The following is a 144179-nucleotide window of genomic DNA, read 5'->3' as shown; positions in this document are numbered from 1 at the left end:
CCTCTGGTAGTCTGCAGGTCACCCTTGGGCAAAGTGTAGCACCTGTTTAGCCCCACCCCCCACCCACCCCAGGGTCATGTGAAGCCATGGGAGCAGGTGGTGGATGGCCGTACGAGCATATGGTGTGTATCACAAGTTCTGGTTATGCGACCACTGACCCCAGTCAGACAATCTCTGAAGAGTTCTGATAATGGCTGAGGTCACCCGTCTTGTAAAGACACTGCCCAGAAGAGGGCAATGACAAACCCCTTCTGTGGGAAGAATGTGCCTACAACAATCATGGTCATGAAAAGACCATGACTGCCCACATCACATAACAAACGAGTGTTCTTTATCGTTTTGTGTGTTTTTGTGCTGCGTCAGACCCGGAGTAACAGTTGCTTTGTCCTCCTTTACACATGTGTACTGGAAATAGCATTAAACCATCTTTAATTCTGTTTATAACATCACACACCACACACTTGTTCATATCCGGAAACACTGCTGTATTCAGACATCCGAACTATTGTAGCTGAAACACAAGAGATCAGCAGATGCTGGAAATCCAAACTAATGCACACACTCGATGCAGGAGGAACACATTAACTCAGCACCTATTGAGAGGAATAAGTGCAAAGTAAATGTTTATTAAAAAGTATTATACATCTCCATCTACAACCCTGTATGTTGCGAGCATACACAGTAAATACAAGAAACACAATAGATCACACCCAGCAGATCGGACAGACTACCAATGTGCAAAAGGCAACAAACTGTGTAAATAAAGGAAAGAAAGAAACATGAGGAGAAGAGTCCTTGAAAGTAACTCCGTAGGTGGGAACAGTTCAGTGATGGAGTGTGTGAAGTTATTTGGGGGTCAAGACTCTTCATCAATAGTGTGTGTATTTATTGTAGTGAGAACATCTTCTGTTAAATTGGTGTCTCCGTGATGCAGTGGACTCACAGCTCCAGTGATCCAGTTCCCATCCTGACCCCTAGTCTCCTCTGTGTGGACTTTGCATGTTCGTGCTGTGACCGTGGGGTTCTGCAGGGTGCTCTGGTTTCCTCCCACATCCTGGGGGTCGGGAGTGGTTGGTAGGGTAACTAGTAACTGCAAACTGCACCCATTGTGTGGCTGAGGGCTGGGATCTTGGGCAAGTTGATGGGAATGTGGGGAGAATTAAGAAATAGAGGATTAGTGTTAAATGGATTGTGAATAGTTAGCACAGACTCGATGGGTCGAAGGGCCTGTTTCCGTGCTGTATCTCCCTGACAAAACTGATGTTGGCTCTGGATCAAGAACTCTCTCCAACTTACCGTCTCAGTCTTTATCTTGTCGAAGTGTTAGCCACACATTGAAGAGATGGTTGTAGAATATTTACAGGAATAAATGAGAAAAATCATGTAACTAGTACAAAGACTGAACAATATTTTATTTCACTCTATGAAGTAATCAAAGGTTTGGGACTACAGCAAGTAATTAATTTAGCTCAGTGTTGTAGATTGTTTTAACTGCAGACTGAACACTGATTTAATGAGCTCAGAATGTCACTGATGGGCAGAGGAAATCCTGAGCTCTCAGGCCGTGTTAGGAATCTCACGGTCACATCTTTATAACCTGCTACACATGTTATAGTTTGTGTTCATGATTTGCTGTCTGAATCGATACTGTTCCTGTTGGATATCTAGTTACTGTATGTAACAAGTGAAATATATTTCTTTCAGAGAAAGATATTTCTTACCTGTTGAAGCCACTGAGAAGATGGATCACAACTTTCATCTTCAGTCATTGTTACCGACCCGGTGATGAACTTTGCCATCACTCGACTGCAAGTCAGACAGAGTGATGGCAGCTGCACAATACCGGCCCTTCGGCCTACAATGCTGTGCTGAACATGTACGTACTTTAGGTATTACCTAGGGTTACCTATAGCCCTCTGTTTTTCTAAGCTACATGTATCTATCTTTAAAGACCCTACCATATCTGCCTCCACCACTGCCACCGGCTGCCCATTCCACGCACTCAGCACTCTCTGCATAAAAAACGTCCCCCTGACATCTCCTCTATATCTACTTTCAAGCACCTTAAAACTGTGTCTTCTCGTGTTAGCCATTCCAGCCCTGGGAAAAAGCCTCTGACTATCCACACGATCAATGTCTCTCATTGATGATCAATGCTTCAAACATGATCTGACCAATTCCTTATGTAACCCTCGGTTCGACTAGCAGCTTAATCTAGGGGGTGATAGCCCCCAGCCCGACCAAACATAAGATACCTAGTTTGGGTGGATTCAGTACAATTCAGTACAACCAGATAACAAACAGTACACAATATGTGATTAAACAATATAATTCGTAATTTGAACATATGGTTAGTAAAGAAACAAAAAAAGAGAAAAGGGCCCATTCTCATGAAACAGTCTAATGTGCAAATGTTGGAGCTCACGGTTTTGTCCATTTGTTCCCATCGTCCTCCTCCGAGTGTAGCCAACCCTCGGATCCTCGCTCCTCAGTCCACTCCGTCCGGCAGTCTACCAACTCTCTCCACTCGCGTCCTCTCTCTTCATTGCTCCCTGACAAAATCTCTGCTCCCAGATACACAAGAAAGAACAACATCCCGCTTATTGGCTAACATGCCCCGTTATCTCTAGTCATAATCCAAACATTGCTGATTCAGAGAAACCATTACTTTAGCCTTAGCAGTGAAACCTGACAGAGAGGCCGTGACATTAGCAGTGAAACCTGACAGAGAGGCCGTGACATTAGCAGTGAAACATTACAGAGAGGCCGTGACATTAGCAGTGAAACCAGACAGAGAGGCCGTGACATTAGCAGTGAAACATTACAGAGAGGCCGTGACATTAGCAGTGAAACCTGACAGAGAGGCCGTGACATTAGCAGTGAAACATTACAGAGAGGTTGTGACATTAGCAGTGAAACCTGACAGAGAGGCCGTGACATTAGCAGTGAAACCTGACAGAGAGGTCGTGACATTAGCAGTGAAACCTGACAGAGAGGCCGTGACATTAGCAGTGAAACATTACAGAGAGGCCGTGACATTAGCAGTGAAACCTGACAGAGAGGCCGTGACATCAGCAGTGAAACATTACAGAGAGGCCGTGACATTAGCAGTGAAACATTACAGAGAGGCCATGACATTAGCAGTGAAACCTGACAGAGAGGCCGTGACATTAGCAGTGAAACATTACAGAGAGGCCATGACATTAGCAGTGAAACATTACAGAGAGGCCGTGACATTAGCAGTGAAACATTACAGAGAGGCCGTGACATTAGCAGTGAAACCTGACAGAGAGGCCGTGACATTAGCAGTGAAACATTACAGAGAGGCCGTGACATTAGCAGTGAAACCTGACAGAGAGGCCGTGACATTAGCAGTGAAACATTACAGAGAGGCCGTGACATCAGCAGTGAAACCTGACAGAGAGGCCGTGACATCAGCAGTGAAACATTACAGAGAGGCCGTGACATCAGCAGTGAAACATTACAGAGAGGCCATGACATTAGCAGTGAAACCTGACAGAGAGGCCGTGACATCAGCAGTGAAACATTACAGAGAGGCCGTGACATTAGCAGTGAAACCTGACAGAGAGGCCGTGACATTAGCAGTGAAACATTACAGAGAGGCCGTGACATTAGCAGTGAAACCTGACAGAGAGGCCGTGACATTAGCAGTGAAACCCGACAGAGAGGCCGTGACATTAGCAGTGAAACCTGACAGAGAGGCCGTGACATTAGCAGTGAAACATTACAGAGAGGCCGTGACATTAGCAGTGAAACCTGACAGAGAGGCCGTGACATTAGCAGTGAAACATTACAGAGAGGCCGTGACATTAGCAGTGAAACCTGACAGAGAGGCCGTGACATCAGCAGTGAAACCTGACAGAGAGGCCGTGACATTAGCAGTGAAACCTGACAGAGAGGCCATGACATTAGCAGTGAAACATTACAGAGAGGCCGTGACATTAGCAGTGAAACCTGACAGAGAGGCCGTGACATTAGCAGTGAAACATTACAGAGAGGCCGTGACATTAGCAGTGAAACCTGACAGAGAGGCCGTGACATTAGCAGTGAAACATTACAGAGAGGCCGTGACATTAGCAGTGAAACCTGACAGAGAGGCCGTGACATCAGCAGTGAAACATTACAGAGAGGCCGTGACATCAGCAGTGAAACCTGACAGAGAGGCCGTGACATTAGCAGTGAAACATTACAGAGAGGCCGTGACATCAGCAGTGAAACCTGACAGAGAGGCCGTGACATCAGCAGTGAAACATTACAGAGAGGCCGTGACATTAGCAGTGAAACATTACAGAGAGGCCGTGACATTAGCAGTGAAACCTGACAGAGAGGCCGTGACATCAGCAGTGAAACATTACAGAGAGGCCGTGACATCAGCAGTGAAACATTACAGAGAGGCCGTGACATTAGCAGTGAAACCTGACAGAGAGGCCGTGACATCAGCAGTGAAACATTACAGAGAGGCCGTGACATTAGCAGTGAAACCTGACAGAGAGGCCGTGACATTAGCAGTGAAACATTACAGAGAGGCCGTGACATTAGCAGTGAAACCCGACAGAGAGGCCGTGACATTAGCAGTGAAACCCGACAGAGAGGCCGTGACATTTGCAGTGAAACATTACAGAGAGGCCGTGACATTAGCAGTGAAACCTGACAGAGAGGCCGTGACATTAGCAGTGAAACATTACAGAGAGGCCGTGACATTAGCAGTGAAACCTGACAGAGAGGCCGTGACATTAGCAGTGAAACATTACAGAGAGGCCGTGACATTAGCAGTGAAACCTGACAGAGAGGCCGTGACATTAGCAGTGAAACATTACAGAGAGGCCGTGACATTAGCAGTGAAACCTGACAGAGAGGCCGTGACATCAGCAGTGAAACATTACAGAGAGGCCGTGACATTAGCAGTGAAACATTACAGAGAGGCCGTGACATTAGCAGTGAAACCTGACAGAGAGGCCGTGACATTAGCAGTGAAACATTACAGAGAGGCCGTGACATTAGCAGTGAAACCTGACAGAGAGGCCGTGACATTAGCAGTGAAACATTACAGAGAGGCCGTGACATTAGCAGTGAAACCCGACAGAGAGGCCGTGACATTAGCAGTGAAACATTACAGAGAGGCCGTGACATTAGCAGTGAAACATTACAGAGAGGCCGTGACATTAGCAGTGAAACCTGACAGAGAGGCCGTGACATTAGCAGTGAAACATTACAGAGAGGCCGTGACATTAGCAGTGAAACCTGACAGAGAGGCCGTGACATTAGCAGTGAAACATTACAGAGAGGCCGTGACATTAGCAGTGAAACCTGACAGAGAGGCCGTGACATTAGCAGTGAAACATTACAGAGAGGCCGTGACATTAGCAGTGAAACCTGACAGAGAGGCCGTGACATTAGCAGTGAAACATTACAGAGAGGCCGTGACATTAGCAGTGAAACCTGACAGAGAGGCCGTGACATTAGCAGTGAAACATTACAGAGAGGCCGTGACATTAGCAGTGAAACCTGACAGAGAGGCCGTGACATTAGCAGTGAAACATTACAGAGAGGCCGTGACATTAGCAGTGAAACCTGACAGAGAGGCCGTGACATCAGCAGTGAAACATTACAGAGAGGCCGTGACATTAGCAGTGAAACCTGACAGAGAGGCCGTGACATTAGCAGTGAAACATTACAGAGAGGCCGTGACATTAGCAGTGAAACCTGACAGAGAGGCCGTGACATTAGCAGTGAAACATTACAGAGAGGCCGTGACATTAGCAGTGAAACCTGACAGAGAGGCCGTGACATTAGCAGTGAAACCTGACAGAGAGGCCGTGACATCAGCAGTGAAACATTACAGAGAGGCCGTGACATTAGCAGTGAAACCTGACAGAGAGGCCGTGACATTAGCAGTGAAACCTGACAGAGAGGCCGTGACATCAGCAGTGAAACATTACAGAGAGGCCGTGACATTAGCAGTGAAACATTACAGAGAGGCCGTGACATCAGCAGTGAAACCTGACAGAGAGGCCGTGACATCAGCAGTGAAACATTACAGAGAGGCCGTGACATTAGCAGTGAAACATTACAGAGAGGCCGTGACATCAGCAGTGAAACCTGACAGAGAGGCCGTGACATCAGCAGTGAAACATTACAGAGAGGCCGTGACATCAGCAGTGAAACATTACAGAGAGGCCGTGACATTAGCAGTGAAACATTACAGAGAGGCCGTGACATTAGCAGTGAAACCTGACAGAGAGGCCGTGACATCAGCAGTGAAACATTACAGAGAGGCCGTGACATTAGCAGTGAAACCTGACAGAGAGGCCGTGACATTAGCAGTGAAACCTGACAGAGAGGCCGTGACATCAGCAGTGAAACATTACCGAGAGGCCGTGACATTAGCAGTGAAACCTGACAGAGAGGCTGTGACATTAGCAGTGAAACATTACAGAGAGGCCGTGACATTAGCAGTGAAACCTGACAGAGAGGCCGTGACATTAGCAGTGAAACCTGACAGAGAGGCCGTGACATTAGCAGTGAAACATTACAGAGAGGCCGTGACATTAGCAGTGAAACCTGACAGAGAGGCCGTGACATTAGCAGTGAAACCTGACAGAGAGGCCGTGACATCAGCAGTGAAACATTACAGAGAGGCCGTGACATTAGCAGTGAAACCTGACAGAGAGGCCGTGACATCAGCAGTGAAACATTACAGAGAGGCCGTGACATTAGCAGTGAAACATTACAGAGAGGCCATGACATTAGCAGTGAAACCTGACAGAGAGGCCGTGACATTAGCAGTGAAACATTACAGAGAGGCCATGACATTAGCAGTGAAACATTACAGAGAGGCCGTGACATTAGCAGTGAAACATTACAGAGAGGCCGTGACATTAGCAGTGAAACCTGACAGAGAGGCCGTGACATTAGCAGTGAAACATTACAGAGAGGCCGTGACATTAGCAGTGAAACCTGACAGAGAGGCCGTGACATTAGCAGTGAAACATTACAGAGAGGCCGTGACATCAGCAGTGAAACCTGACAGAGAGGCCGTGACATCAGCAGTGAAACATTACAGAGAGGCCGTGACATCAGCAGTGAAACATTACAGAGAGGCCATGACATTAGCAGTGAAACCTGACAGAGAGGCCGTGACATCAGCAGTGAAACATTACAGAGAGGCCGTGACATTAGCAGTGAAACCTGACAGAGAGGCCGTGACATTAGCAGTGAAACATTACAGAGAGGCCGTGACATTAGCAGTGAAACCTGACAGAGAGGCCGTGACATTAGCAGTGAAACCCGACAGAGAGGCCGTGACATTAGCAGTGAAACCTGACAGAGAGGCCGTGACATTAGCAGTGAAACATTACAGAGAGGCCGTGACATTAGCAGTGAAACCTGACAGAGAGGCCGTGACATTAGCAGTGAAACATTACAGAGAGGCCGTGACATTAGCAGTGAAACCTGACAGAGAGGCCGTGACATCAGCAGTGAAACCTGACAGAGAGGCCGTGACATTAGCAGTGAAACCTGACAGAGAGGCCATGACATTAGCAGTGAAACATTACAGAGAGGCCGTGACATTAGCAGTGAAACCTGACAGAGAGGCCGTGACATTAGCAGTGAAACATTACAGAGAGGCCGTGACATTAGCAGTGAAACCTGACAGAGAGGCCGTGACATTAGCAGTGAAACATTACAGAGAGGCCGTGACATTAGCAGTGAAACCTGACAGAGAGGCCGTGACATCAGCAGTGAAACATTACAGAGAGGCCGTGACATCAGCAGTGAAACCTGACAGAGAGGCCGTGACATTAGCAGTGAAACATTACAGAGAGGCCGTGACATCAGCAGTGAAACCTGACAGAGAGGCCGTGACATCAGCAGTGAAACATTACAGAGAGGCCGTGACATTAGCAGTGAAACATTACAGAGAGGCCGTGACATTAGCAGTGAAACCTGACAGAGAGGCCGTGACATCAGCAGTGAAACATTACAGAGAGGCCGTGACATCAGCAGTGAAACATTACAGAGAGGCCGTGACATTAGCAGTGAAACCTGACAGAGAGGCCGTGACATCAGCAGTGAAACATTACAGAGAGGCCGTGACATTAGCAGTGAAACCTGACAGAGAGGCCGTGACATTAGCAGTGAAACATTACAGAGAGGCCGTGACATTAGCAGTGAAACCCGACAGAGAGGCCGTGACATTAGCAGTGAAACCCGACAGAGAGGCCGTGACATTTGCAGTGAAACATTACAGAGAGGCCGTGACATTAGCAGTGAAACCTGACAGAGAGGCCGTGACATTAGCAGTGAAACATTACAGAGAGGCCGTGACATTAGCAGTGAAACCTGACAGAGAGGCCGTGACATTAGCAGTGAAACATTACAGAGAGGCCGTGACATTAGCAGTGAAACCTGACAGAGAGGCCGTGACATTAGCAGTGAAACATTACAGAGAGGCCGTGACATTAGCAGTGAAACCTGACAGAGAGGCCGTGACATCAGCAGTGAAACATTACAGAGAGGCCGTGACATTAGCAGTGAAACATTACAGAGAGGCCGTGACATTAGCAGTGAAACATTACAGAGAGGCCGTGACATTAGCAGTGAAACCTGACAGAGAGGCCGTGACATTAGCAGTGAAACATTACAGAGAGGCCGTGACATTAGCAGTGAAACCTGACAGAGAGGCCGTGACATTAGCAGTGAAACATTACAGAGAGGCCGTGACATTAGCAGTGAAACCCGACAGAGAGGCCGTGACATTAGCAGTGAAACATTACAGAGAGGCCGTGACATTAGCAGTGAAACATTACAGAGAGGCCGTGACATTAGCAGTGAAACCTGACAGAGAGGCCGTGACATTAGCAGTGAAACCTGACAGAGAGGCCGTGACATTAGCAGTGAAACCTGACAGAGAGGCCGTGACATTAGCAGTGAAACATTACAGAGAGGCCGTGACATTAGCAGTGAAACATTACAGAGAGGCCGTGACATTAGCAGTGAAACCTGACAGAGAGGCCGTGACATTAGCAGTGAAACATTACAGAGAGGCCGTGACATTAGCAGTGAAACCTGACAGAGAGGCCGTGACATTAGCAGTGAAACATTACAGAGAGGCCGTGACATTAGCAGTGAAACCTGACAGAGAGGCCGTGACATTAGCAGTGAAACATTACAGAGAGGCCGTGACATTAGCAGTGAAACCTGACAGAGAGGCCGTGACATTAGCAGTGAAACATTACAGAGAGGCCGTGACATTAGCAGTGAAACCTGACAGAGAGGCCGTGACATTAGCAGTGAAACATTACAGAGAGGCCGTGACATTAGCAGTGAAACCTGACAGAGAGGCCGTGACATTAGCAGTGAAACATTACAGAGAGGCCGTGACATTAGCAGTGAAACCTGACAGAGAGGCCGTGACATCAGCAGTGAAACATTACAGAGAGGCCGTGACATTAGCAGTGAAACCTGACAGAGAGGCCGTGACATTAGCAGTGAAACATTACAGAGAGGCCGTGACATTAGCAGTGAAACCTGACAGAGAGGCCGTGACATTAGCAGTGAAACATTACAGAGAGGCCGTGACATTAGCAGTGAAACCTGACAGAGAGGCCGTGACATTAGCAGTGAAACCTGACAGAGAGGCCGTGACATCAGCAGTGAAACATTACAGAGAGGCCGTGACATTAGCAGTGAAACCTGACAGAGAGGCCGTGACATTAGCAGTGAAACCTGACAGAGAGGCCGTGACATCAGCAGTGAAACATTACAGAGAGGCCGTGACATTAGCAGTGAAACATTACAGAGAGGCCGTGACATCAGCAGTGAAACCTGACAGAGAGGCCGTGACATCAGCAGTGAAACATTACAGAGAGGCCGTGACATTAGCAGTGAAACATTACAGAGAGGCCGTGACATCAGCAGTGAAACCTGACAGAGAGGCCGTGACATCAGCAGTGAAACATTACAGAGAGGCCGTGACATCAGCAGTGAAACATTACAGAGAGGCCGTGACATTAGCAGTGAAACATTACAGAGAGGCCGTGACATTAGCAGTGAAACCTGACAGAGAGGCCGTGACATCAGCAGTGAAACATTACAGAGAGGCCGTGACATTAGCAGTGAAACCTGACAGAGAGGCCGTGACATTAGCAGTGAAACCTGACAGAGAGGCCGTGACATCAGCAGTGAAACATTACCGAGAGGCCGTGACATTAGCAGTGAAACCTGACAGAGAGGCTGTGACATTAGCAGTGAAACATTACAGAGAGGCCGTGACATTAGCAGTGAAACCTGACAGAGAGGCCGTGACATTAGCAGTGAAACCTGACAGAGAGGCCGTGACATTAGCAGTGAAACATTACAGAGAGGCCGTGACATTAGCAGTGAAACCTGACAGAGAGGCCGTGACATTAGCAGTGAAACCTGACAGCGTGTTACACTTGTACAGCCTCAGCATCACATCTGTGCTTTTACAGTCTAGTCCTGTTGAAATGAATGCTAACATTGTATTTGCCTTCCTTACTACCAGCTCAACCTGCAAGTTAAACATGAGGGAATTCTGCACTAGGATTCCCCGGGCCCTTTGCCCCTCTGCTTTCTGAGTTTGCTCCCTGTTTACAGCTTTATTCCTTCTACCAAGGTGCATGACCCTACACTTCCCAACAGAGCCCTTCCACCTGTCTTTGTACCATCTGCAAACTTGGCCACAAAGCCAAGAGTTCTGCAATCTGTGTAACGTGTTGGGGATTTAACATCTCAGTGATATTGTAAATATTTTGTTTGATTGGTGAACTTCAGATCTGAAAGTTGATTGCTTTCTTTGATTTTTTGCCTGATTTGCTTTGTTGCTGCTGTAAAAAGATGAATCTCAGGGTTTTATATAGTTCATATATTTTGATAATAAATGCACACTGAACTTCTGACCCTTCAAATAATTCATTACGGGTTATATGTAAAAACAAGTGAAATGCACAATTATTATGCTACCATGTGATATGTGCACGCCACACCTAAGGTAAACACACTTAAAAACTCGCATATCTCAGCTCTCTTCATTTGAATTAGTTTAATATTTTGAAGCTACTGTTACGTACCTGTGACACATGACGGGTTGAAGCTATACTGGACTTGAGGTAATGGTCTTGTGATGGTGGAGTGACGTCATTTTCCCGCCAGTAGAGGTCATGTGACAGGTTTTTTTTACAGGGTTTAAAAGGAGGACCCCTCCCTGTGAGGAGGGGCAGTTCGTGGCTGGATTTGCCATGTTGACTTCATGCCACTGCATGATTTAATGTTATGACACAGTTTAGTTGAAAGATGAAGTTTTATCTAATGCCTAAAGTTTAAAAGGTCATTGCCGGCAGTTTCTTTATAATGCTGCTAGTTGAGAATCAGTGGAGAGTGAAGATTGGAGTTCGGGAGTTAAAGGATCGAGAGTCGATTTCGACGGTGAAACAGGTTCGACCTTGTTTGATCCTCATTCGGAAGGAATTCGTTGACTGTGCCCGTGTTAATCCCTGTGAATAGCAGAAAGGATTGGGAACAGTTTTGTAAAGGAAAGGTCAGTGCCTTTAAGCCATTTCACTTCACCTTCGTAAAATTCTTTGTGGGAAAAGTAGTTTGACTGGGAACTGCAACAACACGACGTGAAAGAGAATTTAAATCGTCTTAAAAAGTCTCTCCATTTAATGGACTGTAAGCATTTTGAACTTTTGCAATACTACTTTGAAGAACTGTTTTTGCAACATCGCTTTAAGAACTGTTTAAGCTTTATCGCTTTAAGAACTGTTTAAGCTGCTGCACAGCAGCTGATTTCCGGTTACGTGAGTGGTTTGTTTACTTTTGGGGGTTTGTTTTTCAGTGTTTAATAAACGTGTTATTTGTTATAAAAACCCCTGCCTCACTCATATATTTATTGTTGCTTGAATCCGTAACACTACAAAACATAAAAATGGTGATAAGGTATTTTTAAAGTGAACCCGATTTGATTACTATCTGTTGAGGTGCAGTGTTCAAAGTTCGAGTTATTTAAAAAAGTGGCATACTCTTTTCCATTTGTTGATGATTGAATTAACTGTACTCCGATGGATATTCAATGACTGTTTTGTGCACATCATGTAGTCTTGCACTGCACTGTTTTGTGCACTTTATGTAGTCCTGTGCAGGTCTGTAGTCTAGTGTAGTTTTGTGTTGCTTCATGTCCTGGAGGAATGTTGTTTTGTTTTTGCTGTGTACTGTACCAGCAGTTCATGGTCAAAATGACAATAAAAAGCAACTTGAACTTGAACTTGGGAAATTCCTTGTATCCATCTCCTGATTTGTATTTTTCATGGAGTTGCTTGGAGTGTTTTTTAGTCTTCATGGTGTAGTTTTTGCCAGAATACTGACTCACCAGCAGTGGGACCTTCCAAATACAGGTGCATTTCTACAACAATCAATTGAAACACCTCGACTACACACGGTGATCTCAATTTAACTAATTATGTGACTTCTAAAACTAATTGGCTGCACCAGTGATGATTTGGTGTGTCATATTATTTTGTGTTTTATATTTTTAGTTAATTTAGATCAGTTTGTAGAGATCTGTTTTCACTTTGACATGAAAGCCTTTTTCTGTTGATCAGTGTCAAAAAGCCAAAATAAATCCACTGTGATTCAATGTTATAGAACAATAAACCATGTAAACTTCCAGCTTTATAGATTTGAATAAACATTCTTCGTTTAAATAATTCATTATGGTTTATTTGCATAAAATACGTGAATTGCATTTCTCCTGACTCCGGCATGTGATATGTGCACACCTCGTCTAAGGTGAAAACGTTCCAAGACTCTCATCTCTCGTGTTTTCTTTTGAATTAGTTTAATGTTTTGAAGTTACAAGACATAACATAGGGTACCCAAAGCTGACCGCTGCAGAACACCACTAGTCACCAGCAGCCAACCAGAAAAGGCTCCCCTTTATTCTTACTTTTTGACTCGTGCCATTCAGCCAATATTCTATCCATACTAGCATCTAATACCACAGGCTCTTATCTTGTTTGGCAGCATCTTGTCAAAGGCCTTCTGAAAATTCAAGGAAACAATATCCACTGACTCCCCTTTATCTTGTCTGTATTTCCTCAAAGATTTCAAAAAGATTTGTTCAGCAAGATTTCCCCTAAGGAAACCATGCTGACTTCCACCTATTTTATCGTGTGCCTCCGAGTACTCTAAAATCTTATCCTTAATAATGGTTTGTAACATCTTACCAACCAATGAAATCAGGCCAACTGACCTATAATTTATTTTCTTTTGCCTCCCCGCCTTCTTACATAGTGGAGTGACATTTGCAATTTTCCAGTCCTCCTGACCCATTCCAGAATCTAGCAGATCTTGAAATATCACTGCTAATGCCCCCACAAACACTGCAGCTACCTCTTTCAGACCCCTGGGGTGCAGTCCATCTGATCCAGATGACTTACCTAAATTAAGAACTTGCAGCATCCCAAGGACCTTGTCTTTAGTCATAGCAACTACACTCACTTCTGCCCACTGACACTCGGATTTCTGGCGTAATGGTGAAGAATGGTGCAAAGTACTTACTCATTTTTATCTGACATTTACTTCTTCGCAATTATTACCTTTCCGGCATCGTTTTCCCCCACGCCGATATCCACTCTCACCTCTCTTTTTCTTTATATACCTGAAAAAAAAGTGGCTAGCTTACCTTCATATTTCACCTCTTTTGTCTTCTATTGGCTGCTTTCCTGAGGCAATGGAGGGGAGGGCTGGTTTTGTGATGGGCAGCGCTGTGTCCACAACTCTCTGAAATCTTTTGCGGATTTTTTCTGGTTTTTGCCCCTTTCCTTTCCAGACCTGATGAAGGGTCTCGGTTCAAAACATCGACTGTTCATTTCCCTCTGTGGATGCTGCCTAACCTGCTGAGTTCTTCCACTGCTTTGTCCATGTTGCCATAACAACTGATGCATCCAGATAAGGCACTTTCTATGGTGGACAGAGTCAGTGGGACCTGCTGAATTTTCTTAGATTTCCAAAGAAGCAGAGATGCTAGTTCACTTTCTAGCCTGAAGGTCAAAGCAGCTGGACCAGGACAAGTTATTGGTGACATTTACACCAGGAACTTGAATCTGCCAACTATCTCCGTATCTGCGCCATTGATATAATTGATATAATGATACTGCTAGGAAATGACTACCGGGAACACTTGGGCAGTGTGGGAGAACAGAGCTGTGCAATCCATGGAGGGATGATCCAGTCTTCCTAAAAATGCTGAAGGAAAAGTCGGGCTCAACCCACCACTTGTTTTTAAAGCTCTTGATGGTCTGTGACTGGAGTACATCACAGAATCATTTTCGGTTTATAATCCTGCTCGAGTTCTCAGGTCTTCTTCTGCCAGTCTCTTAAATTTAAACAATCTGCCTCTGCCTGGCCTGCTGAGTTCCTCCACCATCTTGTATGTGTTGTTTGGAGTTTAATAAAAGGTATTGCAATTTTTTTTCTTTAAACGAGGTGAGGCGTTTTGGGTTTCATTTGTGAAACCTGCAGCATCTATGGAGAGGAATAAAGAGATGTGCACATAATGTTTAAGGAATGTTTACCTGTGCAGTTGCTCATCCCTATCAAAGATTGTTCACATTTTATTTTTACACTTTAAAGGTTCACTTAAAGGTGAGTTGCTTCAGCATTTTGTGTGTCTGATGTCTCCCTTGGCCAGTGCTGCATCATGTGAGCTTTGCTCTGCCTCCAGCCTAGAACACTCAGCAAGTCAGGGACATCTTTCGATGGGACCCAGACCATCCCGTTTGTCTCCCTGACCTCTCAATTACTTTGCTCTGCAATGTGCCTTAAATTTCACTCCATAGATGGTAAAATGCACCCATAGCATTCTTTGTGACCTCGCCTTCCACTCCCCACCATCCCTCAGCCTTTTAATTTGGTGAAAGGTGTCCTTTGGCCTGTCCAAGACTCGGTCTCCCAGCACGGCGAGATGTCCGAAAGGGAACGCTGCGACCGGCGCGTTCAGGCTGCGGAAGGTCGCTCCGGAACTCAGTGCAGCCAATACAAAAGGCAGAGTTTTGAGCGAGGCGAATGAAGGGACTATTTATAGGAAAATCACCTAAATGAGTCGCATGAGAGCCAATGACACAATGTCTGTTTCTTTAGCCTGTCTGAAGTTCACACTATGCAATGTACTGACCACGAACCTAAGTGTTCTTTCTAAACAGTTTCTACCTTTGTATATGAATAGTGAGGTGAAGAAAAGATACATTGACAAACTGATGAAAGGAGACAGCTAATGAGGATTATTAGACTCTCTGTCCTCCCCTCTCTGCAGCTGTGTAGAAGACAAAGTTGAGGCATTTGTAATTGCTTTCAACTCTAGGGGTCAGTTAGATAGTCCATTCTGTCTTCCTCTCGGAAAATATGTCGCTCGGGTGGTAAGTAGTTGGGTTGAGTTGTTTTACGATCTTGGGAATTCAGCTAGAATTAAATTGGGGCAAAATGCTGGAGGAACTCTGCAGGCCAAACAACATCCAAGGAAAAGAATACAGTCGATGTTTCAGGCCGAGACTCTTCATCAGTCCCTTCTCCAGGCTTCTTGGTCTTGAGGTGGCACGTGACACTCGAAACCTCACCAAACTCCCTTGGAGACAACAGAAAGCCAGGTCACTCAATTGGCCCGATAACACAACAGCAAAGTATAGATCACAGGCTCCAACAGTATTAGAACCAAATATGAAAGAGAAAGTTGTGAACCATCTGCAGGATGTCACCATTGGCCGTGTTGTTCGCTGGCACCATCTCCTGACTTACACAAGCACATCATCTGTACAGGGGCATCGGCTGCTGACAGCAGCTCGACAGTCCTCTGTCCTGGGCCACTCTGTCAAGCTGTCCCCAGGTGTAACCTACCTTCTTGGTGTATCCTTCCTCTCCCAGGGATGAGGACTTTGGAGCTCTGTTGGTGTTCTGTAGCAGAGCGTTTTTACAGGATGAAGTTGCTAGCCCCATGCCTAACCCTCCTCCTTTCACTGCCAGGCTTGGGACTGTCCATGATGAAGTTCTGAAGACCCACACCTCACTTTAACAACAGCTCTGCCCCACTTCCCTCAGGATCTTGAACTGAACTGAAAAACCTAACACTACATCAGACAATAATTTTTCTATCTCTCTCTTTTACTCTCACACTAATGTTATTGTTGATTTTTGTAGAAATGTGAGTTACGTATATATTATGTTAACTTATGATCGTAATGTACTGTGCTGCTGTCTCAAGCAGCCAATTTTCATGGCATTTATACCCCAAGTGTGTTCGCATCTGACCATGGTGGGAGATTTTAGTTTCCCAAATATTGATTGGCATCTCCCTAGAGTGAGGGGTTTGGAGGGATGGAGTTTGTTAGGTGTGTTCAGGAAGGTTTCTTGATACAGTATGTAGATAAGCCTACAAGAGGAGAGGCTACACTTGATCTGGTATTGGGAAATGAACCTGGTCAGGTGTCAGGTCTCTCAGTGGGAGAGCATTTTGGAGATAGTGATCATTATTCCATCTTATTTACCATAGCATTGGAGAGGGATATGAATAGACAAGTTAGGAAAGTGCTTAATTGTAATAAGGGGAAATATAAGGCTATCAGGCAGGAACTTGGAAGCAGAAATTGGGAAAAGATTTCTCAGGGAAATGTATGGCACAAACGTGGAAAATGTTCAGGGGATATTTGCATGGAGTTCTGCATAGAGACAGGGAAAGGGTGGGAGGATACAGGAACCCTGGTGTACAAAGGCTGTTGTAAATCTAGTCAAGAAGAAAAGCTTACGAAAGGTTCAAAAAATTAGGTAATGATAGAGATCTAGAAGATTATAAGGCCAGCAGTAAGGAGCTTAAGAATGAAATTAGGAGAGCCAGAATGGGCCATGAGAAGGCCTTGGTGGGCAGGATCAAGGAAAACCTCAAGGCATTTGACAAGTACGTGAAGAGCAAGAGGATAAGACATGAGAGAATAGGGACAATCAAGTGTGTATGGAATCGGAGAAGATAGCAGAGGTAACTTAATAAATACTTTGCTTCAGTATTCACTACGGAAAAGGATCTTGATGATTGTAGGGATGACTTACAGTGGACAAAAAAGCTTGAGCATATTGATATTAAGAAAGAGGATGTGCAGGAGTTTTTGGAAAGCATCAAGTTGGATAAGTCATCGTGACCGGATGAGATGTACCCAGGCTGCTATGGGAGGTGAGGGAGGAGATTGCTGAGCCTCTGGCGATGATCTTTGCATCAGTAATGAGGACGGGAGAGGTTCCGGAGGATTGGAGGGTTGTGGATGTTGTTTCCTTATTCAAGAAAGGGAGTAGAGATAGCCCAGGAAATTATAGACCAGTGTGTCTTACTTCATTGGTTGGTAAGTTGTTAGAAAAGATCCTGAGAGACAGGAATTATGAACATTTGGGGAGGCATAATATGAATAAGAATATTCAGCATGGCTTTGTCAAAGGCATGTTGTGCCTTACAAGCCTGATGGAATTTTTTGAGGATGTGACTAAACACATTGATGAGGGTAGAGCAGTAGATGTCGTGAATATGGATTTCAGCAAGGAATTTGATAAGCTACCCGTGCAAGGCTTGTTCAGAAAGTAAGGAGGCATGGGATCTAAGGGGACATTGCTTTGTGGGTCCAAAACTGACTTGCCCACTGAAGGCAAAGAGTGGTTGTAGACGGGTCATATTCTGCATGGAGGTTGCTGAGCAGTGGTGTGCCTCAGGGATCTGTCTGGGACCGTGATTTTTACTAATGATCTGGATGAGGAAATGGTTTAGTAAATTTGCTGATAACACAAAGTTTGGAGGTGTTGTGGATAGTGTGGAGGGCTGTCAGATGTTACAGCGGGACATTGATAGGATGCAAAACTAGGCTGAGTAGTGGCAGATGGAATTCAACCCAGATAAGTGTGAGGTGGCTCATTTTGGTAGGTCAAATATGATGGCAGAATATAGTATTAATGGTAAGACTCTTGGCAGTGTGAAGGATCAGGGGGATCTTGGGGTCCAAGTCCATAGGACACTCAAAAGTTGACTCTGTGGTTAAGAAGGCATACGGTGCATTGGCCTTCATCAATCGTGGGATTGAGTTTAAGAGCAGAGAGGTAATGTTGCAGCTATATGAGGAGATGCACAGGGATTTAGAGAGAGTGGATTGGGTCAAGTTGTTTTATGGGAAGGATGTAATAGAGAAATGGAGGTCATTTAAGGGTGAAATTATGAGGGTACAGAATCTTTATGTTCCTGTTCGGTTGAAAGGAAAGGTTAAAGGTTTGAAAGTGCCATGGTTTTCAAGGGATATTAGAAACTTGGTTCGAAAAAAGAGGGATGTCTACAATAGATATAGGCAGCATGGAGTAAAGGAATTGCTCGAGGAATATAAAGAATGTAAAAGGAAACTTAAGAAAGAGATTAGAAAAGCTAAAAGAAGTTACGAGTTTGGTTTGGCAAATAAGGTGGAAGTAAATCCGAAAGGCTTCTACAGTTATATTAAAAGCAAGAGGATAGTGAGGGATAAAATTGGTCCCTTAGAGAATCAGGGTGGTCAGCTATGTGTGGAGCCAAGGGAGATGGGAGAGATTTTAAACGATTTCTTCTCTTCGGTATTCACTAAGGAGAAGGATATTGAATGGTGTAAGGTGTGGGAAACAAGTAAGGAAGTTATGGAACCTATGACAATTAAAGAGGTGGAAGTACTGGTGCTTTTAAGAAATTTAAAAGTGGATAAATCTCCGGGTCCTGACCGGATATTCCCCAGGACCTTGAGGGAAGTTTGTGTAGAGATAGCAGGAGCTCTGACGGAAATCTTTCAGATGTAATTAGAAACGGGGATTGTGCCGGAGGATTGGCGTATTGCTCATGTGGTTCCATTGTTTAAAAAGGGTTCTAGAAGTAAGCCTGGCAATTATAGACCTGTCAGTTTGACATCAGTGGTGGGTAAATTAATGGACAGTATTCTTAGAGATAGTATTTATAATTATCTGGATAGACAGGATCTGATTAGGAGTAGCCAGCATGGATTTGTGCGTGGAAGGTCATGTTTGACAAACCTTATTGAATTTTTTGAAGTAGTTACGAGGAATGTTGACGAGGGTAAGGCAGTGTATGTAGTCTATATGGACTTCAGCAAGGCCTTTGACAAAGTTCCACATGGAAGGTTAGTTAAGAAGGTTCAGTCGTTAGGTATTAATGCTGGAGTAATAAAATGGATTCAACAGTGGCTAGATGGGAGATGCCAGAGAGTAGTGGTGGATAATTGTTTATCGGGATGGAGGCCGGTGACTAGCGGGGTGCCTCAGGGATCTGTTTTGGGCCCAATGTTGTTTGTAATATACATAAATGATCTGGATGATGGGGTGGTAAATTGGATTAGTAAATATGCTGATGATACTAAGGTAGGAGGTGTTGTGGATAATGAGGTGGGTTTTCAAAGCTTGCAGGGAGATTTATGCCGGTTAGAAGAATGGGCTGAACGTTGGCAGATGGAGTTTAATGCTGAGAAGTGTGAGGTTTTACATTTTGGCAGGAATAATCCAAATAGAACATACAGGGTAAATGGTAGGGCATTGAGGAATGCAGTGGAACAGAGAGATCTAGGAATAACAGTGCATAGTTCCCTGAAGGTGGAGTCTCATGTAGATAGGGTGGTGAAGAAGGCTTTTGGAACGCTGGCCTTTATAAATCAGAGCATTGAGTACAGAAGTTGGGATGTAATGTTAAAATTGTACAAGGCATTGGTAAGGCCAAATTTGGAATATTGTGTACAGTTCTGGTCACCGAATTATAGGAAAGATATCAATAAATTAGAGAGAGTGCAGAGACGATTTACTAGGATGTTACCTGGGTTTCAGCACTTAAGTTACAGAGAAAGGTTGAACAAGTTAGGTCTCTATTCATTGGAGCGTAGAAGGTTGAGGGGGGATTTGATCGAGGTATTTAAAATGTTGAGAGGGATAGATAGAGTTGACGTGAATAGGCTGTTTCCATTGAGAGTAGGGGAGATTCAAATGAGAGGACATGATTTGAGAGTTAGGGGGCAAAAGTTTAAGGAAAACACGAGGGGGTATTTCTTTACTCAGAGAGTGATAGCTGTGTGGAATGAGCTTCCTGTAGAAGTAGTAGAGGCCAGTTCAGTTGTGTCATTTAAGGTAAAATTGGATAGGTATATGGACAGGAAAGGAGTGGAGGGTTATGGGCTGAGTGCGGGTAGGTGGGACTAGGTGAGATTAAGAGTTCGGCACGGACTAGGAGGGCTGGAATGGCCTGTTTCCGTGCTGTGATTGTTATATGGTTATATGGTTATATCGGACCCTGGTCAGACCCCACTTGGAGTACTGTGCTCAGTTCTGGTTGCCTCACTACAGGAAGGATGTGGAAACCATAGAAAGCGTGTAGAGGAGATTTACCAGGATGTTGCCTGGATTGTGGAGCATGCCTTATGACACTAGGTTGAGCGAATTCGGCCTTTTCTCCTTGGAGCGACAGAGGATGAGAGGTGGCCTGAAAGAGGTGTATAAGATGATGAGAGGCATTGATCGTGTGGATAGTCAGAGGCTTTTTCCCAGTGCTGAAATGGCTAACACAAGAGGACACAGTTTTAAGGTGCTTGGAAGTAGGTACAGAGGAGATGTCAGGGGTAAGTTTCTTTTTGCACATAGAGTGGTGAGTATGTGGAATGGGCTGCCGGCGACAGTAGTGGAGACGGATATGATAGGGTCTTTTAAGAGACTCCTGGATAGATACATGGATCTTAGAAAAATAGAGGGCTATGGGTAACCCTAGGTAATTTCTAAGGGAAGGAAGTGTTCGGCACAGCTTTGTGAAGGGCTTGTATTGTGCTGTAGGTTTTCTATGTTTCTATTAACCTGATCAGCCAATGTTGTGGCAGCAACTCAATGCATAAAAGCATGCAAACATTGTCCAGAGCCGGGCTTCCCAATCTTTTCTTATGTTGTGGACCAGAGCCATTAGGCAAGGAGTCTTTGGACCCTGAGGTACTAGACAGGGTGGCTTGACTCTCTCAGAAACTGCTGAGGATTTGCCTGCACAACAATGTCTGGAGTTTACAGAGAACAGTGTGAAAAACAAAAATAAACACATCCATTGAGCAGCAGTTCTGTGGGCATTAACGCCTAGGTCAGAGGAGAATGGTTCACCCTGACAGTAACTCAAATAACCACACGTTATGCAGTGGTGTGCAGAAGAGCACGTCTGAACGTACAACATGTACGTGAACCATGAAGTGAATGGGCGACAGCAGGGAAAGACCTACCCTGAACCCTGTGCTTAATGAGGTGGCTACTGAGTGTAGGTTTATCCACAAGCAGCTGCTCCCGGTCTACATTTGCTAGATCCCATCATTTCATACTGAAGGGGGCCTTACCCCACATTCTGTCATTTAGGATGGAGAACATGGAACATTATATAGCTGACGATGTTGTGCAGACCCATACAAACCTATTCAATGATCAGTCTGAACCCTCCATCCTACACAGCCAATAACCAACCCCCATCTTTATTTTCCAGGAGCCCATTTCAAGAATCTCTTAATGTCACTAACGTATCAACCACAACCACCATCCCCAGCAGAGCATCCAGACATTTACCATTATTCTCTATAAAAAAAACTAACCCCCATATTTTCCTCCTATCACATTAAAAGTATACCCTCTTGTATTAGTCATTGCCACCTAGAGAAGTTCACTCTATTTATGCCCCTTACTTAGCCTACTGCTGTACTTTCTCTACACCCACGATGTGTGGTGAGCACAGCTCAAACACTGTAAATTTGCTGAGGACTCAACTATTGGGAGAAATTCAGGTGGTGATGGAGAGGCATGCAGGAGCAAGATAAATCAGCTGGTTGAGTGGGTCATAGCAACAACCTTGCACTCAATGTCACTAAGTTCAAGGAACTGACTGTGGACTTCAGGAAGGGGAGGTCAAGGGAACACATACCAGTCCTCAATGAGGGATCAGAAGTGGAAAGAGGGATCAGTTTCAAGTTCCTGGGTTCAAAATCTCTGAGGCATTTTAATGCAGTTACAAACAGGCATGACAGCAGCAATAGTTCATTAGGAGTTCGAGGAGATTTGGTATGCCACCAAAGACAGTCAGAAATTTCTACGTGTCTGTGGTGGCCAGTGCTATCATGTTTGCTGTTGTGTGCTGGGGCAGCAGGCTGAGGGTAGCAGACACCAACAGAATCAACAAACTCATTCGTAAGGCCAGTGATGTTGTGGGGGTGGAACTGGACTCTCTGACGGTGGTGTCTGAAAAGAGGATGCTGTCCAAGTTGCATGCCATCTTGGACAATGACTCCCATCCACTCCATAATGTACTGGTTAGGCATAGGAGTACATTCAGCCAGAGACTCATTCCACCGAGATGTAATACTGAGCGTCATAGGAAGTCATATATGTGGAATGCTCTGCCCCAGAAGGCAGTGGAGGCCAAGTGTCTGGATGCTTTCAAGAGAGAGTTAGATAGAGCTCTTATAGATAGCGGGGTCAAGGGATATGGGGAGAGGGCAGGAACGGGGTACTGATTGTGTATGATCAGCCATGATCACAGTGAATGGCTAGAAGGGCTGAATGGCCTTCTACTGCACCTATTGTCTATTGTCATTCCTACCTGTGGCCATCAAACTTTACAACTCCCCCCTTGGAGTGTCAGACACCCTGAGCAAATAGGCTGGTCCTGGACTTATTTCCACTTGGCATGATTAACTTATTATTATTTAATAATTTAAGGTTTTTATATTGCTATATTTCTTCACTATTCTTCGTGCGGCTTTAACGAAACCCAATTTCCCTCGGGATCAATCAAGTATGTCTGTCTGTACTGTGTAGAGCATTCTAACCTGGTTACAACACTGTCTGGTATGGAGGGGCCACTGCACAGAAAAAGCTGCAGTCAGCTCCACCATGGACACCCGCCTCCCCAGCATGCAGGACACGTTCAAAAGGTGATACCTCAAAAGGCAGCATCCGTCATGACCCAGGGTATGCCCTCTTCTCATTGATAACATAGGGGAGAGGTGTCTGAAGACACACTCAGCAATTCAGGAACTGCTTCTCCCCTGCTATCAGATTTCTGAATGGATGATGAAGCCACAAACCCTGCCTCTTCTGGGATTTTACAGCCCTAAGGTACATAACCGCCACTTTCTGAACTGGAGTGCGGGTCTAAATCCTGCATACATATTAAATTCTATAGAAATGGCTGTATGCTTAAGGAACTGCAATATATATTTAAAGCACCGATTCTGTAATCCTTTTTGCAAAGTATTGTTAATGACAAATGGTATTTTACTCCATAACTTTAAAATCAGCTCTCATCTCTTGAATGGCGGAAAACGCTCTTCTGGTCCTGGGTCACCGTTAGAGCAGGAACTCAGACAGACATACTTTATTGATCCCGAGAGAAATTGGGTTTCGGTACAGCTGCACCAACCAAGAATAGTGAAGAAATATTGCAATATAAAACCACAAATAATTAAATAATAATAAGTTAATTATGCCAAGTGGAAATAAGTCCAGGACCAGTTTATTGGCTCAGGGTGTCTGACACTCCGAGGGAGGAGTTGTAAAGTTTGATGGCCACAGGTAGGAATGACTTCCTATGATGCTCAGTCTTACATCTCGGTGGAATGAGTCTCTGGCTGAATGTACTCCTGTGCCTAACCAGTACATTATGGAGTGGACAGTACAAGATGGCATGCAACTTGGACAGCATCCTCCTTTCAGACACCACCGTCAGAGAGTCCAGTTCCACCCCCACAACATCACTGGCCCTACGAATCAGGTTGTTGATTCTGTTGGTGTCTGCTACCCTCAGCCTGCTGCCCCAGCACACAACAGCAAACATGATAGCATTGGCCACCAGAGACTCGTAGAACAGCCTCAGCATCGTCTGGCAGATGTTAAAGGACCTCAATCTCCTCAGGAAATAGAGACGGCTCTGACCCTTCTTGTAGACAGCCTCAGTGTTCTCTGACCAGTCCAGTTTATTGTCCACTCGTATCCCCAGGTATTTGTAATCCTCCACCATGTCCACACTGACCCCTTGGATGGAAACAGGGGTCACCGGTGCCTTAATCCTCCTCAGGTCCACCACCAGCTCCTTAGTCTTTTTCACATTAAGCTGCAGATTATTCTGCTCACACCATGTGACAAGGTTTCCCACCGTAGCCCTGTACTCAGCCTCATCTCCCTTGCTGATGCATCCAACTATGGCAGAGTCATCAGAAAACTTCTGAAGATGGCAAGACTCTGTGTTGTAGTTGAAGTCTGAGGTGAAGAGAAAGGGAGACAAGACAGTCCCCCGTGGAGCCCCAGTGCTGCTGACCACTCTGTCTGACACACAGTGTTGCAAGCGCACGTACTGTGGTCTGCCAGTCAGGTGATCAATAATCCATGACACCAGGGAAGCATCCACCTGCATCACTGTCAGCTTCTCACCCAGCAGAGCAGGGCGGATGGTGTTGAACGCACTGGAGAAGTCAGAAAACATGACCCTCACAGTGCTCGCCGGCTTGTCCGGGTGGGCGATTTTAGATTTCCAAGTGTGTAAACCTTAATCTTAGGAACAGTCAGGTAGGCAGAAAACAAACTTGACTAGTCATGCATGCATCATCTGAAACACTTGTGTGGTGTTAACAGTTTAAAAAGTCAATCACAGACAAGTCCTCGAAGTTTCTGTTTGCTACAGTGGTTTCATCCTCGACAACCAATAGGAGTTCTCGCAAAAGTGAGAATTAAATTTCATCACTCACGTGGTTGGGTTTGGGTGTTCTTAGGCTGATGCAACTTTTTATTCGTGGTTAGTTTAGTTGTGGTTCATTTGTTAACAAGTTTAATTTGTTAATTTTAAAATGTTCGACTTCTTCACTCTACCGGTGCCCGGGACCGGACGGTTTCAGACTAGATTTCGGTCTCAAATGAACAGCTTGTCCCGCATCTGCAGATTTGCTCGCGTTTGTAAAGCCCCCTCGATGCCGTGGCTCGCTCTTCACCTGTCGCTGTGTGTGTGTGTTGCACTCCCTACTGGAGGTAGGAAAGCAGGAAGGGGGGCGCGGGGTGGTTGCGATGGGGAGCGTTAGGTCGGAGTGGGTGTGGGGTCCCCTGCGACCCACTGCAGCCGGGTGAATCACCTCTTGATCCCGACTCTGAGGCTTGTCGCTGACACCTCAATGGGGTTGATGCTTTATAGTGAAAGATGCAATGTACCCGGTGTCAAAACCGTCCTGCCGAAGAGGTCTCGCCCGCACTCTTTTCATACAAGCTGCCTGGCCTGCTGAGTTCCTCCAGCATTTTGTGTGAATGAACGAGCTTTGGGTGTTATACTAAACTGCTCCCCACAATTAGACCAAGTGCGATTGTGTTGTTTTCCGCCGTGCCCGATGTAAAGAGGCTGTGACTTTATACACTTAAAATCACGGATAAAGGTTGGGTTGACTCGTTCTCCGATCTTGGCAACCCGCTGAATTGAATGAATCGCCAAGATCCGAAAGCAACTCAGCCCACCCGCCTACCGCCCGAGCCACAGGTTTTCCCGGTTATTTCCATATGCGAAGATAGAAACAGTGCAAAGAACGTTTCGGTTCGTGGTCAGTACGTTACATAGTGTGAACATTTAGTGAGGCTAAATAAACGAAACATTGCGTAATTGAATCGCATGGCTAGTTTAGGTGATTTTCCCTTTAAATAGTCCCTTCGTTCGCCTCGCTCAAAACTTCGCCTTTTGTATTGGCTGCACCGAGTTCCGGAGCGACCTTCCCTTTCGGACATCTCGCCGTGCTGGGAGACCGAGTCTAAGGGAAGGCCAAAGGACATCTTTCACCAAATTTTTAAAAAACTGTGGGATGGTGGGGAGCGGAGGCGAGGTTACGGAGAGTACTAAGCTGCAGTTCGCCGGCTACGGGGTGAAATTTCAAGGCGCTTAGCGGAGCGGAGTATCGCATCGCCTGAATTGGTTAATTGAGAAGTCAGGGAGCTAAACGGGATGATCCCGGCCTGAAACGTTGACTGTTTATTCCCGATGCAAAGATGCCCCAGACACGTGGAGTTCTTCCCGTGTTCTAGGCTGGAGGTGGGGCAAAGATCGCGTGATGCCACACTGGCCAATTGAGACATCAGACACTGAAACGCTGGAGGAACTCTCTGAACCAAATTTTAAAGCGTAGAGTCAAACTGTGAACAATCTTTGATCGAGATGAGCAACTGCGGAGGTAAACATGCCTTGATGGGGGTTATGTGCAGTCATCTTTATTCCTTTCCATAGATGCTGCAGGTTTCGCAAATGAAACGAAGTTCAGCGTTTTATGTTTTAAAAAAACGCTATCCCTTTTATTAAACTCCAAAGCGAGCTTTAAAAGCCCTTTACGTAATTACGTCATCGCGTCAGACCGGCCTCAATGTAAAACCTCAACAATGTCGGTGGTTGTGAATTATGTACATTTCCGCTAATTACTTCACCTGTGATGTTGACTGATCTCCCGAGTTCCTCCAGCATTTTGTGTATTCCTAGTAGTCACAATGTAACTTTATTTATCGAGCACTTTTCATACAAATGATGCAGTTTAAAGTGCTTTACAGTGGGATAAAGTACAAATAAGAAAATACAATAAAAAATGAAACCGGAAAATAAAAGACAAAGATATTAGTTATAATGTTAGGTTAAATAAATCAGTTTTGACTTGGTGTTTAAATGTGTCGGCTAAGTCTGCATCCCTTAATTGTTTTAGGTATTGAATTCCACAGTTTAGGAGCTTAGTTCAAAAAAGTTGGCCTGCCTATTATCTTTTGAGGGAGATTATCTAAATTTACGAACATGGAGAGACACTACAACACACAATGACCTTCGAATCTACTTCATGAACAATCTGTCACCCATAACTCAGATAGGCACATGGATGAAAGAAAACTCATCTCTTAAATGTCCCTAGTGTATCAGCCTCTACACCACCCTCAGCGGTGCACTCCAGCAACTTAACACTCTTAATATTACCTCTGACATGTACTAAACTCATAAGAATTTTGTTGACCTCCAGGAGGACCACAATCTTGGATGTGGTTTGGAGGCTTGCGTACCTCAATGACCTGGAGAGCTATGTTGGCTGGAGTCAGGGTCTTGTGCTTTGACTCTTGGTAGGGTCACCAATGCCAAACAGGTCAAAGGACAGAGGCCAGGCTAGGAGTGGTTCTACTGGTCCTCCAGCTTCTGAGGTTCTGCTCAGGGCTAATGACTCTGACTGGTAAAACAAAATTGTTATGGAAACAGCAATGAAGAATCCTACATCTGATACGATGGTGTTCCTGGGTCATGGCTGACAGTGAAAGCTGAGCAAATGACAAGCTGAAGGAATCCTTGGACGCTGCCAGAGACAGAGGACCTTCATTGCTGCCCTAAACCTCGGTGGTGTAACGGGCAGTAACTAAGCAGCTGTACTTCAACCAACACATGGCAATAAACTAACTTTGGATTGCTGGACACTTGGCTCATGTGAAACCCCACACAGTGCCAATGAGCAGCTGGGGGTGAGGAAGCAGGTTCTATGTGTAAGAATTCTCTGCACTCTGCAATATTCTTTGGGTAAATGTCAGCTAGTGGGATGTGTGGCTCTGGGATTTAGTTTATCAGCAGGGATGATATAGGCCACAAATTCTACCTGTTTAGTGATGTCGGGTGCACCAGTAGCCTGTAGTTTTCTCATCTGCTTCACTTCCCTGTTAACAGTTTCAGTGATTTATTTTCTCTCTCTTGTCCTTACCAGCTGAACGGGAACGGATGAATGGAATGATTGGTTCATCAGTGTTACTGGATCCTAAAGTCAAAGCTGATCCCAGCAAGCAGGAAACAATTTGGACATTCATCACCAAGCACAGAAGCCCTCTCACAATTTTGCATCACATCCCAGATTACGTGAAGTGGGCAGAGCCCAGTGAGCAGTTCAGGTCACGTTTACAATTTATTCCATCCAATGGCTCTCTGATGATAAATGGATTAAAGGTCGAGGACCAAGGAGATTACAGCTTCATGGCAGCTGATCGTACACTAAAAATAATACAGCTGTTCCTCTTCTGTGAGTGTTTTCATTTGCTTGTAATGCTGTTTAAAAATGACACTGCAGGTTCTGTAGTTCATAAAAATCCAAACAAACCTGCAGGTGCTGGAAACCTGAAATAAACCAGATGTTGTGGGGGGAGGGGATGAAATACCTCAGGTCAGGCCACATCTGTGGGGAATGAAAGATTAAATGTTCAAAAGACAGGGCCTTATTGGCCCTGAATTTATTTTTAAAGTCTTGAGGATAGGGGAGTTAGGGGGTTTAGTTAGGTTTTAGGGACAGAATATGGGGGAATTTGAGCTCAGGCAGGAGCCTAAGACACCGCTCGTGCATTTGAAGGCCAGCAACAAGGAGGTGGGATATCCATGGTTGGGTGTAGGGCTGGTGAATAGTGGATGAGCTCCCCCCTTCCCCAGGTTAGCAAGTTGTTGGTGGGTTCCAGAGTTGGGGTTCTGTGTGGTCGAGATGAACGTGCTCTGATGACATTGCTAGTTTCCTGAATTGGCAAGGTCAGAGTTTGAGGCCCAGTGTTCAATGATCAAGGTATCCTGGGATTGATGCCGGGGATCAAGACCCAAGAGTTGAACTGGAATTCTGGGGAAGTCGAGGCCTACTGGCCGGAGCTGAGTCTGCTGGGTAAATCGAAGATTAGTATCTCCAAGTCCAGTGGAGGCCGATCCGGAGGGTAAAGGTCTGTATGAGCATGGTTGGGAGAGAGGACTGGGGATTGTTTTATTGCTTGTTCTATGCTGTTCTGACAAGCATTGTGGAAATGTTATGTTGATGCAGGAATGTGTGGCAATACTTACAGACTGCCTCCAGCACTCCCTCGTGTATTGGTAATACATGTGATGCATTTCACTCTGTTTGATGTAACTAAACTTGCTCCTCAAACTTTTCATGATTCAATACATTAGTTTGGGTGCCGGTGAAGATGGGGGAGGGCAATGGGCAGAATATTCTCTGATTGAGTGAAGTCATGTGGTCACTGGGATCAGATTAAGCTATCATACCAGTGCAGTTTGTTGCTTGTGTGGTTTGTGTGCCCAGCAGGTCAGACAATAGGCAGTGTGAAAGAGAGGAGTGTGGCAGGGGAAACAGCACTTGCATTAGAACAAAAATCATGTATTATCATAAAGGAGGAGAACTCAATATTGAGTTCTGCAGCCTGCAACATGCCCAGGTGGAGGATGTGGTGTTCCTCCAACTTGTGTTGTCCTAAATAATAGGGCTGGAGGTCAGTCAGGGAGATGAGAAGGGGCATAGTGATTTATAAGTGTCAGGGTCACTGCTATGGGCTGATTCATAAAACCATTACATAGCCTGTGCTTGCTTCCTCTGGCTTGGAGGAGACCAGGTTATGATCTCCGAATGCACTCCGGCAAATGGGAAGAAATGCAAGGTCAATGGCTGCTTCCGCTGAAGTTCTCTTGGTATCTGGGTGACGGGGAGGGGAGTGGGGAGTGAAAGGGGAGTGCTTGCAACACCATGACTCTGGGGCAGTGTTGGACAGGAATGAATGTGTGGTCAAGTGACCCATGGAGGAAGCGATTCCCTACAAAGTGCCAAGGGATTGGGATGGGTGGGGGGGGGGGGGGAGAAAGAAAAGGGATGTGTCCGGTGTAGAATCTTATTGGATCTGCTGGAAATAATGAAAAATGATCAGTTAACTGTAGGGGCTGGTGGGGAGAAAGTATCAGGATTCCAGATCTTTGCTCATCCCTCTTAACTAATCGTTTTTTATATAAAGATTAATTTGTCACATATACAACAAAGTGGATGGTGAAATGAATCATCTGTGTGAAATTAAATCAGCAAAGATTACGCCGGGCACCCACAAGTGTCGCCGCCCTGCTGGCCCACAACTCGCCCTGAACTGTATGTGTTTGGAGCGTGGGAGAAAACCGGAACTCCTGTACGAAACCCCGCCGTCATGGGGAGAACGTAGCAATGGCAATTAAACTAATCTTACAACGCTCACAATGTTCTGCCGATTGCAATACCATTGCGCCACTCTTCTACCTTAACTCCTACGTTTTGACCATCCAAGGATGAGATTGCTGTACTTGAGAATTCGTGGAATTCGTTAAGGAAATAAAAAGCAGGATAGACAAAGGATAATCCGTAGATGTTGTGTATTTGGATTTTCAGAAGGCTATTAGCAAACTGTAGAATTAGATTCGAAAGACCTCCGCCTAATCAGAAATCTGTACTGGGAACAAACTGCCGCTGTAAGAATAGATGGAGAAGTGAGTCAGTTTACGAAAACCAAGAGAGGCGTTAGACAAGGGTGTGTTTTCTCCCCTGATGTGTTTAATGTGTACAGTGAAAAAATATCACAAAAAAAAAGAGACATCTTGGGAATCAAAGTTGGCGGTGAAAACTTCAATAATTTCAGATATGCAGATGATACTGTTAATTGCAAGTATGGAGGAAGAACTACAAAACTTAATTGATATAATTGCTGAAGTGCAAAAATGCATCTATCTATCAATTGCAAAAAGACAGAATCTATGGTGATATCCAAAAAGAAGGAGAATCCTATCTGCAGGCTGAGAATAAATGGGGAAGGCATAAAATAAGTACAGAACTTTTGCTACTTAGGAAGCTGGGTGACATCAGATGGCTGGTGCAAAATGGACATCAGAAGAAGAATAGGGACGGCAAAAGACACCTGTACGAGAATGAAGAGAATACTGACCAACACTAAACTAGGCATGACGACCTGCCTCAGAGTACTGAAATGTTACGTTTATCCAGTTATGTTATATATATATATGGCTCAGAATGCTGGACAATACTTTATTGTCAGCAAACAATTGATACTAGAGCGTACAATCATCACAGCAATATTTGATTCTGCGCTTCGCACTCCCTGAAGTACAAATCGAAGTAAATATATTTAAAATTTAAATTACAAATCATAATTAGAAAATAGAAAAGGGAAAGTAAGGTAGTGCAAGTCAGGTCGGGATATTTGGAAGGTACAACCCAGATCCGGGTCAGGATCTGTTCAGCAGGCTTCGCATGAAGAGCATTTGATGGCTCTAGGCCTGTATTCACCAGAATTTGGAAGAATGAGGAGTGATCTCATTGGAACCCAGTGAATGGTGAAAAGGCGTTGAGAGAGTGTATGTGGGGAGGATGTTTCCTATGGTGGGAGAGTCTAAGACCAGAGGACACAGTGGTAAAATAGAGGGGTATCCTTTCAGATTGGAGGTGAGGAGAAATTTATTTGCCAGAGGGTGGAATACTTTGCCACAGGCAGCTGTGGAGGCCAAGTCTTTATGTATATTTAAAGCTGAGGTTGATAGATTTTTGATTGATCGGGTCTTGAAAGGATACGGGGAGGGGTGGGGGGAAGGCAGGAGATTGGCGCTAATTTGATGGCCTAATTCTGCTCCTCTATCTTGTGGTCTTGTAGTGGAACTTGCCTTTCATAGATCCAATGGGTGTCACATCTCCTCAAACATTATAGGTACCCACAGCTTATTATCAGTCTACGTGTTTCTCAAGCCATCAGCTTTGCGCTGTCAGTTCTGTTAGTTCACATTGCTATAGCAGGCTTAATTTAGTAGGTGGGTAGCAGGGCTCCTCCCCTCTGCTAGCCTGTAGGTCACCCTTGTGCAAGGTTTAGCACCTACTTGGCACCCTCACCCCAGATCAGGGTCATGTGAAGCCATGGGAGCAGGTGGTGGATGGTCGCTGGTGCACGTCACAAGTCCTGGTTCTACGACCACTGACACCAGGCAGACAATCTCCGAAGGGTATCGATACTGGCTGGGGTCACCCGTCTTGTAAAGACACTGCACAGAAGAAGACAATGACAAACCACTTACGTAGAAATTTACCAAGAATATTCAAGGCCGTAGAAATACCATAATCGCCCACATCATCCGACACGGCTCATAAAGACCAACTGAATCCAGTAGGATGCCCTGAGTACCTTTCAGAAACTCTAACAAAAATAGTTGACCAGCGCGCTTTGTAAAGATCTTAACGAGGGACCAAATGGTTGCTGAAATGTCCAAAAGGGAGAAAGATGAGGGAGAAAATTCCAGACTCCTGGGGAATAGTCAGGAATGGTAGAAGGTAGCATGTCAGGGTCGTACAAAAGGCCGGAGTGGAGGAAATCAGAGTTCTGGTCTGGAGGATGTTCCAGAGGAAAGGGTGGAGGGGGACATCCTGGAGAAATTTGAGATGGAGAATTGAGAATGTCGAAGCCATTGTTATGCTAGGGCCGGAGGCAGTGGAGTGTGGGCCAGTGGCTGCCGGGACTTTGCTTGTTCACTTGTGGCATCCTAGTCTTGGGTCAGGTAATTCTGATGAGGTTGAGGCCATTTTCATTTTCACAGCAAAAAAGAGGAAGGAAAGAGTTTGTCACAAACTTATAAATGGGCTTCAGTGACTTTTAGAACATTGCACTGCAGGATGGATATTGAAGCCTCCAATGTTGTAACCACTGTTATGTGCGATGAGCAAACCATGGGGAGATGGGGTCCAGAGTTGACCCCCCCGCGAACTATGCTGCTAACGAAAGAGAGAGATGAAGAAGGGGGGAGGCATCCTGCTGCAGATGGGAGAGAGATTTAAAGTTATGGCTGCATGGATGATTTAGTATTATGGCTTCTTCGCTAATTGTTGACTTTAGCGCCAAGGACATTTGGCCTGTTCGTGTGGATCCCTGCTGACACAGCAAGGAGGCGTCAGGTGATGGACTTGATGGATAGCTGGTACCCCGGCAGGGGAGATAAAAAGACGAGTCTGCTGAGACACCGGCAGACACGCCACTGGACACTGAAAGAGCATTGTGCACCCTCTCCCTCTCCCTCTCTCTCTCCCTCCCCCCTCCCTCTCCCTCTCCCTCTCTCTCATTATGACAAGCAACTACCTCAACCTGAACTGAACTCTGCATTATCTTAAGGCTATTCATTTACCCCTAGACTACGATAGAGCTTGGTTTTGATTCTTATTCCTACACTTCTGTATTTATCATTGCTAACCTTCTATATATGTATATTTGCATTTTTGATACTGTATTACTTAGTTTACTAATAAACACCTATAGTTACAGTACCACCAGCCTCCAACGTATCATTCCATTTCTGCTGTTTTGGTAACCCAGTCACGGGGTACATGACACCACCTTCAATAATAAGGTATCAACTAGGAACTGATGGAGTCCTTGGTAATAAGGTCAAACACCCACACTTGGTGGATTATAGCAGTCCAGACCTTAAAGAACTTGAGCACATTTCACAACCATTACTTACCTTTGGAGAGTGAAGGTCCTGTCATATTTCGTAGAGAAGAGCGAGGACAGTCCCCTGTTTTCCTGTCCCTGTTCTTCTCTCTGCCTTGAAACCACATTAACAGCGATCCAACAATTCCTCTTGATACATGGCTGAGGGCAAATCCCTGCAGTTGCCACACACCCCCGCCCCCACAGGTCTGACCATGAGCTCACTGGTGTGAACTTGTTGTGATGCACAGTTACTTCAATCTTATTTATTCATTTGCAGGATGTGGGTGTCACCAGCTAAGCCAGCATTTATTGTCCATCCCTAGTTGCCCATGAGAAGGTTATGATGAGCTGCTGCCTTGAACCACTGCAGTCCCTGAGGTGTAGGTGCACTCACAGTGCTGTTGGGGAGGGAATTCCACGATGTTGACCCAGCAACAATGAAGGAATGGCGATATATTTACAAGTCAAGATGGTGAGTGACTTGAAGGGGGATTTCCAAGTCGTGGTGTTCCCAGAAATCTGCTGTCCTCGTCCTCCTAGAAGATGGTGGTTGTGGGTCTGGAAGGTGCTGCCTTGTTGTTGCAGAGTGTTGATCTTTCCATTGCGTTTGGTGTGGTGCCGGGTGGTAAGCTTTCATTGGAATTGTTCACCATTCATTAACCACACTCTCCCCTTTAGGTCCTCTGTCAGAAGATCTGATCGTCATCAATACCATCTTCATCGGTTCCACCATCCAGCTCACGTGTAAGGTGGATGGGGATCCTCTTGAGTATCAGTGGTGGAAAAATGGAGTCCAAGTCTGCTGTAATGACCAGATGAGAGATGGCAACAGGACTCTCCTGATCCAGAATGATGCATGGCATGAGAGTGCTACGTACGTGTGTGTGGCACACAATCCAGTCAGCTCTGTCAGGAAGGATTACATCCTGACAAAACCTGGTAAGCTAGGTTTTCTGAGGGAACCTTTTCACCATCTTACGTTGGTGGGCTTTAGAAAACAATTGGTCAGCATTGCAGCCGAGATGGCCAAAGGAGAGCTGGAGTTCCTACAAGTGATGTGACATAGAAAGTTATGGGTCCGTCAGCTCTTTGAGTAATCAGCTACTTCACACATCTCTTCCCTTTTCCAATGGCCCAATCTATCTTTCCAGTGCCTATGGCAGCTAGGTGTGAGTGTGAAAAGAGCGGACTCTGGTAACGCCAGCCTCTCTCTGCAGCTCAGGCAGGAGGAGTGAGCACTGGGTCAGAGCCAAGTCTTTCAGGAGACTCGGGCAAGGCCGGTGATTTTGGGCTGTGCAGGTGTGGAAACTGGCATCAGAAGTCTGACCTCAGCTGCAAATAGAAATAGTCTCAAGCGGAGCGGCCATTGATTGAGGGTGCCAGTGGCTCTGGCTCAACAGAATCCTGCATGAGCAGGTAAATGTGCGTTTAAGAAGAGGCAAGCCTTTTTTGGTGTGGAGTAGTCAAGATGGAATGCTACTGTCAGATGTGGGAATTCGGGATACCTGACGGTTTCCCTGATGACTGCATCCACAGGAAGTGCGCACAATTTCAGCGCCTGACTGACCGGGTCAAAGAGATGGAGCTGAAGTTGGATGTGCTCTGGATCATTCGGGAGGCTGGAGATATTACAGACGGGATTCTAGAAGAGATGGTCACACCCGGAGTGAGGGCTTCGGACAGCAGCTGTGAGTGGTTCGAAGCCTCGACGGGGAAGGGTGAAGTCGGGCAGTGTGATAGATACAGGGGACTCGATAGTTGGGGGGGACAGAAGGAGATTCTGTTGCCGCAGAAGAGACACCAGGAATGTGTGTTGCCTCCTGGGTGCTAGTGTCCATGATGTATCAGAGCGGCTGCAGGACATTCTTAAGGGGGATGGGGGGCAGCCAGAGGTATATTGTCACCAATGACATAGGCTGAAAATGGGAAGATGTCCTATGCAGTGAGTATATTGAGTTAGGAAAGAGGCTGAAGAGAAGGACCTTCGAGGTTGTAATCTCCAGTTTACTCTCTGTGCCATGGGCTGGTGCAGAGGACAGAGATTCAAGTTCTTGGATCATCTGGGGAAGGGGTGACCTATACAAGAGGGATGAGTTGCCCCTGAACTGGAGGGAAACCAATATCCTGGCTGGGAGGTTTGCTGATTCTACTCTGGAGGGTTTAAACTAGTTTTGGAGCCCCAGATCAGTAAGGGAAGGATCGGATCAGCAGATAAATATCCAGAAAAGTATTGAAAAGCAAAATTGAAATAACAGGTATGATGGGCAGGATGGTTTGGTGTGTATATTTAAATCCTAGGAGTACTATGGGTAAAGATGAACTTGGAGCATGAATGGGACTATGATGTAGTCATTACCAAAACTTCTCTGGGAGGGGGACAGGAATGGGTGATTAATGTACCAGGTTTTCAAAATTTCAGAAAAGATAGAGAAGTGGAGTTGCACAAATCAGGGATTATCACAGATGCAGTCGAGGAGAGATGATGGAGGGGTCAGCTACTGAGTCCGTTGGGAATAGAAAGGGTGCAATCACTCTGATGGGATTGTATTACAGACCCCCTAACAGCTACCAGGACATTGAGGAACAGGTATGTAATCAGATTCAGGAAATATTTAAAAATGATGGGGTTGTTTTCATGGGGGATTTCAACTTCCCTAATATACTGTAAACTAGGACCTTGGTGTAAGAGGTTTAAGTATATCAGGACGGTTTCTTAAATCAGTATGTGGATGGTCCGAGAGGAGGGACTAATCCTCTCGCATTCTTCTAAATTCCAGTGAGTACAAGCCCAAAGCTGCCAAATGCTCTTTGTATGCTAACCCCTTCATTCCTGGAGTCATCCTCACAAACCTGCTCTGGACTCTCTTCAATTACAACACATCATCCTTTCTGAAATTTGGGGCCCTAAACTGTTGGCAATAGTCCAAGTGCAGTCTGACTAGTGTCTTATAAAGGCTCAGCCATTTGTTTCTTTCGTCTCTGACATCTTTTAACTTCAATATTCCATTCTTGATAGAGATCGACTCCTTCTTTGAGTGACTCACTGACCAACACTTCTCTTTCATCATGAAAATGATCTCGGAGGGCTTTCAAATCCAGGGCAGCCATCATGGAAGTTCATGCTAGGATCCTGCAGCCTCTTTTGAATATGGTCAATGCAAATGAGTACTTTGTTCCAAAATCAGAAAATCGTAACTCAGCATGCGGTTGTACAGCTGCCTTGCATCATTTCTTGTTTCACTGGTTTTGTTTTCATTGTCTATCTTGTCCAGGAGAACTTGAGGTATCTCCTCAACGTACTTGTTGATGGGCTTCACTGCTTCTGTCCCTGCACTCCACCTGGTTTCAGACTCTGACTTAACAACCACAGACAAGGGGTTTTTGAGTTTTTCCCAGCACTATGTTGAAGGAGAGAAAAACACAGGGAGAGCTTCAATGGTTCCAAAAATGCAACCATCATTGTATCCTGCTTAGCTGCATGTACAGCCATCAAGTTGAGTTGAGTGATTGTCACAATTCACAAACACTATCAGGTTGTTTTTTTTCATTTATTCTTTGATGAACACCACTTCTGTGTCCAGCCACCACAGCAGCATTGTCATAGCACTGTGACTGACAATCTTGTAGCTCCATTTCATTCTTCTCTAGCTGTTTCACGATGTCTTCAGCCAAGCTCTCAGCATCCTTCTGGCTTATCTGAATAAGACCAAGGAAGGACTCTCTAACACAGACTGTTTTCCTTTCAAAATCAACTTCCACATACCTCACTACTTCTGACATCTGCTCACAGTGTGCCTGATCAGGAGTCGAGTCGAACATGAGAGCATAGTACTTTACAAATGCTTCTCAGTAAACTCTGGTGAACTCTGGTCCTCTCAAAGCAAGGTTCTGAGTCACAAGGAATTTTATGCAGTGAAGGATTCTCATCAAGACATCACACCACGTGTCAATAACTCCTCTGTTTCCAGCTAAATTTCTTTCCACTGTGTGAAGCATTCCCAATGATTCTAGGCATTTTCATGAACACTAATCTTGCTTTCCACTGGTTGAATCCACTTTCTTGCTCCAATGAGGATTGATGGCCTGACCGGGAATAGAGAAGACAACAGATACAAAATGCAGATATTTTAGAAGGGGAATAGATCAGCCATGAGCGAGTCACTTCCTCACCATGACCGTTTCCCAATTTCTTCTTGAACCAAGTTTTGTTCATTGAGTGGTTATTTGTTGGTAGGAAAGGCCCCTCACTGTTCTGGAAATAGTTCAAACCCAGCTTTATTATTTCTGTTCTCAATGCTTCAGGCAGAATTGCTTTTCTAGTATCCTTGTCAAATTTCAGAAGTCCAATGTCATGCTGTTCAATCACCTCTGGTATGACAGTTCGAGGCTCTTTGACACCATCCAGTTCACTAGGTTCAGTGTTGTCAGGTTCAATCTTGTCAGGTAAAATCTCATCAATAAACTCAACATCACCACCACCACCATCAGCTTCCCCTCCTGTCATGTCCACGTTCTCCGTGGCAGCCTCACTCTTAATCTCGGCATACTCAGATTTATCTGACTTGACTTCCTCCTCGGCTTGTGATGCATTTGTACTCAATCCACCTTTGGATTCCAACAAACTTGTAGCAGGTGCAGGCAACTCCATGGAGCGTGTTGAACTACTTGTTCCGGGCTTTTCAAAGAAGGGCATGAAGAACTTGCTTAACTTCTTGGCTTCCTCCACCTCCAACTTTCATCTCTTCCATCCTTCAGTTCCACTTTCTTTCTTCGTGAAGAAACGTTTCATGGTCTTCTTACACAATGCTCTGAAATAAAGCCATCCTAGTGCTTCTCACCCATGATAATCAAAGACAGATCATACATCTGAAGAAAATTCTTTTTTTCACTATCCGAGGATGGCTTGTCTGATTTTAAGAGAAACTGCTCAGTTGCGACCCCCCCCCCCCTTTCAAGTGGCACTCAGGGCATGATACCTGCCATACCGTAGATATGCCACTGCATGTGGCACCTTATCAAACACTTTCTGAACATCCATGTAAATGACATTCACTGCCTCTCCTTTGTCACACCCTGCTTGTTACTTCCTTGAAGAACTCTAACAGATTTGTCAAACAAGATTTCCCTTTACAGAAACCATGTTGACTTTGACTTATTTTATCATTAGTCTCCAAATACTTCAAAACCTCATCCTTAATAATAGACTCCCAACACTTTCCCAACCACTGAGGTTAGGCAAACTGGCTTATAATTTCCTTTCTTTTGCTGTCCGCTCTTAAAGAGTGGAGTGACACTTGCAATCTTCCAATCCTCTGGAACCATGAGAATCAAGTGATCCTGGAAAGATCATGACCAATTTAGAAACATAGAAAACCCACAGCACAATACAGGCCCTTCGGCCCACAAAGCTGTGCCGAACATGTCCTTACCTTAGAACTGCCTAGGCTTACCCATAGCCCTCCATTTCTCTGAGCTCCATGTACCTATCCAGGAGTCTCTTAAAAGACCCTGTTGCTACTGCTGCCACTAGCAGCCCATTCCATACACTCACCTCTGCATTTTTTTTTAAAAAAAGAAAAAAAAAACAACTTACCCCTGACATCTCCTCTGTACCTACTTCCAAGCACCTTAAAACTATGCCCTCTCATGCTAGCCACTTCAGCCCTGGGAAAAAAGCCTCTGACTATCCACACGATCAATGCCTCATCTTGTACACAAGATAATTGCATCATCTTCTGTAGTCCTTAACTTTCTTTGTCAGCCACGGTTGAACTGCAAAGTTTCCGTATGAGATCCCCCATCAAATCTGTGCCAGATCACAGGACAACCCCACATCCCTGCTAATTTCCCCTCTAATCTATTCTTTCACCTTTTTCCATCCACCCTAGAAGTAATTTACAGTCATCAGTTTGAATTCAACCTATGGAATATTGGAGGAAACTGCGTTACTGGGGAAAACCTACACAGTCCCAGGAAGAGAAGTAGCTTAGAAGACAGAAGGTAGTGATGGAAGGAACTTGTTTGAGCTGGAGGTCTGTAATTAGTGGAATTCCACAGGGATCTGTGCTGGGAACTCTGCTGTTTGTAATGTGTATAAATGACCTGGATGAAAATGTAGATGGATGGTTTAGTTAATTTGTGGATGATACCAAAACTGGAGTTGTGGACAGTGTAGAAGACTGGCAAAGAATACAGCACAGCTGAGATCAGTCGCAGAGGTGGGCTGAGAAATGGCAGATGGAGTTTAACCCAGATAAATGTGAGGTGTTACAGCTCGGTACCAGAAAGCTGCCTGGTTGAGAGAGCATGTGCTATCACGAGAGGCTGAGTAAACCTGGGTTGCTTTCTCTGGAGGCTGAGGGTAGGTCTGGAGGTTTACGAGATTCTGAGAGGGATAGATAGAGTAGACAGGGATTATCTCTTTCCCTGGGCTGAAATGTCTAATACCACGGCATGCATTGAATGTGGGGCGGGGGGGGGGATAGGTTCAAGGGGATGTGCGAGGTAAGTTGTATTTTAAAGTCAGAGTCTTGGATGCCTGATATGGTGAGGGAGGCAAATACATTAGAGGCCTTTAGGAGAGGTTTGGATAAGCACGTGGGTATAAGGAGGATGTGGGGGGGGGGTTGTCGAATTGGTGTTTGGATTTGTTTTTGCTGGTTCGGCACAACTCTTCTATCTATGGAGATACTTCTGCAGCTTCCTGGTGAGCACTACGTTAAATCAGTCTCCACTGTAACTCAAAGCAATCCAAACCCAAAAACTCCTTACAAACCGAGATTGGTTATTACACGTCTCAGTCATCAACATAGAATGATCAGAATCAGATTTATTATCTTTGTTTATCACGAAATTCATTGCTTTGTGGTGGCAATACAAGACATAATTTAAAAAAATAAGTTACAGAAAGAATTTATTAAAAATAGTGGAAAAGGAGATCAAAGTAGTGAGGTAGTGTAAATCGGTTATTGGACCATTTGGAAGCCTGATGTTGGAAGGGAAGAAGCTGTTCTTAAAATGTTGATTGTGTCTTCAGACTCCAAAACCACCTGGCAGAGGTGAGAAGAGGACACGTCCCGGGGGATAGCATCCTTAATGACTGGTGCCACTTTCCTGAGGCACCGCCTCTTGACTGGTGGGGGGGTTCATGCCCATGATGGAGCTGGTTGAGTCTGCAAGCCTGTAAGTTTTTTTCCAGTCCTGTGCATCCAGTCAAATGCTCTCCACAGTACATCTGTAACATACCATGTCTTTGTAAATGGATCAACCTGTTGGGCCCAGGATGGATGGATGGATGGATGGATAGATAGATAGATAGATAGATACTTTATTCATCCCCATGGGATGGGAGTTGTTGACACCCCCACTGGCAGTCGGGCAGGGGTGGCTCTATCCCCTGCAGTCCTGTGGATCAAGGTGTGTTGCTTCTGATCCCGTGCTGTGATCACACTGAGACAGGGAGGTGCGGCAGTACAGGGTGTCTGCAGCTTCTAATGATGGGCTGGGTGTTCCGATGTTGATGACAGTGCACCAGGCTGCAACTGTTGAAACTAAATCCTTTGAAAACTTGGACTGTGGGTTTAGAAAGTTGTTGTAGCAACCGCACCCTCTGCTGTGACTGTCCTTCACTGCAAATTGTGATGCAGCTGTGCAACGTTCCACTGGACGTGTCCCCATCAGATGTGTGTCAATGTGCGAACTCGGTGTCAGCTTACTGAGCTCTTTCACTTTCTACACTTTCAGATGCGGGATTTGGCAGCAGCCTTGTAATCTTGAACAAACATTTCACAGTGATCGGATGTGGACTAGTCTGGTATCTGATGTCCTCTGGAATGTAGGAGTAACTAACAAGATTACCCAGAATTCCATCACTTTCCAGGGAATTTGTTTACAGTGAAGACTTCCCACCCTGTGACTCACTGATACTTCAATTACTGGAAGTGTAGGGAAAACTCCAACACATACCCTCTGTTCCTGACTGGATTCTGCCAATTCTGAACTGCTTTAACCCGGATTTTATCAGGTTATGCCATGAGCTCTCAAATGTGGAAGTCCAGAACTTTATCTTGTGCCTGCTGCCACATTCCTTGTGGACTGACCGTATAGGAGCAGTATTGGGCCATTCAGCCCATTGAGTCTGCTCTGCCATTCCATCATGGCTGATGTATTATCCTCCCTCAACCCCAATCCCTGCCTTTTCCTGTGACCTTTGACACCCTTACAAATCAGGAAACTATCAAACTCTGCTTTAAATACACCCAACGACTTGGCCTCCACAGTCATCTGAGGCAATCAGTTCCCTAGATTCCTCACCCTCTGGCTAAGGAAACCCCTCCTCATCTCTGCTGTAACTGAACGCCCCCCTATTCTGAGTTTGTGCCCTCTAGCCTTACACTTGCCCACTATAGGAAACCTTCTAGTACCTTAGTCTCACCCAGGATTGACCCAACCAGTTAACCAGAGAGATCATCAGCACTTGGAACAGTACAAAGTCAGATGGACCATTCGGCCTGCAATATTGTGTTGATTTTGATGCCAGTTTGTACTAAATGTTCCCTGTGCAGCATCCGTATCCCTCCATTCTCCATGTTTCCCTCCATTCTCCATGTGTTTATCTCAAAGCTCCCTCAACTCCACTGAACTGCCTGCTTCCACTACTGTCCCTGGTTACCCATTCCAGGTACCTACCAGCTCCCGTGCAAAACTTGGTTATAACTCGAGTGTGAGGAAAAAGATGCACTGAAATAGGATAAAAGAAGACAGCAGAGTAGATTGTAATTGTTCAGAGGCTGGGGGTGAGGAACAAATAGTCAGAATATCTGGGATTTTAAATGATTATTTTATACATTCTATGCAAAAATAATAGAACTAACAGGCGCAGATACACTAAGTGAGAAGGTATGTGTTGGTGTTGATTTTGGGTAAGTAAAGTGTAAAGTGTAAATATTAAATTAAGTGTAAATTGTAAATAAAGTGTAAATAGTAAATAAAGGTCTTGCACTGGATCACTTTCTCACACATTCACAGACTCGATGAAATCTCAGAATCAGGTTTATGATCACCGGCGTACACTCACTGTCACTTTATTAGTTACACATGATCACCCACTTAATGCAAGTATCTAATCAGTAAAGACTGTGAGCAACTCAGTGCAGAAAAGCATGTTGACATGATCAAGAGGTTCAGTTGTTCAGACCAAACATCGAAATGGAAAAGGAATGTGATCTCAGTGACTTTGACTCTGGAATGATTGTTGGTGCCAGATAGGGTGGTTTGAGTATCTCAGATTTCTAAACTCTTTCACACACAACAGCCTCTAGAGTTTACAGCATGGAGCAGACATCCAGTGAGTAGCAGAAAAGCCTTGTCAACATGGGAAGTCAGAGGCTCTGGTGCAGTCTCCCATATAGCAGTGAGAACCAAAGTAGATTGTGATTTGCCAAGCACTGCCTGAAAAAGAATGGTATCCCGATAGCCACCCATTTCAATGCTACTTCCCATTCCCATGTGTCAGTCCATGGCATCCTCTACTGCCGCAAAGAGGCCACCCTCTGGTTGAAGGGAAAAACACCTTTTTCCCTCTGGGTAGCCTCCAACCAGAGGGTGGCCTCTCACGAACTTCTGGTAACTGCGCCCCTACCATTCCCATTCCAGTTTCTCTGCCAGACTGGTTCAAGCTGACAGGAAGGCCGCAGTAACTGGAATAACCATGCATTATAACAGTGGTGTTCAGAAGAACATCTCTGAACGTACCTTGAAGTGGATGGACTACAGCAGCAGAAGAGCATGCGCTCAATGGCCGCTTTATTCAGTGCAGGGGGGATCTGCTGGATGGCTACTGATTGTATGTTGTGACATTTGTTTTGTAGCTGCAATACGGTGCAAGAAATTACTGTTAAATAGTGCAACAGAAATAGTGAGGTAGTGTTCGTGGACTACTCGGAGATCTGATGATAGAGGGGAAAACCATAGGAACAGAATTAGGCCACTTGGCCCATCGAGTCTGCTCTGCCATTTCATCATGGCTGATCCAATCTTCCTCTCGGCCCCAATCTTCTGCCTTGTCTCCGTATCCCTCCATGCTCTGAACAATCAAAAATCTATCAACCTCTGCCTTTAATATACATAAAGGCTTGGTCTCTACTGTTTCCTTTGGCGAAGAATTCCACAGAGTCACCACTCTCTGACTACAGAAATTCCTCCTCATCACTGTTCTAAAAGGACTGTCTTCTCTTGTGAGGCTATGTCCTCTGGTCTTAGACTCTCCCACCATAGGGAACAGCATCTCTACATCCACTACATCTAGATCTTTCACGATTTGATAGGTCTCAATGAGGTCACCCCTCACTTTCCTGAATTCCAGTGAATACAGGCCCTCGTATGACAAGCCATTCAATTCTAGAATCATTTTTGTGAACATTCTTTGTACCCTCTCCAGTTTCAGCATGTTCTTTCCAAGATAAGGGGTCCAAAATGGTCCCAATACTCCAAGTGAGGTCTCACCAGTGCTTTATAAAGTCTCAACATTACATGCCCGCTTTTATCTTCTAGTCCTCTTGAAATGAATGCTAACATTGCATTTGCCTTCCTCACCACAATCAGCCTGTAAATTAACCTCCACAAGGACTCCCAAGTCCCTTTGCACCTCAGCTTTTTGTATTTAATCTTCATTTAGAAAATAGTCAACCTTTTCATTTCATCTAACGAAGTACATGACCATACACTTCCTGACACTGTATTCCACCTGTCATTTATTTGCCCATTCTCCTTATCTGTCAAAATATTTTCTGTAGCTTCTACTTCCTCAAAATTACCTACCTCTCCACCTATCTTCACATTATCTGCAAACTTTGCAACAAAGCCATCAATTCCATCATCCCAATCACTGACATATGAAGTAAAAAGTATCCGTCCCAACACAGACCACCGTGGAACACCATGAATCACTGGCAGCCAACCAGAAAATGCTCCTTTTATTCCCCATCTTTGCCTCCTGTCAGTCAGCCACTGCTTTATCCATGCTAAAATCTTTCCAGTAATACCACGGGCTCCGTAGCTTGTTAAGCAGCCTCATGTGTGGCACCTTGCCAAAGGCCTTCTGAAAATCCAAGTGCCCAGCAGCAACCAATTCTCCTTTGACTATCCTGCTTGTTATTTCTTCAATGAATTCTTATAGTAGTTAGACAAGATTTTTCCTTGAGGAAACCATGCTGACTATGGCTGATTTTATCATGTGCCTCCAAGTATCCTGAGACCTCATCCTTAATAATCAACTCCAACGTCTTCCCAACCACTGACGTCAGACTTGCTGGTCTATGGTTTCCTTTCTTCTGTCTCTCTCCCTTCTTGAAGAGTGGGGTGACGCTTTCAATTTCCAGTCTTCCAGAACCATTCCTGAATCTACTGATTCTTGGAAGAACATTACTAATGCCTCCTCTATCTCCTCAGGTCTTTCAGAACTCTGGTGTACGCCATCTAGTCCAGGTGATTTGTCTACCTTTAGACCTTTCAGTTTCCCTAGAATATTCTCTCTCATAATGGTAACCACACATTTCATGACCCACGACAGCTGGAACTTCCATCATACTGCTAGCGCCTTCCACCGCGAAGTTCATCCACCATTTTGTTCTCCCACATTACTATCTCTCCAGCATCATTTTACTGCGGTCTGAGATCCACTCTTGCCTCCCTTTTACACTTCATGCGTCTGAAGAAACTTTGGGTATCCTAGAACCATAGAACATTACAGCACAGGACAGGCCAGGCCCTTCAGCCCTCCATGTTGTGCCAACCCATATAATCCTTAAAAAAAAGTACTAAACCCACACTACCCCATAACCCTCTATTTTTCTTTCATACATGTGCCTGTCCAAGAGGCTCTTAAATACCCCTAATGTTTTAGCCTCCACCACCATCCCTGGCAAGTCATTCCAGGCACTCACAACCCTCTGTGTAAAAAAACTTACCCCTGATGTCTCCACTAAACTTCTCTCCCTTAATTTTGTACATATGCCCTCTGGTGTTCGCTGTTGGTGCCCTAGGTAACAGGTACTGACTATCCACCCTACCTATAACTCTCATAATCTTGTAGACCTCTATCAAGTCCCCTCTCATTCTTCTATGCTTCAAAGAGATAAGTCCCAGCTCTGCTAACCTTGCTTCATATGACTTGTTCTCCAATCCAGGCAACGTCCTGGTAAATCTGCTCTGCACCCTCTCCATAGCTTCCACATCCTTCCTATAATGAGGTGACCAGAATTGAACACAATACTCTAAGTGTGGTCTCACCAGAGATTTGTAGAGTTGCAACATGACCTCTCTACTCTTGAACTCAGTCCCCCGTTAATGAAGCCTAGCAACTCATAGGCCTTCTTAACTACCCTACCAACCTGCCCAGCGACCTTGAGGGATGTATGGATTTGAACCCCAAGGTCCCTTTGTTCATCCACACTCTTAAGTAACTGACCATTAATCCTGTATTCAGTCTTCTGGTTTGTCCTTCCAAAACGCATCATCTCACACTTGTCCGGATTGAACTCCATTTGCCATTTTTCTGCCCAACTCTGCAGCCTGTCTATATCCTCTTGTAATCTTTGACAACCTGCAGCTCCATCCACAACTCCTCCAATCTTCATGTCATCCGTAAACTTACTCACCCATCCTTCCGCCTCTGCATTCAGGTCATTTATAAAAATCACAAATAGCAGGGGTCCTAGGACAGATACCTGCGGCACTCCACTAGTCACCGACCTCCAGGCAGAATACTTTCCTTCCACAACTACCCTCTGCTTTCTTCTATTAAGCCAATTTTTTTATCCAAACAGCCAAGGTTCCACTTACCCATGCCTCATGACTTTCTGGATGAGTTTCTCATGAGGGACCTTGTCAAATGCCTTGCTAAAGTCCATGTAGACCACATCCACTGCCCTATCCTCATCAATTTCTTTCGTTACCTTTTCAAAAAACTCAATCAGATTTGTGAAGTACGATCTTCCCTTCACAAAGCCATGTTGACTATCCATGAGTAGACTGTACTTCTCCAAATGCTCGTAGATCCTATCCTTAAGAATCCTTTCCAGTAGTTTGCATACCACCGATGTAAGACTCACCGGTCTATAGTTCCCAGGTTTCTCCCTATTACCTTTTTTAAACAAGGGAACTACATTTGCCATTCTCCAGTCCTCCGGCACTTCCCCTGCAGCCAAAGTGGATTCAAAGATCATGGCTAATGCTCCAGTGATCTCTTTTCTCAACTCCCACAACAACCTGGGGTGTATCATATTTGGCCCTGGGGATTTATCAATCTTGATGTTTTTAAGAAGATCCAGCACTTCTTCTTCCTTAATCTCCACATTGTCCAGCACACAGGCCTGCTCTACTTCAATCTCATCCTGATCAAGATCCTTTTCACTTGTGAATACTGAAGTAAGATATTCATTTAGGACTTCCCCAACCTCCTCCGCCTCCAGGGACATGTTGCCCTTTTTATCCTTTAGTGGTTCCACCTTCGTTCTCATCATCCTCCTGTTCTTTACATACGCATAGAACGCCTTGGGGTTCTCCTTAATCCTACATGCCAAGGCCTTCTCATGCCCCCTTCGAGCTCTCCTAAGTCCTTTCTTTAGCTCCTTCCTGGCTACCCTATATTTCTCATGAGCCCCTCCTACTTCCTGCTTCTTATATCTAACATAAGCTTCCTTTTTCCTCTTGACAAGTTGCCTCACGTATTTCGTCAGCCACGGTTCCCTTTTCCTACCATTTTTTCCTTGCTTCAGTGGGACAAACCTATCCTGAACCCAGCTCAAGTGGTCCCTAAACTTCTCCCATGTTACTTCTGTGCTTTCCCCTTTGAACATCTGTTTCCAATTTACTCTCACCAGTTCCTGCCTCATCCCTTCAAAGTTAGCCCTTTCCCAGTTAAGCACTTTACCATTTCATCTCATTTTATTCCTTTCCATAGCTATGCGGAAGCTATCCATAGCTATCCTCTTTAATATTATTGGCCAGCTTACTTAGATATTCCACCTTTGCCTTAATGACATTCTCGTTGCCTTCTGTTGGATTTTAAAAGCTTCCCAATCCTCTAATTCCCACTAATATTGGCTCTATTATATGCCATTCCTTTGTCTTTTATGTTGCTCTGACTTCTCTCGTTGTGTTCTCCTCTCTTGTTCTCATGGTTGTGTCATCTTTCCTTTTGAATACTTCTCCCTCTTTGGGATGTATATATCTTGTGCCTTCTGAATTGCTTCCAGAAATTCCAGCCATTGCTGCTCTGCCATTATCACTACCAGTGTTCTTTTCTAATCAATTCTGGCTATCTCTCTCATGCCTCTGTAATTCCCTTTACTCCATGCTAATACTGATACATCCGATTTTAGCTTCTCCTTTTCAGATTTCAGGGTGAATTTGAGTGTTCTTTTACCTTAGGCTCTCTAATCAATTCTGGTTCATTGCACAACACCCAATTCAGAATAGCTGATCCTCTAGTGGGCTCAGCCACGTGCTGCTCTAAAAATCCATCTGGTAGGCACTCGAGAAATTCCCTTTCCTGGAATCCAGGAAGAAGCTGTTCCTAAAATGTTGTATGTAGTATTTCGTGTTCCTATGGTGCTTTCTTCAGTCACGGGCTCCTGATGACGTCTTCAGGTTCCAGTTCCTCTTTGTGATGCTTTTTTTTTGTCATGTTCATGCAGACACCTCAGAAGGAATTCTGTCCTGGGGTAATTCTATAATATGTTGATTGATTTTAAAAGTGTATGACGTCTCTTCCTGTTTCACTGCATCTGTGCCTGAATGCATCAGTACACAAGTTGGGAATGATTACTCCCCCGCGCCTGGATACATCGGTACACAAGTTCGGAATGATTACTCCCCCGCGCCTGGACACATCGGTACACAAGTTCGGAATGATTACTCCCCGCGCCTCGATACATCAGGACACAAGCTCGGAATTATTACTCCCCCGCGCCTGGATACATCAGTACACAAATTCGGAATGATTACTCCCCGCGCCTGGATACATCAGTACACAAGTTCGGAATTATTACTCCCCGTGCCTGGATACATCAGTACACAAGTTCGGAATGATTACTCCCCCGTGCCTGGATACATCAGTACACAGGTTCTGAATGATTACTTCCCCGCGCCTGGATACATCGGTACACAAGTTCGGAATGATTACTCCCCCGCGCCTGGATACATTGGTACACAAGTTCGGAATGATTACTCCCCCGCGCCTGGATACATCGGTACATAAGTTCAGAATGATTGCTCCCCCGCGCCTGGATACATCGGTACACAGGTTCGGAATGATTACTCCCCCACGCCTGGATACATCGGTACAGAAGTTCTGAATGATTACTCCCCCGCGCCTAGATACATCGGTACACAAGTTCGGAATGATTACTCCCCCGCGCCTGGATACATCGGTACACAAGTTCGGAATGATTACTCCCCCGCGCCTGGATACATCGGTACACAAGTTCAGAATGATTACTCCCCCACGCCTGGATACATCGCTACACAAGTTTGGAATGATTACTGCCCCGCGCCTGGATACATCGGTACACAAGTTCGGAATGATTACTCCCCCGCGCCTAGATACATCGGTACACAAGTTCGGAATGATTACTCCCCCGCGCCTGGATACATCGGTACACAAGTTCTGAATGATTACTCCCCCGCGCCTGGATACATCGCTACACAAGTTTGGAATGATTACTGCCCCGCGCCTGGATACATCGGTACACAAGTTCGGAATGATTACTCCCCCGCACCTGGATACATCGGTACACAAGTTCTGAATGATTACTCCCCCGCACCTGGATACATCGGTACACAAGTTCGGAATGATTACTCCCCCGCGCCTGGATACATCGCTACACAAGTTTGGAATGATTACTGCCCCGAGCCTGGATACATCGCTACACAAGTTCGGAATGATTACTCCCCGCGCCTGGATACATCGGTACACAAGTTCTGAATGATTACTCCCCCGCGCCTGGATACATCGCTACACAAGTTCGGAATGATTACTGCCCCGCGCCTGGATACATCGGTACACAGGTTCGGAATGATTACTGCCCCGCGCCTGGATACATCGGTACACAAGTTCGGAATGATTACTCCCCCGCGCCTGGATACATCGGTACACAAGTTCGGAATGATTACTCCCCCGCGCCTGAATACATCGGTACACAAGTTCGGAATGATTACTGCCCCGTGCCTGGATACATCAGTATACAAGTTTGGAATGATTACTCACCCGTGCCTGGATACATCGGTACACAAGTTCGGAATGATTACTCACCCGTGCCTGGATACATCGGTACAGAAGTTCTGAATGATTACTATCTTTCCCAGTTTGTTCCTTATCTACTGAGTGTGACTCTTGGTTCGTCTTCCTGGGCATCATTTTCCTGTGTCCTGCTTGCCATCTCTGCCTGACTCTCGCCTGTTTAAGTCAAGTGCATTTTGTTTTTCAGGACAATGAAGAACTGCAAGAATTGGCATCTGCTGAACCATGTGTTGGGTCTGCTGGCTCTCTGAGAAAGGAAGGGCCAAGATTCATTCAAGTGTTACTGCAGCTATGTGGAGCGGTGATGGTGGGTGGGGAAGGAGTGGAAATGGCTGAGTCCCCTGTCAAGCAGTTGCTCATTATGAGCTGTGACACCTCTCTCTGCAGACCCTCTTCACAAACCTACAGCCAGCAAAGGGTGAGCAACTGCCACGTCCCCTTTATAGTCATCCTGCAGGCAACGTGCTGTAGGAGTGATGTTCCGGGTATGCTGGAAGGATCTGACTGGGAGGGCACCCCACACCACTGACCAGGAAATACCTTGGTGCCTGGTGGTGGCATTTGGTGATGAAGCATTCTGCCAGATGGTCTGGACATTCTGCTCTGGGAACCATCCCACTGTGTCAATCAAGTCCTCTTGCAGTTCTGTGCTGACCACTGTCTGATGGCTATATGGTCAAAGGTGTTTGTATGGAAGGACTTTTCCATGAAGGACAGGCAGTGCTGCACTGTCCGACTGACAGGGGCATTGTGTGGCAATGAGGCCTTTGCAACACCAGAGACAGATGGAACTTCAGCACATAATTGGTACTCTGTGCCCACGTATTTGTTCAACACAGCCTGATACGGCCATACACACAGGGTCATCAGAGTGCTGCACCACAGAGTTGTACACTCTCCCTGTTGCTGTGACTGCTCAGCTTTCCTCACGTTTGAATGGCGTATGGGTTAGGGTGAGTACGTTGTAGGCTTGTTTTGTTGACTCCAGCACATCCCCAACACAGGCAAAACATTGAAACAGAGTAAAATGCATTGATGTATGTAATGCCCTGGTTAAGATCTCTACTGCTATGCTGAGAGGCATTTTATTTTAGTGCTTTTCTGCAAAGGCAGAGTATCCTGCTCATGAGAATGTTTTGGCTTCGGCTAAAGATAAGGAGTCATGTTGTGTCAGCCATTCAGGGTTGCCTTGGCATGTGTTGTAACGTTTTGTCCAGTGATGCCATGGAACATTCGAGAGGACTGGGTGGCATCAGGTTTCTGAAGGACAATAGTCTGGTTTGGGGTCTTTTGGCAAGAGCTGTGGAGCAGGACACAAGGGCCTACCGAGTGCCATTTGAAGGAGAGATCCCAGTTGTAATATGGATATTACAACTAATATGGATATGGATAATTAGATATGTCCATACATGGGCTCCTCTACTGTCATGATGAGGCCAAACTTCGGTTGGAGGAACAACACCTCATATACCGTCTGGGTAGTCTCCAGCCCCTTGGTATGAACATCAAATTCTCCAACTTCCGGTAATTCCCTTCCCCCATCCCATTTTCACTCTTTGTCCTCTTCTAGCTGCCTATCACCTCTCTCATGATTCTGCCTTCTTCTACCCATAGTGCTTTCCCCTTAGACTCCTTCTTCACCTCTCCCGCCTATTCCCCTCCCCCACCCCTTGATCTTTCCTCTGATTGGTTTTTCACCTGGCACATTCCACCCTCCCCCCACCTTCTTTATAGGGCCCCTGCCCCCTCCTTCTTTAGTCCTGATGAAGGGTCTCGGCCCGAAACGTTGACTGCTCCTTTCAACGGATGCTGCTCGATCTGCTGAGTTCATCCAGCTTTTTTGTACGTCTTGATTTGACCACAGCATCTGCAGTGTACCTTGTGTTCGTTATCTCAGTTGTAAGAACTGCTTTTGTGCAGACAAACAGTTAAAAGAGGAAGTGTCAGAACTCCTGAATTAGCCAGTCCATTGAGACCATATTTTAGAGAAGTTGGAACTGTAACTGGTGTCTTTCACACAGAACATGCATTCAGCCTGTGAGTAAAGTGATACACCCATCTACTCCAGAAATGAGCTCCAACGTTTATGTGCACGTTGGACTGGTTTCACTGTAATGGCCCCTTTTAATTTTCTTTTCCTGTTAACTGTTTGATAAAGTTTAAAAAATGGTAAATATACTCTTTATAGTATTATTCTGGTGTCTGATCTGTCATTTCGTGGCAACCAATAATTGTGTAGAGGGCAGTATTTGCACAACATTCGTACAGTCAATGTTCCTTGATTGGAATGTCCTGATTTGCCTGTTTGGTTGAACCCCAAATCAGACAAACAATCTGGGAAAGGTTTCATTGGTAACATAATGGCCTTGCTGTAGAAGAAGTGTTTGGGTACGTCTAGAGATAACGGGTGCTTTGGAATGTGAGCTGGGTTTTTTGTTCAGTGGCAGATGAAGAGGGAAGATGTTGGAGAGAAGCAGTTGTAGGGTTTGGCTCGGTGAGGGACTGTGATTCGATGGGGCAAAGTGCCAGGGTCTACTGAGGATTGGTGAATATGACTTTTGGAAGATTTGAGCTCCAACTTGTATACATTTGACTGTTTAATTATAATGGGCCATTTTTCTTTTGTTTCTTTATTAACCCTTTAGTTAAGATTCATAAATATAATTCCTTTAATCGTATGCAATGTGATGCCTGTTACTTCGTAACACTGATAGTAACTGGGTTACAAATTACACAGCATCCACACAGACCGGGGTTTGGGGTGGGAGAGCCGTCTCAAGCTCTCGGGTTTAGTGGGACTGGAGTGTGTATTCCCGAGACTTGCGTAGTCAAGGGAGCCCAGTGGGTTTCAATACCGACCCTAGATATTCAGTACATGCTTATGATAGTTGGCCTTCTCACTGCTCAGTTACGTGGTTATTAGCAGAGTTAGCCGAGTTTGTGTACAAGCCCGGTGAGAGGGTTGCAAGTATGTGATAAATCAAGTTAAATCTTGTTTTATTTTTAAAATGTCTTTTAAAGATTTCTGTCCTTGGGATCAGTCTGGGCAGCTGCTGATCTCTGCCACGTGCCTCAACCTGCTGCTGCCAGGAGTTTCTGGCTGTGCCTCTCAACAGGAACTGTGCTTCCCTTGCACGACGCACACTGCCTCTGCCTAATGTTCTCCACTAAACATCAGTAACTATATTATCATTAAAATAGCAGGTGCAAGTGGCCAGCTGACTCTGTTTCAGACTCCAATAACGTTCTGCTTACCGGTTGTAACCGTGTGGTACAGTGTGGACTTTCACATGTGTGACATAAATTTGATTCCCAATCAGGCAATTTCCCTTGCACCTAAATCTTAAAGGGGATTGGTTCCCATCCCATCATGGTGGATGTCAAGGAGGCTTGGGAGCGTCGAGGGGACCCAGCTGTGCTGCCACCTGGTCAGCTGGAATTGCTCATCGGACTCAAGCCCCGAGATGCCTCTCAGGAGAGGGTCCCTCATAACGTGAGCCGTCTGGTGGCAATGCCGAGAAAGCTCTGCAGGCTGCTCCTGCACACCTCTCACTTCCTTGCCCTCGTCTGCCAACTCAACTCGCCTTCTGTTTTACTGTCTGGTGGTGGGGGAAGGTCCAGTGGAAATCACTTCCCAATCCACTTGTCCATTTTGTGAGTGGGAGGAGTCAGTGTACAATGTTTATATGAAACGTGAGACTTTGCAGCCCGTTTTCACATCTCAAAGGGCTGCTGCACAGGTTCTGGTTACACTTCAGCCCTGCGCTCCTGATGTGGGTGCCCAGTACGGACTGGGGGAGCAGGCTGTGAGCTGATATCATAAACAGCACATTCCATTTCTTTCCAAACAATCGGGTCACTTCACTCACTCCAGGTGGAAATCACATGCCCCACTAATGGATGGATCAACATCGTCAAAGGCCAGTTTCCAACTCTGTTCTGACTGGGCTTCACTTTCGTGCCTTGAACTCGTCGTCTGTGGGTTCACTATCCGAGCCTCACAGTAAACATAGCAGACTGCAACCTGTGATCAGCACTCCCGAGAGTGTTTTACTTTCTTCACCCCCATGTCTAATTGTTGGTCACCTAATGCTCCAACCCATTATCTTCCAGAGCCACTGTCTCCTGCATCAAGGTACTTGCTGTTTGTCAACCCATGTTTCTGTGTGGCCCAGGTCATCCCAATATCCCTGAAATCACTTTTAACTGTCATTGGCAAAGTCAGCCGTGTCCCTTCTCACAAACAATTCATGCACCTATAAATGAGACATGATACCACAAATGGAAGTGACACTGAAAACCTGGCCTCTGAATCGATGGATTTCGGATGCCTCTACTTAAGTAATTTGTTCAATGGGTGAGGCATTGTAGGTAATAATTTTGCATACCCTGGCCAAATTTCCAAAGTGGTGAACCCATTTTATAGAAATCAAACCCCAAAGGCCTTCCAACATCAAATGGTGGCCCCTCAATTCCTGATTTTGTCTCCTGCCTTGTGGAGACAGACGGACGATTCCCATTTAGTGGCTCAGCCTCTCCTTTGTAGTCTCTTCCTGCATTTAACCGTTCTGTGACCTTGTAAACAATACCAGGAATTCCTTCTGTGTTCACTCACGTTCTCTCCTCCCCTTGTCTCTTATACTGGTCTCACCAGCACATTTTGTGTTCAGACCGGCTTACAAACTACAGAAGTTTATTTAATCATAAAAGTACAGGCTTAATCATCATTCAACTATACACAAGTGCACAGTCAAATAAACATCATTTAGCATTGAAAAGCACATACAATAACTGGGTTCACTGATTTATTAATGGTTTCAAATTAAAATACAATTTTTATTATCTACAAAACCTTCAATTCCTGGGGGCGGGTCAGAGGGAGCTCTCTGTTCTTGGGAATCCCCACTGTGCAGTGATTGCAGGCTCCTTCTCCAAGGACACCCAGAAACGGAAGAGGGAGAGGCAGTCGGCTTGAGAAGGGCAGTTGATTGCCTGCTGCTTGAACTTACAAATGGTTACCTTGGCAATGTCAGCCCAAAGTCAGCCGTGACCTTTCTCACAAACAATTCATGCACCTATAAATGAGACACGATACCACAAAAGGAAGTGACACTGAAAACCTGGCCTCTGAATCTCCTTCATGGATTTAGGATGCCTCTGCTTAAGTAATTTGTTCAAAGGACGAGGCATTGTAGGTAATAATTTCACATACCCTGGCTTACCTTGGCTGGGTCCAGATGCCTGGGGTTGAAGTCTGCACTGTGAAACACCAAATGTGGGGGGAGGGAAGAGAGAAACACAAGGCGATGGGTGAAAGTAATGAGCTGGGAAGTTCATTGGTTTGAGGGCTGGAGAAAGGGGAGTCGGATAGGAGAGGACAGAAGGCTATGGGAGAAAGAAAAGGGGGGAAGAGCACCAGAAGGAGGTGATGAGCAGGCAAGGAGACAAGGTAAGAGAGGGAACACGGGATGTGGTATGGTGAAGGAGTGGGGAGAAAAATTACCGGAAGTTTGAGAAATTGATGTTCATGCCATCAGCTTGGAGGCTACCCAGATGGAATATAGGGGGTTGTTCTTCCAACTTAATTACTTCCAGTAATGCAACCCCCCCACCACCATCCCCTTTCATCTCTCATCTTATCTCCTTGTCCGCCTGTTGCCTGTGGAGGTTGGAGATCAGTTTTTCTTCTAGATGAGCTGCCAATCACAGCTGACGAGCCCCATCTGCCGAAAGCAACTGGTTTTATGTGCCAGTAACCCACCTTTGCGTTTCCTGTCAGTAGAAACAGTTCTGCAGGGCTTATCAGCTAAGCACACGTGAAGGCCAGGAGCAGGACGGTTGTCAGAGGCTATCTGAAGCACACACCATTGGGAGCTTATCTCCAATACCCTTCCCCACCACCCCGATGACTATAACAACCTTAAGGAACCCTCGCTATAACCACCATAATCATTAAGTCAGTAAGTCCCCCATTATCACTACTCAACAAGAACCGAGACCCAATGCAGTTTGCCTATCACCACGAGGGCTGATGCAATATCAGTGACTCTCCACACGGCCTTAGACCACCTGGACAATACAAACACCCATGTCAGGATGCTGTTCATCAACTAGCTCAGCATTTAACACCATCATTCCCACAATCCTGATTGATAAGTTACAGAACCTAGATCTCTGTACTTCCCTCTGCAAGTGGATCCTCTACTTCTTAACAGGAGACCACAATCCGTGCGGATTGGTGATAATATTGCTGACGATCAACACTGGTGCACCTCAGTGGTGTGTGCTTAGCCCACTGCTCTACTCTCTATATACCCACAACTGTGTGGCCAGGCATAGCTCAAATACCATCTATAAATTTGCTGATGAAACAACCATTGTTGGTAGAATCTCAGATGGAGATGAGAGGGTGTACAGAAGTGAGATATACCAACTAGTGGAGTGTGTCGCAGTAACAACCTTGCACCCAACGTCAGTAAGACAAAAGAGCTGATTGTGGACTTCAGGAGTTGTTTTATGTTGCACTGTTCTGCTACTACTAAGTTGATAAATTTCACGTCACATGCCGGTGATAATCAACCTGATTCTGGTTCCTTTTCTGCTGCTGCTTCCCTGCCTGTCCCCAAAGTCCTGGGCAGCCTAGGGAGTTCTGCTCTGCCAAGTCATTGTCAGCCCTGCAATCTCTTTCTTTGCTCTCACATGCAGCAAGTTGAATATTCCTGATCAGATCATACCTATCATATACAATTCCTCGCTGGTGTGAAACTCGGAGTAAATAGTATATCTTTACTCAGAGAATGGCGGATGCCTGCAGTGCATTGCCTCATACGGTGGTAGAGGCAAATACATTAGAGACTTTAAAGGGATGTTTAGACAGGCACACGGATGTGAGGAAGGTGGAGGGATATGGACATTGTGTAGGGAGGAGGGACGAGTGTTCCAGTGTTCTTGATTTGCTTTTTAACTGGTTTGGCACAACACAGGATTTCATTTAAAGTCAAACCCACTAACACCTGGTGAATCTGCCAAGATTAGTAACTAACAAGACAGTGGGACTCCAAATTATACCCAACAACCAATATCCAAGGCATGCAGGTGTGTGGTCAAGAGATCATGATCTTGGTTATTGACCCCAGTCCCATGAATTCTCACAGAATTATCAAATCTGAGGAAGGAGACCTGATTGCCATCTCCCTCAGCTGCTGGATCAGGACTCCCCCAGACTGAATACCACTTGGAGGGAGTCATGAGGAGGAGGAGACAGGACCTACCTTGCTGACCAAGTTATATAGTCCTGAAGGACTTATCTGTGTTTGTGGGGCAACAGAAGGCATGCAAACAACCAACACGACGGGAATCGTCCTTAACATCGCCCACACAGTTTGTTGCAGGTGGGTTTGATCTGACACTGTGGGGGACAGAGGAAATACTGATTATCAGAAGCTTGCAGTGTTATGATCAATAACAAAAGGCAAAAGGCAAACTCACAGTTTGGATTACTTGTTAATGTTAAGAATGTAATCGAGGTGATGAACACAACAATGTGAAGTCCACATGGAGTCCATTTCCAAAACACTGTGAAGTACAGAAATGTAATTATTAGAGATCTGATAATGAGGGAATTGGAAACTTTATCAAATTAATGAACTGTTCCTTACCTGTATTTTTCTGGAAACAGACTGACTTTGAAACGGAGAATGGTAGAATTAAAATCAAAAGCAGGAGAGGCACAGTGCAGGAAGCCGCCACGGCGAAAGGATTCGAACCTGGAGCAAAGATCCCACAGTAATGGTCAGCAATTCACTCAGTGCTAATCAGGAAATTAAACCAATGAGATGCAGTGATCCCATTCCCAATACTGACACTCATGCTTCTTACACAACCTCTGGGAGGATAAAGAAATTGCTTTAAAGACTGCAGATGAACTCTACCTGCTTATCCTGAGAGGGTGGTGGCGAGACCCCACTGAAACCTCTTCTGTTCTCACATTCCAGCACCAAAGTAGCATCCCCACAATCCTGACCATGAACGTGTTAACACAACTCTGGACAAGCCTGAGTTACCTGCTGTTCCCCCACCCATGGAACACAGACCCAAATCGGGCAGCTCACATGCTGGTTTCGGTGAAATTTGGAGGGGCTTGAGCAGGGCAATGTAAGGGGTGGAAACAAATGCATAATTCACAACCACAGATTTTGAGTTGGGGTTTCACTTTAAGCGGCTGGTCTGACGTTTTCTTGAGTGGTTGGTTAAACATAAAGGAGTTGTTACGGAAAATGCCTCTGTCGTTTTATTTACGAAAACGTTTATTTACTTGGGAGGGGGAATAATTTAGCGTACATTTGTAAGACAAGAAGTGAGGGTCCCCCCAGCCCAATTCTCTACACCTCACTCCAGTCCAGCTGGAGGTGATATTGCGCCGCTAAACGACATTAAAATCAGAGGAGCAGTAATGAGCGACGCCATGTTTCCGCCCTGGCTCGGGTCCGGGCTGCGGAGAGGATTCACTTTGGAGTTCCGCCAGGTTACTGGATCGTTTGCCTTTTGCAGCGGCGGCTTCCGCTTTGTGTGCCTGGTGCCGAAGTTTAATCTGCCGGCACTGGGGAATAATTGTTGTAAACAAACGACATATTCGCTGTTACAGCGCTCAGAACGGTGGTACTGAGAAAGCTACTCGGGACTATTACAGGGATGTACAGGACCTTGGACATTTGTGGAGCGGAGTAAAGGGGAGGCGGGGACGGTGTTGTAGTTTACATTTGGTCGGTCGGGGCTCGATCAGGGGATTTCACAACTGATGCTCCCTATTTAGAGTGTATAATGTGCGACGGGCCATGAAAATTTTAAGCTCTAAATTTAAAACCTGGCTGTGTGGTGTCATAGCAAGCTCACTCAATGTCAGCGAGAACAAGGAAGTGATCAGAGGTGGAGAGGGTCAGCAAATTTAAATTACAATCTCTGAGGACATGTCTTGGACTCAGTTTGTAAATGTAATTGCGAAAAAAAACTCGACATCACTTCTACTTCCTTAGGAGTCTGCGAGGACTTGGCATAACGTCAAAAGCTTTGACAAACTTACATACTGTAGATGTGAAGTGGAGAGTATTGAATGGCTGCATCACGGCCTGGTATGGGAACACGTGCCTTTGAACGGAAAATACTACAGAAGGTAGTAAATTCGGCCCAGTCCATCACGGATAAAACCTATCCAACCATTAAGAACATTTACGTGAAACGTTGTTGTAGAAAAAAAGCATCCATCAGAGAACCTCACCACCCAGGCCATGATCTTTTCTTGCTGCTGCCATCTGGTAGAAGGTACAAGAACCTCAGGACTCGCACCATCAGGTTCAAGAATAGTTACTACTCTGCAACCATGAGGTTCTTGAACAAAAAGGGGTAACTACACTGTCTTACCATCTATTTAGATGTTCCCATAACCAAGTCTCACTTTAAGCAACACACACAAAATGCTGGAGGAACTCAACAGGCCAGGCAGCATCTAGGAAAAGAGTACAGTCAATGTTTTGGGTGGACTGTTATTTCCATAGATGCTGCCTGGCCTGCTGAGTTCCTCTAGCATTTTGTCCAGATTTCCACCATTTGCAAATTTTTTGTTTGTGATTGGATCTCAATTTAGGGACTCTTTATCTTGTTATTTCATGTTCTCGTTTTTATTTGTATTTATTTATATTTGCATTTGCAGTTTCTGCTACACTCTATTTGAATATTTATTTATTTAAATCTTACATCTGTCCCACAATGTGAGGGAGTAAAAATCTTTGTGTTATGACTGTCACAATGTACAGACATGTGAATTTATAAGTCTAATGGCTTGTAGAAAGAAGCTGTCCCATAGCCTGTTGGTCCTGGTTTTAATGCTGTGGTACCGTTTGCCAGGGGGAAGCAGCTGAAACAGTTTATGGTTGTGGTGTCTGGTGTCCCCAGTGATCTTCCAGGCCTTCTTTACGCACCTGCTGCTGTAAGTGTCCTCAATGGAGGGAAGTTCACATCCACAAATATGCTGGGCTGTATGTACCACTCTCTGCAGTGCCCAGTGATTAAGGTTGGTGCAGTTCCTGTACCAGGCGGTGATTACAGGCAGTCAGGATGCTCTCAAAGGTGTCCCTGTAGAAGGTCTTGAGGTGGAAGAGATGCTGTTGTGCTTTTTTTGCCAGTCCAGGTGAGATCACTGGTGATGTGTATGCCGAGGAATTTGAAACTGTCCCATTGATGTTGATTGGTGTGAGCCTGTCTCCGTTCCTCCTGTAATCTGCGTTCAGGTGTTTTTTGGACATTGAGGGAGGGGATGTTACCTTGGCACCACTGTGCCAGGGTGTTAACCTCTCCTCTGTAGGCTACCTCATCACTGCTAGAAATAACTTGACCTGCTTGATCTTTCAATGAATCTTGATACAGTTACAATTCTATAGATTTGCTGATAAGCCCACAGGAAAAAGAATCACAGTGTTTTATGTGATGACAATTATGTACCATAATAATAATATTTACTTTGAACTTTGAAGGCTGGCAGCATATAGACGGAATTGGATCGAACACAAACCTGACCACAACCACGTAGAGTCACTGACCAAGGCCAGTGGTGTTTGAACGATCTGGGGCTATGATGGGGTGATCCCCAAACAAGAAATTCCCTCTTTTCTCATCCCTACCACAGTAATCCAAATTTAAGCAAGATCCAAATCCAGAAGCTGTGACATCACCAGACTGGCAGGGTCAGCCAATCCCATAAAATAATTAAAGTTCAAAGTAAATGTTGTTACGAAGGATGAACAACTCTGATGGGCAGAAGGGTACAGAGTTGCCTATGTCCCCCACCCCCAGGAGAATCACAAACTGTTACTGTTTCCACGTGTTCATGAGAGAGTAAGAGAGATAAAGGAAAAAACATGCTAGAACATCTGTTACTGATAACAGCCTGAGAGAGAGACATGTTTATCCACCATGTTATGGCTCCTGTAAGACTTATGGCTCCGGAGAGGGCTGTTTACTTGGTACCATTCTGTTCATTAAAATTCCTCAGTGGACAGCCGGAGTGGGCTGGTTTGATGGGCTAAGCCATTCAAAATTGATTGACACCTGAGACCCCGTGAGTAGGGATAAAAGTGAGGTCTGGGGAGACACCCCTCAGACACACCAGGAGACACACTAGTGAGCATCAGAAACCCATGAGAAGGTGTGGGGGCATCGGGGACCGAACGGATCGGTCAGGTTAACTCATAGTGTGATAGCGAGGCCGGTGGGGGCTTGTGTGTGTGTGTCCACCCTTGCCTGGGTGACGAGTCCACCACGGAAGAACGGTCTAGCTAAAGGACAGAGGGGTCATACCTGAATGGCCACAACAACTTGACGGATCAAGAACGTAAAGGAAGGTTTGACTGGCTTTTTTTTTCTCTCTCTCTCTTCTCTCCCCCCACTCTCTCCCTCCCTCTCTCTCTCCCCCCCCATCCTCTCTCCTCTCTTCCCCCTCTCTCCCCCTCCCTCCCTCCCTCTCTCTCCCCTCCTCTCTTCCCCCTCTCTCCCTCCCCCTCTCTCTCCCTCCCTCCCCTCCCCCTCTCTCTCCCCTCTCTCTCTCCCCCTGTCTCCCTCTCCCCCCTCACCCCCCTCTCTCTCTCTCTCTGTCTCTCTCTCTCTCTCTCCCTCCCCCAGAACCAACAACTACCTCAGCACGAATGAAATGAACTGAACTTTATATTTACATATGACAATTCATTATCCCCTAGACAACGATAGAGCTTGTTTATATTTGATTATTATTATACCCACACTTTTAGGTTTAGTATTGCTAACGTGTATTATCTGTATATTTGCATTGTTGATATTGATTTGTATATTTTACTAATAAACCCTGTTTAAAAATAGTACCACCAGACTCCAACGAATACTTCTATCTTTGCTGGTAAGACACCCAGTTACGGGGTACGTAACAATGTTATTAACAAAGTACATAAATGTTACCGTATTCAACCCTGAGATTCATTTTCTGTGGCATCATCAACAAATCGATAGAATAACAGGGTCAATGAAGGACCGCCCAACCAGAGTGAAGAAGATAACAAACTGTGCAAATTCAAAAAGAAGAAACAATAATAATAAATATTGAGAAAATGAGATGAAGTGTTCTTGATAGTGAGTCTGTTGATTGTGGGAACATTTCAATGATCAGGCAAATGAAGTTGTGTAAAGTTATCCCCTTTAGTTGGGGGGGGGGTTTGACTCTTCCTCAACCTGGTAATAAAACTCCTGAGGCTCTTGTAGCTTCTTTCTGGTGGCAATAATGAAAAGAGAGCATGTCTTGGGTGGCAGGGGACCCTGATGATGGATGCTGATCTCCTGTGACAGCATTCAAAGGTTCATTTATTTTCAAAGTATTCAACTTTGAAATTCTTTTTTGCCTGGCAGTCATGAAACCAAGAAAAAAAAAAGAAAGGCAGCACAATCATCAACCCCCAAATACCCCCTCCCCACACAAAAAGTGAATAAAGACGGAATAGGCACATCAACCCCCAAAATCGCTCCTCCTGCACAAATAAAATGAACAAAATGGAACAGATGTATTGACTGTAGATGTGCTCAGTCGATGGGAGGGCCTTACCCGTGATGGACTGGGCTGTATCCGCTACTTTTAGAGGATTTTCCATTCAAGTGCATTGCTGTTTCCAGACTGTGATACAGCCAGTCAATATACTCTTCACCACACACCTATGGTAGTTAGTCAGAGTTTTCAATGTCATGCCGTATCTCCACAAACTCCTCAGGAAGTAGTGGTTCTGCAGTGATTTGTTTCTAATTGCACTTGGGTGCTGGACCCAGGCCAGGTCCTCCAAAATAATAATACCTAGGAATTTAAAGTTACTGACCCTCTCCACCTCTGATCCTCTGATGGCTCATGGACCTCCTGTTTCCTTCGCCTGATGTCTATAATCAGCTCCTTGGTTTCTCGGCCTATGGCAGTGCTGCCATCAGCAAACGTGAACATGGCATTGGAGATGTGCTTAGCCAGACATTCATAGGTGTAAAAAAATGTAGAGCAGTGACCAAGCTGACAGCCTTGTGCTGCACCTGTGCAGGTAGAGAACATGGAGGAGAGGTTCACAGATTCAAAATACATTTATTATTAAAGTATGTATGCAGTACACAACCCTGTCTTCCTACAGACAACTACGAAATAAAGAAACACCATGGGACCCATGCAAAGAAAAACATTAAACCACCCCCCCCCCAACACACAAAAAAAGTGATAAACACAGCACATAGTATAGTTAGTATAATGCATTATAGTACAGTTCAATTCCTGCCGCAGCCTGTAAGGAGTTTGTATGTTAACCCCGTTACCACTTAGATTTCCTCCTACTGTCCAAAGAACTAGCAGTTCGTAGGTTAATTGGTCATTTTAAATTGTCCAGTGATTAGGCTAAGGCTAAATCGGTGGGTTGCTGGGCAGCGCGGCTCGAAGATCTGTAAGGGCCTGTATCTCAACAAATAAACCAATCAGTTAGTTAACAAATAAATAAAAATCCAAAAATAAATTAAATTAAATAAAACAAAACACAAAATCAAGTCAGGCATATCCAGGTCAGTTCAATCTGGTGCTATATCATTTGTTAAACGCAGGCCACCTCAATTAAAATAGCCCAAAATAGCAACAAGAAATAAGGAGCGACCAGAAACACATCATAACCTGATCTACAGAGTCCAACCCACAAACTGCTTCAATTAAACCATGCCCAAGACCCAGGGCTGCAGCGCTGCCCTCTGTAGTGAGAGGGAAAGGGAGGCCAGCCGTCACTCACAGCAGTAGTAAGAGGTCGACAGCGCTAAGCACGCACTCGGCTTGAGGATTTCAGTTTTCCTCAAAGCTTTAGTCGGTGAGAAATGGGTCAATCGTGGGTTCGTGCCTCATCTCCAGGCTTCACATGAAACATGACCGAACACATCAGAGACAGCAAAATGCCAGATCACTCCAATTGGCCCAATAACACAAGACCAGAATCTCGATCACAGGTTCCAAAAGTAGCAGAAACAAATATGAAAGAAAAAGATGACATAAAAGAAGTGACAGTAGCAGTTCTGTGAATCGTCTACACTACATGATATCATCGTTGGCTGTGTTGTTCACTGGCGCCATTTTCTTACATACTTAAACACATCACATGTACATGGGATCGGCTGCCAACAGCAGCTCGACAGAGTCCTCTGTCCTGGGCCACTCTGTCAAGCTGTCCCCAAGTGTAGTCTACCTTCTTGGTGTATCCTTCCTCTCCCAGGGATGAGGACTTTGGAGCTTTGTTGGTGTTCTGTAGCAGTGGGTTTTTACAGGATGAAGTTGCTAGCCTCATGCCTAACCCTCCTCCTTTCACAGCCGGGCTTGGGACCGACCATGGCGAAGTTATGAAAACCCACACCTCACTTTAACAACAGCTTCTGCCCCACTGCCCTCAGGATCTTGGACTGAACTGAAAAACCTAACACTACCTCAGACAAGACTTTTTCTATCTCTCTCTCTCAATTTTACACTAATGTCATTGTTAATTTTTGTACACATGTGAGTTATGTGTATTAATTTTAAGTTAATGTTAAAATGGAACGTTATCTAGCTGATAATGTTGTGCGAACCCATATAAACCTACTCAATGATCAGTCTAAACCCTTCATCCTATGCAGCCAATAACCACCCCCCATCTTTATTTATCAATGAGCCCATTTCAAGAGTCTCTTAATGTCACTAATGAATCAGCCACAATAACCATGCCCAGCAGAGATTCCAGACATTTACCACTACTCCCTGTAGAAAAATCTACCTCTGACGTCACACCCTATATTTTGCTCCAATCACATTAAGAGTCTGCACTCTGGTATTAGTCATTGCCACTGGAGAAAGGAGCTGGATGTTCAAAGCCTCTTATCATCTGATACATCTCAATCAAGTTATAGGGAAAGGTTGAATAGGTTGGGACAGCTTATCTCTGGAGCATAGGAAACTGAGTGGAGGTTTGATAGAGGTATACAGAATTATGAGGGTTATAGATAGGGTAAATGCAAGCAAACTCACTCCACTGAGGTTAGGTGAAACTAGAAAGTTAAGGGTGAAAGATGAAATATTTAAGGGAAACCTGTGGGGAAACTTCTTCACTCAGAGGGTGGTGTGAGTGTGGAACGAGCTGCTAGTGTACACAAGATGCAACATCTGAAAATGGGGAGAGCTGCCAGAGGCCCAAGAGAAAGAGACTCCCTCTGCTTCTTCTCAGAATCGGGAATAATGATTCCAGTGCTAATGAAAATTGTTCACATCCAGGGTAAGCACATGATGTTGGCGAGAAACTCTTCCCAGGCTCCTGCCTAAATCAAGGTCACTGGGAGGCAAGCATTTGTCCACTAAAATGTATCAGAAGATGCTGAATGCGGTGCCGATTCTAATTGAAGAGATTGGTCATCTGACGTGACAACTTGCGTAACTTCTAACTTCTGAAATAAACAAAATGCAATTGTTACTAGATGACATATACATCGACAGAAAGGTGCCAGAAAAAGGCCAGCAATCTCATAAAGGATCCCACCCACCCTACTCACGTCCCTCTCCTATCAGAGAGGAGGCTAGGTAGCATCCACACCAGGAACACCAGATACAAAATCAGTTACTTTCCCCAAGTAGTAAGGCTGATCAACACCTCCACTGAATCTTGAAATCTTCACATTCAAACACTGGAGAGACAGACAACAGCAGCAGCAAAATGGATGGGCCAGATGTTGCAATGGGAGAAGACTGAAGCTGTCACACTGCAGAATAAGGGATAGCCTGGGAGATAACGTCTGTAACTTACAGGAGGAATGTGCCAGACAGGGAATCAGTGAGACAGTCAGAGAAATCGTGCACCGCATTATATCCAATCACATACCTGTCAGTCTAACAGAGGCAGAGGCTCACTCTGGGGCATGTGTTTCAATGTCTGACAGACGATGGCATAATAAGTAGAGCAGAAAGATTCTAAAGAGAGTGTACAGTACACAGGAGAGCGGGAGGGGTTAGACAATGAGTCAATTTACAATTACATGAACACTGAAACAGTGCAAGAGTTAATAGAAACAAAGTACCTGTACTTCAGTATGTCTGCCTTGCCTTGTTTCTTGGTTCCGATCTGTAAAAAATACATGAATCATTTGTTTTTTTATGCAAATTTAATATGCAATGTTATCAGAGATACCTGACTGCACTCAACATTCCTCTGGATATATCTTCTCCAGATGTTAAAGGCAAGTCCTGTTCCTAGGGCTGAGCAGTGAGGCAAATTATAAAGGAACTGAATAAGAAATTATGCCTTTTAAAAAAAGCACAGACATTGAAAATCAAACTCAACGATCCAGAGAAAACAGAAAATGATGGAAACACTCAGCAGGTTGAACAGCAACTGTGGAGACTGAAACCAAGGAATAATTTCAGCTCCATAAGACCATAAGACATAGGAGCAGAATTAGGCCATTTGGCCCATCGAGTCTGCTCCGCCATTTAGTCATGGCTGATCTAATTTTCCCCTCAGTCTCAATCTCTGCTTTCTCCCTGTATCACCTCATGCCCTGATCAATCAAGAATCTACAAATCTCTGTCTTAAATATACATAAAGATTTGGCCTCCACAGTTACCTGTGGCAAAGAATTCCACAGATTCACCATCTCTGGCTGAAGAAATTCCTTCTCATCTCCATTCTAAAAGGATGCCCCAGTATTCTCAGGCTGTGTCCTCTGGGCTTTGACCCTCACACCATGGGAAACATTCTCTGCACATCCACTCCATCAAGGACTTTCAGCATTCGATAGGTTTCAATGAGATCACCCCTCATTTTTCTGAATTCCGGCAAATACAAGCACAGAGCCATCAAACGCTCTTCATACGACAAGCCATTCAATCTTGGGATCATGTTCGTGAACGTCCTTTGAACCCTCTCCAGTTTCAGCACATCCTTTCTAAGGGGGCAAAACTGTTCACAATACTCCGTGAGGCCTCACCAGTGCTTAATAAAGTCTCAGCATTACATCCCTGCTTTTCTATTCTAGTCCTCCTGAAATGAATGCTAACATCACATTTGCCTTCCTCACCACAGACTCAACCTGCAAATTAAACTTCAGGGAATCCTACACAAGAACTCCCAAGTCCCTTTGCACCTCAGTTTTTTGTACTTTCTCTCCATTTAGAAAATAGTTAACCCTTTCATTCCATCTACCAAGGTCAATGACTGTACACTTCCCAACACTGTATTCCATCTGCCATTTATTTGCCCATTCTCCTTATCTGATACGTCCTTCTGTAGCTTCTCTACTTCCTCAAAACTCCCTGCCCCTCCACCTATCTTCATATCGCCTGCAAACTTTGCAAGAAACCCGTTAATTCCATCATCCAAATTGTTGACATCAAATGTAAAAAGAATCGGTCCTAACCCAGACCCCTGTGGAACACAGGTGCTACCCAGCGGAAGGTGCAGTAGGAAATCACCGGAGCAGGAGTCATGACAACTATTGGCAGCTCCACATGAACTGACAACACCCACAATAGCTCCAGAGCTGTTCCCAAATGATGGCAGCCGTTCAGGGACAAAAGGAGCGATGTGCTGAAGATTTAACCACAACTGTCTACTTTTCAGAAGCAAGAGTGACACTGAGACCTGGAGAAAGTTTTCACTGAAACCCACTGCCATAGAAAGTGAGCAAAGAGATGAACGGTTTAATCATTTTGATACTTACACTGATAGAGCAAAAGGTAGAGGAGAAAGAACGCTGTACAGCCCAACATTGATGTGAAGAATACTCTCCAGGTTACTAAGCTGCTGTCACAAACTTGATCTAAAGATGCATAAAGAGAAGCCATTGACACCCACTCACATCTCTAACACAGGAACACTTCACATACAACCTACGATAGAAACATAGAAAAACCTACAACACAATACAGGCCCTTCGGCCCACAATGCTGTGCTGAACACGTCTAGAAATTACCTCGGGTTACCCGTAGCCCCCTATTTATCCAAGCTGCGATGAGAATGTGATGTGTGACTGTCACCATTAGTGGGTGTGATCCATCTAATATCAAATAATAGGAGTCTTCCATAGATAGTTCCCACCAGCTGCTCCAGTGTCACAAAACCCTGCTCTGCTATCTGGTATCGGAGTCACCCTAAACCCCCTGTTGTACCCTCACTACCCTCCCTCCTCAAGGCCTCAGTATGATGGAGACATTGGCACCACCGACCTAATCTGCCCAGTTGGATACGACTGCAGTGTACTGGGTACTGCCCAATTGGATACGACTGCAGGGTACTGGGTACTGCCCAGTTGGATACGACTGCAGGGTACTGGGTACTGCCCAGTTAGATATGACTGCAGGGTACTGGGTACTGCCCAGTTGGTTACGACTGCAGGGTACTGGGTACTGCCCAGTTAGATATGACTGCAGGGTACTGGGTACTGCCCAGTTGGATACGACTGCAGGGTACTGGGTACTGCCCAGTTAGATACGACTGCAGGGTACTGGGTACTGCCCAATTGGATACGACTGCAGGGTACTGGGTACTGCCCAGTTGGATACGACTGCAGGGTACTGGGTACTGCCCAGTTAGATATGACTGCAGGGTACTGGGTACTGCCCAGTTGGATACGACTGCAGGGTACTGGGTACTGCCCAGTTAGATACGACTGCAGGGTACTGGGTACTGCCCAGTTCGATACGACTGCAGTGTACTGGGTACTGCCCAGTTCGATATGACTGCAGGGTACTGGGTACTGCCCAGTTAGATATGACTGTAGGGTACTGGGTACTGCCCAGTTAGATACGACTGCAAGGTACTGGGTACTGCCCAATTGGATACGACTGCAGAGTACTGGGTACTGCCCAGCTGGATACGACTGCAGGGTACTGGGTACTGCCCAGTTAGATATGACTGCAGGGTACTGGGTACTGCCCAGTTGGATACGACTGCAGGGTACTGGGTACTGCCCAGTTAGATATGACTGCAGGGTACTGGGTACTGCCCAGTTAGATACGACTGCAGGGTACTGGGTACTGGGTACTGCCCAGTTAGATATGACTGCAGGGTATTGGGCCACTTCAGGGGAATGGGGGTGTCAAGAACAGAGGGCAGACCCAGAGGAAGAGGAGGAGGCACCTGGCACTCGACTTTGGTGTTAAGTCTCTTTCTCTTCACCAAAGCCGAGCCATCCCACTACGTCCCATTCCGACCTCCACAGCTCCCCCGAAAACAGTGACTCTGCCTCCCTCCGCACCCACCAAACACAGACTCTGCTTCCCCCAGCACAGGTCCTCTCTTTTCATCCCCCAAGCAGGAACTCCACCTCTCTCTTCCTAACTCCAACTGTGCACAAACTCCAGTTTCTTTCTGAAAAGAGCAGTCTTGTTTGGCACATGTCCATTGACCCACGCTGTGCAATGCGCCATCTGGGTCAAAGCAAATCAGAGGGATTGTGATGGCAGCCCGCCCAGTGTCACCACACTTCCGGTGCCAACACAGCATGCCCACCATGCACTGACCCTCAGCAGTACGTCTTTGGAGTGTGGGAGGAAACCAGAGCACCTGGAGGAAACCTGCGCAGACACAGGAACTGAATCCTGATCATACGGATGGTGTGCTGTAAAGCGTTACACTAACCCTAAGAGTGGCTAGTGTTCAGGTGTTTTGATTTGCTTTGTAGCTGGTTCAGCACAACACTGTGGGCTGAATGACCTGTTCCTGTGCTGTACTGTTCCATGTTCTATAATAAACGCAGCAATAAATACAGCGATAAGTACAAAATAACGTTGTGGTTCAGAGATTGTAGTACGATGTGAAGCAGTACAAAGAGAAAGCTAAAGTGGCAATAACACGATTAAACATGGGGGGTAAAATTAAAAGTCCAAGCACGGGGCAGCAGCAGATGTGAACGAGGACCAGCAAGCAGCTCAGTGTCGCAGGACTTTCTTCTTGTAAACCCTGATTCCCAGCTCTCTAAACATCAGAATGCCCCTTTCCTAAACCTAACTTTCTTCTGCCTCGTGATTCTATTATGTATAAAACTGTTCAGATATCCTCCCTGATATTATTACTCAGTACCAGAGCATCTCCAACTTGCACTTGTTCCCATAAACTGGTGCCAGAGAGATTCAAGCAGAGATACGGCCCACTGACGAGCCTGTTTGGGGTAGTCCTGCTTTCACAAATTCCCACATAATGCCGTCCGGACACACAAGCTGCCAGGCCATATCTTTGACCGGAGTCACGGAAAACTACAAGCACAGAACCAGCTCATCTAGTCTTATGCATCTGAAATATTTAAACAGCCTAACCTTAATTACTTAACTGTGTGGCTAAGTTCAGCTCCAATTCCATATTCAAGTTTTCAGATGACACCACTGTTGTGGGGCAAATCAAAGGTGCTGACAAATCAGCATACAGGAGAGAGAGTGGCTGAGTGGTGTCATAACAACATCCTCTCTCTCACTGTCAGCAAGGCCAAGGAGAGGGAAAGCAGAGCTCCATCACCCTGTCCTCATCGAGGATCAGAGGTGGAGAGCAAATTTAAATTCCTGTGTGTACTATTTCAGAGGACCTGTCCTGGACCCAGCACGTAAGTGCAATTGTAAAAAAAGCACAGCAGCACCTCCTCATCCTTCGAACTCTGTGGAGATTCAGCATGACATCTAAAACTTTGACAAACTTCTACAGGTGTGTAGTGGAGAGTATATTGACTGGCTGCACTGCAGCTTGATATGGAAACATCAATACCTTTGAACGGAAAATTCTATAGAAAGTATTGGGTTCGGATCTGTACATCACAGGTAAAGCCCTCCCCACCAGTAAGCACATCCACATGAAACACTGTCATAGGAAAGCAGCTTCTATCATTAGTTTGTTGTCTTCTGCACTCTGGTTGACCTTTCACTGATCCTGTTATAGTTTCTATTCTATACATTTGCTGAGTATGCCTACAAGAAGATGAATCTCAAAGTTGTTTATAGTGGCATATGCGTACTTTGATAATAAAATTTATTTTGAACTCAACTTTGAAATAACATTTTTGTTCAACAAGCTTTGATGATTATCTTTAGAGAGTTTGCTCAAGCTGTAAATGTAACCCAATACTGTATACTAACTCAATCTTAGTTTAAAACACCAGCCAAACTTCGAGGGAAGAAAACCCCAGCACTCATTATTCCATCAGCAACCCACGGCACTTTAGGAAAAAGGCAAAGTTGTATTTCTGTCCCCACTTAATCTCCCCAGTCTCCTGGGATCAATAGAATCCACACACTTGAACTCTACATTACTTCATTTCAGAGCAAAAGCCTCCTATATTAACATTCGGAAAAGTTCTCAGTCCAGAGTCATTCACTGCTCACAATAATCTTTCAATAACCAATATACCAGCCACCTAATTAACTCTGTAAATTGTAGCATCTCAGTTGCCAATTGTGAAATAAATTCTGTTCATTTTAACATTGTTAAATGTTAAAGGCAAAACTTGATGAAATTCAAGGAAGCAATGAAGCTGAAAATTAAATTAATCTGTCCAATTCCCATGATCTGGAGGTTGGGAATCAGTAGATGTTCTAAAGGGTTTGCTAGGCAAATGTCAGAGACAGATCTATCGTCTCTCCATATTGACCATAGCTTCTCGCGCTGCCCCTTTCCAACACTGATGGCATCTATTCTCTATCATCTCTAATTCTAAATATACTTTTGTTGTGTCACCCTTTAATACTGATGTGTATTCTGCTTGTTAACAGTATATTGCAATCAAATCGCAAACTTAAAATCACTTTTTTTAAACTTCAGAAGAAATAAACAGCAAAGGAATGCATATAAAGTCAAATCCATTAACACCTGGTGGTTCAGCCAAAATTAGTGAATAACAAGACAGTGGGACTCACAGAATTGTACCCAACAACCAATATTCAAGACATGAAGGTCAAAAGGTTGTTGACCCCAGTCCCATGAATTCTCACAGAATGATCAAATCTGAGGAATGAGACCTCCTGATTGCCATTTCCCTCAGCTGCTGGATCAGGACTCCCCCAGACTGAATACCACTTGGAGGCAGTCATGTGAAAGAGACAGGACCTACCCTGCTGACCAAGTTACATGGTTCTGAAGGACACATCTGTGTTCGTGGGGCAACAGGAGGCATGCAAACCAACACGAGGGGAATCGTCCTTAATGTCACCCACACAGTTTGTTGCAGGTAGATTTCAGCTGAACTGACATTGTACGAGACAGAGGAAATACTGATTATCAGAAGCTTGCAGTGTTATAATCAATAACGAAAGGCAAGAGGCAAACTCACAGTTTGGATTACTTGTTAAAGTTAAGAATGAAATCGAGGTGATGCACACAACAACGTGAAGTCCAAAACAAGTCATTTTCCAAAACTCTATCAAGTAGAGAAATGTAATGATTAGAGACCTGATAATCTGAGCGGATTGGAAATTTTATTAAATTAACTATCTGTTCCTTACCTGTATTTTTCAGGAAATAGACTGGCTTTGAAACAGAGGGTGATAGAAACAAAATCAAAAGCAGGAGAGGCACAGTGCAGGAAGCTGCCACGGCGAAAAGGTTCGAACCTGGAGCAAAGATCCCACAGTAATGGTCAGCAATTCACTCAGTGCTAAACAGGAAATTAAACCAATGAGATGCAGTGATCCCATTCCCAATACTGACACTCATGCTTCTTACACAGATTCTGGGAGGATATAGAAATTGCTTTAAAGACTGCAGATGTACTCCATGTACGAGTCCGCACTAGAACCTCTGCCGTTCTCACAGAGATGTGAGCCGGGAGTCTGCAAAGCTAACACTGAAGTGTGTGCACGTGTCTGTGTCTATCTGTGGACACTGAAATTGTTGCTTTTTCATTGAGTATGCTACTATTCTGGTCAACGTTTCAAAGTGGTGGAGATGATGGTTACTGGGGCTACATGTTCACTGGCCCTGGGCGGACGGGTGGGAGACATTCACGAAGCTCTCCTGGTCTCTATCCTTACACACCGACCTTCCTTTCATTTTCACAGCCCTTCAGCCCTTCTTTGCAAAAGAAAGCTAATTTCTAACCTGCCATTCTGATGCTAGGCCACTGACTGAATCATTAGTTCAGGCCTCTCTCTACAGAAGCTGCCAGACCTCCGAGCATTTCAAGCATTTTGTTACGAGTCAGTTGAAGACGTGGTCTGGGGCGAGTGGAGGGAAGAAGCTTCAACAGTTACTATTGGGGGAGGTTGGGAGCTGGTCAGCAACTAAAAAAAAACAGATGTTTAAGTTCAAATCGTGGTCCAGCTCCTCTACAGGAGTGTGGACTCTGAGGACAACGTCGCCTGCGGGGATGTGAGGCTGACTGACTTCTGCAGCACCCAGTCCAATTTCTATCGTGGGCATACCGTGATTCAAGTTTATTTGTCATGAGTACATCAAAGCAGATAGTGAAGTTCGCAGTTTGCATTCACAAACAACAGGCCTGAGCATGTGCTGGGGTGACCTGCGTGTGTCACCACACATTCCAGCATCAATTCTCAGCAAAACACAGAACACAACAAGTAACAAAACAACAGCAGCAAAAACAGGAGCCATTGCCCCATCCCACCCACATGCATACAGAGTTCTTTAATCCCAGGACAGGCCTTCAGCCTCCAGCAGATTCAAATTCAGCCTCCCCAGCAGACTTGCACAGACTCGCAGAATTACCTTCGGCCAACAGGCCTCCACTTCCAGACTTCCGATTCAGCCCTGGGGTCTTGATCCTTAGGATTAATCCCAAGATAAACTTATCACTCAACACTAAGCCTTGAACTCTGGACTCATTGGAGACGTGATGACAAACAAAAGCCCTTGAACACCGGTCTCACCGATTTGCAAACCCAGGGGGGTGTTGGAGTTCATTCCACCCGCACGCATGGATCTCTGTCCTTGAATCCTGCCAACAACACACTGACCAGAGCGACGGATTCCTCAATCACTCTCCGCTGGCCAGACATCTAACATCTGGCCACAGATATCCCACGTCGGTGTCGCCGGCCTTCGAACACGGAATGGAGACTTAGACTCTGCCTGGCCCCGAATTTCCCCACCTTCCTGTTCCTGAACAACGTAAGTGTTTACTAATTACTTAAAATAAATTAACAGAATAGCCCTCAAAATTGACGTGGGCTCAGGTGACCCAGTCCCTGGTGCCCCAAGCACCAGAAATTGCTTCAGTCAGTCCATCACTCCCCAATACTGCCTTGAGACCTTCCATCACATCACCCTCTCGCTGTTCAAACTCGAAGGATGTAATCTCTGCTCGTAATTTAAATCCTTAGTAAATCTACATTGATGTCACACAGAGGTCAACATACATCTTCCTAGCCTGGGCCCCAGTATTGCTCTCAGTTCTCCAGCTGTGATCTCACCAGGGGTTTGTCTGGCTGCGGCACAACCCTTACCACCCCCCCCCCCCACCCCCGTGCTCCAGTGGCACAACCCTTACCCCCACCGCCCCCCCCGTGCTCCAGTGGCACAACCCTTACCACCCCCCCACCCCCGTGCTCCAGTGGCACAACCCTTACCCCAATCCCCATGCTCCAGTGGCACAACCCTTACCACCACCCCCGTGCTCCAGTGGCACAACCCTTACCCCCACCCCCATGCTCCAGTAGCACAACCCTTACCCCCACCCCCGTGCTCCAGTAGCACAACCCTTACCCCCACCCCCATGCTCCAGTGGCACAACCTTACCCCCACCCCCGTGCTCCAGTAGCACAACCCTTACCCCCACCCCCATGCTCCAGTGGCACAACCCTTACCACCCCCCCCACCCCCGTCCTCCAGTGGCACAACCCTTACCCCCACCCCCATGCTCCAGTGGCACAACCTTACCAACACCCCCGTGCTCCAGTGGCACAACCCTTACCCCCACCCCCGTGCTCCAGTGGCACAACCCTTACCTCCACCCCCATGCTCCAGTGGCACAACCTTACCCCCACCGCCCCCCCCCACTCCAGTGCTCCGGATCCGAAGCCAGCATCCATCAGCTGCTTTGATGATCCCCTGTAGCTGTTTTGGACGCTTTAGTGATCAGTGAACCTCCCTCCCCCCCCCCCCACTCCTCAAGGGCTATCGGATTGATATTTACCATTAGAAACCACTCTGCTCTATCCTTTCTAAGTCTAATGTGAATGCCAGTGATTAAATATGCTTTGCCAAACACCTCCGCTCAATCCACTAAAAGTGAATCTTCCCGGTGGCCAAATATTTTAATTCCAATTCCCATTCCTGTTCTGACATGTTAGTCCATGGCTTCCTCTTATGCCAAGATGGGTTCACCCCAGGGTGAAGGAACAACACCTTACATTCCGTCTGGGTGGCCTCCAACCCGATGGCATGAATATCCATTTCTCCTTCCAATAATTACCCCCTTCCCTCTTCTATTCCCCACTCTGGCCCCTGACACTTCTCACCAGCCTGTTATCTCCACCCGGGTCCCTTCTTCTTTCTCCTATGGTCTACCCTCCTCTCCAGCCTTTTATCTTTCCTACCCACCTGGCATCACCAATCACCTTCTAGCTATCCTCCTTCCCCTCACCCCACCTTTGTATTCTGGCGTCTTCCCGCATCCCGCTTCCTTTCCAGTCCCGAGGAAGCGCCTCAGCTCGAAACATCGACTATCTATTCATTTCCGTAGATGCTGCCAGACCCGCTGAGATCCTCCAGCATTTTGTGTGTGTTGATTTGGATTTCCAGCATCTGCAGTCTCTCTCGTGTTAATGACATCCATTTGCCATAGTTTTGAACATTTGCCCGGTCTAATCATCTCTCGCTCTCTCTTTGCTTTAATATTGTCATTCGTCACTCTTACGATGTCACATTTCTCTGTGCCAATGGTGAACTTGGTGGTGCGATTTTTATCATAGATAGGAGGAGTAAACCTGAACGTATTTCGGTAGATCGCCTTAAACCGGCCGAACAAGATTTGTGGATTCCGCTACCACGCCCCTGGTGTCAGGACCTGACCATGAGTGTGTCAACACACCTCTGGACGAGCCCGAGTAACGTAACGGTGGAAACAAATGCATAATTCACAACCAACGGCATTGAGTTCGGGATTCACTTTAAGAGGCTGGTCTGACGTTTTATTTCATGTGCTTTATGTTCTCTGTGGTTAAACATAAAGGAGTTGTTACGGAAAATGCCTCTGTCATTTTATTAACGAAAACGTTCATTTACGATCTAAAGGGCTTTTAGGGGTAATTTAGCGTCCATTTGAAAGACAAGTCGTGAGGTTTTTTTTCTCAGATTCTCTTTGACAACCCTATACACCAATTCATCTCTGCCACAGGAGTAAAATAGTCTCTGTTTAATTATTTTGTACAATATTATTGAACATTGGTACATTATTATTGTGTATATTATTATTCTGTATTGTATATTAGTTAAGCCTTCACACTGCTAAGTTTTTTTAATGTTGCTGCTGTAACTAAAGAATTTCCCACTCGGGATGAATAAAGAATGACTACTATTACAACACCTCACTCCAATCCAGTTGGAGGCGATATCGCACTTTTAAGTGGCACTGCTAACCGACATAAAAAGTTACTGCGTAACTGGTGATGTTTCCGCCCTGGCCTGGAGAAGGTTCGACTTTATAATTAGTGTATCGTTTGCCTTTTGCAGCGGCGGTTTCCGCTTTGTGTGCCTGATGCCGAAGTTTAAACTGCCGACACTGGGGAATAATTGTTGCAAACAAACGCCATATTCCCTGTTACAGCGCTCAGAACGGTGGTCACCGAGAAAGCTACTCGGGATTATTACAGGAACGTATAGGAACTTGGCCATTTGTGGAGCGGAGTAAAGGGGAGACGGGGACGGTGTTGTAGTTGTTTCCGTTTGGTCGGTCGGGGCTCGATCTGGGGATTTCACTGCTGATGCTCCCTATTGAGAGTGTATAATGTGGGGCGGGCCATGAACGTTTGAACGCATCCCGCCCGCATTGTTGGTGTCTCCTAATGATCAACACATCCTATTTCCTTATGTACCCATCCCCACCCCCGAAGAGTCCGCTATAGCGCAGTTGCTCTCCCTTCCTCCCCGCCTATCAGACACGCACTCAACCCACGGTCGCTTTTTCAACAGATTGCTGTCCTATCCCAGACTCTCGTCATTGTCTCCACCCGCCCTTCCCTGCATGGCCCCATCTGTCCACAAACCCTGTCACACCTGGCTGCAGCGATTGTTTACCAGCTCATGAAACCTCGTTATATTCCCCTTTACACCCTCAGTCTTGACAGAGGGTTACAACAGTGTGTAAGTCATTGTGATACCATAGAACATTACAGCACAGAAACAGGCCTTCTGGCCCTTCTTGCGTGTGTCGAACCATTTTTTTTGCCTAGTCCCACTGACCTGCACCTGGGCCATATCCCTCAAAACCCCTCTCATCCATATACCTGTCCAAGTTTTTCTTAAATGTCAAAAGTGAGCCCGTATTTACCACTTCATCTGGCAGCTCATTCCACACTCCCACGATCCTCTGTGTGAAGAAGCCCCCCCACCCCCATGTTTGCCTTTAAACTTTTCCCCCTTCACCCTTAACCCATGTCCTCTTTTTTTCTCTCCCCTGGCCTCAGTGGAAAAAGTCTGTTTGCATTCACTCTATCTATACCCATCATAATTTTATACACCTCTATCAAATCACCCCTCATTCTCCTATGCTCCAGGGAATAAAGTCCTAACCTATTCAACCTTTCTCTGTAACTCAGTTTCTCAAGTCCCAGCAACATCCTTGTAAACCTTCTCTGCACTCTTTCAACCTTATTAATATCCTTCCTGTAATTAGGTGACCAAAACTGCACACAATACTCCAAATCTGGTCTCACCAATGTCTTATACAATCTCACCATTAAATTCCAACTCTTATACTCAATACTTTGATTTATAAAGGCCAATGTACCAAAAGCTCTCTTTACAACCCTATCTACTTGTGATGCCACTTTTAGGGAATTATGTATCTGTACTCCCAGATCCCTCTGTTCTACTGCACTCCTCAGTGTCCTACCATTTATCTTGTACGTTGTACCTTGGTTTGACCTTCCGAAGTGCAATACCTCACACTTGTCCTCATTAAACTCCATCTGCCATTTTTCTGCCCATTCCTCCAACTCGTCTGTACGGTAACAAAATTTAACTGACAGCTGCATGGAGAGGAAAGTTTAGAAGATGGTGGACTAGCTCGGATGAGGCATTTAGTTTGGTGTGAACTAGTTGAACTGAGGGGCCTACTTCCATAATTCAAATTGTTAACCATCGTGTTGCCTGTGCAGATGCTGCTGGCCCCACATGGTTCCTCCAGTAACACACAAAATGCTGGGGGAGCTCAGCAGGACAGCAGCATCTATGGGAATGAATAAACCCTGACGTTGCCGGCCAGGGTTTTTCTTCAGGTCTGGAAGACTATTCTGGCAGCTTCCCCCTTCCCTTCCTCACCCAGCACTAAGTGAGGCCCTTCCAGCCCAACGAGCTGTACCACCCAGCAGCTGAGGGTACGTCACCAGGCTGAGATCTCCGTATCTTTTCCTGTCCTGCCTTGCTGTTGTACTCTGTGTCCCCAGCTTCTCCTGTAGGAGTGATCTCCACTTGATCAACAAAGGATCATGTTTCTTTCCCAGTCGAACTCATCCATCAGCTACTTTTCACCCATTGCCTTAAGAACATAGAAAGAAAGTCTTACGAAAAGCTCAAGCAGGGGAAAAGAGGCCATGAAATATTTGGTAGGTCAAATATGATGTCAGAATATAGTATTAATGGTCAGACTCTTGGCAGTGTGGAGGATCAGAGGGATATTGGGGTCTGAGTCCATAGGACACTCAAAGCAGCTGCGCAGGTTGACTGTGGTTAAGAAGGCATATGGTGTATTGGCCTTCATCAACCATGGAATTGAATTTAGGAGCCGAGAGGTAATGTTGCAGCTATATCGGACCCTGGTCAGACCCTACTTGGAGAACCGTGCTCAGTTCTGGTCACCTCACTACAGGAAGGATGTGGAAGCCATAGAAAGGGTGCAGAGGAGATTTACAAGGACGTGGCCTGGATTGAGGAGCATGCCTTATGAGAATAGGTTGAGTGTACTCAGCCTTTTCTCCTTGGAGAGACGGAGGATGAGAGGTGACCTGATAGAGGTGTGTAAGATGATGAGAGGCATTGATCATGTGGATAGTCAGAGGCTTTTTCCCAGGGCTGAAATGGTTGCCACAAGAGGGCACAGGTTTAAGGTGCTGGGGAGCAGGTACAGAGGAGATGTCAGGAGTAAGTTTTTTACTCAGGGACTGGTGAGTGCTTGGAATGGACAGTCAGCAACGGTAGTGGAGGCGGATATGATAGGGTCTTTTAAGAGACTTTTGGATAGGTATATAGAGTTTGGTAAAATAGAGGGCTGTGGGTAAGCCTAGTAATTTCTAAGGTAGGGACATGTTGGGCATAACCTTGTGGGCCAAAGGGCCTGTATATGCTGTAGGTTTTCAGCCCCAACTAGGAGTTGAGGATGCCATCGTCTACTTGCTGAACCGTGTCTATGCCCACCTGGACAAGCCGGCGAGCTCTGTGAGGGTCATGCTAGGGTCATCCTAGATCTGCTAGGTGAGAAGCTGACAGTGATGCAGGTGGATGCTTCCCTGGTGTCATGGATTATTGATTACCTGACTGGCAGACCACAGTACGTGCGCTTGCAACACTGTGTGTCAGACAGAGTGGTCAGCAGCACTGGGGCTCCACAGGAGACTGTCTTGTCTCCCTTTCTCTTCACCATCTACACCTCGGACTTCAACTACAGCACAGAGTCTTGCCATCTTCAGAAGTTTTCTGATGACTCTGCCATAGTTGGATGCATCAGCAAGGGAGATGAGGCTGAGTACAGGGCTACAGTGGGAAACTTTGTCACATGGTGCGAGCAAAATCATCTGCAGCTTAATGTGAAAAAGACTAAGGAGCTGGTGGTGGACCTGAGGAGGGCTAAGGCACTGGTGACCTCTGTTTCCATCCAAGGGGTCAGTGTGGACATGGTGGAGGATTACAAATACCTGGGGATACGTATTGACAATAAACTGGACTGGTCAAAGAACACTGAGGCCGTCTACAAGAAGGGTCAGAGCCGTCTCTATTTCCTGAGGAGACTGAGATCCTTTAACATCTGCCGGACAACGCTGAGGATGTTCTATGAATCGGTGGTGGCCAGTGCTATCATGTTTGCTGTTGTGTGCTGGGGCAGCAGGCTGAGGGTAGCAGACACCAACAGAATCAACAAACTCATTTGTAAGGCCAGTAGTGTTGTGGGGGTGGAACTGGACTCTCCGACGGTGGTGTCTGAAAAGAGGATGCTGTCCAAGTTGCATGCTATCTTGGACAATGACTCCCATCCCACTCCATAATGTACTGGTTAGGCACAGGAGTATATTCAGCCAGAGACTCATTCCACCGAGATGTAACACTGAGCGTCATAGGAAGTCATTCCTGCCTGTGGCCATCAAACTTTACAACTCCTCCCTCGGAGTGTCAGACACCCTGAGCCAATAAGCTGGTCCTGGACTTATTTCCACTTGGCATGATTAACTTATTATTATTAAATTATTTATGGTTTTATATTGCTATATTTCTTCACTGTTCTTGGAGCGGCTGTAATGAAACCCAATTTCCCTTGGGATCTATAAAGTATGTTTGTCTGTCTGTCTGTCTATGTTTCTATCCTTGGAAAGGAGAATTAAGGTAAACCCAAAGGCATTTTCTACATATATTAACATCAAGAGGCTAGAGAGAGACAGAGTAGGACTACTTGAGGACAAAGGAAGAAATTTCTGCCTGGATCCTAAGGATAAAGGCAAGGTACTTAATGAGTAGTCTCCAACCTGATGGCATGAATATTGATTTCTCATTCTGGTAATTTTTTTCCTGACCCCATACCCTCTTTTATTCTCCGCTCTGGCCTTTTATCTCTTCTCACCTGCCTATCACTTCCCCCTGGGTCCCCTCCTCCTTCCCTTTCTCCTGTGGTCCATCCTATCAGATTCCTGCTTCTCCAATCCTTTATCTTTTCCACCCACCTGGTTCCACCCATCACCCTCCATCCAGCCTCCTTCCCCTCCCCCCCAAACCTTTCCAGACCTGAAGAAGAGTTTCAGGCCCAAAACATGGACTGTTTATTTATTTCCATAGATGTTTGCTGAGTTCCTCCAGCACTTTGTGTATGTTGCTTTGCATTCCCAGCATCTGCAGACTCTCTCGTGATAATGACATTTATTTGCCGTAGTTTTGAACATTTGCCCGGTCTAATCCTCTCTCTTTTTGCTTTAATATCGCCATTGACAGCACTTATGACATCACATTTCTCTGCCAATGGTGAGCTTGGTGGTGCGTCTTTTTATTCCAACACCTGAGTCAATCTGACAGAAAGTTGTAGTGCCGACACAGGTCCTTGTCTGACACCATTAACCTCATCCTGTCAATGTAAGCACCTGAAAATGACCTTCACTGCTTCCTGCCACTGGCTGTGGGGTCCAGGACTGCAGGTGCTGGTAGTCCAGGTAAAGTGACTCACAATTACCAACTCATTCCATTCTAACAATCCTGCGGACAACAACTGTGACCATTTTCATTGAAACAGAAATCATTTTGTGCACCTACCTTCACTGCCAATCCAGCAAATGAGGGTAATGAAGATTGCCACAAGCAACACAACATTACAGATAAACAGGCTCGGCAACCAGCTTCTGAGGTTCTTCAGTACTACAAGGAAACAATCAAGAACAGTCAAAATGTGAGATCCACACAAATGATTTAACACAGGAATCAACGGTGAAAGTTTTCCAGATAATAGGGATGGCATCCAGGTTTGGTCAGGCTGTTGGCAGAGAGGCAACCTGACCAGATCAAAAACAGACCAGTTCAGTGTCCCCTCTAATTTGAAACGGCCAGTGTGTGCAAACATCTTGTACTCTGCAATCTTTGCCCAGTGACAACGTGTGCACTGGATAACTTCTTCAATAAAAACAGTATAATTCAGCCAGTTCTAAAATCTGCAGACAAATCATTGCAGAGTCCGTCTGCATCAGAAACCGCAAAAGGAAATGTGATTGTGTATGATCGTGAAATATTCTTAACGAGGTAGAGGGCGACAACCTTTTGTGTGCAGTTTAAATTCCTTTGTGCACTAGTAGGAAATGATTTGTGCACACGCATCTTAGAGGGAGCACTGGACCACAGGACAGTGTATGGAATTGGAATTGGTGCAGAGAGCTCATTGAGACTTGCAGCAAGTGGAGAATCTGTACAGACAAAACACACTTCTGAGAAACAGCTTATATTTGACACCTTGTGTAATCTCATTATCCACTGGCTGTGGATATGAAAAAGACAGATTCGCTGGAATCCAGTGCCCAGAGGAGGAAAGAGCTCCATATGAATCAGCTCTGCAGTTTATCCCAATAATTTTGTTCTGCAAGAATAACCCTCCCTAGCCACTGCACTGAAGTTACACTGTTCTGAGTGTGAAATCTTTTCCCATGCCAAGAATTGGAACATTACCGGAGTCAGATACTCTGAGGAAATGGCAGGTGTTCTGGTCCAGAATGTAAATACGGTGCAGGCTGAACTATCCACACTTCACGTAGAAAGAGTAAAAGTTGCCCAAGGAGTCCAGAGATAACTGGTGACCCACATATACGGATACATCACCACACATCTCTCCTTCACTTGGTTCTTTGTTCAATTCATTCGGCTGTTGGTCCAGCATTTGTCAATTCTCGTCATGTGCCCCAGGAAGTGATGCTGTTACCTTTTGCTCTGCTCCCTTCCCCTATTCCAGTCCGCTTCAAATCCCCCCTTCCGAAAAAGATTCCCTCTCCGATCCCTTCCCATGATATTTTCAAATTTCCAGCCACACCCTCTAAAAACCTCTGAATTTCCAGTTTCTGTTGAAATAGTTTCTCTCTCAGCCTGGTGAAAAAATACAAAAGCTGAATACTTGTTAAATTCTGAGACACTGAAAGTTGAGGGTGTCGAATGGGACCAGGATCTCATTGTACATAATCACCAAAAGCTAACGTGTAGGTAGAGCTGGCAATTAGAAAGGCAAAGAGCACATTGTCCTTTATTACGAGAAAAAAATCAGTTCAGGAGTAGAGATACATTACTCCGATTGTATAGATTTATTATATATAATGAGCTGCATCGGGAATATTGTAAACACAAGAGATTCTGCAGATGCTGGAAATCCAGAGCAAGTGCTGGAAGACCTCAGCAAGTCAGGCAGTATCTATCAAAAGGAATAAACAGCCAAGACCAGTTCTGATGAAGGATCTCAGCCCAAAGTTCGACTGTTTATTCCTCTCCATTGATGCAGCCTGACCTGCTGAGCTCCTCCACCATTTTTCTGTGTGTTGCTCAAGGTTTCATTTCTCTGATGAAGGAAGGACACACTTGTCATATAACAGGAGTGAACAAGACTTCATCAGATTCATTGCTGAAAGGGTTTATCGTTCAAACGGTAATGCTTCCACTGGCCACAGAGCTGCAAAATAAGCAGTCACAGTGTTACGAAATGGGGCAACACAATTAGCACTGAAAGAAGGAACTGTCTCAATCAGAGGGTAGTGAACTTGTGGAATTCTCTGCCAAAGGCAAACGTGGAGACAGGTCACGGAATAAAGTACAGTCAGATTCAGATTCAGTTTATTGTCATTTAGAAATCACAAATGCAATGCAGTTAAAAAATGAGACAACGTTCCTCCAGAATGATATCACAAAAGCACATGATAAAACAGACTACAGAAAATCCACATAACGATTGGCAATCCCCAATCAAGACTCCAGAGAGGCTGCTGCGTATTAATATTGCGCTATCATCTTAGCGTGTTCCCCAGAAAGGAGCTCCACATCCACCAGACAAAACAAGACCAAAAACTAAAGCTACAAGACCTGCACAAAACCACATAGTTACAACATATAGTTACAACAGTGCAAACAATAGCATAATTGATTAAAAAAAAACAGACCATGGGCACAGTAAAAATAGTCCAAAGATGTTAAAAGACTATAAGTTTGAAAGAAACCATCACACAGTTTTCACAAGTCCTCAGGGTCCCGATTGACTCGTTATCCCACGCCGGCGGCAGAAGGGAATACCCCTGCTATGGACTTCCACAGCGCCGCCTGACTCCGCCTCACAGACACAGCACACAGTAAAAGCGACCTGACCGCAGTGGATTCCGAGTCCGTTGAACCTCCAAGCTGACGACCATCCCCTCCGGCACTGCTTCTCCGAGCACCATCCTCTGCCGAGCGTATTAAGACGCCCCCGCCAACAGCCATCGGCAACGCGACCCCGAGGATTGGGGGCCTGTTCTTCCCAGCAGAGACCCGGACCTCACAGCAGCAGCAGCAACGAAGAAGGTCTTCCTGGAATTTCCCGATGTTCCTCCGTGGTCCCACGTCCGTTATGATTGCGCACGGCACCCCGCTTCACAAGTAACAGATAATCAGCTCCAGAGTGGCCGCTGCAAGCTGCGTCGTGCCGCCATCTTATCCGCAAATTCCGCATGCGTGAATTCAACCAACCGCGAATCGCGAAAACCCGGAAATGCTCTTCCAGCACTCGTTGTTCAAGCACATACAGACTTTTTTTCTTGTCATTATTCCATAAAGAATGCAGTATAACAACTATTTTACATAGCATTTACATTGTATTAGGTATTCTAAGTAATCTAGAGATGATTTAAAGTATACGGAGGGATGTGCGTGGGTTATCGTGGATCGGGATCGAAAAAATTCTGAAGTTCTCTTACTAATTAACAGGTATATCCGGTATTATTTAGCGTCAGTTAGTCAAATGTTTGTCTTACTATACAGTATATATTTTACCTTTCTATGCATATAAAACACTGAAGAACGTATGTTTCAGTGCTGGGCTCGGGAATGGCCTGAGTTCGATCCAGTGACAGACCACTTCCGAGTGCGCTCTCCACCGTGCCGGGTTGATGTGGAGGATCAAAAACTCAAAAACCCAAAACCCAATGATTAGACCACTGTGTTGCTTTGCTTTCATCGGGGCAGAGCCTTTCTCACTTTATCCTTTAAAATTGTTCCGATCATTGACCGACATAGCCTAATGCTTTTCCATTGACCGATGGCGTTTCACCGCTTTCCGATTGCTTTATTATTTCCACTTTATTTTCAATTGTGATTACTTTCGTGAACAGAAACACTGCAGATTCAGAGCTCTGACACCGGGTCCTACTGTCCACCTCACTGAGACACGTTAAATAAGGTATCGGGTTCTGCTGGGTCCTAAGGTCCACTTGAGTATCCGTGAATTCTGGTATCCCTGAGGGGTCCCAGAACCAATCCCTTGCGGATAAGGAGGGCCGACTATACATAGTAAATATCTTAACTCAGTTTCTTGGTTTAACATCTGTCTGGTGAAGGGGCTCTCAATAGTTAACATGACCAGGAAGCCACGGAGACTTAGGGCACAAACCCCTTAATAAATGACATGAAACACAGACTGGTGTCATTTGGCAGAATTCCAGGTTCTTGAATGAACCTGGAATGAGAATGAGGTTCTTGAATATTTGGAACCATGGATTGTTTATGATCTAGGCAGAAACTGGAAGCAGGGTTTTCCCAGCTGACAACTACCAGTGTTGAAAGACACAAGATTCAAAGATACTCCAGTTTTAAAGAAATAGCAAGGACGGAAGGGAAATGAGTACCATACCTGAGGGAGCCAAGCCTATCCCACACACACATTGCACCACAATCAGGATGAGGCACCTTTCTGTCACTCCTTACCACCTAAACTTACTCAACATTGGAAGAAAATTCAACATGATTTGTCAAACACAAATGATTTGAGACTTCCTCTTTTCTTAAATGCCTCTCTGGAGTTGGGTCAGAGGTGACTCGTGCATCATTCCAGCTGTTCTGTGTTACCACAGAGGACCATTTCACATCTGGGCAAAAGTGGACAACTCTATCCCATAGATCACACACAGATCTTAAATGCTAATTAGCCAATGATAGGTACCTTTGTCAAATTCCAGCTTCCAGCAGTGCTGAAGAACACCATCAATAAGAAACAGTGAAGAAATCATCAGTTCTATGATCGACAGAGTTATAACTGCGATGTCCTCAGGGGGAAAGCCTGCAATTAAAATAGATTTAAACCATGAAACTGGACACCGGAGAAATGACCGCGAAGGCTGCTGATTGTGGCAATGAATAAATTGTTGCCCTTAACTCCTGCAGGGAGGTGAATGTGCTAACCCCTGCTCAGCCTCACGCCCTGTGATTTCAGATCTACACACACACGCACATTCCCTCTGAGGGGTGTTGACAAGATACTGAATTGTAATACCAGCCAGCAGCATACAATTGATAAGATCCATTCATCTGCCTCGTGGGTCTCCTGTCTAATTTCACCACTGGCTGCTCCTTTGGGTGTTGGTGTGGCCAGATGGGATTAGCACAGTTGGGTACCTGCTGGTCAGCATGGACACAGTGGGCCGAATGGCCTGTTTCCATTCTCTATGTCTATAACTGGAGTCAGATGCTGACTCAACACTGGGTTTAAGTTCCTTCATACTTTGTCACCTGATTTCTCCCATTTCTTCCATCGGGATGAGGTCTGGTTGACTGCCACGATGTGGTTAAAGAAGAGAAAGGTGCTTCCTGACGGGAAGGTTGACTGCAGTCAGATACTCCTACATCATGGACATAGTCACTAACTACTGTTAGGGGCTGTTTTCTCCCCCCCAGTGAGTAAAAGGAACTTACAATTTCACAACAGTTTTCACCATCTAACCACACAGCAGTGGTTGGGGATGCTTTAGAGAGAGTGCAGAGGAGATTTACCAGGATGCTGGACTGAATAGCATGTCATATGATGGTAAGTAGAATGAATTAGGGCTTTAGAGCAAAGGAGGATGAGGGGTGACTTGATAGAGTTGCACAAGATGTTAAGAGGCATAGATCAAGTGGACAGCCAGAGACTTTCCCTCAGGGCAGAAATGGCTAATGCGGGGCGGGGGGGGGACATAATTTTAATGAGATTGGAGGAAAGTACAGGGGGCATGTCAGAGGTAAGTCTTTTTTTAAACACAGAGAGTGCAGAGCACATGGAATGCGCTGACAGAGGTAGCGATTGAGGCCGGTACGTCAGTGACATTTATGAGACACTTACGTAGGTACACAGGTGATAGAAAAATGGAGGGAAGTGTTAGATTGGTCTTAGAGTAGGCTAAAGAGGTTAGGCACAATATTGTGGGCTGAATGGCCTGTGCTGTAATGTTCTGTGTTTTTGGACTCAGCCAATGAAGTGCAGCCACTGCAGTACAGAATGAGGCATCCAATTTGTAGCGATCCAGGCTGCCTGTTTTATTTCAAAATTATCTTTATTCATAGTGCTATGTAATTGTGTCAGTATTTTCTGTGTGCCGTGCACCATTGTCCCTTTTGGAGGATACACGCTTCAAGTCTTTCCAGAGTCGGGTTTATGTTGTTTTGTGGCTGCAGTACTCTGCAATACATAATACTTTCTGTGGCACCGCTCCTTGAAGAAGTCTTCGATACCATGGAGGCTATAGTACCTGTGATGGAGTTGATTTTCCATAGTTTATTTCAATCTTGCGCAGTAGGTAACCCCCTTCCCCCTCCCCTGCTATACCCGATGTTAACGCCAAGGGGCCTGAGACGTTTACACAGTACTGTATTTGTAACCTGAAACAGAGAGCGAGTTTGAAAATCTGGTGGGAGCAGAGGATGTTGGGAATGGTGAGGGTGGAACATTGTGACAGGGGTGTGGGACAGATGACAGAGAAGGAGCATGGTGGGGGTGGGGTGTTGTTGGCATAGGTGCTGACACCAGGCAAGGTCATTTGATTCTAAACAATTCTTTTACTGATCATTACAGAATGTCTCTCTGGTACTTCCCGCTCCCTCCCCTCTCCCTTCCCCTTTTTCCCAACCATGGTGGCTCTCGCTCTGCCTCCCTCCCATTCCAAAACAGAGACCCAAATCAGAATCAGGTTTGTCATCACTCACGTGTCGTGAATCGTTTTTCTTTGCGGCAGCAGTACAGTGCAATGTATAAAATTACTACAATACTGTGAAAAGTCCTGCACCTCTTTCCTGACGGTCGTGGGACAAGGAGATGAAAGAGTAGGTGATAACCGATCATCAACAAAGTTTCGGGCCCTTCATGTACAATGCTCCCGGTAAAAGTTAGCTTCTGTACTACGCAATGATACAGTCAGACAAGACGTTCTTGATGCTGCTTCTGTGGAAAGTTGTTAGAATCAGGGCATGTTTCAAGAGTTGATGCTGCTGTGCCTTCTTGATCCATCATGGAACTTTGTGCTCTTCACTCTCTCCATAGCAGTGCAAAGAAGGCATACGAGACCTTTGCTTTATAAAACAACTTATTAGGGTGCAATGCTCGACTATGAGTGGATGTACACAGAACAAATTCTAGCTTTTCAGATGACACAAAACCTGGAGATGCCTTGAACTGGGGCTAATACATTTCAAGGAGACAGAGACAGGCTGCTGGAATGGGCAGGTAGGTGCAAATGAATTTAATGCCAGGAAATGCTATACGTTCCATTTCTGGTGGGAAGAAGAGGTTGCTACATACACCAGAGCATGCAACTCTAAATAGGGCACCACAATCTCACTGTCACCATGAAGCAATGACAATGAAGTTCTTTTCTACTCTAAAGAGAAAGATCTGGGATATACTAACAAAGGTTGTTGAAAGTGGCTAAGCAAATTGAGGAAGTGTCTAAAATCACGCAGGTTACTGGTCTCTATAATTTGAGTGTAAGGTGAGGAATGTTACAAGCGATGTTAATAAAAACAGTCTTGGTACCAAACTTTAATAACTACTGTGTATGAATGCTTTGGAGCAGGTGCAGAATAAATTGTGGAATGACCTTGAGTAAGTGAGCAGACGGTAGAAGCTGTGTTTATTCAACTTGGAACAGAGGAAGTTGCAAGAGGATCAGAAAGAGGGATTTGAAAACTTGAAGAGTAGAACAGCAGATGGAAAGGGTAATGAGTTAGAGAGAAATAACTGACAAGAGAAGCAAAGCTGGCTAGAGCCTGCACTGAATTTGGTTCAGACTGAAACAGATTCAACTGTAGTGTTGAAAGGAGAGCCATTAACGTGTATGAAAGAATTTGTAGGGCCATGGATAAAGGGCAGGAGAACAGAATAAATAAACTGCTTTGACAAAGAGACAATACAGATCTGATGGACAAAATGGCCTCTTGCTGCCCTGTCACCTTTCTGTGAACCTTAATTTTCTGCTGCTGTAGTAATCAGCACAGGGTGCATTCTAAATCCCACCAATCCCAGCTAACCACAAGGTTTAGACACAAAATGTCATACATAAATTAAACTCACCGTGAATAGTCAGGGTGTAGTCTGTCTGGATGGAGCTGACAGGATTGGTTGCCACACAAGTGTACATTCCACAGTCACGTCTTGAAGCCTTCATGATCACAAGAGTCTTGTTACCGTCTGTCAGCTGGTAAGGCTGGGAGATTTCCCCTCCGTCTTTCCGCCATTGATACTGGTGAGGATCTCCACTGACGTTACAGATGAGCTGGATGGTGGAACCACAACTGAGGGAAGTGGAGTTGGAAAATATCAAAGCTTCAACCAGCTTCTCTGAAAGGAAAGAAAGATGTTGATTAATGAACTGCAATCACTTCCACAGATCTCACTCTGACTTTGGACCAAATGTGTTTGAATGGAAGGATTTGCTTTCATGCAACGGGTTTGTACTGCCAAGGAGTTCACACCCAGTGTGCTCGTAAAACATAGAAAGTGCAAACAAGAGAAAATCTACAGATGCTGGAAATCCAAGCAACACACAAGTGCTGAAGGAACTCAGTAGGCCAGGAAGATCTATGGAAAAGGGTACAGTTGACGTATTGGGTCGACACCCTTCAGCAGGACGGGACTTCATTTTGTGTGTGTTGCATGGAACAGTAGAGCCACAGAAGATCATTAAGAGCACCAAATTTCTTGGTGTTCACCTGGTGGAGAATCTCACCCGGTCCTTCAACACCAACTCCATAGCAAAGAAAGCCCAGCAGCATCTCTACTTTTGTGAAGGCTGAGGAAAGTCCATCTCCCACCCCCCATCCTCATCATATTCTACAGGTGTTGTATCGAGCGCATCCTAAGCAGCTGCATCACTGCCTGGTTTGGAAATTGCACCATCTCGGATTGCAAGACCCTGCAGCGGATAGTGAGGTCAGCTGAGAAGATCATCGGGGTCAAATCTTCCTGCCATCATGGACATTTACACTACACGCTGCAACCGCAAAGCAAACAGCATTATGAAGGACCCCACACACCCCTCATACAATCTCTTCTCCCTCCGGCCGTCTGGGAAAAGGCTCCGAAGCATTCGGGCTCTCACAACCAGACTATGTAACAGTTTCTTCCCCCAAGCCATCAGACTCCTCAATAACCAAAGCCTGGACTGACACCTTGCCCTATTGTCCTGTTTATTATTTATTGAAATGCCTGCACTGTTTTTGTGCACTTTATGCAGTCCAGTGTAGGTCTGTAGTCTAGTGTAGCTTTCTCTGTGTGTTTTTTTCACGTAGTTCAGTCTAGTTTTTGTACTGTGTCATGTAACACCATGGTCCTGAAAAACATTGTCTCAATTTTACTATGTACTGTACCAGCAGTTATGGTCGAAATGACAATAAAAGTAACTTGACTTGACTCGACAGAAGGCCCTTCAGCTCATAATGTTGTACTGAACCAAATAAAATAGCCAGCTTAAATAATCCCTTTTTACCTACAAGAAGGAAGGGAAAGAGACTAGCTGGAAGGTGAAAGGTGAAGCCAAGTGGGTGGAAAAGGTCAAGGTCTGGAGAAGAAAGAATCTAATAGGAGAGGAGAATGGGAAGGAGTAGGAGACCCACGAGGAAGTAATAGGCAGGTGAGAAGAAGTAAAAGGTTAGAGTGAGGTGTGGGGGAAGGGGAATTTGTGTACTGGAAGGAGAAATCGATATTCATGCAATCAATTTGGAGACTACCTAGATGGTATATAAGGTGCTTCTCATCCACCCTGATGGTAGACTATCCTATCGGATCCTTTCTTCTCCAGCCCTTGACCTTTCCCGCCCACCTAGCTTCACCCTTCACCTTCCAGCTAGCCTCTTTCCCCTCCCCCAACTTTATATTCCGGCATCATCGCCCTTCCTTTTCACTCCTGAAGAAAGATCTCGGCTTGAAATGTTGAGTTTATTCTTTCCCACGGATGCTGTTTGACCCGCTGAGTTCTTCCAGCATTTTGCATGTGATGCTTCTCCACTATCCAGTCATTCTACCAGCAAATTTGCTGCTATTTTCAAAATCACTGATCATGCCAACAACATTCTCTTCCAGATGATTAATACGTATGAAAGCCAGTAAACGACCTAGCACTGATCTCCATGGTACACCACTGGCCACAAGCCTCCAATCTGAAATGCAACCCTCTGTGGGAGGGACAAGCTTGGATGCACGCATTAGGACGTAAGGGTTGAGTAGAACAGACAAATGGGGAAGCATGTGCAGTATAGAAGGTGAAGCAGGAGGATGATCATGAAATCTACTGCCACAAAACAACAAATTTCACAACATACACTTAGTGCACACCTGCACATTAATGCAAATATCTAATCAGCCAATCAGCAGCTGAATGAATAAAAGCATGCAGACATGGTCAAGATGTTCAGACCAATCATCAGAATGGGGAAGAAATGTGATCTAAATGACTTTGACCATGGAATGATTGTTGGTGCCAGATGGGGTGGTTTCAGTATCTCAGAAAATGCTGATCACCTGGGATTTTCATGCACAACAATCTTGAGAGTTTGAAGGGAATGGTGTGAGAAACAAAAACCCATCTAGTAAGTGGCAGTTCTATAGGCAAAAAGATCACATCCTAAAAATTGAGGTTCAGAAACCTGGACTGGTCTTCTGCATGTTAGGATTATACAATCGACTCTGGTTCATTAGAATACATTGGGACCAAAACATTTTGGCCCAAATACGGATTATCCGAATTAGCTGAAGTTTCAGGGAAATACTTTAAAAGGTATAAAAATGACAAACTACGGTTCAACTGATTAACAGATTATGTATTTAAATGATATACAAAACAAATCTGAACACTTGCAATACTACTACAGTATAATAAACTGTGTATGGATCCCAATAGTTATCAGTGGTAGAATTCATGCAGACTGTGCTGTCATGTTCTTTTGATTGACTGAAAAAGAAAAAAAATCAGTGCAGACGCCTCGTGCAGATAATAGATTGTTCTCAAAATAAAAAAACAAAATTATCAAAAATTCACATTTTTGAATCTGCCCAATAAAAGCAAAAGCACACACAACTGGTACTATGTAAAGACTGTTCACTCTAAGCAGAGCTGTGTCTAATGGTCACACAAGTTAGAAACTGTATGACAACCATTTCCTGTACCAATCAAGTGGCATAGTGTCCCAAGTAAACAAAAGGAAACCTGGCTATTACTTGGTTAATTTTATTCTTTACAAGTTGTCCCAAATAAACGGCTGTTTCATTAACTGATGGCCCCATTAACTGGAACCTACTGTATGTGAATTGGCCACTATGTTATCTCCTCGTCAGGTTAGATAGTTGATGTGGAAAGTTAATACTGACGTAGGCGAGGATAAGCAACATATAGAAAGCAGTTGGAATGCCAATAAGAAGATGTGGTTGTATGAACAAAGCCGAATGCCAATCGACTGGGGAAAGGTAATTCTGTAAGCAGAACGTCACTGAATATGAGGAACGCTTCAGAACTGTGTGGTTGAACTATCCAGGAGTCGCAATGGTAAGTGAAGAAAACAGAGGGATCTATTGTCCACTGAAGTCAACCTTTATGGGTGGCCTGAAAACCAACAGTGCCAGAACGGTGAGGTTAACAAGATCAAACTGGAAAGCACTTAACACTTCATACAGCCACAAACATACGTCCCGATGAAGGGTCTCGGACGAAATTGTTGACTGTTTATTTCTTTCCATTGAAGCTGCCTGACTTGCTGAGTTCCTCCAGTACTTTGTGTGTGCTACTTCATACAGCCAGGTTGATTCCAGAGCTGGGAGGTTAGCCTATGAGGAGAGATTGGGTCACCTGGGACTATACTCACTGGACTTTGGAAGAATGAGAGGGGATGTCATAGAAACATACAATTATGACAGGGATAGGTAAGATAAGGGAAGTTGTCACCACAGGTAAACATGGCCTCACTGTTCAGTGGGGTAGATTTAGGATGGAGATGAGGAGAGTAGTGAATCTGTAGAATTCCCCTCCCATGGAAGCAGTAAAACCTACCACATTAAATATATGTAAGGCACAGTTTCCCACCAGCACTGGCAGCCTCTCACCTGAAAACTTTCTGGCATAGAGGATCAGGCACGGAAATCCTTGGATCAGTCACTGCTGCAGAAACCATCAGCCTGTGCAGCTCAGAAAGAGGGGAGGTGTACATGCTGAATTCTCACTCTGTTATGACCCACCAACGGGGACCATCTGCACCGGGAGCAGAGGCTCTGATGCCACAGTGTAGGGGAACATTTTCATGGCACTCAGATTGATTCAGGGATTCCCAACCTTTCTTAAGCCATAGACCCCCTACCATTTTCCGACGGGTCCGTGGACCTCAGGTTGGGAACGTCTGGATTGATGGTACAGCTGGTAACACCAGATGTAAACACCTCTGAAATTCTTCAATTCTCTGGGTAGCCATGAAACCAAGCAAGAAAGGCAACATGATCATCAACCCTCAAATAGCACCCCCACCACAAAAAACAAAAATAGAACAGGCACATTGATCCCCAAATTCCTCCTCCCACATAAAAAACAAGCAAAAGGGATTTAGCACATCGACTCCTAAATCCTTCCTCCTTCTCAAAAACCAAACAAAATGGGGATCAGGCACATCGACCCCCAAGTTCCTCTCCCCACACAAAATCTGAGCAAAATGCATCACACATCAACCCCCAAACCCTCCTCCCCACACAAAATCTGAGCAAAATGCATCAGACACATCGACCCCCAAACCCTCCTCCCCGCACAAAATTTGAACAAAATGCATCAGACACATCGACCCCCAAACCCTCCTCCCCGCACAAAATCCGAGCAAAATGCATCACACATCAACCCCCAAACCCTCCTCCCCGCACAAAATCCGAGCAAAATGCATCAGACACATCAACCCCCAAACCCTCCTCCCCGCACAAAATCCGAGCAAAATGCATCAGACACATCGACCCCCAAACCCTCCTCCCCGCACAAAATCTGAACAAAATGCATCAGACACATCGACCCCCAAACCCTCCTCCCCGCACAAAATCCGAGCAAAATGCATCAGACACATCGACCCCCAAACCCTCCTCCCCGCACAAAATCCAAGCAAAATGCATCAGACACATCAACCCCCAAACCCTCCTCCCCGCACAAAATCCGAGCAAAATGCATCAGACACATCGACCCCCAAACCCTCCTCCCCGCACAAAATCCAAGCAAAATGCATCAGACACATCAACCCCCAAACCCTCCTCCCCGCACAAAATCCGAGCAAAATGCATCACACACATTGACCTCCAAATTCCTCTCCCCACACAAAATCTGAACAAAATGCATCAGACACATCGACCACCAAACCCTCCTCCCCGCACAAAATCCAAGCAAAATGCATCAGACAGATCGACCTCCAAACCCTCCTCCCCGCACAAAATCTGAACAAAATGCATCAGACACATCGACCTCCAAACCCTCCTCCCCGCACAAAATCTGAACAAAATGCATCAGACACATCGACCCCAAACCCTCCTCCCCGCACAAAATCTGAGCAAAATGCATCAGACACATCGACCCCCAAACCCTCCTCACCGCACAAAATCTGAGCAAAATGCATCAGACAGATCGACCTCCAAATTCCTCTCCCCACACAAAATCTGAGCAAAATGCATCAGACACATCGACCCCCAAACCCTCCTCCCCGCACAAAATCCAAGCAAAATGCATCAGACACATCGACCCCCAAACCCTCCTCCCCGCACAAAATCTGAGCAAAATGCATCAGACAGATCGACCTCCAAATTCCTCTCCCCACACAAAATCTGAGCAAAATGCATCAGACACATCGACCCCCAAACCCTCCTCCTCGCACAAAATCCGAGCAAAATGCATCAGACACATCGACCCCCAAACCCTCCTCCCCGCACAAAATCCGAGCAAAATGCATCAGACACATCAACCCCCAAACCCTCATCCCCACACAAAATCTGAGCAAAATGCATCAGACACATCGACCCCCAAACCCTCCTCCCCGCACAAAATCCGAGCAAAATGCATCAGACACATCGACCTCCAAACCCTCCTCCCCGCACAAAATCTGAACAAAATGCATCAGACACATCAACCCCCAAACCCTCCTCCCCACACAAAATCTGAACAAAATGCATCAGACACATCGACCTCCAAACCCTCCTCCCCGCACAAAATCTGAACAAAATGCATCAGACACATCGACCCCCAAACCCTCCTCCCCGCACAAAATCTGAGCAAAATGCATCAGACACATCGACCTCCAAACCCTCCTCCCCGCACAAAATCTGAACAAAATGCATCAGACACATCGACCTCCAAACCCTCCTCCCCGCACAAAATCTGAGCAAAATGCATCAGACACATCGACCTCCAAACCCTCCTCCCCGCACAAAATCTGAACAAAATGCATCAGACACATCGACCCCCAAACCCTCCTCCCCGCACAAAATCCGAGCAAAATGCATCAGACACATCGACCCCCAAACCCTCCTCCCCGCACAAAATCCGAGCAAAATGCATCAGACACATCAACCCCCAAACCCTCCTCCCCGCACAAAATCTGAACAAAATGCATCAGACACATCAACCCCCAAACCCTCCTCCCCGCACAAAATCTGAGCAAAATGCATCAGACACATCGACCCCCAAACCCTCCTCCCCGCACAAAATCCGAGCAAAATGCATCAGACACATCAACCCCCAAACCCTCCTCCCCGCACAAAATCTGAACAAAATGCATCAGACACATCGACCCCCAAACCCTCCTCCCCGCACAAAATCCGAGCAAAATGCATCACACATCAACCCCCAAACCCTCCTCCCCGCACAAAATCTGAACAAAATGCATCAGACACATCGACCCCCAAACCCTCCTCCCCGCACAAAATCTGAACAAAATGCATCAGACACATCAACCCCCAAACCCTCCTCCCCGCACAAAATCTGAACAAAATGCATCAGACACATCGACCCCCAAACCCTCCTCCCCGCACAAAATCTGAGCAAAATGCATCAGACACATCGACCCCCAAACCCTCCTCCCCGCACAAAATCTGAGCAAAATGCATCAGACACATCGACCCCCAAACCCTCCTCCCCGCACAAAATCTGAACAAAATGCATCAGACACATCAACCCCCAAACCCTCCTCCCCGCACAAAATCTGAGCAAAATGCATCAGACACATCGACCCCCAAACCCTCCTCCCCGCACAAAATCCGAGCAAAATGCATCAGACACATCAACCCCCAAACCCTCCTCCCCGCACAAAATCTGAACAAAATGCATCAGACACATCAACCCCCAAACCCTCCTCCCCGCACAAAATCTGAGCAAAATGCATCAGACACATCGACCCCCAAACCCTCCTCCCCACACAAAATCCGAGCAAAATGCATCAGACACATCAACCCCCAAACCCTCCTCCCCGCACAAAATCTGAACAAAATGCATCAGACACATCAACCCCCAAACCCTCCTCCCCGCACAAAATCTGAACAAAATGCATCAGACACATCGACCCCCAAACCCTCCTCCCCGCACAAAATCTGTGCAAAATGCATCAGACACATCGACCCCCAAACCCTCATCCCCGCACAAAATCTGAACAAAATGCATCAGACACATCGACCCCCAAACCCTCCTCCCCGCACAAAATCCGAGCAAAATGCATCAGACACATCGACCCCCAAACCCTCCTCCCCGCACAAAATCTGAACAAAATGCATCAGACACATCGACCCCCAAACCCTCCTCCCCGCACAAAATCTGAACAAAATGCATCAGACACATCGACCCCCAAACCCTCCTCCCCGCACAAAATCTGAACAAAATGCATCAGACACATCGACCCCCAAACCCTCCTCCCCGCACAAAATCCGAGCAAAATGCATCAGACACATCGACCCCCAAACCCTCCTCCCCGCACAAAATCTGAACAAAATGCATCAGACACATCGACCCCCAAACCCTCCTCCCCGCACAAAATCTGAACAAAATGCATCAGACACATCGACCCCCAAACCCTCCTCCCCGCACAAAATCTGAGCAAAATGCATCAGACACATCGACCCCCAAATTCCTCTCCCCACACAAAATCTGAGCAAAATGCATCAGACGCATCGACCCCCAAATTCCTCTCCCCACACAAAATCTGAGCAAAATGCATCAGACGCATCGACCCCCAAATTCCTCTCCCCACACAAAATCTGAGCAAAATGCAGCAGACACATCGACCTCCAAACCCTCCTCCCCGCACAAAATCTGAACAAAATGCATCAGACACATCGACCCCCAAATTCCTCTCCCCACACAAAATCTGAGCAAAATGCATCAGACGCATCGACCCCCAAATTCCTCTCCCCACACAAAATCTGAGCAAAATGCAGCAGACACATCGACCTCCAAACCCTCCTGCCCGCACAAAATCTGAACAAAATGCATCAGACGCATCGACCCCCAAACCCTCCTCCCCGCACAAAATCTGAACAAAATGCATCAGACGCATCGACCCCCAAACCCTCCTCCCCGCACAAAATCTGAACAAAATCCATCAGACACATCGACCCCCAAACCCTCCTCCCCGCACAAAATCTGAGCAAAATGCATCAGACACATCGACCTCCAAACCCTCCTTCCCGCACAAAATCCGAGCAAAATGCATCAGACACATCGACCCCCAAACCCTCCTGCCCGCACAAAATCTGAGCAAAATGCATCAGACACATCAACCCCCAAACCCTCCTCCCCGCACAAAATCTGAACAAAATGCATCAGACACATCGACCCCCAAACCTTCCTCCCCGCACAAAATCTGAGCAAAATGCATCAGACACATCGACCCCCAAACCCTCATCCCCACACAAAATCTTTTTCATTTTCTCACCTTCTTCACATTTGCTCAGCTCAAACAGTAGAGATCCCAGGCAGGATAATTGAATACCCCTCCTGTGGGATGTGGGAAGGCAGGGAGACCTCCAGTGTCCGACAACTACAACTGCAAATGCATCCAGCTGCAGCTTCGAACCATCTGCGTTAAGGAGTTGGAGCGGGAAATGGAAGAGCTCCGGATCATTTGGGAGGCTGAGGTGTGAGACATAAGACATATAGAGAGGTAGTTACACCCAAGGTGCAGGAGGCAGGAAACTGTCAGGAAGGGGAAAGGGTAAAGGAGCCAGTGCAGAGTACCCCTGTGGACCATCCCCTGAACATGTATACCACTTTGGATACTGTGAGGAAGGATGGCCAAAAGAGAACAGTCACAGCAGTCAGGTCTCTGGCACTGAGTCTGGTTCTGTGACTCAGAAAAGAAGGGGAAAGAAGCAGCATGCTATTGCTGATAGGAGATTCATTAGTTAGGGGAACAGAAAGGAGGTTCTGTGGGCGAGAATGAGGTTCCTGGACGGTATGTTGCCTCCCAGGTGTCAGGTTCTGGGACAGCTTGAATCAAGTCCTCAGCATTCTCAAGTGGGAGGGTGAAGAGTCAGAGGTTGTAGTCTATGTAAGTACCAATGACATGGGTAAGACAGGTGACAATGTTTTGCATAGAGAGTTCAGGGAGTTAGGTGCTAAGGGGCAGGACCTCCAGGGTTGTAATCTCATGATTGCTACCTGTGCCATGTGCTAGTGAGGCTAGAACTAGGGAGAATATACAGTTTAACACGTTGCTAAGGAGTTGGTGTAGGAGAGGGGCATAAGATTTTCAGATCATTGGGCTCTCTTCCAGGGAAGGTGGGACCCGTACAGAAGGGATGGTTTGCATTGTAACTGGAAGGGGACTAATATCCTGGTAGAAAAGTTTGCTTGTGCTGAATAATGAGGTTTAAAGTAGACTTGCAAGGGGATGGGAACCAGAGTGCCAAATCAGTTAGTAGAGAGGTTGTGACGTTCCTCAAAGTCAGGAATCAAAAGATTGAACATGGTGCGAGTAGTGTTCTGAGCTGTAGTTACTTCCATGCAAGAAGTATCGTAGGAGAGGCAGATGAACTCACAGCATGGATCAACACCTGGGAATATGGTATTGTAGCCATTAGTGAGACTTGTTGCAGGAGGGGCAGGACTGGCATCTCAATATTCTGGGATTCCATTGTTTTACATGTGACAGAGTGGGATTACTAGTCAGGGAAAATGTCACAGCAATACTCCATCAGGACAGACAGAAGAATTCTTCTATTGATAAAGAAAGGTATGATCCCATTAATGGGCTTAGTCCTAGGGATTTAGAAGGACAAATCCGCAGATATCAGAAATTGGTGCCAGAAACATAATGTTATAGTAGGTGATTTTAATTTTCCACATGACTGGGAATCCCATACGGTTAAAGGACTAGATGGGATAGTGTTTGTCAAAAGTGTTGAGGGAAGTTTCCTTCATCAGTATAAAGAACACCCAATGAGAGTGTGTGATACTGGATCTATTAGGGACTGAGACAAGCCATGTGACAGAAGTTTGTATAGAGGAACACATTCTAACTAGTGACCACAATGCCATTAGTTTCAAAGTAAACATATGAGAAGACAGGTCCGGTCTGTGGGTTGAGATTCTAAATTTGAGTAAGGCCAATTTTGATCGTGTCAGAAATTATCTGCAAGTGTGGTTTAGGACAGGCTGTTTTCTGGCAAAGTTTTCAGGCTGTTTACTTGGTAAGCGGGGAGGCCTTCAAAAGCAAAACTTTTGAGAGTACCATAGGTTTCAATAGGTACACTTAATGTCAGGGAAATGTATACAATATGCATCCTGAAATTCTTTTTCTTTGCAAACATCCACGAAAACAGAGGAATGCCCCAAAGAACCTTGTATGTGCCTGTTGAAATAAAAGGTAAAGATTACATGTGCTGGGAACCTTGGTTTTCAAGAGATATTGAGGCCCTGGTTATGAAAAAAGGTGCATAGCAGGTATAGACAAGTAGGAACAAATGAGGTGCTTATGGAGTGCAAGAAATGCAAGAAAACAGTTCAGAAAGAAATCAGGAGGGCTAAAAGAAGACATGAAATTGCTCTAGCGGACAAGGTGAAGGAGAATCCTAAGGGATTCTACAGATATGTTAAGAGCAAAATGATTGCATTCAAGATGAGGTAATAAATTGGATTAGACCTATCCTGATGGTGTATAGTAAACCCGTTGATCTGAATCGACACTTTTGGCACATTGGCCTTCATAATTCGATGTATTAGGTACAGGAGTCAGGATGTTATGTTGCAGTTGTATAAGATGATGGTGAGGCTTAATTTGGAGTATTGTGTGCAGTTTTTGTCACCTATCTACAAAAAAGATGTAAACAAGGTTGAAAGAGTGCAGCGAAGATTTACAATGATGTTGTCGGGTTTGGAGGACCCAAGTTATAAGGAAAGATTGTACAGGTCAGGACTGTATTCCCTAAAATGTAGAAGATTGAGAGGAGATTGGATAGAGGTTTACAGAATTATGAGGGGTATAGGTAGGGTTAATGCAAACAGGTCTTTTCTACTGAGGCTGGGTGGGACTACAGAGGTCTGGGGTTAAGGGTGAAAGGTGAAAAGTTTAAAGGGAACATGAGGGGAACTTCTTCACTCAGCAGGCCGTGAGTGTGGAATGAGCTGACAGCACAAGTGGTGCATGTGAGCTTGATTTCAACGTTTGAGAGAAGTTTGGTTACATGCAAGGGAGGTAGGGGTATGGAGGGCTATGTTGATAGGAGCAGGCAGTTTAAATGGTTTCAGAATGGACTAGATGGGCCAAAGGGATTGTTTGTGCTGTACTTCTCTTTGACTCTATGTCATTAAGCTGATGGTATAATAATTACTGTATATTGTTCTGTCATCTTGGAGCACTGTATCTGGGTGACTTGCTTGCATATCACTTTAATATAAAGGTGAACAGGGCAGCTTGTTTCATCTGATTGTTACAGGGTGTTGCAGAGGATTTGGCATTTTAAATGAGTCACTATTATTTTCAGAGCTTGTTCTCGGTGTCAGTTACAGTTTATCAGCCGGGCTCTATGGTTCCTCGATCATTCAGCTTCCTGGGGAGTTCAATTCACAGGTCAGAAGGAGAGATCAAATAACGAGGTTAATGGGATCAGTAGTGGAGATTGTGTCAAGTTTGGTGTGCAGTGTACCATTCAGCTATGTGTTCTAATATACAGTCACAAACTACAACAAAATCAAACTGGACCAAATTATAATCTTGTTTATTACTTGCAAGGGAAGTCCACCTCCATACGTTAAGTTGTTGGCTTCAATCTTACAGCTCAAAACAAACCATTTTTATACGTTTACAGAGTCCAGTAATTCATATTTCTTCCTTATCTGCATCCATCTTAAATGAGTCCATTTGTCCTTTAAGGCTTCTCCCACCCCCACAACACCTGTGTCCCATTTTTTCTGTTGTCAAGGCACTCCCTGCCATTAACATAAATCCTGCTGTAAAACACACACCCTGCTTGCAAGATGAATGCTTCAACAAATCAGTAAAACACTCTGGGATCACACAGCTTCCATTTTCTCACATTACAGATGACAAAAGTTAAAAATTCATAAAGACTTCAGCGCTACAGATATATTTCCACATTCCCTCCATTTTGTCATTTTGTGATAACGCCTTCTATGTCCGATTTGAAAGGGAAAGTATAACTACAGCTGTGAAGGTCCTTGCTGCACCTGGTGACCCTGTGATCTCTGTCTCACAGGCCGATGTTAGGCTGTTGTTAAAGAGGGTGAAGCCTCGCAAGGTGGAAGATCCCGATGGAGTACCTGGTAAGGCTCTGAAAAACTCAATTTTAAATATATTTTATTTCTGTTTTTGGGCGATTTTTAATCTATACAATATACTTATACTGTAATATATTTATGTATTTATTATTATTTTATTACTTTTTTCTTTTTCTTGTATATCATGTATTGCATTGAACTGCTGCTGCAAAGTTAACAAATTTCACATGTCAGTGATAATAAACCTGATTCTGACGTGCCTCCTTTCTTGGATAAAGCAAGGCCCACTACTGCTTGGATTTGCAATGCCACTGTACGGACCACCAGCAATTCTGACAATTTAGATATTACTTATTGGGCTTGATCGAGAGCATATGCAGTTTTGTTTGCTAACTTTTCCAAAGCTGATGTCAAGTTCATCAGTTCCCATGCTGCTTTACCAGTTTCATAGGCAAGTGTTACCTTCCCTGGGGACAACACTAAGTACTTTTACACTGGGGTTAGTATTGTCATATGGGGGTATACCATCCTCTGAAACACTCGTTGTTTCCAAATTTATATCCCCATCCTCCACCAGAAACTAAACATCTGCAGGGCAGAGGGCTTGGACCAATTAAAGTAACAGTTCATCTCTTTTTCATTGAAAGGCATGGGTAAAAGGAGCGCACCCATCTCTACATGTGCCAGGACAGCCATACAAACACATCCACTTGAAGAGCTGCTGATCCCGAAGGGTCTCAGCCTGAACGTCGGCTGTTTACTCTTTTCCATAGACGCTGCCTGACCTGCTGAGTTCCTCAAGTGTTCTGCCGGTGTAGCTTGAGAGATTGGTCCTGTTTGTGTACTTGTAAGCAAGCGTTTGTGCTTCCTTGCTTTGTCAGAGAAAGGACAAGGGCTAATTCATCTGCCATCATTAGGACTTTCAGTAGTTTTATTTTGTGTGTCATTAGGCGCCATCTTACAGTGAGTGGCATTAATCCACAACTGCTTTTCCCTTACTTTGATGGCTGTATTGGTGACTAGCAATACCTGAAATGCTCCTTCAAATTGAGGTTCCAAACAATTCTTTCTGCACCTCCACGCAATCTCCAGGCTCAATGTCATGGAAGTTAGGGTCGGCTGCTGGTTGCTGGGTTTCCTTTACCTGCTGATAGTAGTTGGAAATGCTCTTTTTTTTAAAGGGTAATATAATAGTTCAGTGTACCCTCATCCAGGTTTTGCACATCCACCCTACTTAACTCCCAGTGATGCATCAGGTGCATGGCCGTCCCATTATGGTTCCATGTGGGGACAAGTCAATGGTTCTATTAGCAGTGGCTCAAGTAGTCATCAGAAACAAAGGCAGCACTGGCTTCCACTTTAATGCAAGTTCCTTACACATTTTTCAGAATCAGAATCAGGTTTATTATCACCGACATGTGACGTGAAATTTGTTAACTTAGCAGCAACAGTTCAATGCAATACATAATCTAGCAGAGAGAGAAAAAAAGAATGATAATAATAAAACATAATAGTAAATAAATCAATTATGTATATTGAATAGGTTATTAAAAATTGTGCAAAAACAGAAATACCGTATATTACAAAGTGAGGTAGTGTCCAAAGCTTCAATGTCCATTCAGGAATCGGATGGCAGAGAGGAAGAAGCTGTTCCTGAATCACTGAGTGTGTGCCTTCAGGCTTCTGTACCTTCTACCTGATGGTAACAGTGAGAAAAGGGCATGGCCTGGGTGCTGGAGGTCCTTAATAATGGACGCTGCCTTTCTGAGACACCACTCCCTAAAGATGTCCTGGGTACTTTGTAGGCTAGTGCCCAAGATGGAGCTGACTAGATTTACAACCCTCTGCAGCTTCTTTCGGTCCTGTGCAGTAGCCCCTCCATACCAGACAGTGATGCAGCCTGTCAGAATGCTCTCTTTGAGTTTATTCTTAAATAGTTCTATTCATCCTTTCCACTAGCTGACTGAGGGTGTTAGCTACACCAGAAATGTTCAAAGTACATTTATTATCGAAGTATGTAGAAATTATACAACCTTGGGATTTGTCTCCTTACAGGCAGCCACAATACAAAAAATCCAAAAAAAAACATAAATTGTTCAAACAATAAAAGCAAACAACAGCATTCAGATTGAAGCCAGACAAGCTCACCTTCTCAGCCTCAGTTCATCACACAGCAGGGCAAACTGTCACGAAGCTCGCAGACATAAACCACGACGCAATCCACAGCCTCACTACTGTGACGACTGGAGTAAGTGTCACAGAGCAGTGAGCAGAACCCTGTCCTCCGCCCCCCTGGCACCCGGCCTTTGCAATCCATCAAGCCTCGTGTTTAAATTCTCCAACACTGGGTTGTCCCTTGAACTAGGATTTAGGCCTGGTTGCTTTGATACACTCTGGGCCTGGACCTCACCACCACGTTCTGGCCTTATCTGACCTTTCCAGCCTCGCTCTTGAATTTGGTGGATTGGTTCCGAAACTCCTCCACTCTGACTTTTCTTAGCTTTACACGCACCGACGCCATCTTGAACACATCTCAACTTCACTCCGACCACTTCTCCTCAAACGTACCTCGACCACGCCCCGACTCAGTCTTGCACCCTCAAGTCAGCCTCATCCTCACTTGCCTCTTTGTTGTTTGTGGCGATCGTTTATCACAATTTTCCACAGAAAAAGTGTCATCGATAAAATATATTAGACAATGGGGTGACCCGTTGGGGCACCCTTTGAGAGAAGGGTAGTGCAGTCTGATGTGACCAGGATGAACGTTAAATTTTCCTGAATGCTATTAGAATTGCTTTGCTTTGGAAATTGAAGAAGAAAGACGCGTAGCAAGGCAAATACTCCTCCTTGTTTAATGAAGGGCCCTTCTGCTGGCAACATTTCTGGTTGATCTGCCAACCTTGTGCCTCTTGTTGTCATCCTAAAGACGTGCAGTCCTTTCATGCCTGGTCTCTGCATCTCTTCTGCTGTTTGTTCTTGGTCTCTGATCTTGGAGACGTGCTTTTCTCAGCTCCTTTGTCTCTTCCTCTCTCCTCCTCCTCCTGTGCCTATTGTCATTTTGCAGACGTGCAAGCCTCTCCTCCTGTCTCTTCTTCTCTCATCATTTTTGTCCTGACTCTTTGATCCTGGAGTCGTGCGGCCCTGGCCTCATCCGATTCTTGTTCTCTCCCTCTCCTTGCAGCTTCCTGACAATGTTTGGCCTCATCTCTTGACCATAATGTCACCCTTCTCTTTCCATATGGCATAATTAGGCTGACCATTTTTTTTTACCCTAATGCTGGATGGAAGATACAAAGCAGTTAATACCAAAGGAAGCTGATTATTCTTGATGATCTGGTTGGTGCTCTCCTAAATGGACGTGATATAGTCAGCGCTGTCTTTGACTGCAGCAAAGGGTTTTATGGGTGTCTCGAAGTACGTCATTACGGGTTAGGGGATGTTATGTCATGCTGAAATTTAGAGAAGATCCAATGTTCAGTTTTTTAATCTAATCAAGACTAGATTACATTGTGGGGACCATTTTTGGGTTATTTTCAAAACCTTTGATTTATTGTAAAAGTACAGATGGTGGCTAATAATATATTTTATTATATGATAAGGTCTCCCCCCCCCCCCCCTTTTCTTGCTTTTCCTAACAGCTCTGACTTTGGTAGTGGGTTTAGATTATTTTTCTGTATAATAATGTTATTATATTTCAATATTATCATTTGATTTAATTTTTATGAATACAGATTTTTGTGATTGTAACTGTATTTTTAATACAATGTATTTGGTACTTTTTTAACTTATAATTTATATCTTCTTGTACTCTGTATTCGTTTATGCAGAAACTGATAAAAAAATATTGAAAGAGAAGAATGTCATGACAAAAAGATTTATTTATCTCTTATCGATGGGTGGCAGTTAGATCTGTCCCAATCCTGCACATGCTGATGGTGGTATGCGCCACTCGAAACAGACCTGCCCTGCCCTTTTGCTCCGGTTGGTGTCACTGCTGAGGCTGGCCGTGCGCATGCGTCGTGGTGTCGCGTCCCGATTTCCATCATGGCTGACATCGGCTCTCGGGTGAAATCGGGGCAGCTGATTTTGGGGAATGAACAATTTTATACGAAAATATAACCCTGAACTTTGCTTGCATTCTGTAAGTTAGCACATTTTAAGTCGATGTAGCCAAAAATAGTGCCGCTGTAATGCACTGTTTGTGCTAATTGAAGGTCACAAATAGACAGCATGAGAGTTTTAGTAGTATATAGATAGATAGCTGTGTTTCCAGCTTTATGAACCACTAGTGAGCTGTCGCCCATCTTCAGGAACGCCACTTTGAACTGAAAGGACTCTTTTTTGTTGATCCACCTGTGAGGCTTTGCATACTTTTTTTATTGACCTTACCAGTGAAATAGGTACCATCGTCGCAAGGTAGTTTCCAGGGGATCCCAAATCGTGGATTATTTCCTTTAACAAACAGTTTGTCATTGTAACTGCATCATGCTTTCTACAAGGAAATGCTTCAACCCATCGTGCAAACAGCTCAATAATGACGAATATGTACCCATCATTGAGGCAATTCAATAAAGTCCATCACTAAGTGTAAAGGAAAACATCTGACCTCCGTATGACCCCTGTTACTTGTACCAGTTTCCCTGAGTTCTGCAAGGCACTTATCATACACTTATCATACATACTCCAGGGCACACCAAGTTTGGTTTATTTGATCTGTTACGTACCCGTGACACGTGACAGTGGTACCCTTGTCACGTGACTGGGGTTGAAGTTATACTGGACTTGAGGTAATGGTCTTGTGATGGTGGAGTGACGTCATTTTCCCGCCAGTAGAGGTCATGTGACAGGTTTTTTTTACAGGGTATAAAAGGAAGACCCACCCTGTCAGGTGGGGGCAGTTCGTGGCGGGATTTGCCAAGCTGACTTCATGTCCCTGCGTGATTTAATGTGATGACGCAGTTTAGTTGAAAAATGAAGTTTTATATAATGCCTAAAGTTTAAAAGGTCATTGCCAACAGTTTCTTTGCTGATGGAGAGTGAAGATAAGAATTTGGATGTTAAAAATCGAGGAGAATCGATTTTCGATGGCGGATTGGTTTTGACCTTATTTGATCCTCATTCGGAAGGATTTCGTTGACTGTTCTCGTGTTAATCTCCGCTGAGATAGCGGGAGATTGAGAATAGTGTGGAAGGAAGGTCAGTGCCTTTAAGCCGTTATATTTCATAAAATTCTTCGTGGGAAAGTTCGACGCCGGGGGAATCGAAGGACAACGACATGGAAGAGAATTTAAATCGCTTTAAAAAGTCTCTCCTTTTAAATGGGCTGTGAGCTTTTGAACTTTCGGCATACCGCTTTAAAGAACTGTTTTTTTCCAATACCGCTTTAAGAACTGTTATGCTGCAACGCTATTAAGAACTGTGAATCTGCCGCACAGCAGCTGAGTTCTGGTTAAGCTAGTGTTTGTTTACTTTTGGGGGGGTTTGTTTTCAGTGTTTAATAAACGTGTTATTTGTTATAAAAACCCTTGCCTAACTCATATATATTTATTGTTGCCGGAATATGTAACATAAATATGGGGGCTCGTCCGGGATTGGATCGTTTGAGTTTAAATGCTTGTTGAATTTTGAGTCGGTGTTTTGGTAACGGGGAATGCTCGATTCTTTTGTTTGATTGGCTTGTGAGTGGTATTCGGCAAAGATGAATATTGATGAGTTTCTGGATTCGCCCGACGCGGATTTTTTAGCGAAGGCGAACAAAACTGAAGTATCTGAGATTGCTAATAGATTGCAACTTAAAGGTATATTGACGACTACATCAAAAGCTGTAATACAGAGAAAAATCGCATCACACTTTGTGGCTTCGGGTGATTTTGATGAATCGATTTTAGAATCGCTTCCAATAAGTAATCTGGAGATGCAGTTGCAAATCGAACAAATGATGTTAGAGAGGTGTAAATTGGAAGCTGAACAGAAGCAGAGAGATTTTGAATATGCAATGGCGAAATTAAGTTCTGGGAATCAGTCTTCTGATTCTAAAAAAACGTTTGTTGCTAGTCAAGAAATTAAATTGGTCCCTCCATTTAGTGAAACAGAAGTGGAAAGATATTTTCAACATTTTGAAACTATTGCTCGGATGTCAGACTGGCCGAAAGATAAATGGTCATTGTTGTTACAGAGTGTGATTAAAGGCAAGGCACGACAAGTTTACACAGCTTTAACTGCTGCACAAGCATTAGATTATGATATTGTGAAAACGAATATTCTCAAAGCATACGAAATAGTCCCAGAAGCTTATAGGGAAAGATTCAGGAGTTTGAAAAAGTCTGTGGAAAAGACTTATGTGGAATTTGCCTATGATAAAGCTATGTGTTTTGAGAGATGGGTTTCTTCTAAAAATGTAAATGGGGACTATGATGCATTGAAAGAGCTGATTTTGATGGAGGAATTTAAAAGAAGCATTCCTGTTGAAGTAAGGACCTACTTAAATGAGAGGGATACTGATAAATTGCAGGACTGTGCTAGATTAGCTGATGAGTATGTTTTAATCCATAAGAATAAATTTCCTCAGGGTAGAATTTTTAAGAGGAAAAATAATATGGAGACTCAAGGTAAATCAGAAATTAAATCAGAGGTTAATGAGAAAGGTAAGGAGGAAGGAAAACCTGTGAAGGAAAGACAGTTTGGTCTTATTTGTAACTATTGTAAGAAGCCTGGTCATGTAATAGCTAACTGTTTCAAATTGAAAAAGGAGAAGGAAGCAGTTCCAGATGCTTGTGTGCAATATACTGAAGCATCTGTAAAGTTACAGGGTTTGGTAAACACAAATGAGGATTTGTTAGAGTCTGACCAAGTTAGAAAGGGATATGATCATTTTATAACTGAAGGGTTTGTATCCTTGAAAGAAGGATCTACTCTGGTGCCAATAAAAATTCTTAGGGATACTGGAGCTTCTCAATCACTGATGTTAGATAGTGTGTTGAAGTTTAATGAAGAGAGTGATACTGGTGAGGTAAATTACATAAAAGGTGTTGGAAGTGATTTTATGCCTGTACATTTACATAAAGTAAATTTAAAGTCAGGGTTAGTTACAGGATTTGTTAAAGTAGGATTACAGCATAGCTTACCTGTGAAGGGTATTTCTTTATTGTTAGGTAATGACTTGGCAGGTGGACAAGTTTTTCCTGAAGTGCATTTGACAATGGAGTCAGAGGAACCAGAGATGAATTCTAACACAGATTCTTCCTGTGTTGTGACTAGAGCTATGACTAAAAAAATTGATGTGCAGAATGAGGTTGTTACTCATGACTGTTCAACTCAGGATTTGAGTTTTGAGGATGTGTCAAAGACTTTCTTACCTTCGTTGTTTGAACAAGGTTCTGGGAGTAAGTCTGACTATGAAGATTTATCTCTGTCTCGGAAGGAGATGATAGCAGAGCAGAATAGAGATCCTGAGATTATAAAATTAAGGGAACAAGCTTTACTAGGTAGTGAAATTGAGAAGGTGTCAGTAGGATATTACTTGGAAAAAGGAGTGTTGATGAGGAAGTGGAGGTCGCCTACAATTCCTACAAGTGAGGAATGGAATGTTGTTTACCAGGTAGTTGTTCCTAAAGTTTATCGGAATGAGATTTTGACTTTAGCTTATAGTGTGCCTTTAGGTGGACATCAAGGGGTAAGGAAAACTGTGGACAAGATTTTAAAACATTTTTACTGGCCTGGTCTAAGAAAAGATGTGGCGATGTTTTGTAAGACGTGCCATACTTGTCAAATTGTGGGTAAACCAAATCAGGTTACACCAGTAGCTCCATTACAACCTATTCCAGCATTTGGTGAACCGTTTTCTAAAGTTATTGTAGATTGTGTTGGTCCACTACCAAAGACAAAAACTGGTTATCAGTATTTGTTGACTATCATGTGTACTTCGTCTAGGTTTCCAGAGGCAGTACCACTTAGGAATATAAAAGCTAAAACTGTGACGAAGGCTCTTATCAAATTCTTTACTTATTTTGGATTGCCTAAGGAAATACAAACTGATCAAGGCAGTAATTTTATGTCTGGATTGTTTCAACAGATAGTTTATAAATTGGGAGCTAAGCAAATCACTTCGTCTGCATACCATCCAGAATCACAAGGTGCCTTGGAGAGGTTTCATTCTACCCTCAAGAATATGATTAGGACATATTGTGTGGAAAATGAAAGTGACTGGGATGAGAGTATAAACTTACTTTTATTTGCAGTAAGGGAATCGGTACAGGAATCTTTAGGTTTTAGTCCATTTGAACTTGTGTTTGGGCATAGAATTAGAGGACCTTTAGCTTTATTGAAGGAACAGTGGATTAGTAAGGAAGTACACACTAATTTGTTGGACTATGTTTTGAAATTTAAGGACAGGTTACATAAAGCTTGTAGTTTAGCCAAGGAAAATTTAAAGTTGGCTCAGGAGAAAATGAAAACTTGGTATGATAAAGAAGCTAGGTTGAGGATGTTTAAGCCTGGAAATAAGGTGTTGGTTCTTTTCCCAGTGCAGACAAATCCTTTACAAGCTAGATTTCATGGTCCTTATGAAATTGTGTCTAGAATCAATGATGTGGATTACGTAATAAAAACTCCAGATCGTAGAAGGTCAACACAACTTTGCCACATAAATATGATTAAACCATATTTTGAGAAACAATCTGATACTGTGACAGTTGTGGTTAGTGAGAATGAGTTTGATTTAACTGGGAACATGATAGATGATTCATCTGACTTTCATTCTAAATCTTACATTGTTTCTGTTAGGTTACTTAATTCGACCATTCTGGAAAATATGGATGAGAAATTAGCACATTTACAGCTAGAGCAAAAACAACAGATGAAGGAATTGATTTTTAAATATAAGGATTTGTTTCCAGATGTTCCGAGAAGGACTACTATAGCTTCACATGATGTAGATGTTGGAGGTGCCAAACCTATTAAACAACATCCATATAGGATGAACATGGAAAAATGTGAACTTGCTGAGAAAGAAATTGAATACATGTTAGAGAATGATATTATTAGACATTCTAACTCGAATTGGAGTTCGCCATGTGTTATGGTGCCAAAACCTGCTGGTAGTATTAGGTTTTGTACGGACTATAGGAAGGTGAATGCTGTAACGAAAACAGATGCATATCCAATTCCTAGAGTAGATGATTGTGTAGATAAAGTTGGAAAAGCAAAGTTCCTTACAAAGATTGATTTATTGAAAGGGTATTGGTGTGTTCCATTAACGGACAGAGGTAGAGAGATTTCTGCATTTGTAACTCCATCTGGGTTATATGAGTATAATGTTCTTCCGTTTGGGATGAAGAATGCCCCAGGTACTTTCCAGAGGATGATTAATTCTGTGATTCAGGGATTGAAAGATACTGATGCTTATATTGATGATTTAGTGACAGGAAATGATACTTGGGAAGCACACATAATTGCGGTGGAGAAATTGTTTGAAAAGCTTTCAAAAGCTAACTTAACTATTAATTTAGCCAAGAGTGAATTTGGACATGCCACTGTGACTTACCTTGGTTATGTTGTAGGTCAAGGTAAGGTAGCTCCTGTTCAGGCAATTTTAGAGATTCCCACTCCGACGGGGGAAAAAAACTCTCAGAAGATTTTTGGGAAAGGTAGGATATTATCGGAAATTTTGTAAGAATTTTGCTAATGTTGCCCTTCCATTAACTAACCTTCTGCAGAAGAATGTGAAGTTTGTGTGGACAGTGCCTTGTCAGGAAGCATTTGAAAAATTGAAAACAATGATATGTCAACAACCTGTGCTTAAGGCACCTGACTTTGAAAAACCTTTTTCATTAGCTGTAGATGCTAGTGATGAAGCTGCGGGAGCAGTATTGATGCAAAGGAATGAGGGTGATGAGGTTGATCATCCAGTAGCTTACTTTTCTAAGAAATTTAATAAGCATCAAAGAAACTATTCAACAATAGAGAAAGAATTGTTATCTCTTGTTTTAGCTTTAGAATATTTTGAGGTATATGTTGGTACAACTCAAAAACCACATATTGTTTACACTGATCATAATCCGTTAGTTTTTCTGAGTAAGATGAAAAACAAAAACAGAAGATTATTAAATTGGAGTTTGATGTTACAAGAGTACAATATTGTGATAACTCACGTTAAAGGTAAAGATAATGTGGTTGCTGATTGTCTATCTCGATGTTGAATGTACAATGTAATTTTTTTTTGGAGTGGTTTTTTTTCTGATTGTAACACTCCTACTGTATTGTATATTGTGTATGTTATATAATTTATACATTTGTTTTTCTTGTAAGTAATTGTTAAAATTTTTGTTCTTGTAAGACCAAAAATGTTTTTTTTTGGAGGGAGGTGTTACGTACCCGTGACACGTGACAGTGGTACCCTTGTCACGTGACTGGGGTTGAAGTTATACTGGACTTGAGGTAATGGTCTTGTGATGGTGGAGTGACGTCATTTTCCCGCCAGTAGAGGTCATGTAACAGGTTTTTTTTACAGGGTATAAAAGGAAGACCCATCCTATCAGGTGGGGCAGTTCGTGGCGGGATTTGCCAAGCTGACTTCATGTCCCTGCGTGATTTAATGTGATGACGCAGTTTAGTTGAAAAATGAAGTTTTATATAATGCCTAAAGTTTAAAAGGTCATTGCCAACAGTTTCTTTGCTGGTGGAGAGTGAAGATAAAAATTTGGATGTTAAAAATCGAGGAGAATCGATTTTCGACGGCGGATTGGTTTCGACCTTATTTGATCCGCATTCGGAAGGATTTCGTTGACTGTTCTCGTGTTAATCTCTGCTGGGATAGCGGGAGATTGAGAATAGTGTGGAAGGAAGGTCAGTGCCTTTAAGCCGTTATATTTCATAAAATTCTTCGTGGGAAAGTTCGACGCCAGGGGAATCGAAGGACAACGACGTGGAAGAGAATTTAAATCGCTTTAAAAAGTCCCTCCTTTTAAATGGACTGTGAGCTTTTGAACTTTCGGCATACCGCTTTAAAGAACTGTTTTTTTCCAATACCGCTTTAAGAACTGTTATGCTGCAACACTATTAAGAACTGTGAACCTGCCGCACAGCAGATGAGTTCCGGTTAAGCTAGTGTTTGTTTACTTTTGGGGGGGTTTGTTTTCAGTGTTTAATAAACGTGTTATTTGTTATAAAAACCCTTGCCTAACTCATATATTTATTGTTGCCTGAATACGTAACAGATCAATCATTCCCCTCGTGCCCATGTATGTGAAATTGTGAACACATTGGGCAGACCACGGTACCAGCTTACCTGGAGCTACAATACATCCACTGGGTGAAGCCACATACCATTGTGCTGAAAATAAAAACAGCTTTTCCAACTTTGCCCTGTGGTCCGATGCAGCAGTGGACCAGTATGCTCGTATGTCCTCCAAAGAGTAAGGTTTCATCAGGGGGTGCTTGTTTCTAGCACAACAAGGGTGGGCCTATTTGCTGTTTCTTTTGCAGTCCAACCTGTCACTTTATTGCACTTAGCAAACTCATCCATTTGTCCAGTAGGAGCAACACACTTAATAATCACGACCTATTTAGGCTCATAAAATGCTACCAATAAGTTTCACATGTGCACTGAATTTTTTGATAGGGACCCCACCCTCCAGGTCAAAAATCCCCACATTTCCAGGGCATAACACGAGTCAGAATAAATATTGGCAGTTTGGCCTCCAGCAAGTATACAAACCCTAGTGAGTTTAAAGATCTCTGCTTGTTGTGCAGGAGGTACGAGGTTGCTTTGGCAAGTAAGGTGAAAATAAATCCAAAGGGTTTCTACAGTTATATTAATAGCAAAAGGATAGTGAGGGATAAAATTGGTCCCTTAGAGAATCAGAGTGGACAGCTATGTGTGAAGCCGAAAGAGATGGGGGAGATTTTGAACAATTTCTTTTCTTCAGTATTCGCTAAAGAGAAGGATATTGAATTGTGTAAGGTAAGGGAAACAAGTAGGGAAGTTATGGAAACTATGATAATTAAAGAGGAGGAAGTACTAGCACTTTTAAGGAATATAAAAGTGGATAAATCTCCAGATCCTGACAGGATATTCCCTAGGACCTTGAAGGAAGTTGGTGTAGAAATAGCAGGGGCTCTGACAGAAATATTTCAAATGTCATTAGAAATGGGGATGGTGCCGGAGGATTGGCGTATTGCTCATGTGGTTCCATTGTTTAAAAAGGGTTCTAAGAGTAAACCTAGCAATTATAGGCCTGTCAGTTTGACATCAGTGGTGGGTAAATTAATGGAAAGTATTCTTAGAGATGGTATATATAATTATCTGGATAGACAGGGTCTGATTAGGAATAGTCAGCATGGATTTGTGCATGGAAGGTCATGTTTGACAAATCTTATTGAATTTTTTGCAGGGGTTACAAGGAAAATTGACGAGGGTAAAGCAGTGGATGTTTCAAAGCTTGCAGAGAGATTTAGGCCAGTTAGAAGAGTGGGCTGAATGATGGCAGATGGAGTTTAATGCTGATAAATGTGAGGTGCTACATTTTGGTAGGAATAATCCAATTAGGACATACATGGTAAATTGTAGGGCGTTGAAGAATGCAGTAGAACAGAGTGATCTAGGAATAATGGTGCATAGTTCCCTGAAGGTGGAATCTCATGTGGATAGGGTGGTGAAGAAAGCTTTTGGTATGCTGGCCTTTATAAATCAGAGCATTGAGTACAGGAGTTGGGATGTAATGTTAAAATTGTACAAGGCATTGGTAAGGCCGAATTTGGAGTATTGTGTACAGTTCTGGTCACCGAATTATAGGAAAGATATCAACAAAATAGAAAGAGTACAGAGAAGATTTACTAGAACGTTACCTGGGTTTCAGCACCTAAGTTACAGGGAAAGGCTGAACAAGTTAGGTCTTTATTCTTTGGAGCATAGAAGGTTGAGGGGGGACTTGATAGAGGTATTTAAAATAATGAGGGGGATAGATCGAGTTGGCATGATAGGCTTTTTCCATTGACTGTAGGGGAGATTCGAACAAGAGGACATGATTTGAGAGTTAAGGGGCAAAAGTTTAAGTGTAGCACGAGGGGGAGTTTCTTTACTCAGAGAGTGGTAGCTGTGTGGAATGAGCTTCCAGTAGAAGTGGTAGAGGCAGGTTCAGTATTGTCATTTAAAGTAAAGTTGGATAGGTATATGGACAGGAAAGGAATGGAGGGTTATGGGCAGAGTGCAGGCCACTGGGACTAGGTGAGTATAGGCATTGGCATGGACTGGAAGGGCCGAGATGGCCTGTTTCTGTGCTGTAATTGTTATATGGTTAAGTAGGCTGCTGCCTACACAACATGGGTGAGGGAAACAATTGCATATCCTGCCCATGGTTTTCCCACATTGTTACGAAAAGCCGAGCATCAACAAAGAAAATTTAATCGGCATTAACAATAGGAGTATCAGTAAGGTCCACACGGGGTTTTACTACTTCTCACGTAACAGTTTCACAGCAGTGGGGAGAAGAGTGACCGGGTTAAGAGTTACACAGTGAGTAATTCTAACATTCGGATTTGTGAATAACTTAGTTTGTCTAGTGGGGGTAGGGTGTTGTGTGCACAGTGAGTCAGTAACGCTTCCACTGAATGTGAGACATGGACACGAGTGAGGTGATTGGGAGTCATGTGCTGTGCTGGAAGACAACCCAGTAGACCTCTGGTTATTGGGTCTAACTGAGTACGGAAATAAGCAATCTGCCTTTGTCTTTCCTCGTGGTCCTGAGTCAAAATGGACTGAGCAAAATCATTCGTATTGTGAACGAAAAAGTGAAATTCCTTACTATAGTCTGAGATGCCGAAAGCTGGGGCAAATATTATCGCTTCTTTTATATATTCAAATCCCTGCTCAGCTTACGGGATCCAGCATAACAGATCTGATTGTCTGGGAAGAAATATATTCTGGAGGGGCCTTACAATAGAGGCATAATCTAAAATCCATTCTCTACAATACTTGGCCATCCCCAGGAAGTGCTCCATTTCCCTCTGAGTTAATGGTAGCGGTGCTTTGACTATTACTTCAATTGACCATTGACCTTGTATCCTGGTATAGGGCATGTCCCAGATAAGTCACTTCTGGTTGTACGATCTGTAGTTTCTACTTTGATACTTTATGACCTTTCTTTGCTAGCTTATGTAAAAGGTAGAGACAGTACTGTTCCCAAGTTTCCTTGCTTGGGGAGGTCAACAGGAGGCCATCCACATACTGCATTACAATAGAACACCCAAAAACTTACCTTCTTCCATTTGCAATTTACATGACAAAATACTGATTGCATCAAAACTATTTTCCAAGGAATCTCAAATGCAAAATCAATGTCAAAAGTCTTGAGTAGTGTCACTTATGCTCTATAAAAGAAAGCAGTCCTGTTAGTAAAGCAACTTTTAGGGTTGCGCCCAAAATAATCCAATCTTTCCAAAATTGTTAATTTCAGATTTTCAATTTAACTGTCTATCAAAGATCAATTTCCCAAATGTCCATTTCCCTCTGAAATGAGGGCAACTCACATCCAAAACACAGATGTACGTATTTCCAATTCCTTAACCTGAATTCCACATCACCAGTCCGGAACCCGGGTTTCTGCAAAATCAATTACGTGGAAAGCAAATAAAGAAACACCAACCAGAATGCACAGACAGAACAAAAAAATCCATCTTTTTACTGTTCTTCCTTCAGAACTCTACAAGTAACTGCAAAACTAAATAAACAGTTAATTCTCACTGTGAAAAGCTTTCACACATTTTACAAAGAACAAGGGTGGGGGGGAGCTGCTGCATGGGGCCCTGACACATTAACATATTGTAAAACACAAAAGCAAATTTACTCCGGAGTGAAATATTTCACTTGATCACCTGCTGAACTGAAGCACAAGATTAATTCAAACTTCCTCCCAGTATCGATTGAGCAAACACAGAACAGCCTTTGCCCTCACTCCCACTTTTGTGAACTCACATGCGTCCACTCTTTACACAATTAAAAAGTGCAAACCACCCACACTTTACACCATGTCAGAAAATCTCTTGTTCCTAACGGTTAAACCATTGCCAAAATATTCAGTTAGAATAAAAAAAACTAAGTAATATTATTTTATTAATAGAATTTGATTGATATTTACAAATATTTTATTAATATCAATTAATAAATAACAATGAGAAATTAAAGAGTGATTACAGCAGATATGGGACCACTAGAAAATGTAGCTTGAGAAATAATAACGGGACAAGGAGATGGCAGATTAACTAAATGAGTATTTTTCATCAGTCTTCACTGTGGAAGACACTAACAATGTGCCAGATGTTGAAGGGTGTGAGGGAAGAGAAGTGAGTGCAGTTAATATTACAGAGAAGGTATTCAAATAGCTGAGAGACATAAGTGTATATAAGTCACCTGGACCAGATGAATTGCACCCTAGGGTTCTGCAAGAGGTGGTGGTAGAAATTGTGGAGACATTAGTAATAACTTTCAAATATCATTGGACCCTGGCATGGTGCCAGAGGACTGGAAAACTGCAAAAGTCACTGCACTCATTAAGAAAGGAGGGAGGCCGTAGAAAAGAAATTATAGACCAGTTAGCCTGACCTCAGTGGTTGGGAAGACGCTGGAGTCAATTGTTAAGGATGAGGTTATGGAGTGACACAGGGCAAAATAGTACAAAGACAGTATGGTTTCCTGATGGGCAAATCTTCCATGACAAACGGAATTCTTTGAGAAGATTACAAGTGGGATAGATAAGGGGGGATGCAGTGGATGTTGTATATTTGGACTTTCAGAAGGCCTTTGACAAGGTGCCACATGTGAGGCTGCTTACAAAGTTAAGTGCCAATGGTATCACAGGAAAGTTACTGGCATGGTTAGAGCATTGGCTAATTGGTAGGAGGCAGAGAGTGGGAATAAAAGGATCCTTATCTGGAAGGCTGCCAGTGAGTAGTAGTGTTCCACAGGGGTTGGTATGCTGTACATTTATGATTTAGATGATGGAATAGGTTTTTTTCCCAAGTTTGCACATTAAGCGAAGTTTGGTGGAGTGGCAGGTAGTGTTGAGGAAACAGGTAGGTTGCAGAATGACTTAGACAGAACAGGAGAATGGGCAAGAAAGTGGCAAATAAAATACAATGTTGGAAAATCTACTTTCTTCCATAGATGCTGCCTGGCCTGCTGAGAAAATGCATGGTCATGCACTTTGGTAGTAGAAATAAATGTGCGGACTATTTTCTAAACGTGGAGAAAATCCAAGCATCTGAGATGCAAAGGGACTTAGGAGTCCTTGTGCAGAACACCCTAAAGGTTAACTTGCAGGTCGAGTTGGTGGTGAGGAAGGCAAATGCAATGTTAACATTCATTTCAGGAGGTCTAGAATACAAGAGCAGGGATGTGATGCTGAGGCTTTATAAGGCACTGGTGAGGCCTCACATTGAGTATTGTGAACAGTTTTGGGCTCCGCATCTTAGAAAAGATGTGCTGGCATTGGAGAGGGTTCAGGCGAGGTTCACAAGGATGGTTCTGGGAATGAAAGGGTTATATGAGGTAAGTTTGATGGCTCTGGGTCTGTACTCGCTGGAATTCAGTATTCAGGATGAGGGGTGATCTCTTTGAAACCTTTCAAATGTTGAAAGGCCTAGACAGAGTAGATGTAGAAAGGACGTTTCCCATGGGGCAAGGGAGGATATCTAGGACAAGAGGGCACAGGCTCAGGATAGAGGGGCGTCCATTTAAAACAGAGATGCGGAGAAATTTATTTAACCAGAGGTTGTTAAATTTGTGGAATTGTTGCCACGTGCAGCTATGGAGGCCAGAACGTTGGGTGTATTTAAGGCAGAGGTTGACAGGTTCTTGATAGGACATGGCATCAAAGATTACAGGGAGAATGCCATGGAGGGGGGCTGAGGAGGGGAAAAAATGATCAGCCATGATTGAATGGTGGTGCAGACTCAAAGCGCCAAATGGCCTAATTCTAGAAGTTGCTGTGCTTCGGGCAAAAAGGGCTCAAAACAGAAGATTTTTATACATTTGCAGAGTTCAGTAATTCATCACTTCATGCCTTTGAGGTTGTTCATCCCATAATTGCATTCCTTCCTCATCTCCATCCATTTTAAATGAGTCCATTTGTCTTTTTGAAGCTTCTCTCCCCTCACCCCCACAACAGCTGTGTCCCATTTTTCTCTTGTTTTCAAAACATTACCTACCACAAATATACACCCTGCTTTAAAAATGCATCCGACTTGCAAACTAAAAAAAATTCAAACAAGCAAAGCACTCTGGGATCACACAGGTTCCATTTTGTCATATTCCAGTTGGCAAAAGTGATAAATTCATAAAGACTTCAGGTAACAGATATATTTCCACAAGTGCTACTAAAGAGTTAGAGTGCGTGGATTTCTAAAATATAATGCAGAGATACCAACCTTAATACCTGGGCGCCTTCCCAAAATTCCAACCTGTATTTCAACAATGAAAGTCACTATGTCAAATGGAAAGGTTTATTCTAAGACATTGCTCTATAAGGGAGTGGAATTGGTGGCATGCATTTAGAACGGAGGATTGAAAACACTCCAATCATCATTTTGTGCTCCATTTTCCCAAACTTATCTCAAATCTTCCATGCCTCCCTCTTTTTACCTTCAATATGTGGAAATTGCAGCAAGGTAAGGGTTAAGGTAATATCTAGGCAAGGAGATTTTATGGACAGTGTGCAGGCAACCCAGGCAAGAGAGGACTTTGAAGAGCCTTTGTACAGCTGGGGGCCGGATAAAGGTATATCAGGAGATGAAACGAGGGGACAATTATTTTACTAACTCCAATGCAGCACTGGTTGTTAGCTTGAAGCTTCTATTAACTTTTAAAATTTCCATTGTGAATAGTGATTGATCTTGCAAGTAAGGAATCTGAACATACAGAGTTTACAAATGGTCAATATCTGTAACTGCAAGTCAATTGTGTACAAAAATGGCAATTCTTCGTTCAGACTTCAGAAAATTTGATGATGCTGTTTTCCTTATGCACAAGTAGATGAAGTGTGACTGAAGAACAAATGTGAGATCTCAGAGTCCAGTTGATTGGTAAAGACAAACGTCTGTCCCCTTCCGACTTCACTCCTGATTCTGACCCTCCACTTCCTTACACACTGTAACAGTGCCTTACTCTGTCACAAGGAAATCCCAATCCTTGGGTATGATAGACAGCACTCCTTCTGTCATCTCACCAGTACCACAGGGAACAGTCATTAATGAACCTGAGCAGTCTATTCCATGGGATGGTAGGGTATATCACAGCTACAGTGGCTGACATTCTGCCAGGCGAAGCAACTCAGAAACAACCATATATCCTGTTGTGAACGATACATTGCGTCATCACAAACAAGTGCAATACTCACCAAAGAGAAGCAATTGGATTATTTTCAGCTTTTGTCTATCCACAGTGAAGCTGTAAGCTCCCTCGTCACCGGCATCTAATCTGTTCACTATCAGAGAGCCGTTAGATGGATTAAACTGCAAACGGGACTTGAACTGTTCACTGGGCTCCGCCCACCTCGCGTAATTTGGGATGTGATGTAAAATGGTGAGAGGGCTTCTGTGGCTGGCGACGAATATCCAAAGAATTTCACTTTTGTTGAGATCAACTCTGACTTTAGGATCCAGTAAAACTGATGAACCAAGGGCTCCGACCAATTCTTCTTTGTCTGATTAGGGCAAGAAGAGAAAATGTAATCATTTAAACTGGTGACAGTCATGAAACTTTAAAAAGAAAAAGCAAATGAAAGGCTACAGCAAGTGTACATTACTGGGAAAAGCACTGTGAAGTGACACACTGGCTACGTGAGACAGACAGACAGACATACTTTATTAAACCCGAGGGAAATCGGGTTTCATTACAGTTCCACCAACCAAGAATAGAGTAGAAATATAACAAAATAAAACCAGAAATAATTAAATGATAATAAGTAAATTATGCCAAGTGGAAATAAATCCAGGACCAGCCTATCATCTCAGGGTGTCTTGACACTCCAAGGGAGGAGTTGTAAAGTTTGATGGCCACAGGCAGGAATGACTTCCTATGACGCTCAGTGTTACATCTCAGTGGAATGAGTCTCTGGCTGAATATACTCCTGTACCTAACCAGTATATTATGGAGTGGATGGGAGACATTGTCCAAGATGTGAGTGCAGTTTGCAGTATATAAACTTCATATTATAGACAAAATATTTTTAGAATTTATATAACTTTATAACAACACAATCCAAGCTAAACTGTTTGAAAGATGCAAAGGTCACACCATTTTGTGTTACAGCCAAAGCTACTCATGACTGCTTTACTTCATCCTGAAAGAACTTAAAGATTCAGAGTCAGCCCTCGGTGATGTAAACAACTCTGCCAAATCTGCACCAAGTTACCATCCTCTGTTCTTCCAGTCTCTCCCGACTCAGCAATAATCTACTTGGAACTGTCTAGTAAATCCCATATACACCCCTTCCAAAGCCTTCACTCCTCTCCTATAATATAGAATTCAGAGAGTTCAAAGGTTCAGCTTGTTATCAAAGTATGCACGTAGCTAGATGAGTGGTTGAACCAACTTGGACTGTTTTCTCAGGAGCATTAAAGGCTGGAGCCCTTGCAGTTTATGGTACATAGTAACAACTTGAATGTGAATGCAGGGGGCAAGATTACGGTAGTGTGTTTATGAATGACACAAAAAGATTTGGTGTTGTGGATAATAAAGAAGGATGTCCAAGGGACAGCAGGATATAAATCAATCGGACAGAGCGACAGCAAGTAGAATTTAATCCCAACAATTGTGAGGTGATTCATTTTGGGAAGTCAAATGGGGCACAGCATATACAGTAAATGTCAGGGCACTTAAAGTGTTGATGAATAGTTACGTGGGGTTCAAGTCCATCGTCTCCTGACAGTATCAGAATTGATGGATTCGTGCTGAGGATAGCTTATGTCGTACTTACCTTCTTTGGTTGCCCACAGAACATGGAAGTTGGAATACGGAAGTTTACATTATAACTCTATAAAACACTGCTGTATCGTAATTCTGGTTGCAACACTATAATCAGGATATGAATGTGCTAGTTGGCATTGCAGAGGAGATTCATCAGGATGTTGCCTCGATTGGAGAACTTTATATATGTGGAGAGATAGGAAGGCTGGGTTTGTTTTCCGTGAAGATATTGATATTCAAGATCTTTTTCCCGTAGTGGGTATCTTAGATTCATTTATTTATCACACGTGTATCAAAACATACAGTGAAATGTGCTGTTTGCGGTAACAACACAATCCAAGCTGTGCTGGGGCAGCCCACAAATGTCACCGCACATTGCGACACCAACAAAGCATGCCCACGCTGTTCAGCAAATCAAATCACCAAGGGAAAGAAACTAGTCCCTTCCCTCCCTCCCGCCCATTCACACACACAGGTCCCCAACCCACAGACAGGCTGCCCCCAGGCCTTCAGCCTCCAGTGGACACATAGACGTTGGTCTTCCAACTTCCCCACTGGACTCGCAAAGCAGGCATAAACAATAGTGTATGGGTTTAAAGTGAAAGGAAGTAATTCTGAGGGAATCTGAATTCAAAACTATAACTCCAAGCAAAGAACACCAAACTCCCCACCCTGGGAAAGCAGCAACACCTCCACTGTGATTATTCTAAACACTGTTCTCCAGAAGATTGTGTCCTCAGCCTCCTGCTCTACTCCCAGTACATTCAAGACCGTGTGGCCCGATTCTGCCCCAACTCCATAATCAGATGATACCACTGTTATGGGCCATATCTCAAAGATGAAGGAAATGGAGAGCTTAGTAACATGGTGTCATAACAACAACCTGCTCCCCAATGTCAGCAAAACAAACGAGCTGATCATTGACTTCAGGATATGGGGTGGCACACTATCTCCTGTCTACATCAAAGGACTAGAGAGGGTTGAGGTCTTCAAGTTCCTTAGGAGTGAAAATCACCTGGTTACAACTATGTAGTCCTCATGGCCAAGAAAGCTCACTATCTCCTCCAGTTCCTCTGGTCGCCTGTCAACACTTACCGATTTTTATCAATGCACCATAGAAAGCATCCAGTCTGGTAGAGGGCTGTTCTGCATGTGATCACAAGAAACTGAAGTCTGTGGACACAACTCAGTGCATCGGAGAAACCAGCCCCGCCTCTAAAGCCACTGTCTACACTTCTCATTGCCTCAGCCAGGCAGGACACTGCCCTCCACACCAAGCTGCAGACAGATGGAGCCCAGCTGCAGTCTCCAACAGTGTCGGTCGGTCGGGGCGAGGAGCCGCGCGGGTGCCGGGGTCGGTCGGTCGGTCGGGGCGAGGAGCCGCGCGGGTGGCAGGGTCGGTCGGGGCGAGGAGCCGCGCGGGTGCCGGGGTCGGTCGGTCGGGGCGAGGAGCCGCGCGGGTGCCGGGGGCGGTCGGTCGGGGCGAGGAGCCGCGCGGGGTGGCAGGGTCGGTCGGTCGGGGCGAGGAGCCGCGCGGGTGCCGGGGTCGGTCGGTCGGTCGGTCGGGGCGAGGAGCCGCGCGGGTGGCAGGGGCGATCGGTCGGTCGGGGCGAGGAGCCGCGCGGGTGGCAGGGTCGGTCGGGGCGAGGAGCCGCGCGGGTGCCGGGGGCGGTCGGGGCGAGGAGCCGCGCGGGTGGCGGGGTCGGTCGGTCGGGGCGAGGAGCCGCGCGGGTGGCGGGGTCGGTCGGTCGGGGCGAGGAGCCGCGCGGGTGGCAGGGTCGGTCGGTCGGAGCGAGGAGCCGCGCGGGTGGCAGGGTCGGTCGGGGCGAGGAGCCGCGCGGGTGGCAGGGTCGGTCGGTCGGGGCGAGGAGCCGCGCGGGTGGCGGGGTCGGTCGGTCGGGGCGAGGAGCCGCGCGGGTGGCAGGGTCGGTCGGGGCGAGGAGCCGCGCGGGTGGCGGGGTCGGTCGGGGCGAGGAGCCGCGCGGGTGGCGGGGTCGGTCGGTCGGGGCGAGGAGCCGCGCGGGTGGCAGGGTCGGTCGGGGCGAGGAGCCGCGCGGGTGGCGGGGTCGGTCGGTCGGTCGGGGCGAGGAGCCGCGCGGGTGGCAGGGTCGGTCGGTCGGGGCGAGGAGCCGCGCGGGTGCCGGGGGCGGTCGGTCGGTCGGGGCGAGTGAGGAGCCGTGCGGGTGGCTACACTACACTGAACTACGTAAAAGCAACACACAAACATAAACAAGACAATAGGCACAGTAGAGGGCAGTAAGTTGGTGTCAGTCCAGGCTCTGGGTATTGAGGAGTTTGATAGCTTGGGGGAAGACACTGTTACATAGTCTGGTCGTGAGAGCCCCAATGCTTCAGTGCCTTTTCCCAGATGTCAGGAGGGAGAAGAGTTTATATGAGCGGTGCGTGGGGTCCTTCAAAATGCTGTTTGCTTTGCGGATGCAGCGTGCAGTGTAAATGTCGATAATGGTGGGAAGAGACACCCCGATGATCTTCTCAGCTGACCTCACTATTCGTTGCAGGGTCTTGCGGTCCCAGATGGTGCAATTTCTGAACCAGACAGTGATGCAGCTGCTCAGGATGCTCTCAATACAACCCCTGTAGAATGTGATGAGGATGGGGGGTGGGAGGCTCCTCAGGCTCCTTCCTTTGTCCTCGAGTAGTTCCGCTTATCCTTGTAAGCGAACAAGTGCTACCCCTGCCCTTACACTTCCTCCCTCACCACCATTCAGGGCCCCAGACAGTCCTTCCAGGTGAGACGACACCTCACCTGAGTCGGCTGGTGCGGTATACTGCGTCCGGTGCTCCTGGTGTGGTCTTTTATATATTGGTGAGACTCGACGCAGACTGGGAGACCATTTCACTGAACACATACGCTCGGTCCGCCAGAGAAAGCAGGATCTCCCAGTGGCCACACATTTTAATTCCACATCCCATTCCCATTCTGATATGTCTATCCATGGCCTCATCTACTGTCAAAATGAATCCAAACTCAGGTTGGAGGAACAACACCTTATATACCGGCTGGGTAGCCTCCAACCTGATGGCATGAACATTGACTTCTCTAACTTTCGTTAATGCCCCTCCTCCCCTTCTTACCCCATCCCTGACATATTTAGTTGTTTGCCTGTTCTCCATCTCCCTCTGGTGCTCCCCCCTTTCTTTCTCCTGAGGCCTCCCGTCCCATGATCCTTTCCCTTCTCCAGCTCTGTATCACTTTTGCCAATCACCTTTCCAGCTCTTAGCTTCATCCCACCCCCTCCGGTCTTCTCCTATCATTTCGCATTTCCCCCTCCCCCTCCTACTTTCAAATCTCTTACTATCCTTCCTTTCGGTTAGTCCTGACGAAGGGTCTCGGCCCGAAACGTCGACAGCGCTTCTCACTATAGATGCTGCCTGGCCTGCTGTGTTCCACCAGCATTTTGTGTGTGTTATTTGAATTTCCAGTATCTGCAGATTTCCTCGAGTAGTTCTACTGTCACTAACTAGCCTCTTGATTTTAATACGTATAAAAAAAACCTTTGGATTTTTCTTAATCCTACTTTCCAAGGACATTTCATGGCCTTTTTTTCCAGCTTTCTTTCCATGTTCTTTAGGGCCCTCGCATTAGGGTTAGTAGGCCCCTCAGTACAACTAGTTCACACCGAACTAAATGCCTCATCCGAGCTAGTCCACCATCTTCTAAACTTTCCTCTCCATGCAGCTGTCTGTTAAATTTTGTTACCGTACGTATCACAATGACTTACACTGGTTGTGGCCCTCTGTCAAGACTGAGGGTGTAAAGGGGAAATTACCAGTTATAAAGTGGTTTCATGAGCTGGTAAACGATCGCTGCAGCCAGGTGTGACAGGGTTTGTGGGCAGATGGGGCCATGCAGGGAAGGGCGGGTGGAGACAATGACGAGAGTCTGGGATAGGACAGCAATCTGTTGAAAAAGCGACCGTGGGTTGAGTGCGTGTCTGATAGGCGGGGAAGAAGGGAGAGCAACTGCGCGATAGCGGACTCTTCGGGGGTGGGGTTGGGTCCATATGGAAATAGGATGTGTTGATCATTAGGAGACACCAACAGTGCGGGCGGGATGGGTTCAAACGTTCATGGCCCGCCTCACATTATACACTCTCAATAGGGAGCATCAGTTGTGAAATCCCCTGATCGAGCCCCGACCGACCAAACGTAAACAACTCCAACACCGTCCCCGCCTCCCGCCTCCCTCCTCCTCCAAATTATGTCGTTTATTTACAACAATTATCTCCAGTGCCGGCAGATTACCTTCGGCACCAGGCACACAAAGCGGAAATTTTGTGTGTTACTCGCCAATTTGGTGACCACATCCCAGTGCTTAAACAGAAAATGTGACGTGTTTACTTCAATTATTCCCCATTCCGCACCAAACACACAAAGGAACAAAAGGGGAAGGCACATCCAACAACGGGACTGGATGTGTGTGTGTGTTTACTTCGCCCCACAAGCATTGAAGCTGACTGCACTCCCTGCAATAATCGCAGGAAGCTGCACCGTGTTTTCCTGGAACAACAGTTGACCCTATTTGGAAAAATTCCCGAGCGCTGAAACACAACAGCTGCTGTTTGTTCACTACAATGAATCCCCTAGTGGCGGCGGCCTACCTTCGGCACAAAACACACAAAGTGGTTCCCGCTGCAGCAGAAGATGAGGGAGCAACAACATCCAGTAACTCGGGAAGCCAAAGTCAAATCGTTTCCACGGTCCGGGGTACTGCGACAAGTACAACTCAGACATTGCACCCTCCATTACTGCTTCTCCGTTATCGACTCAAGTGCCCCTTTACCGCCACCTATTGGACTGGAGTCCTTTATCAAATGAACGCTAAATATTACCCCCAAAACACTAAATTGTAAATAATGAAAGACAATATTGTGAATTACATTAAAATCTCTTCCATAACTTAGTAATTTTTAAAATGAAAACTATCAACCACAAAGCTAGTGGTGCAGCCTGCATTTCCTTTCTTTCAACCTTATATGCTTCACATCGTAAAATATGTTCAACGGTTTCATAACGATGACACACCCAGAGTGATGTTCTCCAATAAGGAATAATTAAGCATAGTATGTTTAAGTCGAGTCAATATTATTCCTTCTCTTCTTGTTTACTCTCTTCTCCCATCAATCCAACAGTTGTATGCTTTATGTTTTCTGTAAGTGTCTCCCATTATCCCACAAGTCTTACCATAATCCCCTAATTCCTAGCCTCACCAAACGCTTAGCTTCTGATTTGCTGAATGGAAGGTCCATATCCACAAATGAAATTTTAACAGCTTCTTTTGGCCAAACAATCAATCCGCTGAATCCCTCAGCACCTCTATGTGCAGAAACCCATAAGAAGAGGACATGCAAACCAATACCTTGGATATTAAATAAAATTTGAAGAGCTTCCAGCAGTAACTCTGACCTGTTTAAAGACTGGTCAAAACTGAAAAAGAATCTGAACAAATTATAATTCTGCAAACACAGGTTTCCTGCACCCACAGTAAGGACAAAATGATGGCAACCAGTTATGCTGTATATACTAACAAATGGTCAGTATGACATTTCTTTATCGTTACCTGTAATTCAGGCACAAAAACAGCCACACCAACATTCCCTGTTAGATTATCTTTTGATGCAACATTAAATATGATCAGCAGCTTAACATTCAGCTTCCCCCCACCCCCCGCCTGCCTTCCGGTCCTCCAGTGGGTGACATGTGGATCGCAGGAGGCAGTGGTCAGAGAAGAATCTGACCGAGATGAACTCTGAGAGGAAGGGGAAGTCGATCCGGGAGCAGGCTGAGCTGTCCGATCTTGTCCAGGTGGCTTGCGGCTGTGCTCCACCTGTGGGGGTGCCAAAGGCCATCTTAACCGTTTCCATCAGGAGTCTGGAGGTACAATCCAGCCGCATCAATGGTGCAGTTGAATTCTCCGGCCAGAACGACCGGCTCGGAGATCACCAGCAGCAAGCAAATAACTGTATAACCCAAGCTAAAATGTAACAATAAACGAACTGGAACTTCCCACCATAATCCCATAAAAGCATTTTAACACAATAAGCAGTACTGGTCATTAGAAATGCAGGGACAGGCTGTTGACCACACCCCCACCCAGGACGTCAGAATATTTATTGGCCCTTTACATTTGTCAATCATTTTACTGACATGGTGCTTCCATATCAGCTTATTATCCAGCTACAGGCCGAGATATCTTACCACTGATGCTTGAAGAGTTTACCATATCATTTCAAATGAAGTGCAGGTCTATTGATCCTCTTTGTAAAACACATAACTTGTGTTTTAGCTACTGAAAGTTTAATACCCCATCTATTTGCCCACTGTTCAACCTTATTAATTACTAATTGCATCCTATATACAGCTAAATTAAAATTGCCACCTCCATAAAGCTCCATCATCTGCAAAAGGTGATTTACCCACCCCAGTACCTATCTAGAAGAATATATCATTCATCGTAATATTGAACAACAAAGGGCTACAAATAAGAGACAATCTGCAAACGCTGGAAATCCAAGCAACACACACAAAGTGCTGAAGGAACTCAGCAGGCCAGGCAGGCAGCATCGAAGGAAAAGAGCACGGCCGACTGGAAAAGAAAACGACTCAGAATATGAAAAATAGTGGGGCAGGGGAGGGGAGGAAGAACCACAAGGTGATAAGTAAAACCAGCAGGAGGGAGGGGTGAAGTAAAGAGTTGTGAACTTGATTGGTGGATGATGTACAGGACCGGAGAAGGGGGTGGGGGAATCTGATAGGAGAGGACCAAAGGCCATGGAAGAAAGGAAAGGGGGAGGACCACCGGGGGCAGGTAATAGGTAGGTAAGGAGATAAAGTGAGAGAGGGAAACAGAAAGGAGCATTACCAGAAGTTCAAGAAATTGACGTTCATGCCATCAGGCTGGAAAAGTGGGAGGGAGAGGGAATGATAATAGACAATAGGTGCAGAAGTAGACCATTCGGCCCTTCGAGCCTGCACCGCCATTTTGAGATCATGGCTGATCAATTCCTTTCAATACCCGGTTCCTGCCTCGTCCCCATATCCCTTGATTCCCCTATCCATAAGACACCAATCTAGCTCCTTCTTGATGCGCTTGGTGGTGTGATCCTATTGGAGATGGCAGTGGTTATGGAGAGTTATGAGCTGGAGCAGAGGCTGGTGGGGTGGCAGCAAGATGGGGTAAGGGCAGACGTACATGAAATGGAAGAGAAAGGGTTGAAGCCAGTGTCGATAGTGGAGGAAGTGAAGCCCCTTTCCCTGAAGGAGGATATCTCCTTTGTTCTGGAAGGAAAAGCCCCCTCCAGGAGCAGATGCAGTGGAGACAGAGGAATTGAGAGAAGAGGATGGCATTTTTACAAGTGACAGGGTGGGAAGAGGTATAGTCCGTGAAGCTGTGAGAGTCAGTGGATTTATAATAGACATCAGTAGATGAACTGTCTCCAGAGAGATCCAAAAGGGGAGGGAGGTGTTAGAAATGGATCAGACAAATTTGAGGGCAGGGTGGAAGGTGGAGACAAACTTGAAGTCCACGAGCTCCGCATGGGTGCCTATCCATAAACTATGAGCATCTACTAAAGTTTAATGAAGGTTGGCAGACCAGCATGAGGTAGACTACTGCCACCTACTGAGCAAAGAGAGAGTAAACATACACCCATTGATTTCCACCCACACCCTCCCAACAAAAAACGCGATGTGAAAAGGGATCTAATGCTTTCCCCGTGTATACGATGAATAAACTCTTCTCAGGCTTCCAGCAAGATACAGGTATTAATTTTAACACATTTAAATCGATATCTATGCCCAGCTGGAAGCCGGAGAAGAATTTATTCATTGAACTCAGATGTTATCAAAAATACTTTTTATACAGTCAAATTATGCACTTGTATACATTATGATAGCAGTTAGATCCTAACAAACTATCATGTGGACGTTTTCTTGGCACCTCAGAGGATCTGCGTACAAACAGTATATGTGGCACCATTTTTTGAGAAATGTCCCTTTCATACATATTAGTTCTGAGCAAGGAATTATTCGAAATATTTATGTAAATGTTTAAGTGTAACTTCTTCCATCCATCTTCTGAGTTTTATATAAATGCCATCCTTGCTTTACCTTGCCTAATTTTGTTGCCACAGGGATTATAGCTTTTACATGCCCTTTATGCAAAGGTATCACAACATTTATATCCTTAAATTTCGGTGATTGTTTGCCTAGGTCTGCCACCTTGTTGTCCTCAACCCCAATGTGGGCAGGACACATAAGAAATGGATACATAAGCCTAGCCCTTGAGGTGCCAAATGAGTCTGTCTCTTAATCCATTCAGCCCTATGTATATGATATGGCAGTGAATTACATGCACCAAGCTCTGTTGTTCCAAAGGTATGCTCTGCTCTTTTAGGGCCCACTTTCCTGTAGATCTGTTGTGTAGGCTTTTTGATATTCTTAAGTGTTTTCACATCTTACAATTCCTATGACATACAATTTGGAGCTGCAGGTAATTTGGTCAGACTTGTATGTTCTTTAAGTTTCTACCTCTTTTAAAAGGTGACATAATTGTGCATTGACCCAGTGGGCCCTCCTCTGTCTCAAGTTGTTCAAAGTGAATTTTATATGTCCTGTGGGTATTAACCACCATCACACTGTACCTTGTTATCAATGGTAGCCTGTGTTATATGACATACTGTATGTTTTAGCAAATAATTTTGCTTTTTCAGCGTCAGTAACTGTCCTGTGGGGGTGTGCCTATTCTGACTGTCAAACGTGGCTTCTGTTGTGATTGGTTAGTTTAGAAACTGCAGCTGCTGTTTCCTACTGGATACTGGCCTAGCATCCAGTGTCACAAAGTCTGGGTATATAAAAAAGCATGTGGAATGGGCTTGCTCTCTTCTTCCTTTGTTTGAAACATGGTGATTGGGAAGGTACGCTCTGTGCGCACTTTTAACTAAGTCTGTTTGTTAAGTATTCAGCTTTGTAGAGTCTGTAACTTGGGGAACATGAATGTTTGGTCACATTTTTACTGTTGGTAAATAAATGATTATTATACCATTTCCTGTCTCACTTGCCGGTCCTGCGCACCTGATTCAACAATACAGTAACTGCAACCTCCTCCCCACCAAACAAAACCGGTAATGCATCCAGTTTTCAAATCCCCCTCATTTTCTGAACCATATCCCAAACTTCCTGTACTTTCTGAATCTTTCCCAATGCTATCATAGTGTGTTCTCCAGTACATTTCCTTTGCCTTTCTCACCACCTTTCCTACTGTGGCTTGACCTGTTTTATATTACCTGACAGATAAATAGGAGTATCTCTGCTTAAGTTGGTAACTCTGATAAGACGGTGGCACGTTCGATCGCAGCGGCTTCTACGGGGGAAACCGCAGGCATTATCGTCCTTTTTACTTTCTTTATAAAACTTTTTATTAATTAAATGAAAAGTATATATATATATATATATAAACAAGAGGAGAATTATCACAGATATCCATATCAATAACAGTTCAAATAAATGGAAAATAAACATTATCAACATTAATGTAATAGTACATAATAAAGAGAAAGATACTTGGTTCTCCTCTTATCCATAAAAAGAAAAAAAGATAAAGAAACTTTTATAATTGAAATATACAGAAAAGAACCCCCAAAACACAAAAAAATCTTAAAAAGAGAACTGGGCAGCTCTAATGCAGAGTGAAAGCAAGAAAAAACAAGGAAAAACCTTCTGATCAAATCCAAAACTTCAAGAAGGTAACTGGAAGAGCCATAAGTCAGAGCATATGAAAATATTGAATAAAAGGTCACCAAATTTCCTCAAATTTAGAGGATGTATCAAATGCCCCACTTTTTCTCTAAACTTAAACAGAACGTACTGGAGGTAAGCCAATAAATAACAATAGGTGGATTAGAGTCCTTCCATTTAAGCAAAATGGCTCTGCTAGCCAATAAAGTTGTAAAAACTATCATCTGTTGAGCAGAAACAGGAATATCTCCTGCTTCCGATGCAGTGATCCCAAAAATTGCTGAGAGTAACTTTGGTTGTAGATCCAAATTCAGAACCTTAGATAAAGTTTTAAAGACTTCTTTACAAAAATTACCTAACTTGATACAGGACCAGAACATATGCGTTGAAGCAGCCACCTCAATATTACATCTATCGCAAATAGGATTAATATTAGAAAAAATACGGGCTAATTTGTTCTTTGACAAATGTGCCCTATACACTACCTTGAACTGTATCAAGGAATGATGGGCACAAATAGAAGGAGTATTTACCAAATTTTAAAAAATGATCCCATTGATTATTTGAAAGAGACTTACAAAACTCCAATTCCCATGCAGCTTTAATTTTATCATTAGATAACAGACACAAATTCAATAACCATTTATAAATTATAGCTATCAGTCCTTTTTGAAATGGTTTAACCTGAAAAAGAGTATCAATAATATTGGGTGAATAAGCCGAGGGAAAATCTGGCAATAAATTACATAGAAAATTCCTAATTTGCAAATATCTAAAAAAGTGTACATTATATAGGTCATATTAATCCACTGACTGAGTGAAAGACATTAGACAGTTATCCATGAACAAATCTGAAAAAGTTACTATTCCTTTGGTTTTCCAAATTGAAAAGGTCTGATCAAAAATTGAAGGTTTAAGAAAGATATTTAATGATAGGATTAAAATCTTGACTGCTGATCTTAGAAAGCAAAAAAGGAAGAGGAGCTCCCAATAAAGAAGCCAAAGAATACCCCTTCACTGAGTTTTTCTCCAAATCCACCCATAAGGGACAATCATGTATGTCTGAAAAACGAATCCAAAAAGAAATGTAATGAATATTAATTGCCCAATAATACAATCTAAAGTTTGGCAAAGCCATACCACCAAACTTTTTTTTTTTAATTTGCTGCAATAAAGGTTTACTCAATCTAGGAATTTTATTATTCCAAACAAAAGATGAAATTTTAGAGTCTGTTCTATCAAGAAACAGTTTAGGAACAAAAGACAGGATTGCTTGAAATACATATAAAAACTTTGGTAATGCTATCATTTTAATAGCATGAATACGGCCAGTTAATGATAATGTCAAAGCAGACCATTTAGATATTACCTGCTACGTATACTCAATTAATGGAAGAAAGTTATATTTAAGATTTTTGGTAATTTTAATTCTGAGATAAGTGAAGTTATTTTTAGCAATGCTAAAAGGAAATTGGTCATATTGATCAAAATAATTATTAAGAGGAAGTAACTCATTTTTATTCAAATTTAATTTATATCCAGAAAAACTTCTAAATTCAGAAAAAAATCGATAACAAAGCAGGAATAGTTTTCTTAGGATCTGAAATATAAACTAGCAAGTCATCTGCATACAATGAAACCTTATGCACTTTATCTCCTCTCCTAATACCTAAAACCTCACTGGAGTTCCCGAAGAGCAATAGTAAAGGTTCTAAGGTCAGGTTGAATAACAACGGACTAAGAGGGCAATCCTACCGGGTACCACTATATAACCTAAAATAAGAAGATTTTTGATTATTAGTTATAACTGCCACCAAAGGGGCTTGATAAATCAATTTAATCCAAAAAATAAAGCATGGAAAAAATTAAATCTTTCTAAAACCAGAAAGAAAGGGCCATGATACCTTATCAAAGGCTTTCTCTGCATCAAGAGGAACAACACATTCAAATTCTTTAGATGGAGAGTAATGGATAATATTCAGTAATCTCCAAATATTAAAATGTGATTATCTATTCTTAGTAAATCCAGTTTGAACCTTAGAAATAACCTTCGTAAAACATTCTCAAGCCTGTTAGCCAAAATTGTAGAAAGAATTTTTGAATCAACATTTAATAAAGAAATTGGTCTTTAAGAGGCACATTCAAATAAATCTTTTCCTTTATTAGGAATTAATGAAATTGATGCCTTATAAAAAGTTTTTGAGGGGTCCCAGAAGAAAAAGATTCAGTGAAAATTTGGCATAAATGAGGTGTAAGAATATCCGTAAATGTCTTTAAAAATTCTACTGTGAATCCATCCAGTCCCAGAGCTTTACCTGATTGAAAATTAGATATAACTTACTATTTCCTCTTGATTAATGGATGCTTGTAAAGTATTCATATCTTGGGTAGAAATTTGGGGTATATTCAATCTTTGCAGAAATTCATTCACAGAATTAGCATTGTCAGGAAAATCAGATTTATAAAGATTAGAGTAAAAGTCCAAAAAATCCTTATTAATTTCCTGAGAATCAGATGTTTATTTTAAACATGTTCTTTTAAAGATGTCCTTTTTAAACATTTTTTAACGAACGCAAGAACCTGCTGGACATTAAGAATTGAGCACTGTAGGTCTACCCCATCAGCGAGTTGCTCGTTGGCAGAGAAATGGAAGGAGCTGGTCGGTGTGGATTGTGCTGTCAGAAGAGCTGGTATGGGAAGGCAGTGAGCAGTCTAACAGCGAGTGATCACTTTCCTTGTGATTGTAGGAACCTGTTCGATATTGGTAATGTGGAATGCTGCAAGTCCGATTCGCTGTTTTATTGGCAGATGGCGGAGGAGTTGCGTGGCCCCCATTGTAGTGACGACTGGGCCTCGAGCCACGGTGTCGCTTGTTTACAGACGCCCAGGAGAGAGGCGTCAGGGCTGGTGTGCTCCACCGGAGGCGGTGTGCTGTGCCAACCAAACTGGAGTCAGGGCTGCACCAGTGTTCGCACAGCAGAACGTAAGCTGTATTGTGTTAGACACAGATCCCTGCAACCTGGTCCAGGAATAAAACTGTTACATTGGCCTGTATTCATGGCTATCGATGTATGGCTGAATGACAATTACATTTGTACTTGAACCTTGGCAGTTCTTTCATCTGTCTACCAGGGAACAGCTTTCCTTTTGTTATCGCCCAATAATCTGGAAATTCCTTCCTTAACTATTACCGTAAGTAGTGTGTACAGAGCACAAGGTATTATTACTCAGCTTGATATCTGCCAAAGTTGACTGATCAGGAAACTTACTTTCACATAAATCATCAAGTTCATCCCAATTTGACTTTTTCAAATTCCACCTGGAGATATAGAACCTTTTCTCTGAGACACATCTATTCCCATTGTACAGAAAACAACTTCCACAAATTCACCTCTGCCTGATCAGTTTTCTCTATTGCTCTGTTTTAAATGCATGTTCCTTTATCCTGAGGTGGTGCCCTGTTGTCCTAGACTCCCCTACCAAGGGAAACATCCTTTGCACGTGTACTCTGTTTAGGCCTTTCAGTGTTCGAAAAGCTTCAATGAGATCCCCTCTTGTCATTCTAAATTCCAGCAAATACAGACCCACTGCTATCAAAGGTTCCTCGTATGATTCCTGGATTCATGCTTGTGAACTGCCTCCTACTTGTTTCCTCAATACTAACTGCCCCTCCACCAATCTTTGTATAATCTGCAAACTTGGCAACAAAGCCATCGATTCCATCATCTAAATCATTGATATTCAGCATAAAAAGAGGTCCCAATACTGACCCCTGCGGAACATTACTCGTCACTGGAAGCCCACCAGGAAAGGATACTTTTATTCCTACTGTTACAAACTGTAACATTTTAAAAACAAATCAGCAGCAAGAGATTTCACACTGAGTCAGGTTTTAATATTAAAACCACTACCTTTATTATTATCTACTTATATATAGCAATTCAACCAAGATAAACAAAAGTTAACAGTGTTATGTGTATATATGTCTGTAAATTTAGCTCCCAAACTATATTGAGCTTGGGGAAACACAGGATTAGAGTCTTGAGATGGTAAAGTATGAAAAGTTCAGTCATCCAAGGAACCAATGATGGGACAGAGAGATATTTGTAATCCAACGTGAAACGTAGAGAAAAGGTGGTTATGTCAAAATCTACAGGTAAACGAAAGAATCATCATCGAAGATCTTGCCCGTCATATCGTTCTAAATCTACATACGAATTATCATCGAAAGTTACCTGTCACAGGGATATCATCTTCAAGTCGCTACCACACAACACACCCAGGCAAGGGTTGACACATAAGTGGTATCTACAGGATATCCGGAAAAATTCACTCCTTTGGATGATATGAAGTGAGAGACACACATCCTTTGTGCACTGTGTGCTGATGTATAACCCAATCTTTTGGGTTTAAAAGAGTTCCAACCCATCGCTGTGACCAGCCGAACTTGCATCAGCTAGTCTTTTCTCTCTCTCTCTCGCTCTCTCCCTCTCTCCTGCAACTGTGACTGAAAAGTCTCTCTCTCCATATAAAAGGTTGAAGCAAACCGTTTCAGTCTGTGACTGACGTCATAGTCCCGCCTCATTTAGACACTCTTAAAGTGACAGTCCACAGTAAACAAATCCTGCCTCGTACCAATCAGCCAATGCTCTACCTATGCCAGTAAGTTTCCTGTGATACCATTGGCTCATAACTTGATAAGTAGTATCATGTGTGGCACTTTGTCAAAGGGCTTCTATAAGTCCAAATATACAATATTCACTTCATCCCCTTTATCTATCCTACTTGTAATCTCAAAGAATTCTAAAAGGTTCATCAGGCAAAAGAGAGAGAAAGCAAGACGAAACAAGGAAAAACTTCCTGATCAAATCCAAAACTTCAAAAAGGTAACTGGAAGGGGAATAAGTCAGAGCATATGAAAATATTGAATAAAAGGTTGCCAAATTTACTCAAATTTAGAGGATGTATCAAATGTTCGACTTTTTCTCTAAACTTAAACAGGACATACTGGAGGTAGGCCAATAAATAACAGTAGGTGAATTAGAATCCTTCCATTTAAGCAAAATGGCTCTGCTAGCCAATAAAGTTGTAAAAACTATCTTCCGTTGAGCGGAAACAGGAATATCTCCTGTTTCCGATGGAATAATCCCAAAAATTGCTGAGAGTAAGTTTGGTTGTAGATCCAAATTCAGAACCTTAGATAAAGTTTTAAAGACTTCGTTACAAAAATTATCTAACTTGATACAGGACCAGAACATATGTGTTAAAGCAACCACCTCAATATTACATCTAACGCAAATAGGATTAATATTAGAAAAAATACGGGCTAATTTGTTCTTTGACAAATGTGCCCTATACACTACCTTGAACTGTATCAAGGAATGATGGGCACAAATAGAAGGAGTATTTACCAAATTTTAAAAAATGATCCCATTGATTATTTGAAAGAGACTTACAAAACTCCAATTCCCATGCAGCTTTAATTTTATCATTAGATAACAGACACAAATTCAATAACCATTTATAAATTATAGCTATCAGTCCTTTTTGAAATGGTTTAACCTGAAAAAGAGTATCAATAATATTGGGTGAATAAGCCGAGGGAAAATCTGGCAATAAATTACATAGAAAATTCCTAATTTGCAAATATCTAAAAAAGTGTACATTATATAGGTCATATTAATCCACTGACTGAGTGAAAGACATTAGACAGTTATCCATGAACAAATCTGAAAAAGTTACTATTCCTTTGGTTTTCCAAATTGAAAAGGTCTGATCAAAAATTGAAGGTTTAAGAAAGATATTTAATGATAGGATTAAAATCTTGACTGCTGATCTTAGAAAGCAAAAAAGGAAGAGGAGCTCCCAATAAAGAAGCCAAAGAATACCCCTTCACCGAGTTTTTCCTCCAAATCCACCCATAAGGGACAATCATGTATGTCTGAAAAACGAATCCAAAAAGAAATGTAATGAATATTAATTGCCCAATAATACAATCTAAAGTTTGGCAAAGCCATACCACCAAACTTTTTTTTAAAATTTCTGCAATAAAGGTTTACTCAATCTAGGAATTTTATTATTCCAAACAAAAGATGAAATTTTACAGTCTGTTCTATCAAGAAACAGTTTAGGAACACAAGAGAGGATTGCCTGAAATACATATAAAAACTTTGGTAATGCTATCATTTTAATAGCATGAATACGGCCAGTTAATGATAATGTCAAAGCAGACCATTTAGATATTACCTGCTACGTATACTCAATTAATGGAAGAAAGTTATATTTAAGATTTTTGGTAATTTTAATTCTGAGATAAGTGAAGTTATTTTTAGCAATGCTAAAAGGAAATTGGTCATATTGATCAAAATAATTATTAAGAGGAAGTAACTCATTTTTATTCAAATTTAATTTATATCCAGAAAAACTTCTAAATTCAGAAAAAATCGATAACAAAGCAGGAATAGTTTTCTTAGGATCTGAAATATAAACTAGCAAGTCATCTGCATACAATGAAACCTTATGCACTTTATCTCCTCTCCTAATACCTAAAACCTCATTGGAGTCCCGAAGAGCAATAGTAAAGGTTCTAGGGCCAGGTTGAATAACAACGGACTAAGAGGGCAATCCTACCGGGTACCTCTATATAACCAAAAATAAGAAGATTTTTGATTATTAGTTATAACTGCCACCAAAGGGGCTTGATAAATCAATTTAATCCAAGAAATAAAGCATGGAAAAAATTAAATCTTTCTAAAACCAGAAAGAAAGGGCCATGATACCTTATCAAAGGCTTTCTCTGCATCAAGAGGAACAACACATTCAAATTCTTTAGATGGAGAGTAATGGATAATATTCAGTAATCTCCAAATATTAAAATGTGATTATCTATTCTTAGTAAATCCAGTTTGAGCCTTAGAAATAACCTTCGTAAAACATTCTCAAGCCTGTTAGCCAAACTTGTAGAAAGAATTTTTGAATCAACATTTAATAAAGAAATTGGTCTGTAAGAGGCACATTCAAATAAATCTTTTCCTTTTTTAGGAATTAATGAAATTGATGCCTTATAAAAAGTTTTTGAGGGGTCCCAGAAGAAAAAGATTCAGTGAAAATTTGGCATAAATGAGGTGTAAGAATATCCGTAAATGTCTTTAAAAATTCTACTGTGAATCCATCCAGTCCCAGAGCTTTACCTGATTGAAAATTAGATATAACTTACTATTTCCTCTTGATTAATGGATGCTTGTAAAGTATTCATATCTTGGGTAGAAATTTGGGGTATATTCAATCTTTGCAGAAATTCATTCACAGAATTAGCATTGTCAGGAAAATCAGATTTATAAAGATTAGAGTAAAAGTCCAAAAAATCCTTATTAATTTCCTGAGAATCAGATGTTTATTTTAAACATGTTCTTTTAAAGATGTCCTTTTTAAACATTTTTTAACGAACGCAAGAACCTGCTGGACATTAAGAATTGAGCACTGTAGGTCTACCCCATCAGCGAGTTGCTCGTTGGCAGAGAAATGGAAGGAGCTGGTCGGTGTGGATTGTGCTGTCAGAAGAGCTGGTATGGGAAGGCAGTGAGCAGTCTAACAGCGAGTGATCGCTTTCCTTGTGATTGTAGGATCCTGTTCGATATTGGTAATGTGGAATGCTGCAAGTCCGATTCACTGTTTTATTGGCAGATGGCGGAGGAGTTGCGTGGCCCCCATTGTAGTGACGACTGGGCCTCGAGCCACGGTGTCGCTTGTTTACAGACGCCCAGGAGAGAGGCGTCAGGGCTGGTGTGCTCCACCGGAGGCGGTGTGCTGTGCCAACCAAACTGGAGTCAGGGCTGCACCAGTGTTCGCACAGCAGAACGTAAGCTGTATTGTGTTAGACAGCAGATCCCTGCAACCTGGTCCAGGAATAAAACTGTTACATTGGCCTGTATTCATGGCTATCGATGTATGGCTGAATGACAATTACATTTGTACTTGAACCTTGGCAGTTCTTTCATCTGTCTACCAGGGAACAGCTTTCCTTTTGTTATCGCCCAATAATCTGGAAATTCCTTCCTTAACTATTAAGTAGTGTGTACAGAGCACAAGGTATTATTACTCGGCTTGATATCTGCCAAAGTTGACTGATCAGGAAACTTACTTTCACATAAATCATCAAGTTCATCCCAATTTGACTTTTTCAAATTCCACCTGGAGATATAGAACCTTTTCTCTGAGACACATCTATTCCCATTGTACAGAAAACAACTTCCACAAATTCACCTCTGCCTGATCAGTTTTCTCTATTGCTCTGTTTTAAATGCATGTTCCTTTATCCTGAGGTGGTGCCCTGTTGTCCTAGACTCCCCTACCAAGGGAAACATCCTTTGCACGTGTACTCTGTTTAGGCCTTTCAGTGTTCGAAAAGTTTCAATGAGATCCCCTCTTGTCATTCTAAATTCCAGCAAATACAGACCCACTGCTATCAAAGGTTCCTCGTATGATAACCCTTTCATTCCTGGATTCATGCTTGTGAACTGCCTCCTACTTGTTTCCTCAATACTAACTGCCCCTCCACCAATCTTTGTATAATCTGCAAACTTGGCAACAAAGCCATCGATTCCATCATCTAAATCATTGATATTCAGCATAAAAAGAGGTCCCAATACTGACCCCAGCGGAACATCACTCGTCACTGGAAGCCCACCAGGAAAGGATACTTTTATTCCTACTGTTACAAACTGTAACATTTTAAAAACAAATCAGCAGCAAGAGATTTCACACTGAGTCAGGTTTAATGGTTAAAACCACTACCTTTATTATTATCTACTTATATATAGCAATTCAACCAAGATAAACAAAAGTTAACAGTGTTATGTGTATATATGTCTGTAAAATTTAGCTCCCAAACTATATTGAGCTTGGGGAAACACAGGATTAGAGTCTTGAGATGGTAAAGTATGAAAAGTTCAGTCATCCAAGGAACCAATGATGGGACAGAGAGATATTTGTAATCCAACGTGAAACGTAGAGAAAAGGTGGTTATGTCAAAATCTACAGGTAAACGAAAGAATCATCATCGAAGATCTTGCCCGTCATATCGTTCTAAATCTACATACGAATTATCATCGAAAGTTACCTGTCACAGGGATATCATCTTCAAGTCGCTACCACACAACACACCCAGGCAAGGGTTGACACATAAGTGGTATCTACAGGATATCCGGAAAAAATTCACACTCCTTTGGATGATATGAAGTGAGACACACACATCCTTTGTGCACTGTGTGCTGATGTTTAAACCCAATCTTTTGGGTTTAAAAGAGTTCCAACCCATCGCTGTGACCAGCCGAAACTTGCATCAGCTAGTCTTTTCTCTCTCTCTCGCACTCTCTCCCCTCTCTCCTGCAACTGCGACTGAAAAGTCTCTCTCTCCATATAAAAGGTTGAAGCAAACCGTTTCAGTCTGTGACTGACGTCATAGTCCCGCCTCATTTAGACACTCTTAAAGTGACAGTCCACCAGTAAACAAATCCTGCCTCGTAACCAATCAGCCAATGCTCTACCTATGCCAGTAAGTTTCCTGTGATACCATTGGCTCATAACTTGATAAGTAGTATCATGTGTGGCACTTTGTCAAAGGGCTTCTATAAGTCCAAATATACAATATTCACTTCATCCCCTTTATCTATCCTACTTGTAATCTCAAAGAATTCTAAAAGGTTCATCAGGCAAAAGAGAGAGAAAGCAAGACGAAACAAGGAAAAAACTTCCTGATCAAATCCAAAATTTCAAAAAGGTAACTGGAAGGGGAATAAGAACATATGAAAATATGAATAAAAGGTTGCCAAATTTCCTCAAATTTAGAGGATGTATCAAATGTTCAACTTTTTCTCTAAACTTAAAACAGGACATACTGGAGGTAGGCCAATAAATAACAGTAGGTGAATTAGAATCCTTCCATTTAAGTAAAATGGCTCTGCTAGCCAATAAAGTTGTAAAAAACTATCTTCCGTTGAGCAGAAACAGGAATATCTCCTGCTTCTGATGGAATAATCCCAAAAATTGCTGAGAGTATAACTTTGGTTGTAGATCCAAATTCAGAACCTTAGATAAAGTTTTAAAGACTTCATTACAAAAATTATCTAACTTGATACAGGACCAGAACATATGTGTTAAAGCAACCACCTCAATATTACATCTATCACAAATAGGATTAATATTAGAAAAAATACGGCTAATTTGTCCTTTGACAGATGCACCCGATACACTACCTTGAACTGTATCAAGGAATGACGGGCACAAATAGAGGAAGTAGTATTTTACCAAAATTTTTTTTTTTTATCCTATTGATTATTTGAAAGAGACTTACAAAATTCCAATTCCCATATTTACAACCCCTCTGTCTCTCTGCACTTGTCCACATCCCCCTGCACATTAGTTTAAAGCCTCCTGAACATGCAGTAGTATAGATAGATAGATAGATACTTTATTCATCCCCATGGGGAAATTCAACTTTTTTTCCAATGTCCCATACACTTGTTGTAGCAAAACTAATTACATACAATACATTAACTCAGTTAAAAAATATGATATGCATCTAAATCACTATCTCAAAAAGCATTAATAATAGCTTTTAAAAAGTTCTTAAGTCCTGGCGGTAGAATTGTAAAGCCTAATGGCATTGGGGAGTATTGACCTCTTCATCCTGTCCTGAGGAGCATTGCATCGATAGCAAACGACTCCCCTAGGACATTGGTTCCAGTCCAGCCCAGATGCAGACCCATCCTGTTTATATACCAGTCCCACCTTCCCCCAGAACTGGTTCCAATGCCCCAGAAATTTGAATCCCTCCCCCTTTGCACCATTTTTCAAGCCACGTATTCATCTGAAATATCCTCCTATTTCTACTCTGACTAGCACGTGGCACTGGTAGTAATCCAGAAATTATTACCTTTGTGGTCCTATGTTTTAGTTTATCTCCTAACTCCCTAAATTCACCTTGTAGGACCTCATCCCATTTTTTTTTACCTATATCATTGGTACCTACGTGCACCATGACCACTGGCTGTTCACCCTCCCATTCCAGAATGTCCTACAGCCGCTCAGAGACATCCTTGACCCTTGCACCAGGAGGCAACATACCATCCTGGAGTCTTGTTTGCGGCTGCAGAAACGCCTATCTATTCCCCTTACAATCGAATCCCCTATCACTATAGCTCTCCCACTCCTTTTCCTTCCCCCCTGTGCCGCAGAGCCACCCATGGTGCAATAAACTCGGCTGCTGCTGCCTTCCCCTGATGAGACATCTCCCCGAACAGTACCCAAAACAGTATATCTGTTTAGGAGGGAGATGACCTCAAGGGACTCCTGCACTACCTGCCTACTGCTACGCTGTCTAGTGGCCACCCCTTCCCTTTCTGCCTGTGTAGCCAACTCACTGAACGTGCTATTCACGACTTTCTCAGCATCGCGGATGCTCCAGTATGAATCCAATCACAGCTCCAGACGCTCAATGCGGTCTGCCAGAAGCTGCAGTTGGACACACTTCCTGCACACATAGTCGTCAGGGACACTGGAAGTATCCCTGATTTCCCACATGCTGCAGGATGAACAAACCACGGGGCCGATCTCAGCTGCCATGACCTACCCAATACTTGCCTCAACTTTTTGAAACTTTCTCCTTTTAAAGGATCTTACCCGGCCTTACCTCACTTGGAGTGAAGCTCGCTCTCGGCCTCTGGAGACAAAGCCTTCCTACTCTGTCTCCCTCCATCTAACCGCTCTCTCTCTACATACTCCCGCCGCCTCACGGGCCGACTCACACGCGCTTGCGCAGTCGTGCCCCCGTTCAACTGCCGAAGAAAATAGCAATCCAACCAAGAATAAACAAAAGTTAACAGTGTTATGTGTATATATGTCTGTAAATATAGCTCCCAAACTATATTGAGCTTGAGGAAACACAGGAATTAGAGTCTTGAGTTGGTAAAGTAGGGAAAGTTCAGTCATCCATGGAATAATGATGGGAGGGAGACATTGCTAATCCAGTGTGAATTGTAGAGAAAAGGTAGTTACGTCAAAATCCACAGGTAAATGAAAGAATCATCATCGAAGATCCTGCCTGTCATATCGTTCCAAATCCACATACAAATTATCATCGAAAGTGACCTGTCACAGGGATATCGTCTTCGTGGCTACCACACAAGGGTTAACACATAAATGGTCTCCACAAGATAATCCTGAAAAATCCATTCCTTTGGGTTATACAAAGTGAGAGATACACATTCTTTGTGCACTGTGTGCTGATGTTTAATCAGTCTTTTGGGTTTTAAAAAACGAGTTCCAACCCATCATCAAGACCAGCCGATCTCTCTCTCTCCTCCTCTCTCTCTCCTCTCTCCTCTCTCTCTCTCTCTCTCTCTCACTCCTCTCCTCTCTCTCTCTCTCTCTCTCGCTCTCTCTCCCCTCTCTCTCCTCTCTCTCTCTCCTCTCTCTCTCTCTCTCTCTCTCTCCTCCCCCCCCCTCTCTCCTCTCTCCTCCTTCTCTCTCTCCCCCTCTCTCTCTCTCTCTCTCTCATCCTCATCTCTCATCTCCTCTCTCTCTCATCCTTCTCTCTCTCTCTCTCCTCTCTCTCTCTCTCTCTCTCTCTCTCCCCCCCCTCCTCCTCCTCCCTCCCTCCCTCG

At 44.3% G+C, this 144179-nt stretch overlaps 2 protein-coding genes across 10 annotated transcripts; one reads left to right on the top strand and one right to left on the bottom strand.

The window, feature by feature from the left end:
• The first annotated feature begins 24843 nt into the window (after nucleotides 1–24843).
• On the top strand, nucleotides 24844–42362 carry LOC140718792 (HEPACAM family member 2-like). Of its 4 annotated transcripts, XR_012096795.1 has the most exons (5): nucleotides 24859–25113; nucleotides 27837–28145; nucleotides 33653–33847; nucleotides 34054–34314; nucleotides 41119–42362. XR_012096795.1 is itself a non-coding variant. In XM_073032967.1 (4 exons), the coding sequence occupies exons 1-4, from the start codon at nucleotides 24865–24867 to the stop codon at nucleotides 41211–41213; spliced, it is 684 nt and encodes a 227-aa protein (XP_072889068.1). In that variant the 5' UTR covers nucleotides 24844–24864; the 3' UTR covers nucleotides 41214–42360. The 4 variants fall into 4 exon arrangements, 3 of the variants coding, with proteins under 3 accessions (XP_072889068.1, XP_072889058.1, XP_072889075.1); XM_073032967.1 differs by lacking the exon at nucleotides 33653–33847 and having other exon boundaries at nucleotides 24844–24883; nucleotides 41119–42360; XM_073032957.1 differs by lacking the exon at nucleotides 33653–33847 and having other exon boundaries at nucleotides 41119–42360.
• A 20425-nt stretch (nucleotides 42363–62787) lies between these two features.
• Nucleotides 62788–126559, bottom strand: LOC140718757 (HEPACAM family member 2-like). Of its 6 annotated transcripts, none has more exons than XM_073032871.1 (11): nucleotides 126384–126559; nucleotides 120191–120496; nucleotides 89150–89416; nucleotides 85772–85888; nucleotides 81373–81474; nucleotides 72192–72299; nucleotides 72020–72106; nucleotides 67430–67528; nucleotides 65914–65966; nucleotides 65789–65833; nucleotides 62788–65161 (listed from the first exon to the last, which is right to left on the bottom strand). In XM_073032871.1, exons 1-11 carry the CDS (start codon nucleotides 126526–126528, stop codon nucleotides 65072–65074), a joined length of 1419 nt encoding a protein of 472 aa, XP_072888972.1. In that variant the 5' UTR covers nucleotides 126529–126559; the 3' UTR covers nucleotides 62788–65071. The 6 variants fall into 6 exon arrangements, with proteins under 6 accessions (XP_072888972.1, XP_072888988.1, XP_072888980.1 ...); XM_073032887.1 differs by lacking the exon at nucleotides 65914–65966 and adding an exon at nucleotides 65593–65681 and having other exon boundaries at nucleotides 65789–65832; XM_073032879.1 differs by lacking the exon at nucleotides 65914–65966 and having other exon boundaries at nucleotides 65789–65832.
• Nucleotides 126560–144179: the final 17620 nt, after the last annotated feature.

This window comes from Hemitrygon akajei, chromosome 2 (genome assembly GCF_048418815.1).
Source record: "Hemitrygon akajei chromosome 2, sHemAka1.3, whole genome shotgun sequence".
Classification (NCBI taxonomy): Eukaryota; Metazoa; Chordata; class Chondrichthyes; order Myliobatiformes; family Dasyatidae; genus Hemitrygon; species Hemitrygon akajei.
The sequence above is the reverse complement of the archived record's forward strand: the minus strand, read 5'-3'. Positions and strand labels throughout refer to the sequence as shown.

Excerpts from the sequence above, each read along its gene's own strand:
- LOC140718792 (XM_073032957.1), top strand. The coding sequence starts at position 24,936 with ATGTTCGACTTCTTCACTCTACCGGTGCCCGGGACCGGACGGTTTCAG. Across the intron at positions 25,114-27,836 it reads TGTTGCACTCCCTACTGGAG|CTGAACGGGAACGGATGAAT; the intron begins GTAGGAAAGCAG and ends TGTCCTTACCAG. Across the intron at positions 28,146-34,053 it reads AATACAGCTGTTCCTCTTCT|GTCCTCTGTCAGAAGATCTG; the intron begins GTGAGTGTTTTC and ends TCTCCCCTTTAG.
- LOC140718757 (XM_073032871.1), bottom strand. The coding sequence starts at position 126,528 with ATGGAGGGTGCAATGTCTGAGTTGTACTTGTCGCAGTACCCCGGACCG. Across the intron at positions 85,889-89,149 it reads CTACACCCTGACTATTCACG|GCTTTCCCCCTGAGGACATC; the intron begins GTGAGTTTAATT and ends TTTTAATTGCAG. Across the intron at positions 72,300-81,372 it reads TTGCTGGATTGGCAGTGAAG|GTTCGAACCTTTTCGCCGTG; the intron begins GTAGGTGCACAA and ends TCTTTGCTCCAG.